We start from the raw sequence: 142,154 nt of genomic DNA on the forward strand, positions 1-142,154 counted from the left end.
CACTGCCCAGCTAAAAAGTATCTTGTCATGTAGCCCAGAATGTCCAGAAACTTTCTATCCTCCTGCCTCAGCAGAGATTCCAGGCGTTGCTCCTTGTCCTCACAGGCACTCGTGGGGTGCATGTCCCTGCCGGGAAAACTGCTCTGATAATTAATGGCCACTCCCCCTACTGACCTGGGCTCAACCTCCGGCCTAGGATGCTTGCATGGTCACCACAGAATTACAAATTATGGGGAAGGGCTGGGTTAAGAGACAGAATATATTTTGCTGAAAATACATATATGTGTGTGGCGCCAGAAGAGGATGCTCTCTGAGAGATTTTAGTTTGTTCTGATATAAAAATGAACCAGATGCAGATCTCAGTTGGAGAAACCAGCAGGAGCACACTGGATCCCAGGCCATCTGTCCCCAGGGTGCTCCTCAGGCAGCATCTTGCGGGAGTGGTAGGGGTGCCCATGGTACTTCTATAACCTGTCCATCATGGCGAGCAAGTCATCTCCCTTGCTTGCGCTCTGCCCTGTGATCTCCGGCTGCTCTGTGATCTCAAACTCCCCCATGATCCGGGCCAACTCCTCATTCCGCTGCTGGTCCTGTGGGAGAAATGAGAGGAGAGAGAGGAAGAGGACATGTTTGCAGGGTTCCTCTCTGCACCAGGAGATATTTAAGTTTCATGCTGTCAAGGGGCTCAGCTCTTTGCCAGATTAGGGACAAACACAATAGGAGACCATTAGAGACCAATTTTTTTGTTTTGTTTCTTAAGACAGGGCTATACTGTGTAGTCCTGGCTGTCCTGGCACTCACTCTGTAGACTGGGCTGTCCTTGAACTCACAGAGATCCACCTGCCTTTGCCTCCCAAGTGCTGGGATAAAGGTGTGCACCACCACTACCTGGCTCAAATTTTTTAAAGATTTATTTTACTTTTATTTTCTGTGAATGAGTGTTCTGTCTCATGGATGTGCCTATTCCTATTGCAATTTTTAATTGGAATATTTTCAATTGTATTTGCAAATATTTAACACAAGGGGAAACAGTCCTACGTCCTACAACCAGAAGAGGCATCAGATCCCCTGGAAGTGGAGGTACAGATGGTTGTGAGCTACCATATAGGTGCTAGGAATTGGATTAGTATCCTCTGCAAGAGCAGCTAGGGCTCTTAACCACTGAGCCATCTTCATCCTTGGAGTGAAGTTTTTTTACAAGACGATGATGAGGATACGTACCTGTGTAGCCTGTATGTTGATGACTTCATAGGATAACTCCTCTGGCCTGGACAGTGCTGCGTGTCTGGATGAGGCAGGAAGAAATGAGCCCAAGATACAATGTTAGGGTTTCATCTTCCTAGCATGGTGAGAACTCATAAAATGAGATTACTCATGAGAACATGATGATCTGTTTTCTCTGCATCCTTTTTTGCCATTTCCCCTCGCTTTTCCACTCCCCCTCCCCCCTCACATTCTTATATTTCAGAAAGTCACGTGTGTTTGTGTCTCTGCTCAGCACACGCCAGTCCCTCCAATCAGTCTTCCCGACAGCATTTGCGACCTAGTGGCTAAAACGGCTCCTGCTCTGCTCTTCATTCTCCTACCAGAGCCTCCTGGAAGCCTCCTGAGGGCAGGCCAGGCTCAGGGGCTTAAACTCCATATTTTATGTGTTCATGAGTGTGTATGTACATGTGTCATGGCAAGCATGTAGAAGTCAGAGGACACTTTGTGGGTATCAATTCTCTCTTCCCACCATAGGAGTCTCTGGGCTCGAACTCGGGTCTCAGGCTCGGGTCTTTTAGCTGCTAAGCCACCTCACCAACCCAGCCTGGTCAGCTTTTTTTTTTTTTTTTTTGGTTTTTCCAGACAGGGTTTCTCTGTAGCTTTAGAGCCTGTCCTGGAACTAGCTCTTGTAAACCAGGCTGGCCTGGAACTCACAGAGGTTCGCCTATCTCTGCCTCCCGAGTGCTGGGATTAAAGGCGTGCGCCACCTGGTCAGCTTCTTGCTTAGCTGCTCTGCTTAGTAAAACACCAGAACTTCGGGGAATGACTTCTGGGGTTCCATCTCTTTACTCCCCAGGGAGTCTTTAATCAGGTCGATATGGATTGCTGGTGTTTCACTTCCGGTTTTTTACATCTGTGTTTATGTGTTGTCTGCATTTGTCGCCTGTGTTCTTATCAAATGTAAGGGATTTACATATGTAAATCTAAGCCATGGGGACAAGAATGTATGTATGTATGTATTTACTTATTTATTTATTTATTTATTTATTTGGTTTTTCGAGGCAGGGTTTCTCGGTAGCTTTGGAGCCTGTCCTGGAACTAGCTCTTGTAGACCAGGCTGGTCTCGAACTCACAGAGATCAGCCTGCCTCTGTCTCCCGAGTGCTGGGATTAAAGGCATGCGCCACCACCGCCCGGCTTATTTATTTATTTTTGAGACAAGGTTTCTCTGTACTTTTGGAGTCTGTCCTGGAATTCTCTCTGCCTCCCTAGTGCTGGGATTAAAGGTGTGCGCCTGCCTGGATGGAATATTTTCAACTGTATTTGCAAACATTTAACACAAGGGGGAAACAGAAACAGTCCCACATCCTACAGCCAGAAAGAAGATGTCTGGAGACTGAGGCAGGCAGGGGTTAAAGGTCATTCATTCCAGGCTAGCCTGGAACTAGTGAGCCCCCTGCCTCTGTCTTCAGGTGCTGAAATTACAGATGTGTACCACACTTATCCCGGCTCAACACCTGATTCACCTTTATATAACCTAGTAATGGGTTCCCAGGCAGCCAGCCTTTGGAGGCGCAATCCTGACACCCAAAGACTGCTGGGCTCCAGGGTCATGGCTCTCCACTGGAGAACTCTGGGTTGTCCTCCCTAAGCACCACCTCAGGAAGCTTCGGGGATGGGACCTTAGAGACGGCTACAGAACGCAGCTGAGCGGCAGCCTCACGGACTTCAGTGGGAGACAGCTGAGTGCCAGGAGGACCAGGAGGTTAAGGCCATTCTCAGCTACACAGCCAATCTGGGGCCATCTGGGCTCTAGGAGACCCTGCCCACAACAAGCAAGAGAACAGGCTTGAAACGTACTCCTCCTCTTCATCCGTCGTAAACAGATTCAACCGGAATCCTGGTTCAGGGCCGCTCGTTTTCTTGATTTCCATCCCTCCCATTAGCCTGGCCAAGAAATTCAGCTCTTCTTTGGCAAGAGGGTTTGGAGCAATGTTTTCCTGTAAGACAACTATGTGATTTGTAGCCACACAGGGTGATCGTATTTCCTGACAAGACCCCAGAGACGCAGAAGGAATTATATAGCAAGGCAAAAACAATAACAGTTTAAATTATTTCTGGGCTCAGCTACCACACAGAAAGCAAGCTTAGCAGAAGAATGATGCAGGCAGCAGCAGAGGGACTCTAGCAAAGAAGCAAACCACAGACTTTCAGCTTTGAAGCTGAGTGGAATGCCCCGCGGACCCCCACTTCTCAGGCTGCCTTCCTCCTGGGAGGGGAGGGGAAGGGCCCTGCTTCCTCTTCAGTCGGTCCAGTTCCCTCTGCCAAGTGGCTCCTGTCAAGCCTGCAGGGCAAGGGGACAGTTCCGGAGGAACTCCCATACTGCCATCTGCTGGTGATATCCAGGAACACAGACTCTAGGCCATTCCCTGACTTCATCTTCCTGCCTGGCTGGGACTCTAACCCACTACCATCAGTTACTGAAAACACATTTCTGTCTTTCATGGAACAAAGCCCCCTACCTCCTGTATAAAGAAGAAAATGGAGTTAAGACCTTCCTTAATCAGACTCCAGTGTCCTTGAGTCCAGTAAACCTCAGCCTCTGCTGTGCTGAGGGGACTAGCTGCCACTCCAAACAAGACAATTTTGCCACCTCAACTGTCACCCACTTCTCCTCCTCTGCTCTTTGGTGTCTTGCCCACTCTGGAGCCCTGTTTCCATGCCACCTCCTCTGAAAGCCTTGTCCCCATGCTCCCACCCCGAAGGGCAGAGCGCAGTCTTCTGGCATAGACTGTCAATGCGACCTTCCATCTTGTTGCTGTTTGTTTCCAGTACTGTCCTTCCCAGGGAACCAGAAGCTTCTTCAGGATGGGACCACATCATCGCCAACCCATGGACACGGTTCTTACTTAATAACTGAACAGTCCATGATTTGCCCCACAGCTAGTGTGTGGCTAGTTAGTGAAAATTTATAGATACAGAACTCGGAGGAGTGAAAACCTCATGTTGAAAGTGGCTACCACATCCGTAAAACCAGGAGGCACCGAAGAGGGACGATTTGATGCCTGAATTTGCATGCGTTAGACCCGGCAGCCACAGGCCTCGTGGCTCTGGCATTTGGCATGCCCTGGTATGTGGCTCTTATTTAATTATGGTGGTGAACCAATCCCCAAATTACCTAATTAGTCAGATCACTGGAAGGCTCTGAGCACAGCTACAATTAGAAACCTGTGTCCTTGTCAGGCTGAAGGGACGGCTGCAAACAGCGAGGTAAAGGTGACTCGCTCTGGAAGCTGGAGTCGCCCCGCCCCCCAATCAGACAGCTGGATGTAGAAAGAAGCAGGGGGAAAATAGGGAGGGCAGACGTTCACCTGTGTCCTTGAGGCTAAGTTATTTGATGTTGCAGACATATGAGTTTCGACAGGCCGATTCACGCTGTACCTGGTGGCAACAGGAAACGGTGTTGTTATCCACCTGGTTCACTGACTCCCTTCTGACTGGCAAGCAAAGTTGTCACTTTTTGTTGAGACAATGAAAGGCACCAGAAAGGGGCTGTGGGTGTAGCACTCATCTGAGTTGTGAACTGCTCGCATTTTACCTCCTCCCCAAGAAGTAAACCCAGAAAGAATAGCACTGAGGCCCAGCAGTGGTGGCGCACACCTTTAATTTCAGCACTTAGGAGGCAGAGGCAGACGAATCTCGGTGAGTTCAAGGCCAGTCTGGTTTACAAAGTGAGTTCCAGGACAGCCAGGACTGTTACACAGACAAACCCCATCTCGGTGGGGTGGGGGGAGAATAGCACTGAGGACGTGGACAACATTCCAGGGAGGCCATATGGCTTTCTACAGTCAAGAGACACTGGCAACTTCTCCTCCATGGTGATTTAACATTGAATATCTTTTGCCTTTGGAAATGTTCCTAGAGATCCCTAACGCTTAAATGTCAGGGTTGTACAAGCATTATATTTGGGGAAATGACTCCACAGATTAATGGGGTTTGTTTGTTTTGTTCCTAGACAGGCTCTTGTGTACTCACCCGGGATGACCCTGATGAACTTTTATCCTCTTGCCTCCATATCCCAAATGCTGGGATTATAGGCTTGCACCATTATGTGGTTTATGTGGTACCGGGCACAGAAGGCAGAGCTTCCTGTGTGCTAGGCAAGCGCCCTATTAGCTGTGCCACATCCTCAGTATAACAGTCTGCCATGCCCACTCCCTCCCCCATCCAACCAGGCAAGCTGGTCTTCAGCTTCCAGCCTGAGTCTCTTCCTTTCAGCCTCTCTCTCTCTCTCAAAGAGGCAGCTTCTGTCTCTTCCCTCTCCTCACTTTTCCCTTCCCCCCTCTGTTTTTTTTTTTCTCTCTCTGCTCTTTCCCCTTCTCTCCTACCCCTCCATAACCCACTAAATAAATATCCAACTTCACTTTGCATGGCGTGCCTATCCATCTCGGTCTCTCACCTGCCATGTGACTTCCTGCCTGGGACCCAGCTGCCTTCATGGCTTGACATAGTCTGGGGACCTGCTGCCCGCTGCCACTACTTGGGGGCCTGCAGCATTTTACTTAAACCATTACACTCAGTATAGTCAGCGGGGATTTTTCAGAGCAGAGGTCTGGTTTTTTATAATGACATGACCTCTGTGGACTTAAGTTCATTCAGAGGGAGAATTTGCTTACATGTTAGTTCCCAGTTTCAAGACTCTAGCTCCATACAGCTCAAAAGAACCTTCCTTATGTGCAGCAACATAGTCTCCGCCATGCTTGAATTCTATCTTCTTCACTTCTTCGCCTTTGTCGTTGAACATTCTGAAATACAAAGGATGGCCTGACAGGAATTCTCTAGACCCTGGAGCCTCAGAGGCCACCTATCGTGTGCACAGCAGGACAAAAAGGAATTCAATCCCTCTTTGAAGATAAAGAAGCTAGGCTGGGGGAACCGGAGAGAAGGCTCAGAGGTAAGAGCAGTGGCTGCTCTTCCAGAGGTCCTGAGTTCAATTCCCAGCACCCGCATGGTGGCTCATAACCATCTATAATGAGATCTGGTGCCCTCTTATGGTGTGCAGGCATGCAGACAGAACACTGTATACATAATAAATAAATAATTTTTTTTTTTTTTTGGTTTTTCGAGACAGGGTTTCTCTGTGGCTTTGGAGCCTGTCCTGGAACTAGCTCTTGTAGACCAGGCTGGCCTCGAACTCACAGAGATTCGCCTGCCTCTGCCTCCTGAGTGCTGGGATTAAAGGCGTGCAATAAATAATTTTTTTAAAAAAAGAAGCTAAGTTGGAGGTGTAGTTCAGCACACTTGCTTATTAGCATGTGCAAGACTCTGGGTTCTATTCCTGGGGACCCTAAAGCCAACCAAACAAAAGAAAAAGACAAGCTGGGTAGTGGTGGCGCACGCCTTTAATCCCCAGCACACGGGAGGCAGATGTAGGAGGATCTCTGTGAGTTAGAAGCTAGCTGGTTTACAGAGCGAGTTCCAGGACAGCCAAAGCTACACAGAGAAACTGTTGCAAAAATCAAAAGGAAAAAGAAAAAGAAAAAGAAAAAGAAAGATGAAGACAACTTTGACAGTTGGATAGAGGCACGAGAGCTGTGTAAACATCTCAGAGTGTGGCCTTCTAATAGCAACCACTTAAGAGATGAGGAGATGGACCTAGGAAGCGGGTGGCTTACCCCAACTATCTTCCACTCAGGTGGCTACAGTGGGATTCTTCCTCGACCTCCAGATAGCTGAGCTTTACTGAAGAAGGGACAGGTAAGTAGAGCCGGAGGGGCTCCGCAGTGCTACAGTCCCTGGGGTGGGCATGTTCTGTGTTTCTGGCCCCTCAAACACAGTGAGCAGTCACCACTGAGGATTTACCTGATGACTCCAGGAACTTCAGTTCCCCAGGGAACAGGCCCGGACACTGGCAATACAAAGCGACCATTAGAATTTTGAACTTTGTCCTTTAGAAATGTGGATACCTAAAAAAAAAAAATTATATGTCATTTTCCTGCTATGTTTTCATGGACACACATGTTCTGAGAATGAACACTGGGCAATGGTTTGTAAAGCTACCTAGTGAGCTTGTAACACAAAGGGAGGGACATACCAAAATGAATGGACATGCAGATTTTAGAGTAGCTTCACTCACACACGTTCATATTCATTTATGTGTAGTTATGTGTATGTGTGCATAAGTGTATGTGCACATATGCATGTGGGTGCCTGTGGAGGCCAGAAGACAGGGGGTCCCTTGGAGCTAGAGTTAGTTCTAAGTTCTAAGTTATGAGTCACCTAAAATAGGCACTCCTAACTTCTGAACCACTTCTCCAGACCCATATAAGATGACTTCTAAGCTTGACCCTAAACCCTTCAAACGTTTTCTTGTTTTGAAGATGAGGAAAATTTACAAAAACAGCATCCAGGAAGACAAGGCAGTGGTAGAGCACTGGCTTAGCATGTGTGAGGCCCTGGCATCAAGGATGGGGAGCAAGCGGAGCCCACACACAGTAGGAGCTCAATAAAAGGCAGCTAATTCTTTCTTAATCTGTCTGGAAGACTGGGGGTGCAGTTAATTTAGAGCACTTGCTAAGCATGGCTGAGGCCCTGGGTCCACACTCCAGAACTAGAAGAAAGACAGAAAAAGGCCTATGTGGACCCGGGACACAAACATACATGTAAAAACACCATGTGGTGGTCTGAATGAGAATGGGCCTCGGCTCACTTCAATACTTGGTCCCTGGTTGTTGGAACTGTTTAGAAAGGATTAGGAAGTGTGGCTTTGATAGAGGAGGTGTGACCTGGTTGGTGGAGCTGTCACTAGGGGCAGGCTTTGAAGTCTCATTCACCCTGCCTTGTGTTGCTCTTCCAGAAGACAGGGGTTCAATTCCCAGCACCTACATAATGGTTCACAGCTGTCTGTAACTCAAGTTCCAGGGCTCTGACACCTTCACACCAACACACATAAAATAAAGTTAAATAAATTATTTTTTTAAAAAGCCTGTATTAATAGGCCAAACAGTTTATAATGTTTCTTTGGTACTGAATGGCTGTGGGATCAGGTGGGTCAGAAACTTCTGTCTACAGAAGGGAAGGGAATATTCACGGAGAGTTAAGATAGGGTGATGCCTTCAATAGTGCAGACGATGGGAGGAGCAGGAGAGTCGTGATGGAAGAAGGCAAGAATGTGAGGTCATAGGTCAGAGGGATGGTGAAGGAGCAAGGCCTTCCGGAGCAGCTCTGGAGTGTCTCCAGAGGGCTGAAGGGGATTGATTGTGGGGCTGTGGCAGTCTAACTAACCCTTGAGGAGCCTAAATGGAACTGGTCCTAGTGCAGTCTCTGTCAAGGTCCCTGTGTACAGGCCAGGACTTTGGCCACATTCACGATGCCTCATGTGGTTCCATGATATAGAAAACTTGGTATTGGATATGCAGTTTCGTATTTGCTTTGGTTAAAAAGAGTGCAGAACTGTGTTTTCTCGATTTAGTTGGTTTTGCTAACAAATTTAAAATCTATCAAGACTATTTTGAAAACAGAAAATTTGTATGGGCAATCACAAGTTGCAGGGGAAGAGAAACACCATTAAAGACCAGACATGGGAAGCCAGCCCAGATGTTCAGATCATTGGCAGAGGATTGCCAAGCTGTGTGATTCATCCCTACTCCAAATCAGGCCCACCCCCTCCAGGCTAGATACATAGCTAAGGATGACCTTGAACTCCTGTTCCCCTGGCCTCTACTTCCCCAGCGGAGGATCACAGGTATGCCTGCCATGACTGGCTATGATTTTGATGTTTCCTTGTTTCCCGTTTAGCAATTAAAGTCCCATATATTTAGTGACTTAATACATTTTAATGAGTTCACTATAGAATTATTACTAGGCATGTCTTTTCATTACAATGAATTTTATCTCCTCACAACTGGGAAATCAATATGGCTGTTTATATTACTGCAATCCATAAAATATGCCTATAATGCATGGTCCTGGAAACACTATGAAGTGGGATTTTCAGTATATCCAAATTGATGTCAAATCTGCGCAAAACTTAATCTTGCTTGCACTTTCATATTTTTATATTTTCACCCACAAACATTAGAGATCTTAGCTTATATTCATGTTTATCTTGCTCCATCCCTAGCAAATACAATGAAATTATTCATGAGGGTTAAAAATAAAATTGGCATTAGAACTGAAATCTCTTTACCATCCGTCCCCTGGAAGAGAAACACGTTCGGGCGAAAACTACACTCCAGTCCTTTCCTTGATTTTGGTTTTCATTTGTGCGTAAGTATGAGGTCCCAAAGGTGCAGGAAGGTCTGTGCCCCTCTGTTCTGCTCGTCCTCCGCAGTTCCTGACTCCAGGAGGCAGAACCGTGACGAGTTTCTTACATATCCTTTGTAGAAGTGGTTTATACCATTCACATACAAGCGCACACATGTAACATGTATATTACATATGTCCCTTCACTGGGTTCTTCCAGCAAACTCTAGATTACATACTGCCATTTCCACTTCCAGGTAAGGGAGCTAGGATTTAAGAGCAGCGATTGGAGCCGGGCGATGGTGGCGCACGCCTTTAATCCCAGCACTCGGGAGGCAGAGGCAGGCGGATCTCTGTGAGTTCGAGGCCAGCCTGGTCTACAAGAGCTAGTTCCAGGACAGGCTCCAAAGCCACAGAGAAACCCTGTCTCGAAAAACCAAAAAAAAAAAAAAAAAAAAAAAAAAAAAAGAGCAGTGATTGGCTCAGGGTTCAAGTGCTCAGCGTGCAGCTGGTACTGTCTAGCACCAGGGCCGTGGCTGGTTTAACCATCTTTCACCTCAGTTGGCTCAACTTTAGGAAGGAACAAGCCCCATCTGGCAGAGTTACCTCCCCACCCCCACAAGTTCAGAGGTATGTTTCTGAAAGTTAGGGTATAGAACTGTTTGGAGTAGACGTGACACAATGAGAGGGACATTTAGGGGACAACAGCCAGCGAGAAATGAATGTGGGCTAAGGATGTAGCTCAGCTGCAGGAACTTGCTTCGTATACACGCAGACGTGGTCATGGTCCCCGAAACTGTAAGGAAAAGTATGTGAACCCAAGCTAATGTGACAGCAGCTCGCCGAGAAGGGCAGAGCCACAGGAAGGGGAAATCCTATGCACTTTCGAAGCAACTGGACAGATCAAGAATGGAGAATCAAAGTGACTTTGGTTCTGAGCCAAGTGAGCGGTGGAAAGGGTGTGTCCTCAACAGAGGCCACAGAGTCAGGCACACTTGGCTTTCAGGCAATAGTTCAGTTGCAGACATAGAATTATAGGCCCAGCAGACCTGATCAGGATGGATTTCAGCAAGTGCGTGGATGGGCGAAGGCAGGGGAGGAAGGCTTGGAGACAGGGAGAGGGAGAGTTAGGGGAAGGCAGAAAGGGAGGTGGGAAGGCCCAGGGAAGGGGAGCAGGAGGGCAGCCGTGTGACAGCATCTGATGCAGGGACACTGAGGGTGGGAAGCTTGAGAAAAGCTTTGAGGTCAGACTGGCACCTGGACAGCCAGTTCTTCTGCAGAAGCAAAGGATAAACCCCCATTTCACAGAAGCTCAATGGAAGTGGGGGAAATGGCTGAAATCTATCGCAAGAATGGCTATCACCATAGACTGAAAGCGTGACGGGCAACCATTAGCCGAGCAGAATCCTGCTCCTGGTCTTCCAGATGACTGGCTGGTGGCCAGGGCAGCAGTCACTCGCAGGGGTTCCAGGCACTTACTCGGATATGCAGGTCTTGGAAGAAGATGAGCAGTGTCTGCCGGATCAACTGGAACTCCCCGGCAGAGAGACTCCCATATATCTGTGAGGCAGAGCAGAGGAAAGCGCTGCACTTTCCACCACGGGCTGAGTTGTGGGGACAGGCGGGGTTAGGGTGCTCAGGGGTGGGACTCAGATGAGCTGGGGCCTTGGCAGCAAGAGTGTCGGGTACCAGCCTCCCAAGTAGAACAGACCCTGCCATGCCACGGGCCTGGAGTGTCTGTCTGTTCCCCATTGTTCAACAGACAACACTTCCAATGCCCTTTCAGGCACGGGGGAAGTTCTCTGTCACCGGTTTCTCTCTACAAAGGCCATAGTAGAGAGCCTAAGATGATAATTGCCCATTGTAGTTACAAATTAGGCAGCTGTGGGATTTTAGAATGTTCTAGCTTTGATCCTGTCATTGTAATCAGAGAACCTGCCGGTCCTTACAGTTGGCTGAGAACAAGGGTTGTGGCAGTGAGACGACGGGCTGGTGACAAGCTTACTTCTATTAGCTGCCGGAAGGTCTCGTCTACTTGATGCAGGATGGTTGGGGAGTCACAGATGAATCCCTTGATGGAGTCTAAATGGTTGAAAGTGACCAGCAGCACATCTTTGGGGCGAGGACACAGCAGCACTTGGTATTTGAAAGCCATGGTCATCAGGTCATAGAGCTGTCAACCCACATATAGACAGATGAGATCATCAAAGTAGACCCGAACCTGAGCAAAGCAGCTGTGGGGACTACATGGGTTGCCACCCAAGCCAGAGCACTTCTGAGAATGTGAGGGGGTGATGTTAGTAACTGAGCTAAGACAACAGTAGTGGCCAGAATATCTCTGGGCAAACCATGGTTTCTGGTCATCCTCTGTGTCTTCCTGATGGACACATAGGAGACCGTATTTGCTTTTGTGAGCTCTGCACTTGGCCCTGGACTCGGGAGAATCTGGAAATCCTGATTCGATTATCTCTTTGTTCCATTTCTTTTTTATTTTTTCTTTATGGTATGCATGTTTGCCTGGATGTGTGTCTGTGTACCATGTAAGTGCCTGGTGCACGCAGAGGCCAGAAGAAGGTGCTGGATCCCCTGGAATTGAAGTCACAAACAATTGCGGACCATCTTGTAGGTGCTAGGAATCAAACCTGGGTCCCCTGGAAGAGTAGCCAGGCTCTTAACCATTGAGCCATTTCTCCAGCCCCTGTAGCTTGCTTTCTATATGACTATTCCTCCCCCCCTCTTTTTTTTTTTTTTTGCAGTGCTCTGAATGGAGCCCAGGTTTTGTGTACACGGAGTGTGATGGCCTGCATAGGAATGGCCCCCATAGGCTCACATATTTGTATGCTTGAAGAGATGCTACTTTAAGTGACAGGTTTTAGGAGGTGTGGCCTTGTTGGAGGAAGTGTGTCACTGGGTGGGCTTTGAGGTTTCAGAAGCTCAAGCCAAGCCCATTTCACTCTCTCTGCCCACTGATCTGGATATAGAATTCTCAACTATCTCTCGAGAACTATGTCTGCCTGTCTGCAGCCATGCTTCCTGCCATAATGATAATGGACTAAACCTTTGAAACTGTAAGCCACCCCAATTAAATGTTTTCCTTATATAAGAGCTGTCATGGCCATGGTGTCTCTTTGCAGCAATAAACATCAATTAAGACACAAGGCAAACATTTTACTAACTGAACTAAACCCCCAGCCCTACCCCCATTTTTATTTTTAAATTTTTAAAATTAAAAAACATTTTGAATTATGTTCATGTATATGCATATAGAGGTGTACACATGATTGCTGGTGCCCTAAGAGGCCAGAGGCATTGTTTCCCCGTGGAGATGGAGTTAAGGGTGGCTGTGAGCCACCTGACATGGGACCTGAACTTGGGTCCTCTGCAAGGGCAGTATAAGCTCTTAAGTTACATACTTAAGTATATGCTTTGAGCCATCTCTCGAGCCCCCACTCTTATTTTTAAATTAATGAATCGATCAATACAGTTTTGAGACAGGGAACCAAACTCACTATCAAGCAGAGGCTAACACTGAACTTATGATGCCCCTGCCTCCACGTCCCAAGTGCTGGGATTATCACAACACCTGGCTTCCTAGTTCCATTTTTAAATGCGGCATGTAGTTTTTATTTGTTTGTTTGGGTTAAATAGAAATATAAAGTACACATTCATCATTTTCTCCACAGCACAGCCTGACACTGGGATCCATCAGTTTAATAGCCAGCCCGGCTCTTTCCCATAAACTCCTTAGAGGAAACACTATGGATGGTCCTCACATGGATTATTTGTTGACAACGGCAGCACCTCCAGCTTCTTTGACACTGTGTCTTCTGGAAGACAATGAGAAACAGGAGCTTTCTTTCCTTGGACCTCTGTAACCAATGTTGGGCCCCATTAGGTTGGGATGTAGCTCTGTAGTGTAGGATGTAGCATGTGCCTAGGATGGAGATTTGGGGTTCAGTCCCCAGCATCACAGAATTTTTTTTTTTAAAGATTTATTTATTTATTATGTATACAACATTCTGCCTCTATGTATCCTCGCACGCCAGAGGAGGGCGCCAGATCTCAGTACAGATGGTTGTGAGCCACCATATGGTTGCTGGGAATTGAACTCAGGACCTCTGGAAGAGCAGCCAGTGCTCTTAACCTCTGAGCCATCTCTCCAGCCCCAGCATCACAGAATTTTGTCTCCAAGGACAAAATGATCTGGACCATCAATCTCTTTTACATTTTGTCAGTACCTTGGTTTCCACCAATGATGCTTATGACATACTGTGCCAACTGATGCCATTGATAATGAATTTCTCCACCACCTTTCTGATGATCATGGGCTTCATGAGAGGTCTGAAGGAGGCCATGATGCCAAGCAGAAGTCGGCAGACTGGGGAAGGGGCTCCGCCTGTGTTAGTGAGAAGATGGTCTTTGGGATGAAGTAACGTTCCCAAAGACAGACAACAGGCGGTAAAGGCTCAGTTAAAGCTGGTGTATCTCACTGAAGCCTCTAGTACCAACAACAGACAGATGCTGATTCTGTGTGCCCACTCACCACCTAGTGTTAGTCTTTAGAACTTCAAAAAAAAAGTTCATATAATGGAGCAAGTTGAAAAATAATTATTGTTATTCAAGTCTAACTTCACAATTGTCTATAGTCCTAGAATTTGGCATGTGGGGATGTGGCTCAGTTGGTAGAAGTTATCTAGCATGCAGGAAGTTCTGAGTTTGATTCCTAGACGTGGTTGTGCAGGCTACCATATGGGAAGTGGAGGCAAGAGGATCAGACATTCAAGATCTTCCTTAGCTTCACAGTGAGCTGGAGGCTGGCCTAGGAAACATAAGACCCTATCTCATTAGTTTCTCCCCAATGTCCTAGATCTTTAGGTCTAAGTGGGTGCCTGTTGAGGCAAGGGGTTAACCCTCAGTGTCATACTTAGGAGTGCCATCCACCTCCTTGGAGACGGGGTCTTTCATTGGCCTGGAGCTCACTAATTCGGGTAGGCTGGCTGGCCAGCAAGCTGCAGACAGCTTCCTGTCTTTGTCTCCCAGTGCTGGGATTATAAGTGCACACTACCATGCCCAGCATTTGCTTCTGGGGCGCAGACTCATGTCACCATGTCTGTGAGGCAAGCCCTTGTGACTGAGCGCAACCCTAATGTCACACTGTGCTGCAGGCTCTTCTCCAGAATGCAACGGGACATTTGGCTGCCAGGCTTTTCTCAGTTCCTCTTGGCTGTGATGGTTTCTCTGACTTTGGTCACGTTGTCAATTTTTAAAAAAATTATTATTATTATTATTATTATTATTATTTGTTTTTCAAGACAGGATTTCTCTATGTAGCTCTGGATGTCCTGTCCTGGAACATTTTGACAATTTTTTTTTCAAGACAGGGTTTCTCGGACTGGAGAGATGGCTTTGCAGTTAAGGACACTAATTGCTCTTCAAGAAGACCTGGGTTCAATTCCTACCACCCACATGGCAGCTCACAACTGCCTGTAAATCCAGTTCCAGGGGATCTGACACCTTCACACCAATGCACATAAATAAAGTTAAATAAATCATAAGAAAAATTCTTTAAAAAAAGACAGGATTCCTCTGTGTAGCCTGTCCTGTAGACCAGGCTGGGCTTAAAGGCGTACACTACCACCACCTGGCTAAAACCAATTAATAAGGTATATTTATTGTTTATATTAATGGACTTCACTGTGACATCTGCATACAATCACATCATGCTTTGATCATACTGGAATTCCTAACTGCCCTCTCTTCCCTATTCCCAGAGGTGAAGCTTGGGGGTTGAGCCCTGAACTCCTACCCATAAACGGGGACTGAGCAGCGGGGCTCTCTTTGGGCAGGTGTAGCACAGCAGAGGGGTTGAGTGCAGATGCCTTCTGAGATTCGCTCCACCTGACAACCGACTACAGCTCATACCTACACGTACTGCTACTCCCAAGACATTGCTGCATTTGGAATCCTATTTGATCCTGCCCAGGACCATCCACGGCACGTGGGAGGGCAGCAGTGAAGTTGACAAAGCGGCTGTCTGCTCACCTTATCCATGCTGGCTTGGTTCAGTCGCATAATGGAGGCGTGAGCCAGGCGGTCGTACACCGTCCTCAGGGCCTTTTTCGAGTACAGCTCCTGGGGTTTGAACAGTTCCTCCATAAACTTTCTGTTGAACATGGTTGAGATGATGTCGTTTAGAACTGCAGAGACAAGAGAGAACCCCGATGAGCAAGGAAGGTGCTGCTTGTACTGCAAGAAGCCGGGGGTGCGAGCACTGTCTAAGAGTGGGAGTTAGGCACAGACGGAGCTGAGATGCGGAGTGCTGGGTGGGATCAGCCCCTTGGGGAGAAGCCCAGGGGCCCAGTAGAAAGCAGGGCTCACGAGTGCTCTATGACAACCTCCCAGGGCAAATGTCCACGATGACAATATTAGAAGACTGGGCTTCAGGTGTTACACACCACTTTCCCCACTATTATGTGTCTTGATAAGGAAAATCTCTTTCCCTTCCTTTTTAAAAATTAACTACTTAATTTTTAAAAATTTAATGTTCATTGGTGTTTTGCCTGAAACTGTGTGAAGATGTCAAATCTCCTGGAACTGGATCCTCTAGAAGAGCAGTCAATGTTCTTAACTGCTAAGCCATCTCTCCACCCTCCGGAAAATCTTTCTTTAAAAAGGAAAAAAAAAAAAATACTGCTTTGCCAGGCGGTGGTGGCACATGCCTTTAATCCTAGCACTCTGGAGGCAGAGGCAGGTAGATCTTCGAGTTTGAGGTCAGCCTGGTCTACAGAGTTCCAGGGTAGCTAGGACTATTCGGAGAAACCCTGTCTCAAAAACCAAAACCAAACAAACAAGCAAAACCCCCCAAACAAACAAGCAAGCAAGCAAACGAAAAAGAATGTGGGGATGGAGAGACAGCTCAGCCATTAGGAACAGCTGTTGCTCTTGCAGAGGACTTGTGTGCAGTTCCCAGCATCCACACGGTGGCCCACAGTCATCACTGACTCCAGTTCCATGGGATCCAATGCCCTCTTCTGATCTCTGAGGGCACCAGGCATACGCGTGACATAAGTACATACATATATGCAGGCAAAGCACCCATACACATAAAATAAATAAATCTATAATTTTTCTACTAAAAATAAAGTTATAAGCATATAGATTCTAAGTTAGAGCACATCCTTAAAAAGAGAGACAGTACATACGTCCTTATTTATCTTTATGTATATGGATGTTTTCCCTGCCTGTATGACTATACACCATGTATGTGTGGTGCCCCCAGAGGAGGGAGGAAGGTGTTGGATGCTCTAGGACCGGAGTTACAGACGGTTGTGAGCCACCATGTGGGTGCTGGGAATTGAACTCAGGTCCTTTGGAAGAGCAGTCAGTGCTCTTAACCACTTAGCCATCTCTCCAGTCACCTAGCATACACATACTTAAAAAAAAATTCAGGTGGGGCGGGGCGTGGTGTGCATGCCTTTAATTCCAGCCCTTGAGAGGCAGAGGTAGGTCTCTGTGAGAGGGTGACCAGGCTGGTCTGCAAAGTGACTTTCAGGCCAGTCAGGGTTACATGGTGAGATACTGTCTCAAATAAACAAAGAGAGGGGGTTGGAGAGATGGCTCAGAGGTTAAGAACACTGGCTGCTCTTCCAGACCCGAGTTCAATTCCTAGCAACTACCCAGTGGCTCACAACCATCTATACTGAGATCTGGATCCCCCTTCTGGGTGTGCAGGCACACATACCAGAAGAACACTATGTGCATAACTAATAAATAAATCTTTAAATAAATTAATTAAAATTTCATTGTTAGTTCATGTGTGCAGCCGTGGTGGGGCCTGTGGAGGTCGGAGGCAGCACAGTGGCACTGCTCCTTCCCTTCTGCCTTTCCAGGGGTTGTGGGGATCGAACGCAGGTTGTCAGGCCACATGGCAAGCACTTTGTCCACTGTGCCGTCTCACTGGCCCTTTTACAAAAAATACTTTATGATTAGCACATGTGCGTGATGTGTGTTGTTTTCCTGTCAATCAGTCTAAACCGTTTTTCCACTTAAAATTAAACTTCACGAACGCCAGGCAAACAGTGGTGATTAACTTTTCGAAACAAACATTTCATGAAAATAGACATGGCTGCCCACTGGTTAGAGACGACGGTGTTTTTAGATCGTCTACAAAACAGGCCCTTCAGATTGCTTCCCATTAGCGTGCCCTAATTCCTCTTTGCTCTCATACAGATTCCACTGCACCGGAATAGATCCCATCCTGCTCAGGGGCCAGTGAAAACTCCCACCTGTTGAGAATGAGAGCCTCCTGCACACCAGTATGGCCTTGGCGCTGTTCACGCGGCTGGTTTGCACGGCTCAGGTGAGCATCGCTAGGGAAGGGAGTGGAATCTCTGGTGCGAGAACAGCAGCAGGTACTGGTAAGCAAAGATTGTTCTTAATGTTTTTATGTCATTGCGTGTTGTGGGGGGGCGGGGAGGTACATGCGTGTTAAGGTACAATATGTGAGGTCAGAGGGCAACTTTACAGAATCTGTTCTGTTCTTGCATGCTTACATGGACACTGGTGATTGAGCCCAGGTTGTCAGGAGTGCTGTTGGAGCAGGTGCCTTTACCTGCTGGGCCAACTGCTGGCCTCCATCAGTCTTGAAAAAATGTAAAAGCCAGGCAGCGGTGATGGTGACACGTACCTTTAATCCCAGCACTCACACTCAAGAGGCAGAGGCAGAGGGATCTCTGAGTTTGAGGCCAGCTTGGTCTACAGAATGAGTTCAAGGATGGTCAGGGTTACACAGAGAAACCTTGTCTCAGAAAAGAAAATGTATCTATGTATGTCTGGTGGGTATATGTGCAGGGGCCCTCAGATGCAGGAGGACTCAGAGGCCCGAGGGGTCTGATTTCCTGGGGCTGGAATTAAAGGAACTTGTAAGCCACCTGACATGGGTGCTGGGAACTGAATTTGGATCCTCTGTTACAGTAGTGCACGCCCCAATCACTGGGGTCATTCTCTAGCTCTCCAGAGCTTTCTTTTCTCTAGCTCTACAGAGCTGTCCTGGAACTAGCTCTGTAGACCAGGCTGGTCTCGAACTCACAGAGATCCGCCTGCCTCTGCCTCCCGAGTGCTGGGATTAAAGGCGTGCGCCACCATCGCCCAGCCTCTAGAGCTTTCTTTAGAGCCTGTCCTGGAACTAGCTCTTGTAGACCAGGCTGACCTCGAATTCACAGAGATCCGCCTGTCTCTGCCTGTCTGTGCTGGGATTAAAGGCATGGGCCACCACCACCCGGCTAGTATTCTTTTTTTTTTTTTTTTTTTTTTAAAGATTTATTATGTATACAATGTTCCTCCTGCATGTACACCTCCATGCCAGAAGAGGGCACCAGATCTCATTACAAATGGTTATGAGCCATCATGTGGTTGCTGGGAATTGAACTCAGGACCTCTGGAAGAGCAGTCAGTGTGCTTAACCTCTCTGAGCCATCTCTCCAGCCCCCCCAGCTAGTATTCTTTTTTTTTTCTTTTTTCTTTTTTTGGTTTTTCGAGACAGGGTTTCTCTGCAGCTTTTTTAGAGCCTGTCCTGGAACTAGCTCTTGTAGACCAGGCTGGCCTCGAACTCAGAGATCCGCCTGCTTCTGCCTCCCGAGTGCTGGGATTAAAGGCGTGCGCCACCACCGCCCGGCCCCAGCTAGTATTCTTAAACCAGATATTTTAGTGTAAAGATGAGCATATATGGACATCAAGAGCATATATTCACACAACTGGATCACTTAGTTCTTTTTAAAAAGTTTTTACTTTTTTAAAGATATTTTTTATTGTTTTTAATTATGTGAATCTGTGCATGTTCATGGGTAAGCATGTGCGCATGTTACAGGCATGTTTAAGAGCATGCAGGTACCCAGTGGAGGCCAGAGGAGTTGGGTCCTGCTGGAGATGAGTTAGAAGCAGCTGTGAGCCACCCGATGGCGTTCCTGGAGGCTGAACCCTGGTCTGAAGTGGGGAGAGCAGTACATACATGGGGCTCCTAACTGCTGAGCTGAAAAGTCAGCCTGTATCTTTTATTTTTAATATCCGTGTATGGGTGAATGCAGGTTCCTGTGGAGGTCAAAAGAGGGCTTCAGACCCCTGTAGCTAGAGTTACAGAAGACAGTGGGTCACACGGTCCTCTGTGAGTACAATACATATTCTGAACTGCTGAGTCATCTCTCCAGCCCCTAAATGAATTCTTAATATGAGTGCTGGTTTCTGAAAGACATAAATATAAACTCCACTTTCTTTTTCTTTCTTTCTTTCTTTCTTTCTTTCTTTCTTTCTTTCTTCTTTTTCTTCTTCTTCTTCTTCTTCTTCTTCTTCTTCTTCTTCTTCTTCTTCTTCTTCTTCTTCTCCTCCTCCTCCTTCTTCTTCATCCTTTTTTTTTATTTATTTATTATGTATACAATATTCTGTCTGTGTGTATGCCTTCAGGCCAGAAGAGGGCACCAGACCCCATTACAGATGGTTGTGAGCCACCATGTGGTTGCTGGGAATTGAACTCAGGACCTTTGGAAGAGCAGGCAGTGCTCTTAACCTCTGAGCCATCTTTCCAGCCCTCCTTTTTTTTTTTTATGACAGTTTTTCTGTATAGCTTTGACTGTCCTGGAACTTGGTCTGTAGATCAGGCTGGCCTCAAACTTATAGGAAACCTCCTGCCTCTGCTTCCTGAGTGCTACCACCCAGCTAAACTCCACTTTCTTTTGCTGAATGCAGTAAGTGCTGGAGACCTGGCTGTCTTAGAACTCACTCTGTAGACCAAGCTGGCCTTGAACTCATAGAGATCCGCCTGTGTCTGCCTTCCGAGTGCTGGGAATAAAGGTGTGCACCAGCACCCAGGAGTAGGGATATTTCATTATTATTATTATGGAAAGAGAAGCTGAGGGCTGGATGTGCTTAAAAATCAGTTTGTTTTTTTTTTTTTTAAAAAGCAGTTTTATATAATCCAGGCTGTCTGAAACTAAGGCCTCTAGCTAAGGATGGCCTTAACTTCTGATCCTCCTTGCCTCCACCTTCAGAATGTTGGGATTAGAGGCAAATACAACTATACCCAGTTTGTACCTGACTCTTAAATGGAATTGCTTCAGAGAGAGGCGGGAGGGGACGTATTTTCCTCCCATACTGACAGTGGTGGTTTGAATGAGAATGAGCTTGTTTGCACTCTCTCTCTCTCTTTCTCTCTCTCTCTCTGTCTCCCCTCCCCTCTGCCATGTGCTTACTGGTCAAGATGTGAGCTCTCAGCTGTTCCTTCACCTGCCATCAAGGCCTCCAACCCTCTGAAGCCATAATCGCACTTAAACACTCTCTTTTATAAGTTGTGTTTGTCAAGGGGTTTTACCACAGAGCAGTGACGCACACAGCTGACTCCTTATAGAACAGTGGACGCCACACTTCGGATCCTACCCTAGACCACGTCCTGCTCCTCAGACAGGAAGAATTCGAGTCATGGCCAGCAGACACCCTCACATCTGAGGACTCCAGCCCAGCACAGCCAGCTAACACTCCCTCTACAGGGATGCCCAGAGACACAGGAATCCTTCAGACACAAACAATCAAGGACCTGCAGTGAATTAGGTTTTCTAACTTCTTTTCTCACCATGCCTTTATATAAAGTGCAGAATCTGCAAGGGACAGATGCAAACGAAGAGCCACAGGTCTTCAGAAAAGAAAAAGGGGAGCGTTTCCAGGAGGAAGGAGTCAGGTGAAATCATTCCTTGTCAGCTGTGACTGGGTGGAAGCTGACAGAGTGGAATCAGTTCTCTAGGGTCTTTGAGCTCACTTGGGACCCAGGGAAGTAACTTAGCCTCAAATAAATTGGTTCTAAAAGCGACAAAACCCCAAGGCAATTGTTACTGACTTTGGCAAAGCGAAAAGAAAAAGAAAGCTCTTCCCCTGAGATGAGAAACAGCGATGTAACAACGTGGCTCCTGCGTCAGACCTAAGCAATGGTCATCTGCTGAGAACGAGGACACAGTGTCTGTCCCCGTGGACACAGTAGGCACACACGAGCCCCCAAAGAGGAAACGGAAGTTTCACGGCAGGGGTCCTGGCAGCCAGGGGTCCCTCGTCACCTTTCGTTCTTTGTGAGAGCGTGGAGACAACATATTTTCCTCTCCCAGTTGCTTTGTGGAGCACTTGGCCCAGGCAGGCGTGCAGTACACCAGACACAAAGCTGAAAGCCAAGGGGACACAAAGGTGCCACGCCCTAGAGGTGCACACTGCGCCAGATTCACACGTGAGCAGTAGATTCAGTCAGACACGCGGGCTGCCTTTGTTTACCAGGCATTTAGACGTCCTGTCTTAACTAAAGACCAAAACAAAACAAACCCAAGATAATTCACCTTGGTAATGGAAAATAGATTTATACTTTGCCTACACCAGGGAGAGAAGTCTGCTTTCCCTTGTCTCCTCGGCAACATTATAATTTTATAGACAAGATGGAAGAAAGGCCATCGTGCATACGCTAATTTAGCTGTGGGCTAAACAGCCAGACCTGTGTGAAATATTTTCCTACAAGATAAGTTCCTCCTCTGGTTGATGCCAGGGCTCTGCAGTCTTTCCCCTCTGCACAGCACTGGGCTTTGGGAAATCTGAGTTCTTTGGAGTCCGCTCTTTCAATACTCTGACCGCCAAAGGGAGGGGCACACGTGTCTCCAGCTAGAACATCCCTTCCCCTGCCAGGGCCAGGCTTCCACTGCGGGGTCTGTTTGTGGCACTCAGATGAGCTTTGTCTCCTTTTCATGAATCTGAATGGAGCGGGAGCCCAAAGTGATCACGGAGACGATGAAGCCAGGAGGGGAGGGGTTCTCACAGGGACCTCAGGAGGGCTGATAACTGGGCTCTTGACACGCGGCTCCTAGTTTGGACGTAGCCAGATGATGAAGTCAGTGTCTGCTGATGATTTTCGAATACTTAGGCTAAAGTAAGCTCCAACGATCTAATTACACACATGAAAAGCCCTCAAGAGCCACACTTCACACCTGAAATCCTGCCAGGCATCAAAGGACGGGCCAAAAATTGCTCAAGGGAAGTGTCAAAAGATGGTTGTGAAATATAATAAAAGCAGCCCGGCACTTCAGTTGGGCTTCTCTGGACCTAGTCTGATGAAATAATTATCTTGATGAAAGCAATTCAGTTTCTACCAATTACCCCGGCTCCAAAAATCACTTGGTTATGGAAATCCGCACCGTGGAGCCAAGGCTACAAGAGAGGAGCCAGGGAATGCTCCACATGACTACAATGGTCTGAGTCTTTACACTGTTGAGACATTGGGCTTGGAACTTTATATACAATGCCTCATTTAAAGCTCGCGGCAACTCTAAATTACCCCCATTCCCACATTCCATTGATGAGGAAAATGTAATCTGAGAGCGTTTAAAACCCAAGATGACACCACTGAAACCAGAAAGGGTTCTGTCTCATTATTTTATTATTTTTAAAGCATTATTTATCTGAGACAATGTATGTAGTCCTGGCTAACCAGGAACGCACTATGGAGACAAGGTTGGTCTTTAACCCTCAGACACTTGCCTGCATCTGCCTCTTGAGTACTAGGATTCAAAGTACGCACCAGGAGCTGGAGGGATGGTTCAGAGGTTAGGAGCACTGGTTGTTCTTACAGAGGACGAAGGTTCAGTTCCTAGCACCTACATGGTGGCTCACAGCCATCCATAACTCCAGTTCCAGGGGATCAAATTCCCTCTTCTGACCTCTGTGGGCATCAGGCAAGAATATGGCACACATTCATTCATGCAGGAAAAACATTCATACATACAAAATAAATAAATGTATTAAATAACTCAAAAAACACAAAAGTGTATCACCACGCCCAGCTCAATTATATAGTTGTATGTTTGTGTGTGTGTGTGTGTGTGTACACAAAGGTCAGAGGACAACTTGCTAGGGTCAGTTCTTCTACCATGTGGGTCTCAAAGATCAGACTCAGGTTGTCAGGTTTAGGAGCAAGTGCTTTTACCCACTAAACCATCAAAGGCTTTTTTTTTTCTCTTTGAAAAGGGTATCTTCAGAATGCTGTAATCCAATAATATGTTATATTTAGATCCATTTATCAAAATTTGCTAGACAGGTATTTTACCCTTTTTGTCTTTGCTCATTGTTCTAGATTCTTCTTCATTCCCTATCCTGGCATTATTTGTTTTAAATTTATTTTCTTTTATAATTGTTTTTGCTTTCTACCATATCACATTCTAAGTAAATTTCTATCACAATTAGGAAAACATTTACAAAATCAAAAAATTATCTCCCATAATAATGTAAAAATCTATGTAATTATGCTAAAAATTTCCTTTCAATAATAAAAGCAAACAAACCTACACCTTTAAATTCAAAATCAGAGATATCGAAATGCCTTCAGTGGGTCTTTCATATATTTATTAAATATACATATATTTTATGCACAAAAATTCAAAAGTTTTTATTAGTGTCTATTAATTATGCATAATAATGGGATTTGTTGTGACATTTTCACCTATGTATATAATGTACTTTGATCATATATACCCTCGTTATGCTTTTAAGCATTACGAATATACACAGCTGGCACATCAGGTGTGCTGAGAGAATTTAAACTACTGAGGCTGGCAGACAATAGGCATAAACTGTTCCCATGTGTTAAATAAAGGCAGGCACCTACGGCATACAAAGATCGAGAAAAGCTGAAGGCCCGCTCCGAGCAAGCCTCAACCTTTCCAGGTTTGCAGCTAGCTGCGGGTGAGTGGGAAACAAGACTGAACATAAGGCAACAGTGCATGCATGATCCCATGCCTGCTGCCCACTCTCGGCAGCCATGCAGCCACATGCTTCAACTTCCTCAGCTGCTCAGCAGGTATCTGTGTGCGCTACAGGGAACATCTCAGGAGGGCCGCTCACACTGACGCAAACTCTCTGCCTACACGATAGCATGGGAAGCACGGTTTAGGACTACCACAGATGACAACCTACCCAGGGGTGGAGCCTCAGCTGTCCCTGAAAGCTTGCAACAACAACAACAACAACAACAAAAGGGATGGTAGTGGGGGGAATGTCCCTCAGAAGCAGCGTGGCCCCTTCGCTAGAGTTGGCTGAGTTTTTAATCTTACACAATGTGTTTATTCCTTTGGAGAAGAACATTCCAAAGTAAGCCCGATATCTTAGCTGAAGAAACTCACGCCTAGTTCTAGCCTACATACTTAAGAGTGGGCCTGCTTTTAAAGTCCACTAACAACCGACGGGGTGACCCTGTGGATGCAGACTGAATGCATGCAGCCCAGAAATAGCATACCTCGTTTTCTGTCCACCTCTGTCCATTCATCTACATGAAGCATACAAAGAGAAAACACCAGTTCAGGAAGCAAGAACATTAGAACATTAGTTGCATGGAGGCTTTACAAATACCATATCTAGTTATCTGGCCTGTTGAATGAAATATATATATATATATATATATATATATATATATATATATATATATAATTCCATGTCCTTTATTTTGGTTTTTTGAGACAGTCTGTGTAGCCCTGGCTGGCTGTCCTGGAACAAGCTCCACTAACCAGGCTGGCCTCCAACTCAGAGATCTGCCTGCCTCTGCCTCCCAACTGCTGGGATTAAAGGTGTATGCCACTGGTGCTTTGTGTGTGAGTGAATGTGTGTATGTTTGCCTGCATGTATGTATACCACATGTGTGCCTAGTGCCCTTGGAGACCAGAAGGGGGAGTCATCCTCTAGAACTGGAGTTACAGACAGTTGTGAGCTGCCATGTGGGTACTGGGAATTGAACCTGGGTCCTCCAAAAGAGCAACCAGTGCTCTTAACCACAGTCATCTCTCCAGCCTGTCGAATTTAATGTTTTATGGGCATGCTCCACCTTCAATTGGAAACTTTTTTTTTTAAAATTAGGAGCTGTAAAAACTAGATAAATGACTAGTGGAAAAAAAAAAAAGCACCAGCTCAGGATGATAGCTATCTTGGGGGCTCCACTCAGAAGGCTCCAGAAGTTATGTTCTCCAACACTGTAAGAACATACACTATGCCGGGTGTGGTGGTGCACATTTTTAATCTCAGCACTTGGGAGGCAGAGGTAGGTAGATTTCTGAGTTCCAGGTCTACAGAGTGAGACACTGCCTCAAAAAAAAAAAAAAAAAGCATACATATTTCAAAGCAGACTTTCAACACTAACTCCCCAATAAAGAACAATTCCAAGAACAAACAGAAAAAGGAGTTTCTTTTTCAACAGTCTGACTTTTTTTTCTCCCTAGAGATGGGATTAAACCTGGGGCCTTGGGCATTTTAGCAGACAAGTGTTGTACCACTGATCTCCACCCAAAACCCTGAAAATCAACTCTTTTACTTTCTCATTTTGTTGGTAGGAACATTTCCGTCTACAGCCTCCCTTTCTCACCCCTTCCAAGAGCTCTACATACATCCACACGTGGAAAACATTTCACGACTAGTGGAATTTCGGGAAACGCCTCTATATTGCTTGGAAATGATCTCCGAAGTACACTGACGTATGCATGCTTCCATCGCACACTGGCAGCATACAAACAGGTCTTTTGAGACTAGTGGGTACCACTGTGAGGTCAGAGTCCCCTCCAAGTCCCCCTCTGTCCCTCTCAAGAGTCACAGCCTTAGCTGGGCCTGGTGGTACAGGGACCATAGCTCTAGCTACTCAGGAGGCTGAGGCAGGGTCAAAAATTGAAGATCTGCTGGGCCTACAGAATGAATCCAAGGCAACTTAGTGAGACACTATCTCTAAATTCGGTGGGCTGGAGAGGTAGCTCAGTGGCAAAGCATTTGCCTGGTGTGCATGAGACTCTAGGTCCAGCTCCCAGTACTGAGGGGAGGGTGATAAAGTCACAGGCTTTTGGGGAGAGTGAGACGGGGAAGTAGGTCCTGGTCCGACCTTCCTAAAGCAATTGCTTCTTGGGCAGTGTATTCACATCTACTGTTTCTCAGCGGTTTTAGAATCACGGGATTTCAGTTATTTAGAGATGGGGAGTTTTCATCTTCTTGAAGATGTGTCTGAGAACACTCTTGCCTACTGTGGTTAAAACAGAACTTGAAAACACAAGGAAGCATAGTGTGCCTCCAGCTGGCAATGGCACCCAGAACCAGCAGAGGGCTCTAGAGAGCTGTCGGCTCCTCTCCATTTTCTTCTTTAAAGAGGCAGGGTAGGGACCACAAGCCCCGTCTTCTGCTCTCCAGATGACTCATTTTGAGACAATTCAGCTTCAGCTATATTTTGTATGGGATGTAGAGCCATGGGTTCCGGGGCTGGCTGTTAAATTTCACCCAGAAAAATCAGAACAGAACCCCACCGCTATTTAGTCCTTCAGTACTACATGTCTTAGGAAAACAGTAAAACAAAACAAAAAACCAGCAAACGAACAAAACAAAAAGCCACTCTACAGTCATGTGGTCACGTGTCTCAGTTTCCTCTCCCGTAATAGAAAGGTAAACAAAATTTAACAGGGTTTTAGTTGCAGGGCTTTTATGAGGACAGAAGTGAGGCAAAAGTAGTTTTTATTGCCCACTCTATTGCTTAAAATGTGAGACAACATTAAGTATGCAACTCTCACAAGCAGCCCCATTAAGAGCACACTTCCTTTCTGTGCAGCGCTAAACTCTGGCTGCATTATGGGAGAAACTGCAATGTCTGCACCGGCCTAGTGGGAACAGGGACGGCCTCCAGGAGACCAATTAGTTGTGTAAGATAATGAAAACATCTCCAAGAAATACGATTTCCTTCAAAGCATCCACGAGGACTAATTTACCATGTCTGTGCTTTTCGAGGCCTGGGGATAGGCACCTGTCACCATGGCAGTGGCTCCAGCTCCTGCAGCAGCACCAGCTTGGACAGAAGAACAGACTCGCTCTCGGCTTCTAGTCTTTGCCGTTTTGCTTTCTTTCTCTCCTGCAAGGCCTCACTGGCCAACTACTTCAGCATTTCTTTTAGACACCTGATGGGTGTACGCTATGCACACACACACACACACACACACACACACACGCGCGCGCGCACACACATTGTGCGCATTTGCACGTGCACGCGTGCGTGTATGTGTGTGCGTGTATGCATTTCAAAGCCTTCCCTCGCCTCCTGACCTACCAAACCCCACAAAATTTCCTTCCAATCCCTTCAGGTAAGGCAGCACAAGCTGGTTAGGAGTAGGAGCTCTGGAGTCTCATTGGCAGGAGTTGTCAAATGACTGACTCCTCCCACCAACTATGCAACCCCAGGCAAAGCAGCTTTGGTTTTTCTTGTAAATTCGGGTGGTAGTGTGTTATCTATATGATAGAGAAGCTGTGGGCATCAAGTGTTTCAGTGAAGTATTGACATAATTGGAAAACTGTTTCAATAGTCTGAGTGGTGGCTTGTGCCTATAATCCCAGCATTTAGGGGCTGAGGCAAGAGGACTGTGGAGAATTTCAGGTCAATCCATGCTACTCCGTGAGTTTGGGGACAGCTACAGCAGGAGCCTTGTTTCAACAATGCAAAAGAAATTTTTTATTGTTGTCACTATAGATATTTGTGTTGAGTTTTAGGCTCGGACATAGACTGGACTCATCAGTAGCCCCACTTTCAGGAACTGTACAGAAAGGCTCAATCCAGTTTTCCCTAGAATCTCACATGGTGTGACATCTGCCAAAAACTGGAGGATGGGTGACTATATGATAATGAATTACTACAGATGTCTGAAGTCCATAAAACTGAATCTAGGTTAACCAGGAAGACTATCACTCTTAAACATTTTTTTTTCTAGGTAAAATGGCACACAATCGTGATACCAACACAGGAGTGGAAAGACAAAAAAAAAAAAAAAAAAAAAAAAAAACCAACACAGGAGTGGTGAGAACAGGGAAATCAGAAGTTCAAGGTCAGCCTTTGCTACATGAAACCCTATCTCAGAAAACCAAAATAGTGGGCTTTCCATATATATATATATATATATATATATATATATATATATATATATAACTTTGAGACAGGGTCTTACTATGTGGTACCAGGCTGATCTTGAACTTGCAGCGATCCTCTTGCCTCAGCCACCCAAGTGCCTGGATTAAGGACTACAGTTCTTGGTTTTACATTTTTTATTTTATCTTGTTTATTTATTTATTGGGTTTGTTTTTCTTTGTTTCTCTGTGTAGCTCTGGCTGTCCTGGAACTCATTCTGTAGGTAAGGCTGGCCTCAAACTCACAGAGATCTTCCTACCTCTGCTTCTTGAGAGCTGGGATTAAAGACATGTGCCACTCCATCCAGCTAAATTTTTGTTTTTAATTATGTGTATATGTCTGGGTATATGCATATAAGTACAGGGGCTCTGGGTGGACAGAGGAGGGTGCTGGATTCCCTGGAGTTGGAGTTACAGGTTGCTGTAAACTTCCCAGTGGATGCTGGGGATGGAACATAGGTTCTCTGGAAGTGGAGCAAGTGCTCTTCCCTGCAGATCCCGTTCTTTCAGCCTGGGACTACGGCTCTTAAAGCCTGACTCCTCCTATTTACAGAACCTCGCCCAGACCACCTCCTAAAAGACAATATCAACTACTGATTGTGTGAACATAAAATGCTTGTTCACTCAATCCCTACAGCTCGGCTTTCAGGAGTGTATTGCTATTACCATTGTATAGAAAAACGGGCTCAGAGGCTACACCTCAAGATCATGCAACTAGCTAAATATGGGATCTAGACATGCATGCCTCCAAAGGGCACACTCTTTTTTAAAAAAAATATTTATTTATTTTATTATGTAAACAATATTCTGTCTGTGTGTATGCCTGTAGGCCAGAAGAGGCACCAGACCCCTTTACAGATGGTTGTGAGCCACCATGTGGTTGCTGGGAATTGAACTCAGGACCTTTGGAAGAGCAGGCAGTGCTCTTAACCTCTGAGCCATCTCTCCAGCCCCCAAAGGGCACACTCTTAATTGCTGATTTACATTGTCTTCCAAGAGACAGACTACCTAGAGAAAGCTAGCCTGTCACTCCACTAGGGTCATTAGCCTGAGTGAAAGCACATCACACAGGCAGCAAGAAACATAGAAGCCTCCTGAGGAAGGAACACAGTGCCATATAAAACTGCCAAATGGTTCAGCAAACCTTTACCGAGCTCCGATTTATTCTGACCTGGGCATTGAATGCTAGACGCTGCAGTACAGACGCGAGTCGGACAAACACGTAGGGAGACACACGTGAACAGATGAGTCTAAAAAACCAGGTGTAGAGAGAAGCACAGGCAGGGGGCTGGGAGCACACAGGAAGTACTTTTCCTAGGGACAACGATTCTTCAGGCAATAGTACAGGCCAGGGAAAGGATGGAGGGGCAGGGACCACAAGCATGGAGTCATGAAGGACATAGTTTAAAGAACTACATATACTCTGGTGTGATTAGGACTCAAAGTGTAAATCAAGCTATGATGGAAATCAGACTGGGAAGGGCCCCAATATGTCTTGCATAGGACTTGGCCTCCATTTAGACAGGAGTGGAAAGCTGCCTGCAGATTTTAAGGAGAGAAGGTACTAGACATTTTTGTATTTTGTAAAGCCCTCTGGTAGCAATGCTCCATATGAATCAAAGGGAATGATCTAGGGAGTTCTCTTATCTGTCTGAGCATGAACTTATAAACAGTCAGACTCAACAGTACCCGAGTGTGTACATTTAACATCAAGTGAGTGAGCGTGCATTAGCTGTTGAGAGAGGATAGCGTTTTCATTAGTGTCGTGTCAACTGTCTTTATAGAAACCTTTACACCTCTCCCTAGAAATATAATAGCTCATACTTAATCCCAGGAAATTTGGTGAATGAAGTTGTTTGCTGAGACGGCGTGTTCTGGGTGGTCGTGTCTCTGTGAATTACACACAGCATAATTTTGCACTTACACGTTTTCCAATATGTTCACAATTGCATTCCCCTCCCACACTTGAAAAGGTAAAGAAGTAGGTTCTCATTCTTATCTCTATTACTTTAGGCCCCTACATTTCTAGAAATGGCTTCTGAATTGAGCAAGACTAGTCTTTAGCGTATGTGGGAGGACAGAAGCACCCGGTGATCAGCATCTGTTCCGTGGGGGTTGAAGAGGATGGTGGTACTAGACAAAGGCTTATTGCCAGGTGAGCAGCCGGGAACTACTTTTGGAAGGGGGCAAAATTCAAGAGACTGGGAAATCATCGAGGGTTCAAGTACTTTGAGTATGCCCAATACAGGTGTTAGGTTTCTCTGTGGGGAAATGCTCTTTTGGAGAATTGAGAATTTGACTCCTGAGGTCTTCCAACTGCATGGGCGCTGCATCTTGTGAGAAAGGTACCCGGCTGTCAAAGTGAAGTGCGCAGAGGCCTTGGTCTAGCTGTTGGGATAGGAGGGAAGGTGGCCAGATGCCAATCTGGCCTTAGGTACGAAGGCGGAGGCGGGAAAGCTGGGCGCGTAGGGGGTTGGGAAGGGCTAGGCTTAGGATCTGGATGGGGACACTTAGCGCAGTGATGCGGGAAGCAGGCTGCGGGTGCCTCTTACCTTTGCGGGCCTTGTCTCCGGGGATGTTCTGGGCCCTCAGCCGCTGGTCCAGGACATAAAGCATCTCCCCGCCCAAGTTCAAAAAGAGCAGCGGCAGAGTCCGCACCGACATGGTGCAGGAAACCCGCAGGGTAGGTGAAGGAAGAGCTCCAGGGTTTGATTTAGCAGCCTGGAGGCCCCTCCGCGTCCCACAGTTCGGTTGCTGGGGCAACGCCGCGGTCCGAAAAGATGAACCAATCAGAGGGCGGTTTGATGTGAGGTGGCCGAAGAGCCGGGGCTCATTGGGCTAGATGACAAACACCGCTTTAGGGGATTGGTCCGAACGGATGCAAGCCTCCGGGGAGCGCTTGTTTTGAGTTTTCCATTGGAGCCAGCACGCCGGCCGAGTCTTCCCGTCATTCCCCGCTTGGTGTGCTGCGGCACAGCCAGGCCCCAGCCTTCGCGCGGGGTGAACAAGTAAAGTCAGCCCCAGTGTCCTGGGAGCCGTCCAGCCGATCTAGAGTCGCGGTCCGATGTCGTCGCTGTGCTGCTCTAGGCAGATTTGTCAGCCACCTCCCAGAGATGCTCAGAGGAACCAGTGAGATCACGGCAGGTGCCATGAAGGCACCCTGAGCTATACAGTCCCTCATCTCGATGCTTTATATCATTTATATTTCCTTCCTAAACCCTCCCGAAAGCGATGTCACACCAGATTTCCTTCCTACTCAGTGATGCAATCCGGCCCAGCCCTCCCCACGGTTTAAGTAGGAAGCCACTTGCACCTATAACATAGGACCTCTAGGCCACTCTAGGCCCATTTCATTAAAGTCTGGAAGGGATAATCATACAATTCATCTTCACTGCCCCCCATCCCCGCAAAGAGTTTCTTCCTGTAGTCCAGGTGGTCCTTGAACTCACCTGCCTCTGCCACTGCCACCACCTGGCTTCATCTTCACTTTTGATTCTTTCTACCTACTCACCTTCTCCTTCATCTTTAGGGGCTCCTGTGCCCTCAGGAGTCATTTTTCCCACCCTGACATGGCCTATTTTTCTTTTACATTGCTTTTTTGAGTAATTTTAACTCTTGGAGAAAGGGTTTCACGTAGTTCAGACTGGCCTCAAACTACCTGCGCAGTCAAGGATGACCTTGAAATGATAACTGTGCCTCTCCCAAGTGCTGGTATTACAGGCATCCAAACACCACAGCCCTGTATCCCTAGGCTATTAAACACCTAGGGCTTCAGTTACTTAACAGCTCCCAAACTGCTCTGGTTCAGGCCTCAGCCCTGATCTTCCAAGTGTTCTTTGGTAGCAACATATCTTTCTCTTTGTGGGGTTTCCCTCCTCAGAATGAACTGAATTGTTTTTTAATAATTTAGTTAACTTTATTTTATGTGAATTGGTGTGAAGGTATCAGATCCCCAGAAACTAGAGTTACAGACAGTTGTTAGCTGTCATGTGGGTGCTAGGAATTGGACCCGGGTCCTCTGGAAGAACAGCCAGTGCTCTTAACCGCTGAGCCATCTCTCCAGCCCCGAACTGAATGTTTTTACACCCCAGACCCACTCACATGCTGAAGTCCTAACTCCAATGTTCTATATTGAATTTCTGAGTCCCACTGTTCCTGAATGAGTACCTGCAGATCTCTTTCCCTTTTAACTTGTAGTTCCTTCTGCCAAGATCCCATTGTCTCTGCCCAGTAAACTCCATCTTTTAGGGCCCAGTCCAGGAGACAGCTCCTACAGCTGCCCTGCTATCCGGTCAGCATTACCTCTCAGAAACATACAACATGACATGTTTCTATGATTGTATCTACTGAGTGAAGGCAGGGTCTCTGCCTCTGAGATCCCAGGGCCAAATGGAGAACAAATCCCTCTTCCTCAGGCCGAAGGGAAGGCCATCTTCTATCATTCTTCAAGGCAGAACAGACTTTATTAGTTTTTTCTGGTCATGTCTGGTAGGGCTTGGGAAGGGTCCTCTGGTACCTCCTGCTTACGTTGTTTTTTGGCAGCTGCTGCAGCAGCTTTTAAAGCCTTTCTTTGCTTCTTTAGCTTTTGAACCTCCTGGAAAACCTGGTGGTGGAAAGGGAGAAGGAAAAGACTGTAATTTTTTGCAGGGCAGGTTTATAGGAACCCCATTCTTTCTCCATGTGCTGGTGACCAGGCCAATTCTAAGCCATGGTCAGAAACAGACAACTTCTCCCTTCTACTGTGCACCTCAGTCCAGGGAGACTGATCAAAGCAATCAACTGTACTGATTCTTACCCGAATGCACAGAGCTTTCTTGGCCAGGATGCGGCGGTGGACCTTTTGGGCATGCAGAGGAGGTATGGTATATTCCACCCCTAGCTCCTTACATGCCTTTTCGAAGACTTCATAGTTGGTCCGACGGAGCAGTTTGAGCATCTTATTCCTTCGGTCGATGCTCATCAGCAGATGGCGTTTGTGGGCTTTGTCCTATAGAGGATTCTGTATCACTATTATGTTTGGGACAAGGTCTTACTCTGTACCCCAGGCTGGCCTGAAACACATGGTAATTCTCCTGCCTCAGCTTCCTACTTGCTGGGATGACAGGCCTACGCCACCATACTTACTACTCTTATAGTATTCTATAAATATTAACATTATTTACCATTAATGATGTATGGTCATTTCACTGAACCATCCCAACAATCTTATGCAAACATTACTACAGTTCTGCAGGAGGCACTGCCACTGTTCATAGTTACAGACAGGAGAATAGAGGTGTGAGTTGGTTTGCCTTTCAGGAGCCTGAGGTCAAGCCTTCAATATGGGTCTACTGACTGGGTGACTCCCCCCTGTACCATCTACTAAGCTTCTCCAGCACTGAGCGGACTGTCAGATTGAGTAGGGAGAAACAGGAACTTATCCTCTGTTCTAGGTCCTGCTCTGTGAGGGGCTCTAGAATTCTATACCTCAAATGAGCAAAACTGATTTCCAAAGAGCATGCTCAACCAGCTACTGGGAGTATTCAAGGCCAGACCAGTCTGTGTTCACAATTTCATACTTATCAGAAAACCACAAGTAGTTGGGTGTGATGGCACATACCCTATAATTTAGTTTTCAGGCAGCTGAAGCAAAGGATGGAGAGTTCAAAGTCAGCCTGAACACAGGGCCCAAAACTAACGGCAATTTCCTACTTCTGGCAGCTCTGTGCTGCTCAGCTGAGCAACGAGTGGTTAAGAGTTTGGAGTAGTTGCTGGGCGATGGTGGCACACGTCTTTAATCCTAGCACTTGGGAGGCAGAGACAGGTGGATCTCTGAGTTCAAGGCCAGCCTGGTCTACGGAACTAGTACTAGGATAGGCTCCAAAGATACATAGAGAAACCCTGTCTCGAAAAACCAAAATTAAAAAAAAAGAAAAAAAAAGAATATGAAACCCTTGGCAAGACTGCCTCATTTCAAGTGTCAGGCATCATTTCTAGCAGTGTCTCCTGAGGAATAATGTCACTCCATGGCAAGACTGCTCCTCTGGAAGATTAGAAGAAACTGAAAGGAACTCCAAGGTTTATGAGAGATGATGCTAAGAGCCTAGAGAACTGCCATGCACCACACCAACTGCTAGTACTGATTCTTGTAATCCTTGCAGTCCTGTGTTACAGTTGTGAAAACATAGGCTCAGACCAATAATCTTCCTAAAGTCCAGCGACTTTAAGTAGAATTGACAGAGCTAGGTTTTGAACAGGTCATTCTGACTACGCATACATTCAGCAAATATGTATTAAGCACGTACTATCTGTCCGATGTGACCAAGGTTGGCAGTCTGTTTTCTTGACCACTGATGACCCTCAGCAGAGTCCTGTAAGGCTCCCTTTGTCCTTCTAGAGGCAGGAGGGGAGTGTCTTTCTACTAGAGTTGAGGTGTCACTGGCTTCTTAGGCTCCAGAGCCCTTTATTCCCAGGGCCCCAGGGTCCCAGGGTCCCCTCCTTTAGGCTACTGTGGATTAGCTGCATGTGAAGCCCGGGGTTTACCTTCCGATGTTTCTGCATATGTTCTTCATAACTGCGGATCCTGACAGTCAAGGCAACAACTGAAACCACAAACCACAGAGGATGAGAGCTGGGCACAGAGGAAGGAAGCGCCTAGGCCCACCTCGTGTTTTAAAACCAAAGGAGTAACAATCACCAATGCTTTTGTATAGCTCTTTCTAAACCCCAAAGCACTCTGAATTGCAAGATCTCAAAAGACTATGGATAATCGTTCTACTAGAAAAGGAAGCTCAAGCAAAGGAAATTACTTTAATCCGTAAAGGTCGTTATCCGTCATAGCTAACAGCATTGTGTATGTGAGGAGTAGTGGGAAAAGGTGGCTGACAGACTCACTAGGATGCTAGGTCAGACCTTACACTTGCTATGTAGCCCAGACTAAACTTGTAATGCCTTTGCCTACTCTACCTAGAATTGTGGGTATAACACTGCCTGGCTGGTAAACAGCACTCTCAATGGCAAAAGTTTCGTCCTATTCTGTGACACCGTGCCCAGTGTTTTCATGTGCAAAGCTCACGCCCGAGAACAATGCATTTGGTCACAAAAACAATGGAGGCATAGGCAGGTGGATCTCTGTGAGCTTGCTGACATCACAAGTGTCAGGCCAGCTGGGGCTACACAGTAAGACAATGTCTGAAACAGCGGTTCTCAATCTCTGCGTTTCAACCCCTTTGGGGAACACACATCAGATATCCTGCATACCAGATGTTTACATTATGATCATATCAGTAGCAAAATTAGTTATGAAGTAGCAACCACAACATGAAGAACTGTACTAAAGGGTTGCAACATTAGGAGGTTGAGAACCAGTGGTCTAAAACAAAAAAAGACAAACACCCTAAAAACAACAACAAAACCAAAAACCCCTCAATGTTTTAATTAAGCTTGTGGTTTTGTGTTGAATTGGGGTCCACTCATAGCTACCTGAGGCACATGCAGCCTGCGGGCCACAGTCTGAACACACTTAAAGAGCATTAAATTCAGGAATTAACTCTAGCATACATCATGGTTAATGATTCATTATTGTACTAGAGGTCCCAGCCAAGGCATTAATCTAAAACTCTAAAGCTGTCAAGAGTCCATCCAGAAGGTGGCTAAGTGGGTAAAGGTGCTTGTGGCACCCTGAGCTCAATCTCTGGAATCCATGGTGGAGAAAGAAATGGACTTGTGAAGACTGTTCTCAAATTTCCAGACAGGTTCCTTGTGTGGCGCATGTGTACAAGCACCCACACATTATATACGTACACACAATAGTAATAAGTAAAGACTAAACTTAAAATCTACCCCTTTTCTGTGCTTTCATTAAGTTTTTTAGAACTAAAACTTCTAACTTACAAGATGGAGAGGTGGTTCAGGGTTAAGAATAGTTGCTATTCCAGAGGACCCAAGTTTGATTCCCAGCTCACGGTGGCTCACAACAGTCTGTAACTCCAGTTTCTGACTTCTGCTGACACGATGCACGCACACAGTGCAGGCATACATGCAGGCAAAATACCCATATATATTAACAGAATAAAAAAAAATTTCCCTTTGGTTTTTCGAGACAGGAATTCTCTGTGTAGATTTAGGAGCCTGTCTTGGAACTCACTTTGCAGACCAGGCTGGCCTCAAACTCACAGAGATCCCCCTACTTCTGCCTCCCGAATGCTGGGATTAAAGGTGTGCTCCACCACGCCTGGCTAACAAAATAAGTTTTTAAAAAAGTGAATGAAGCAGTAATAGAAGCTGTAATGTAGGGTGATAGCAACAGGGCGGAAAAAGACAGACACTGCATGGGGCCGCTAATTCACCCCTTGGCTCAACTGCTGCTCCCTGGTTCAACGCAAGAGGGGTTTTCACTCACATTTAACGATTGCTATTGCTAATTCCAGCTGGAAACTAAAATAGGAACGTGGAAATGTCCCACGCCAATGGGCATGGCAGCACTCCACAGATGTGAGTCTCACTGATACTAGCCTCATCTTCTGTTTTCAGGGTGTGTTCTTATTCTCTAGATTCACAGTCTGTCCCCAGCTAGCTCCATCTTTAGAGTAGGAATCAAGGGCCCCAGAGAAGATAGGTGACCTGTGTGACTTCACACAGAGCAACGGGCAGGACCAGAGTTCCAGTCCATCATGTCCCTCCCCTTCCCAAGCCACATCAGAGCCCTCCTAGAGCAGGTGCCAGCTAGCAGACTCCTTTGTACCCCCACTTCCAAGGGCCCCTGGACCAACTTTGAGCCTCCAAGGTTCTGGAATCCTCAGGGTTTTCTGCAATCTTGTTCATCAATTGTTCTTGCTTGACTTTTGACTTCTCTTTCTGTTGAAGACAGAAATTGGGGGACATTGTTTGGTGTATGATCCTCTAAGGACTAACCTTCCTGACTGGAAGGCTGCAGTCATGGTAGCTAGACCCAGGAAAACCGCATTCACTGCGGCCTTGGTCAACCACATTGCTACTCATATCCTCATGAGCCCAAAGTCAAAAACAAAGATAAGAGAAATAGTTTGTTGGCTTCATAGCCTTAAAATTTGCTTACTCATTCATGTATACATCTGTGATGTTTGAATAAGAATGGCCCCCAGTTCATATAGTTGAATGTTTGGTCACCGGGGACTGGTGTTACTTGAGAAGGATCAGGAGGTATGGCCTTGTTGGAGGAAGTGTGTCACTAGGGGTGGGCTTTGGACTTTCAGAAACCAAGCTTGCTCTAGTATCTCTGCTTATGGGTTAGGATGTAGTTCTCAGCTACTGATCCAGTGTCTACATGCATGCCACCATGCTCCCTGCCATGATGACCATGAACTAAGCCTCTGAAGCTGCAAGCCAGGCCCATAAGAGTTGCTTTGGTCACAGTGTCTTTTTACAAAAACAAAACAAAACAACAACAACAACAACAAAAACAAAAAGACTAAGACAACATGTTTACTGAGCACCTACTGTTTCTCAGATGTCGGCGGCACCATGAAGGAGCAAAACTCCCACTCTTCTCAGTGCTTACTTTGGATAGAGCCTAACAAACGTTAGGGATAAACGTTCTAACTGGGGAAGCCTGGGGTGTAGGGACGGAAGGGGTTCCCAGGGAGTGGACTGAGGGAGGCCAAGACTTAGGGCAGCACAGGAATTCACCTTGTTGGCCATTTCCAAAGACAAGATTCTTTTTACAACATCATCAACCCTGTGGAGAAAACAGAGCAATGAGACAAGTCCTGGGAAGGGGAAGAAATGCTTTTTCCTTTAAAAAATTTATGTATTTGTATGTGTGCAGGTGCCTGTGGAGGCCACAAGATGTGTGAACCCCTGCAGCTCTGAGTTATAGGTGACTCAGCTATCTGGTATGGGTGCTGGGAACAAAACTTGTGTCCTCTGGACAAGTAGCAACACTCCGGACTACCGAGCCATCTAGCTAGTGCAACTACTAGTCATTTAAACTAGTGGACAGTAGTTTAAAAAGGGAAAATGGGAAAGAGAGACCTTATCTTAAAGGTGGTAGTCCTGGAGAGATGGCTCAGTGGTTAAAAGCACTTGGTGCTCTTGCAGAGAACCCAAGTTCAGTTTCCAGCCCCCTACTTGGTGGCTTATAATCATTTAACTCCAATTCCAGAGGATCCAATGCCTTCTTCTGACCACTGTATGTACTAGGTACATGTGGTACATAAACATATATGTGGGTAAAACATACACATAAATAAATTTAAAAAATCAAAACAAAGCAAAACAAAAAAAAAAACAAGAATGGGGCTGATCAGATGTATAAAGGTGCTGTTAATCCTGACCACAGAACCACAAGGCTCTAAAGGAGAACTGACTCCACAGAGTTGTCTTCTGATCTCCACACGTGAGCTGGATAGATGTCGTCTCTGCTCCCATCATGCACACACACAGTAGTAAATAAAAATAAAAAAAATAGGCACTGGAAAGACAGCTCAGTGGTTAAGAGCTAGTGTTTGGTCCCCAGCACCCACATCAGTAGGCTCACAACCTCCTGTGATTCCAACTCCAGGAAATCCATTGCCTTCTTCTGGCCCTTGTGGGCACGCACACATACAGGCACAGATACACATGCTGACACATGCACATAATAAAAATAATTGTTAATAAGATTTAAAAAGCAAGAACAGCTGGGCAGTGGTGGCACACGCATTTAATGCCAGCACTTGGGAGAGAGAGGCAGGCGGATCTCTGTGAGTTTGAGGCCAGCATAGTCTACAAGAGCTAGTTCCAGGACAGGCTCTAAAGCTACAAAGAAACCTTGTCTTGGAAAAAAAAAAAAAAAAAAAAAAAAAAAAGCAATGATAGTTACTTCTATAAGAAATGCAGCTCTCCAGAAGTGGGCAGTCATTTCTCAGGGACTCAAGGGCAACATGGCTCTGGTGGTTTGTTGGGCTGAAGACAGCATTAGACAACTGGGGCTGTTGGCTTGAGTGTTCTGGTCTTGTCTTGGAGAAGGCAGAGGAAGAATGTCCACCTCAGCTGGACATAGCCAGACTGCACAGTAGACAAGGCTAGAGCCAGCCCAGCTCCCACTGGACAGGGGCTGAGAAGGACCTGGACTTTGGTGTCTGTCAGCTCGGGATTTAAGTGCAAACTCTGTCCCTTAGATGTGTAACATAGACCATGTATAATTCAATACAATTAGGATTCAATTTCTTTCCTCATGGGGCTTTTGTAAGGTCAAGAGAAGACAGGCTTCTACCAAGACCAGTAGAGCATGTGAGTTCTTTGGCATCTATTGACACCAGGTCTTCACTCAGAGAACCAGGAAGAAAAGGGTAGTTGAGCTCAGGCGCCCACCTGAGCCCACCATACTGGGGGTGCTTCCCCAGTGCTCACCCCACCCAGGGCCCCACATAATCAAACTTCAAGTACAACAGGCCAAGGCTGTAAAGTTCCCCTCCCCCCACTCCCTGTCCACCCTAAGACTCCTGTGTCCTCCAGTATGCTTTTCCCTGCGTACTTCTCCATGTTGGGAAGGATGCTGTTGTATTCTTTGATGAACATGGAAGCGGGTGGCTCATCATCTCGGCTGGGCTGGACTGTCAAATACAGGAATGGAATGGAAGACAGGGTTAACTCTCATTCTCCCAGAATCTCCTCCTCTCACCCACTCCCCAGATCCGTGAGAAATGCCTGGGGTCTCAACAGGGCAACGGACTGATCTAAGCTCAGCTTCTCTTCTGCAAGCCCTGTGGGCACCTGCTTCATATGTCACACTGCAAACAGATGGTCTTCCTCACAGACCCTCTTGGTTCTACAGTTCCACACTGGGACAGGTTCTCCCGTGGACAGGAGTGAGCCTGGCTTCCTTTGAACCACTTAATTCCTAGTCTGGTTCATGGTCTGGCTGAGAATAAGCACTTAACCAAGCTTGCTGGTTGGCTGACCAAATGAACAAAATAAAAGGGTAGAGAAAACAATGTGGGATGCCCCTCTGTATGCTATGAATGTTTTCAGGGCAGAAGAGAGCCAAGGGGGAAATCCAAACAGAGAGAGCTGGAGTCAGGGAGATGTCAGCAGCCACTGGAGAAGCAAGATGTGAGGTAACAAGCCATGAGCCTCATGGTAAAATATAGAATAATAGAAATGGGTTAATTAAGTTGTAAGAGCTAGTTAATAATAAGCCTAAGCAAATAGGCTAAACAGTAATTAATATTAAGCCTCTGAGTGGCTATTTTAAAAGCAGCTGCGGGACCGGATGGGAGGAGAAACCTCCAGTTACAAGAAAGTGCAGCTAGCCTTGGGGAAAATGTCACTATCTAGTATGGATGACCAAAAGCTCAGCTTTGGTGCGTGCATTCCTACTGTGTCCCTGGAGTGCAACCCAATCCAGTCCAACCAAGATGATCTAGCCTCTTAAGTCAGACTCTGCTCTGCCACTAGGTAAATGGCGCTAGAAGCGATAACTACTATTACACCTTAACGATTTATTGAACACAGGGCATGACTCCTAATAACAACGTGTTTCAATGGATCCTTTGACGCTCACGTCAGCACTGGTTTACACAAAGTAAACTAGCCTCAAATAACATCTGCTCATTAGAGGGCCCGAAAGCATACTAACTTGGGGTGAGAAACGACACCCTACAAGTCGGAGTGGCAGATAAAAAGCGTTCCACTCTGGGAAGGTCTGGTGTGGCCAGCTAAAAACTCACTCATTTCCACTAGTATTCCACTCGAAAACTCTTACTCCTGCTTCCTTGTTAGGGCTCTATACGACGTGGACATAGGGGGCCTTCTGGCCCGCCCCTTCGCGCTCCACCTCTGTCCCCTTGTCCACCCCAGGCTGTCCCGGCGGTGTCTCTTCCGCGTCCAGTGTCAGCCTAGCCCTCCTACCTGGTTTCTGGGTGGCGTAGGCACGGGCAGCAAGCAGGAGACCTATGCAGAACAGAAAAGGCTGAGACTCATTTCCTTCCGCAGCCCGACACGACCCTCCAAGCACGAACTGCGTGCACCTGCACCCAACTCCCACTTTATCACTCCTTCCCGAGCCACCACCATTAGCTTCGCATCCTGCCACTGCCTCTCTCCAGTCTCCGGGTGCCTGGTACCCTCCATCCTCGCCCAGCTCCCCTGCTCCCCTGCTCCCCGCTCGGCGGCTCACTCGGAGGCTGCGGGCCGCAGCGTGCTGAGAGCAGACTGGCGCTTCCTCCGCCCCGCAGCGCAGACCCAGGAGCCTGTGCCACTGCCTGGGCACGAACGGAGCTCAGCGCGCGCCACGCCGCCCGCAGCATGGAGACTCCTGACCCGCGGGCCTGCACCGCCATTGACCGCTCTGCGGAGGGGCCGGTTACATGGGCGCAGCCATGACGGTTCAGGCTCGACCAATCGAGGTGAGCCTTCGACAAAAGCAGACGAAGGCTGAGCAATGGATTGGTTGGGTGCAGAGGAACGGAGTGGAGCTGTTTGGGTTGTCCTGGTGGGTGGCCCGGCAAAGCGCTCTTTGTAAACTCTAAAATGTCACTTATTGACCTTGCATTCGGCCTTAACTTTTTCCTACTGACTTTAGGTCAATGCGTCTCAACCTATGGATTGCTACCCGTGGCGGGCGGGGGGGCGAGCGAGCCGAAAGACACACAGGGGTCGTATATTAGGTATCCTGCATATCAGATATTTACATTATAATTCATAACAATAGTAAAATTACAGTTATGAAGTAGCAACGAAAATAATTTTATGGTGGGGGGGGGTCACCACAACATAAAGAACTCTATTAAAGGGTCACAGCATTAGGAAGGTTGAGAACCACTGACTGCCATGGGCTCCTAGTTTCGGCGGGGGGGGGGGGGGGGGGGGGGGGGGGGTGGTGGTTCTGTGAGACCGGCCACATCAGAGGTTCATATTCTTTCCCGTCCCTCCTTCCCCGGAGTCAGGGACCCTGTAAGAACTCCCAGGTTCCAGCCTTTGGGCGGCTTTGTAGCCCAGTGACTGAAGATGGAGATTTCTGGAAGGGTACTGACGGTTAGTTACTGTGAGACCCTGTGGTGTCTACCTTTCTGCACCAGTGTTCTCAAACGTCAGCTGGGGATGGTAATGTGTCTTTTAGGTTGTTCTGTCTTTAGAGTGAGGCCGTTGTATACAAAACACATGGTTAAGTAGTCGGCATTCACTGTTCAGTTAGCTGTGATAACAGTGAAATGAGGGATGTAAGGGCGCAGAGAACGGAGAAGCAGGGGGTAGAGAGGGAAGAGGGCCAAGGAGAGAATACCCTGCCCCTGACTTGACCCCAAACTTGAGACCAGGGCCAGACAAAGTAGACACAGACATAGGCAAGGTTTTCCTGAGGACTCCAGTAGCCCAGGAAATAATCTCAAGAATTGGCGGGAGTGTGATTACATGAAATTAAGGTGACTTTGGGCAGCTGGGGTTGTAGTTCGCTTAGCAGAGTCTCTGCCTAGAATGAAGAGTCCTGGGTTGGATCCCCAGCAGTACATACGCATTGGATGTAGTGGCATGTGTCTGTAATCCTAGCTCTTTAGAATTGAAGGCAAGAGCCGGGCGGTGGTGGCGCACGCCTTTATAGAGCAAATGCCAAGACAGGCTCCAAAGCTGCACAGAGAAACCCTGCCTCAAAAAAACAAAACTAAATAAATAAATTAAATACCTCATCCTAACATGGCGTTTCCTATTTTACCTTTATAAACTGCCATTTGCCTATGGGCCGTTTCTATTTTGTCTCTATCCAGAGGCAGTCCTAGTCCCTCTAGAACAAATACCACTTCCCTGTCGTGATACTTCATTTGTATTTTAGTAAGTAAAGCTTGCCTGAAGACCAGAACACAAAACAGCCACACTAGTTAGTTATAGAGGCCAGGTGGTGGTGGTACACACCTTTAATCCCAGCACTTGGGAGGCAGAAGCAGGTGGATCTCTGTGAGTTCAAGCCAGTCTGGTCTACAAAGCAAGTTCCAGGACAGTCAGAGCTGCTACACAGAGAAATCCCATTTCGAAAAACAAAACAAAATAAGCAAAGTGCATTGAAATCATCTCACCCCAAGATGAATGGCTGTCACTAAGTGTCGGTGTTCTGTGTTGCGGCAGATGTTCACAGGAAGAGGGGTCACTAAGCTGAATTTAGACCTGGCAGCAGGGAGGTCCGGCCTTGATGTACTGAATCCTGAACAGCCGCGCAAAGGCAGATTTATTGATTGCTACACAAAAGTTGGTTTTTTTTTAAAGGGTGAGTAAAGGAAGTTTCTCAAAGCCCTTTGATCTATACGTTCTCTGAAGGGAAACATCACACCCCACAACTTCAGTCCTTATTGTGTACTCTTTGTGGTCCCCAACAATGTGAGACACTCCAGGTGTTCCGGGATGGTCTTGTGACTAAAGCCATGGAGCAGACATAAAACCCCTTCAGAAAATTAAGTCTGTAAATCATGGAAAACAATCCCTGTTCTCTACACTGATTTCTTTAAGGTCTCAGTACCTCCAACCAACAACTCCTACCTCCTAATGTTACCCTTCATACAGTGAGGACAACCACTGCGTTCTGATGTTCGCCCTAGGTACAATGACTTTCCTCGACTCCCACTCCAGCCAAGAACATAAGCGACAGCAAATGCTGGCGAGGATGTGGAGGAAAGGAAATGCTTTCTTTGTTTTTCGAGGCAGGTTTTTCTCTGTAACAGCTCTGGCTGTCCTGGAACTCTCTTTGTAGACCAGGCTGGCCTTGAGAGATTCACCTGCTTCTGCCTCCCAAGTGCTGGAATAAAAGGCATTTGCTACTACTGCCCAGCTGAAAATGAAATTCTTTTTATTTATTTATTCATTTGCTTGTTTGTTTTTCAAGACAGGGTTTCTCTCTGTAACAGCTCTGGCTGTCCTGGAACTCACTCTTTAGACCAGGCTGGCCTCAATCCCCCTGCCTCTGTCTCCCAATTGCTGGGATTTAAGGTGTGCCTTCACTGCCCGACTTGAAAAAGAAATTCCTATACATTGCTGCTGGGAATGTGTACAAGAAATTATCACAGAAGCCGGGCGTTGGTGGCGCACACCTTTAATCCCAGCACTCGGGAGGCAGAGGCAGGCGGATCTCTGAGTTCGAGGCCAGCCTGGTCTACAAGAGCTAGTTCCAGGACAGGCTCTAGAAACTACAGGGAAACACTGTCTCGAAAAACCAAAAAAAAAAAAAAAGAAATTATCACAGAAATCAGTATTGGATCTTCTTTTTTTTCTTAAATATTTATTTATTTATTATGTATACAATATATGCCTGCAAGCCAGAAGAGGGCACCAGACCTCATTACAGATGGTTGTGAGCTACCATGTGGTTGCTGGGAATTGAACTCAGGACCTTTGGAATAGCAAGCAGTGCTCTTAACTGCTGAGCCATCTCTCCAGTCCTTGGATCTTCTTCAAAGGGGGAAAAAGACAAAACCAAACAAAGCTAAAAATAGGGCTGGATACAAGGCTCAGTGTGGTGGCTCACAGCTATCTGACAAGTTTCAGGGAACCAGATGTGCTCTGCTGGCCTCTGTGGACACCGTATACATGTGGTACACAGACTTATACGCAAACAAATGCTCACGTACATAAAAATAAGTCCTTAAAAAAGGGTAAATCTTATCTTTGTAGTTATCCTTATTACATTCTGGCTTAATGTTTATTAAATAATGATGCTCTTTTCTCATTCTTTTCTCCTTAGGAAAAAGGTTTCTGGTTTGGCAAGGGATTTTTCTTTATCTCTATGCTGTGGATCAAACTGTGAGACTCATACTATTAGACCAGTGTTCTACACTGAGCTACATCCTTAGACCTGAGGTATTGTTTTAGTTATATTTCCTCAATAAGATTTTATTTTATAGGTATAAGTGTTTTGCCTCTATGTATATCTGGGCATTACCCGTGTGTCTGCTGCCACGAAGACCGGAAGGAGGCAGGCAGTGGATCTCCCAGAGCAGGAATTACAAATGGTTATAAGTCACCACGTGGGAGTTGAGAATTGAACCTGGGTCCTCTGGAAGAGAAGCCAGTGCTCTTAACTGCTAAGCTATCTCTCCAGCCTCCAGCCCCCACCCCCGCATGAGAGAGAGAGAGAGAGAGAGACAGAGACAGAGACAGAGACAGAAAGAAAGGCTTTTGACTTGTGTGTATCACAGCACAGCTTGGCCTCAAACCGTTCCTGTGTTGGAGTTATAAGTACCAGCAGGGCTAGTCTCTTCCCTGGCTTCACTGTGTTCCCCAGCACTCCAACTCCTCCCAAGTAAGGTTCTCCCCCTACACCTGGAGACGGGATTTCTCAGTAGTTTTGGAGTCTGTCCTGGAACTAGCTCTTGTAGACCAAGCTGGCCTCGAACTCAGAGATCCTCCTGCCTCTGCCTCCCAAGTGCTGGGATTAAAGGCTGTGCCACTACCGCCCAGCTCCAAGTAAGTCTTGCCTCTCTTTCCTGATAATCAGTTTCAAGTCTCCATTGCTAGTATGGGAGCTTTCTATGGGGGACTGAGCTGTCCTTTTTGAATCTCTGATGCTAGCACAGGACTTAGATCCTAGGCAGGAGCTGGTTGAAGGAAGGGAGGGAGAAATAAATGAATGATTCTGAGAAATATCTTTCTGATTGCTGGACCTTGAAAAGTAAAAGACACTCAGCCATGCTTAAGTGATTCTTTTCTGGAACCTGTGAGATGACTCCACAGGCAAAGGTGCTTCCCACTGAGCTTTGAGTCCAGTTCCCAGTATCCACGCGCTGGAAGGACAGAACCATATCCCAAAAGCTGTCTTCTGACCTCTGTGTGAGAGCCCCTATCCCAACAAAATAAATAAACGTAACAAAAAGTTTGTTATTTATTTAACTTCTGGTTAATTTTTGAAACAGGAACTTCTTTTGTAGCCCAGGCTGGCCCGGGACTTGCAAGCTTCCTGCATCTTCCTTCCCTGTTGGGATAACGGACATGTATCCCCACATCTGGCAAGAATTCTGAAAATACCAGCCCCAATTCAGAATCTAAAATCAGCTTAACAAACTGAAATGATGGGAAACACAAAAGGCGTGTGGAAGGCTGGAAGCAGTTATCTATCTGAATCTAGAGTATGAGGGTTTCCTGGGGGTGCAGCCTGTGAAAGTTGGAATGCAGGCGAGGAATAATGGCCAGGGGTGGAGCAGACTGGCTCTTTCTGCTTCTCTTAGGGCCAGTAGATCTCAGTGGAGGGCTCTTATCCTCTGAACTGATCAGGGCCTTCAAGATTCAAGCACCCAAAAGGTCCTAGAAGCCCTCTTGTTCTTCAACTCCATGGACCTGGAGCCCCTGCAGGAGGGGGAAATCAAACGGTGGCCCAAAGACACAGTCATCTTCCTGGCTTGGGGATTGGGCCACCAAGGGCTCCTGGGGTCTTGGATGGAACCAGATGTTTTCATAGGATTTAGGGCTGGGTGTGAGGCCCCCCAAAAGGGGCTGAGTGGAATCACAGCGAAGGTAACGCATCACTCCTGGGCTGGTGGGGCTTCCCAGCACCTGACCATAAAGGACCTGGTCACTAGTGCCAGAGGAGGGTTGGAACTGGGTGGAAGTTGCTCTTGGATCTCCTTGGAGCACGTAGGCCTGAACCAGGGTGGGAAGGCTGTTAGCCCGAGAGTTGTCATTAGAATCCCAATTGGTCAGCTTCTTATCTTCCTCCAGCACAGTGATCTTGGTGATTGGTGGCATGCTGGTGTCCCAGAGGCTGGGCAGCTGGAAGATTTCCTGAACACAGGGAAATAAAATGAAGCATGCTTCATCTCAAATGTCAGCCCCATCCATTGTACCTTCCTGAGATGAGGCAACTGGGTGATCGCTCTTGCTGCTGTGTGGCAGAGCACAAAGGGATAGACTTGCCTCGTGTCTGTACATTCTTGACATGTGTCTGTCAGGAAAGACCCCCCCACCCCACCATAGCACCTCCCACCCCCTGACCCCACCACAGCACCCGTGCATCCATTGCATAGCACAGTGAGAGTCAAACTTAGGTTTGCATCTCTTCAAAGTGGAGTGTGTGTGTGTGTGTGTGTGTGTTGTGCATGTGTGTATGGGGGGTTGGAAACGAGACTCAGATGTGTGTTCCTCAGAAGGGCATCCCTGTAGTGGCTGTGCCTCATCTGCCAGTCATGGGATATATCGCTTTCTGTCTCATGATTACCTCTGTCATGATGGTGGGCACCCAGGAGCTCAGGCTGCTGTGGGCTGGGTCTGGCACATTTGGCCAAAAGAAGTTCTTCCTGCTGGAGAAGAGGGCGAGTGAAGTCTGGGTCAGGTGTGCCCTCTCAGCTTATCATCCTTTGCCCTACGCTGGCAGCTGAAGGCGGGAAGGGGTGAAAGGACAGACTCCCAGACTGGGGTCGGAAGTCTGGGAAGGCGGGGAGGGACTTCCCCACCCATGGGCAACAGGAAGTCTGGGAAACTCTCACCTCTGCTTGCAGCAGAACCAGACAGTCGCACAGAAGCTGACGAAACAAATCAGGAAGACAAGCAGGCCCAGGAAGACATGTAGTTCAGATGTCTCTGCGGTGAGCGAAAGCAAGAAGAGTTTAGTGTGTGGCTTTTCCACCGTGAGTCATGATCCTACAGCGGAACCAAATATGGGGGTGGTAAAATTTTGGCAGGAGTAAAAGGTTTTTAAAAGGATAACAACCACAACCAAAAATTATTGTTGTTGTTATTATTATTATTTATTATTATTATTATTATTATTATTAATTATATTTTGAGGCAGGGTTTCTCTGTAGCTCTGGAGCCTGTCCTGGAACTAGCTCTTGTAAACCATGCTGGCCTCAAACTCACAAAGATCCACCTGCCTTTGCCTCCCAAGTGCTGGGATTAAAGGTGTGTGCCACCACCGCCCAGCCCAAACATTAATTTTAAAAAAACCAAACACTAATGCATCTAACATGCTTCTGGCAGGGTTCACCTGTGTTTCATCGTACAAGTTCACTGCAGCTTTGGTTCTAAGCACACATGTGCACTTTGCACCATGCGTGCCATCACATTGCAGATACCGCCTGAAACATCTCGGCTCATATTCAAGACTATCATCCACTATTGGCCTCAGAATCTCAGTGTGTTTACTGTACATACAAAGGTTTCTGCCATTACAGGAATGTAATAGTTTAATTCTGGAAACAAAGACTTTCAATATTTCCCTGCCCTCAATCCTCAGCGTGTGGATATCAAATCAGTGTATCTTTGGATTGTATCATATTAGAATGATTAATTTTAAGAACTGCTATCTGAGTTGCTGACTTGACTTTCACAGAAAAGAAGAAATTGTTGGATGAATTCTGGCTTGGGATTAGGCCAAAATTTTCAACAATTTCTGAAATGGCCCTAAGCATACGTCTGCCATTTGGTACTATATATTTATGCAATGTGTCTTTCTCAGCAATGATGGTTGTAAAAATATCAAAATATTGATTAACTCTGAGAAATGCTGAAGGTGGCTGAAGATGTTCTTTGCCCTGCAGTATCACACAGCACACAGTCAGCCAACATTTAATTATCTGTGTAAGAGAAGCAAGCACAGCCATCTCATTAGTATGCAGGTTTGCTTTCATCTTTTATTAAATGAAAATTTATATGCATACCAAAGAATTGTTTCAAAATAAATGCATTGTTTATTATCAGTAAGTGTTTGATCTGGACATGTTTTACGTACTCAGAATTATGTAAAAATTTCTTGTATAAAAAGGGGTTAAAAGTGGAAAAGTTAGCCAGGCATTGGTGGCGCACGCCTTTAATCTCAGCACTTGGGAGGCAGAGGGAGGTGAATCTCTGAGTTCCAGGATGGCCAGGGCTACACAGAGAAACCCTGTCTCGACAAACAAAACAACAACAGCAACAGTGGAAAAGTTAGAGGCATCCTGGCACGAGTATGTTGAGGTGGACTGGTGAGGATGCAGCTCCCCTTCAGGCTGGCAGACCCGAAGGCCCTATTACTCTCCAAATTAAGGATTTCTGTTTTCTTTTTTGAGACAGGAATTTTCTGTGAAGCTCTGGTTGTCCTGGAATTTACTTTGAGACCAGACTAGCCTGACCTCAAGCTCAGAGATCCGCCTGCACTGCCTCCCGAGTGCTGGGGTCAAAGGCGTGTGCCACCACTGCCCTGCACTTTTCTCCCTTTTTAAACTTGAGAAAAAAAAAAAAAGAAAACTTTCATAATCTCCCCTCCTCCCTTTAAAATCAGAATCCATTTCTTTTTTGGTTTTTCAAAACGGGTTTTTTTTTTTTTCTGTGTAACAGCTCTGACTGTCCTGGAACTAGCTCTGTAGACCAGGCTGGCCTCGAACTCACAGAGATCCGCCTGCCTTTGCCTTCCAAGTGCTGGAATTAAAGGTGTGCGTTGCCATTGCCCGGTTTAATTTTATTTTTTTTTTTTAGAGGAGTTCTCACTGTGTAGCCCTGCTTGGCCTGCAATTATCTCTGTAGATCAGAAGGGCCTCATGCTCACAGAGCTCCATCTGCCTCTGTGTCAGGGTTGAGATTAAAGGTGCGTGCCACCACACCTGACAAAGTCAGGATTTCTAGAGAGGCAAAGTGAGGCATCTTCCCAGCAGTCATCACTTTCAGCCTTCCTCTTACCTAGGGCCAAAGTCATCAGGGTCAGGCCTGTACTGTTGGAGGACCCTGCCCGGCTGGTGGCCATGAGGTAGACGTGGTACAAACGGGCAGGTTCCAGGTGGTCCAGGACATAGCCATGGAAGGAGATGTTTAGGACGATGGCTGTGGGTGGAGCATATGGTCAGTTTGGGGTGCTAAAACATCTCTGTATCTGTTGAGGAACACCCCTTCCAGGCCTCCCGGGTTTGTGGGGAGCCGAGGATAGACTCACCAAATGACTGGTTCTTATCATTGGTCCAGAAGATGGTGTAGTGGGTGAGAGGTATCATCCCGAGCCAAGGGGTCTCAGGTACCCACTCCACCTGGGCCCACGTCCTGCCCACGTGCCTCAGATGTAGCTCTGGAGCATGAGGAAGGGCTGTGGAGAGAGAGGGGGAGGGAGAAGGGTTCATGTGATTAGAGCAAGCGAACCTGACCAGGCTCTGGTGAGTTTTTGGACCCAGAACCTGGGACATACATGACTGGACGTAGATAACTGAGAAAAGAGAGTTCACAGAGATGAGTATAGTTGTGCCATGTCTATAATCCAACACTCTGGAGACGGAGGCAGGAGGATTGCTGTGTGTTCGAGGCCAGCCTGGGCTATGATGTTAAGACCTTGTTTTAAAACAAATATAAAAGGAGCCAACAAAATGGCTCAGCCGGTATAGTTCTTGGCCTGCAAGACTGGAGACCTGAGTTCAATCCCTGAACCCTATGTGCTCTACTTCGCTTTTCCGCTGCTGTGATCTATACATGACCAAAAGCGGCTTGGGGAGGAAAGCTTGTTTCAAGCTTATACTTTCAGTTGCAATTCATTGCTGAGGGAAGTCAGAGCACAAAGCCAAGGAGGAACTGAAGCAAAAACCACGGAGGAAGGCTCACTCTCTGACTTGCTCATCTAACTTTCTTATACAGCTCCTCCCCACCACCGAACTAGGGATGGTGCTTCCCATAGTGGGCTAGGCCCTACCACGTCAATCATCCATTAAGATGATGTCTCACAGATGTAATGACAGACCAGTATACTGTGGGCAATTGCTCAGCTGAGGGTCCCTAGACTCAGGGGACTCTAGATTGTGTCCAGCCGCTGATGAAAGCCATCTAACACAGCACACGGAGGTGGAAGGAAGGGACCGACTGTACGAAGCTGCCCTCTGGCCTCCACAGGCGCTTTGGCATGTGTGCATCCACTTGTGTACCTCATGCACGCATGATAATAAATGAATTAAGATAACAGCAAAAAAAAAAAACAATAAAAATCAAAGTCCAAACCTCCGAAACAAAAGCAAATGTGTGTGTGAGAGAGACAGAGACACAAGAGAGATCCCTTTCAAAAGGAAACTGGATTTGTTTGAGATGGAGGTCTCACCACAAAGTTCAGACTAGCCCCCAAATCGTAATCCTACCTCAGCAGAGTCACTAGGGTCAGAGGTATACACCACTTTGTCCAGAGTCCCCTCCACCCAGGATTTCATCTGATTTCCCTTGCCCTTTATGACTCGCAGAGGCAGGGCTCTCCAATTTCTGCCACATCTGTTTTTTCCTGACTTGGTATCTGATTTCTGCCACTCTGAATTGTGTCGGGGACTCCATTCAAGTCTATCAGCTGGGACACTGGATTTCTGTTGGGCCATGGATGGATGCCGTGAGACTCTGCCCCCTCCCTGATTCTCCCACATGTATGGATTTCTGTCTTCTACCCCGTTTCCTGAATTCTGCCCAGCTTTGGGGGGCCCAGTATAAAGCAGCATGGAGAGCACCCCTCTCAAGGGCCAGAAGTAAAAGGGTACCATTTTCTCTCACTTCTAGTTGCCAGGGCCCAACCAGGGAGAGAGGAGGGGCTTCTGATGGTAGACAAACCTTTTTCTCCAGAGTAGGTGTAGACTTGGGCAGAGAGTCCTACGATGCCTGGGTACAGAGGGGCCACCAAGATTTCATAGAGCACAAAGGGATTTATGTTTTCTGCAGAGAGAAGAGGGGATGACGCTAAGGTCGAGGCCAACCTATGCCACCCAGCCTCAGAATCTGCTTTCTGAATGGCCTGATTTTGACTATGGGGTTAAGGGGAAATCTCTTTTAGTTCATTTGATGGATGTCACGAGGGGAAAGTGGGACAGAGAACTAGAATAGGAGCAGCGTGTGGGCTAGACAAAGGATCTGGCTAGAGTGTAGGAAGAACTTCCCCAAGGTAAGGGTTCAGAAAGGTCTGGGGAAGTTGCCTCTATAGAGAGGCTCTAACTGCCCTTACTACCTCGAGACAAGCACCACCCACTCTGTTCCCTTTTCTTGTCCCTCATCCCAATCCCCCTCCCAGGCCCGTCTCACCCTGTATCAGAATTCCAGTGATGTTCCCATTGGGCTCTATCCTCCAGGACTTATTGAGGGACTTCTGACCCCACTCAATCAGATAGCCCTGAGGCAGAATACTGGGTGCCTCCCAGTCTACCCAGATGCTATCTGGGTCTTGGGCCATGGCATGGAGTTTGGTCACAGCTGGACCTGGAGAGGGAGTGGGAAATAGGTGTGAAGATGGAAAGGTTGCAGGCCTCACTGCTGTACATGGATTCAAATCCCGCCTCTGCTGCTGACAGACCTGCCATCCAGGGTGTAGCAAGACCTGAGCCTCAATCTTTTCATCTGCCAAGTGGAAGTGATAACAAGGATGTCCTCACTTTGCAGACTTGGTGTGTGTTAAAGGAGGGAACACAGAATAAGCTTGCACAGAGCCTGCTCCATGGCTACTTCCTGGCCCCACTCAGCTTGATGTCTGTGACTCATGGAGTTCTCTAACAATCATAGCAGGGAGGCACGATGGTGTCTCCCTTTTATCAGTGGGTGAAAGTGGGGGATACAGAGAGGCGGAGAGGCTTATTAGGGATCACACAGCTCAGCGCTGGGGAGATCATTTAATTGGTAAAGTGTTTGTAAGGCAAGCACAAAAACCTGAATTGGATTCCCAGAACCCATGTGGAAACAACAAGCAAAACAGGCATGTGACATTTATAATCCTAGCACCAGGAAGACAGAGACAGGTGGATCTCTGGGGCTAACCACAGAGTAGCTTCTAATCAGTGAGTTTCAGACCGGTGGGCTATCCTGTCTCCAAAACCGTGGCCAGCCCCTGAAGAATGACATCTGCGGTTGTCTGCAAGTGGCTATATGCATATGTACACGTACAACTTATAAGTGGGAATCAAAGCTCTGTGTGTGCGTGTGCGTGTATGTGTGTATATTCTCTCAGATTAACCTAGTTCTGGCCAACAATACTAATTTAAATGTTGGCTCAAAGTTGACTGCCCCACCCACAACCCCCAAGAGGCCATGTTAGTGCATTCGCTTGCAGGTTCTGGAGTCAACACGGGCCAGGCAGGGAGGTCACCTGTCCAGGCCAGGTCATTCTGTTAGCAAGTTGGAGGGACAAGGGACAGGTAGGAGCCTAGGCGGTCCAGCCTTCAAATTCCCATGATGCTCTCTGCTGTTTAGCTGCCGGGGGGGGGGGGCCTACCTTTGTTCTCTAAGAAAACCACTGGTGTAGGTGTAGAGGTCCCTCCTGTGTTGTAGGCCACAAGGCTCACGTTCTGGGCGTCCGAGGGCAGGTAGAAGGTACAGCTGAGCTCTGTGGTGTTGCAAAGGTGCCTCTCCAGCCCTTGCTGATCTGAGGGACTCCAAGAGAGCAGGTACCCCTGGATCTGTCCGCTGTCTTCCTGCAGGGGTGTTGGCTGTGACAGGTGAGGAAGAATACAGTAAGGGAGCTGTATAGCTCAACCTGGGATGTAGGGGCCAGCCATAGGAACTGGGCTCTGAGGCTCCCCATCCCTCTATCCCCCTGTGGCAAGATCTAGGAGGGAAAGAAGGAAGAAGCCAGTTAGTACATGTAGCAGGTATTTAACTATTCTCTGACTGGACCCTTTGGGACACAGGTGACCCCAGAGCCCCACGTTACAGTCTCTCCCCAAGGTCACTACCCACCTTCCCACGCATTTGTGAAACGCATGCAAACTGTCTCCCAGCCTTTCAGGCACCCTGCACTCTTGAGCCCTACCTTGGGGGCTCTGTTGGGAGTGGGAGGGGGGTCTCAGAGAGTCACCTTCCAGAACAGTTGCACAGTCTCTATCCCGGGATCCAGTTGCTTCTTCTGCCACCATGTGTCTAGTCTGATGGTGGGGGCTGTGGACGGGAGGAGATGAGAGGGTTTTGTTGGAAAGGGCCCTGGGGGCCGGACTAGGCTCTGATGGCCACTCCTGGCTTCTCACCTTTAATGGTGGGCCTTAGCTGCAGGGCGGGGCTCCAACTGCTCCAGAGTCCAGGCAGAGGGTAGCGGATGCACCGAATCTGCAGGGTGTATACTGGAGCCCGGTGGAGCCCACAGAGCTTGAACTGGTCCTCGCTGGAAGGCAGGTGGGACACCTGGTGTGTGGGAGGTGACACTAACTCAATTCAACTTGCCCCCGCTCCATGCCCCACCTCCGTCTCAAGGTCGTCTTCTGCCTCACCAGTGTCCAGTTGGCTCCTCTAAGCTGTGGCTGGTAGCGGAGTTCACACTCCTGCTGCATGAATCTACCGGGCTCCCATGGCTTCCAGCTCAGCCACAGGCAGCCTGGCTGGCGTGGGACTAGATCATGGCTAACATCCAGGGCCTGCAGCACGGGAGGCTCCAATTTCACTGCAAGGGGTTGGGTTGTCAAACTTTTCCGTGCCTCCTGGGAGGGCTCTGTCTTAGTGCCCCCTTTCCTTCCTGGATCTTTTTCCCTCTCTTTTCCTCTCTGGCTCCATAGCTCCAGCTGCGCTTGGGTCTGGGGATCTGTGTTTCTTACTAGGTGAAGGCCCTGCCTCAGGGACTTTGAACTGGTTGCTACATCTGCTTCTAGCATTTTCTTTCCAGCTATCCAGCGGCTTGGTCCCTCACTTTCTCCAAGGATCCACTTAGTTGTCAACTTCTAAAGTCATCGGATATTGTAATATTCTGAGGATGGGATGTCTGAAGTTCTGCTCACTGCTGTATCTTAGGACGGCCACAGTCTGGTAGGTTTGTGGTGGGGGAGGGGTGTGGGGAGAGGGTAGTTACTTTGAGAAATCAGTTGAAGGCTGGGGTGATGGATCATTGGATCAAAGTGCTACTTACACAGCCTGACAACCCAAGTTTGAGTTTAGTCCCAAAATTCAGGGCAAAAAGCCCAATGCAGCTGGGCGGTGGTGGCACATGCCTTTAATCCCAGCACTCAGGAGGCAGAGGCAGGCAGATCTCTGTGAGTTTGAGGCCAGCCTGGTCTACAAGAGCTAGTTCCAGGACAGGCTCCAAAGCTACAGAGAAACCCTGTCTTGAAAATAAAAAACAAAAGGAAAAAAAAAAAAGCCCAGTGCAATGGCGCACATCTGTAATACAAGCACCATTGTGGCAAACTGGGAGGTGAAGACAGGAGGATCACCCTGAGGCCACCAGGCTATATAGCTTGAAGTACAAGGACAGCAGCAGAGGCAAGAGAGACCCTGCTTCAAGGTAGAAGGAAAGAAGGATTCCAGAAAGTTCCTCTGGCCTCCACATGTGCCCCATGATATGTAACCATGATATGATATGTGCCCCTATAAATAAGTAAATAAGTAAGAAGAGCTGGGTGGCGGTGGCACATTTTAGGCCAGCCTGGTCTACAGAGCGAGTTTCAGGATAGCAACCCGAGAAACCTTGTTTTGAAAACCCAGTGGATAAATAAATAAAGGTGAAAGTATGAACCTAGCCTCTGCTCCCCACTTCTCTCTTCTCTGCCTCTTCTAGGTCTCCCAAAAAATCTCCCTGTCTGTGCTTAGTTCTGCGTTCCCTCCCTGGGCCTCTCTGGGTCTCCCAATCTGGGGCTCTCTCCCCCTTCTCACATTCAGTATCACTCACCAACATCCATGGGCTCAAAGCACAGCTTTGGCGACTCGCTGATCCCTAGTGCGTTCTCTGCTTGCACCCAGATGACCATATTCTGGTAGAGGAACAGGTGTTTGCGGGTGATGGAGCAGGTGTTCTGCCTGTCCTCGGGCACACAGTCCAAGATGGAGTCCTCCTGGTACTGACAATCAGCACGGCTCCTGCCAAGAGGCCAGGCTTACGTGTCAAGCAGAGGAAGAAGGCAAGGCCCCCCTCTTGTCTTTGCCTCTGGCTCCCCATCCCCACAGTGACTTGTGCCCCAACCCAGGCCCTGGAGGAAGGGACTGGCATGGAAACCCTATGTACCTGAAGCTCTTTAGGGTAAAGTTGGTGGGCAGGTAGGTCTCAGGACCTGGTTCCCACTGGCAGACCAGTCTGTTGGTGGTGAGATACATAAGGCAGGACAAGTTGGAGGGGCTGGCAGGAGGATCTGGATAGGGTGGGAAGAATATTAGGAGCCTTCGTGGGCGGGGTGTACACCTGTGGCCGTGCTTCCTGGGGCTGGACTGTTCCTTCTGCACTGTGGACCTGTAAGGGCAGCTACGATTCTGTCAGGTACAGGGGCAAGCAACCCAGACCCTCAGCAGCCTGGTGGCGTCTTTGTCAGAGACAGCCTGCGTTTCATTCTGGTTTGGTCAATCATTAGCCATTTGATCCTCACGTGACTGAACTGCTCCTGTGCCTCAGTTTTCCTCATCTGTAAAGAGGGGGTGATGATAATCAACTTCTTTCCTAGGTTTCTTTAAGGGCTGTGGGCGGTAGATTGAGAATGCCCCCTTTCCCAGATGCTCATGTTTGAATATTTAGTTCCCGGTTGGTGGACTGGTTTTGGGAGGCTTGCTGGAGAAGGTGTGTCACGGAGGGTGGGCTTTGAGGTCCCAAAAGATTTGTCCCACTTACAGTTAGTCCTCTCTGTCTCTAACTTGCTATTCAAGATGTAAACTCTCAGCTATTTCTGCCTGTATACCTTTGCTCCCCTGTCACAGACTCTAACCCTCTGGACCCATGAACCCAACTCAATGCTTTCTCTTCTAAGTTTCTTTGGTCACCGTGTTCTGTCACAACATTCAAAAGTAACTTATACGAGGGCTGTGTATAGCATCCTGTGTATAGGATGCTCACAACTGTGCTCAGGCAGGCGGGGGCTACGGTGATCACTGCTTTCTTTTCTTCTTCTTTTTTTTTTTGAGACAGGTTTCATGATACAATACAGGCTAATTTCTAATTTGCCATCCTTCTTTCTCAGCTTCCAAGTACTAGGATCCCAGAAGTGTGCCTCCATACCTGGCTCTTATTGATTGGTGGGGTGCTAGGATCGGAACCCAGGGCCTTGTTCTTTTTAAGTAATGTATTCTACTATGGGGCTGCATCCCCAGCCCTAGCACTAATTTTTTTTTGTGGGGGTGGAATAGACAGGGTCTCACTATGTAGCCCTAGCAGCCCTGGAACTCTCTATGTAGATCAAGTTGTCCTCAAAATCACAGAAATCCTGGGAAGCAGAGGCAGAAGAATCTCTGTGAGTTCGAGGCCATCCTGGTCTACAGAGTGAGTTCCAGGATAGCCAGGGCTACACCTTGTCTTGCCAGGCAGTAGTGGCACACGCCTTTCATCCCAGCCTTCAGGAGGTGGAGGCTGGTGGATCTCTGTGAGTTCGAGGCCAGCCTGGCCTACAAGAGCTAGTTCCAGGACAGGCTCCAAAAGCTACAGAGAAACCCTGTCTCGAAAAACAGAACAAAACAAAACAAAAACAAAAACAAAAAAAGAAGAAAAAAGAAAGAAAAAAGAAACCCTGTCTGGAAGGGAAAAAATCCACAGAGATTCACCTCCCTCTGCTGGGATTAAAGATGTGTTTTTATTTGTTCCTTATACCTTAGCTTAACACAAACACCATTCTGCTCAATTTGGAAAGAAAACTGGGTCTGGACTTAGGAGGAGCTGGAAGTGAAGCCCCTCTTAGGACCAAGGACCTGAGCTTGCTAAACAGCCATGCAGACAAGTATTTCTGCAAGGAACACTTTGGAGTGTGGCCTTCAGGAAGGCGCTTGTCCTCACTAAATGCCAGTTTCCTCATCTGGAGAACGGGCTTAAATAATAACACCTGATAGGATGAACAATATCCTCTGTCATGCTCACAAAGGGCTACTTGAATGAGGTCATTGCTCTCCCTGGTTCTTTCTGGCAGAAGGGCTGGAAGCAGATGGGTGGATGGTAGGAGGGACTTACAGCCTGCCTGAAGTTCAGCTTGATCCAGGACCTGGAAACTGTTGCCCCATGGCACTAGGCAGAAGACAAAGGTCTTGGTGTGGTTCACACGTGGCAGAGTGATGATGGATTCCTGGGTCCCATCAGGCAGTCTCTGCTGTCTGTCTCCAGGCTGGTTTGGTCCATCTTCCAGTCTCCATAGGATCTGTGGCTCTTGGTCCAGTTTGCTGCAGTTTGGGCTGATGGTACAGGAGGCCATGACAGGGTCCCCAAGACGGACAATGGGGACTGAGAGCCTGATGTGCCCGCAGCTCTCCAGACCTAGATTGATGGGGGGTGTTCCTGGATGATTCCTTTGCCAGGCCAACATGGGCCATGTCAAGACCTCTGGACTCCTAGCCTCAGAGACCCCCTCTATCTTCTTACCCTCCCATCTGGAAGACACTGGGCCAAACATGAAGGAGTAAATACAATGTACGATTCCTGTAAGATGCACTGTCGAGAGAGCTAGAGACAACCATGTGTCTGTAAATGGTTATCAATGGCTTCTGCAGAGAAAAGCAGCTCCTGATTTCAGTTGGCCACGTCCATCGGTGTGAACCCTCTTTACAGAGCGAGCATTCCACTGAGGTGTGAACACCCCCAAGAAGCATGAACACTTCCTGTGGTGTGAATACTCCCCGGGGCTATGAACACTTCCTATCACGTGAGTGTGCCCCTTGGTGTGAATGCTTCCTGTGATGTGAATACTCCCCGGGGCTATGAACACTTCCTATCACGTGAGTGTGCCCCTTGGTGTGAATGCTTCCTGTGATGTGAACACGCCCTGTGGTATAAACCCTTCCCAGGGTGTGAACACCTTCCCCAGGATGCGCATGCTCCCCATTGTGTGAATATTTGTATCCTGTGCCCTCCCTGAAGGCAGTTATGAATGCGGTCTCTATGCTTCTCGGGCAGCTCCAATTCCTCACTAGGGAGGGACTGGGTAGGTAGTGAAAGCCACAATCAGAGTGATAAGAACCCCCAAGGCCACCGCAATCCTTGTCCAATTCAAATCTGATTGTAAGTGTCTTGATTGTGACACTTCAAAGGCGTGTGACTGCCTTGCAAAGGCAGGCTGAAGTGATGGGTGACGAGCTTAGACACAGGGGCTAGACTGCCTTGCTTATTATTAGCGACCCTCGGCTATGTAAGTGGGGCTCCCCGCGTCTTCCGACTTTCATCTGTGAATGGCGATGAAAAGCAGTTCCTACCAGTTAGATCCCAGAGCTGCCCCGCAGAGTGCCTGAGTCATATCTGACATCCTATCTAAGTACCTTCCTGAAGCTGCTAAGATCCTGGCATGTAACAGCCCTGAGTTAGGGTGGGACAATAGGGCTAGCTTCCGACTTTATAGCTTTATATCTTAGTCAGCACTACCACTAATCTGCTAAACTCAGAGACCCCTCCATTCTGAAGGAATTTCCTCTGTTCTGTGGCCTGCTGTCATATTCCAGTCTCCCGCGGCCAGGTGGCTGGCGTTATTAAGAGCCTAATTACTGGCAGTAAGTCTCAATGACAGTCTACAGTAAGTCAGTACCAGGCTTGTTTTCCATCCTTATCTAGTACTACCTTTGTGTCTCTGGGAGAATCAAATGGTTTTCTTTTTTTTTTGTTTTTGTTTTTGTTTTTTGTTTTATTTTGAGACAGGGTTTCATTGTGTACCCCTGGCTGGAACTCACTCTGTAGACCAAGGTGGCCTTGAACTCACAGAGATCCACATGCCTCTGCCTCCTGAGTGCTGGGACTAAAGCGTGTGCCACCACCTCCCAGCTTAGAGGCTCAGGCGTCCTCACACAACTGTGAGTGCAGAACCTTTGCTCTCAGGTCAGAACACTCAAAGTTCCGCCCCCTTCACACAGCCCCTCGCCTCACCCTCCCTGACTCAGCTCAGACACTGGGTCTATTCCTGAAGCGACAATACAGTCCCTCTCGTCTGTGGACCTTTGCACCCTTGCTCCCCCTTCATGGTGCTCTTCCGGCCCTCTCTCAGCAGGTTTGCATGTGTGCATCTCGGTGAGCCTGACTGTACCCTGGAGTTCTTCCATCCCTTTGTAATTGGAATTGTGACTGCTCTGCTAAATTCTGTGATGTAGAGAGACCCTGGTTGTTTTGTTCATTGCCCCACTCCCAAGGCCTGCCACACAGCAGCCTGGGGACCTGTGCCTCCCTTTTAATTCTCCTCCCCAGTCCCCCACTTACTTTTAGGGAGTAGCAAGAAGATCAGGGCAACTCCAGTCAGGGCGCAGGCTCCCAGCCCCATCATTATGACAACTTGGTGCTTACCTGGAGACAGTGAGAGATGCCTAAGAACAAGCTCTGCAGCCAGAGCTGAGGCTAATCCTTGCTCTGCCACAGTTTGGGCAGGTTATTTAACCTCTGAGCCTCTGTGTTTGCAACATGGAGGTAACATTGGCCTCTATTGCCTAGGACTGCGAGAGAAAGACCTGAGAGAATTCAAACCAAGGGATTTCTTCCAGCTGGCATTAAGGGAGTGGTGTGTGTGTGTGTGTGTGTGTGTGTGTGTGTGTGTGTATCACTAAGGTGAAACCTGCCTCCCAGAAAGAACAGGGATCAGAGCCACTAGGAACACAAGCTTTTCTTACCTCTTGTCCAGGACATCTCTGTCCACTAACCTTGCTTAGTAACCATGCTGGCTAGTTTTATGTCAACTTAATACAAGCTAGAGTCATTTGGGGAGAGGGACCCTCAGTTAAGAAAATGCCCCCACCAGATTAGCCTGTGGGCAAGCCTGTGGTACATTTTCTTGATTGATGCTTGATGTGGGAGGACTCAGATCTCTGTGGGCGGCATCACCCCTGCTCTGGTGGTCCTGGTGCCTTATAGGCAGGCTGAGCAAACTGTGGGGAGCAAACCAGTAAGAACACTCCTCCATGGTTTTTGCTTCAGTGCCTGCCTCAAGTCCTTGCCCTGACTTCTTTCAGTGAAGGACCATTGCCTGGGATAAGCTGAAACAAACCCTTTCCTCTCCAAGTTGCTTTTGACCAAGATGTTTTATCACAGCAATAGCAAACCTTAACTAAGAAAAGAACCTCACATCCGCACACCAGGTTGACTGTCTCCCACTACCACATGCACACACATGCACACACGGAGTGGGAAAGACTTAGCCCCCAGGGCTCAGGATGCTGGTTCCCGGCTCCACTCTTGTGGTTGTACCTAGGCCTAGCCCATACCTGGTACCACCTTATCCTCCTCCCCACAGGCATGTGTTGAGAGCAGGCAACTGAATGCAGAAAAAACCAGGCATCCTCCTTAGGTTGTCTGGAGCTGGCCTGATTGGCATCAGTACATCAGCTATAGAAGCCCTGGGAGTGGTCCCAGGGGAGTAGGAGTGTGGGCCTGTTGGAGCCTCTGCCTACTGTATACAGAGGGTGGGAACCCAGTTCTGACCCTGGCTCCAACACTTACCTGCCTGGTGAACTTGGATGAGCTCCTTCACCTTTCTGAGCCTCAGTTTCTCCATTTGTGGAAAGACGATGGACGGTAACACTCATGTCTCAGTAGTGCTATAATAACAGAGTGAGACAGTTAAGATTAACGCCATTGGCACTGTGCTTGGGGACCGAGCTCTCTTGCAGTGGCTCTCTGTGTGAGCCCTAAAGCAGGAAATAAGCCAATGGAACCAGCACAGCCTCCTGGAACAGCCACCTTGCTGCATTTCCTGGGTCGGCTTCTAGCCCCGAGGTTCTCAGGCCACTCCTGTCACTCTTGGCGTCTCTGCTGGACTCTGCAGCTGCTCTCACTGTGTCAACCGACACAGCTGATGCCATAAGCCACGGCTGCTACAGCATCCCCTCTTCTTGCTGTCAGAGCTCTCCTTTGCTCATCATTGCCAACCTTCCCCCTTGGTTCCCTTCTCCCGTCCTGCTCTTTAGAAATTCTGTCAGTGGGAAGAGAGGAAGGAAGGGGACATTGGGACTAAACTAAGAGAGAAGGCTTCCCAGGTGTGATAGAGATAAAGATAGGGATGGATGAACGGATGGATTGATGGGGTTGGGGGCAAAAGACACACAAAGATAGACTGAGGCAGAGCCTGGCCCAGTGGCATGGGTCTGAGATCCCAGCTACCTTGGAAGTAGAGGCAAGTGTATTGCAAGTTCAAGGCCAGCCTGGGCTATAGAAGAAATTCAAATCTAGTTTGAGCATCTTAGTGAGAACCTATTTCATAAAGCAGATGGGGATGTGGCTCAGTTGGTAGAATGCTTGTCTAGCACACACAAAGGCCTAAGCTTGATCCCCAGGACCACACTGAGAATCAGGCAGGGTGGTACAGGCCTGTAGTCCTTCACAGCACTTGGAATGCAGGAGGGTCAGAAGTTCTGGGTTCTTATTTGCTTACTCGAAGATAAGCCTCATCTGCCTGAGAGCCACACACTTTAACAACAACAACAAGACGAGGCTGGGGCGCTGCAGAGAGAGGTGGAGAGGCAGGTTTCGAAAGCTAGCCCGGTAGATCTAGAGAGGCAGAGAGGCCCAGCAGGCGAAGTCTTGTAGCAACTGTTTAAAGAGGCAAAGGGAACTGGGAGAGGAGAGAGAGGCCCAGAGACTCCGAGACAGCCTTACTTGCAGAGAGGAGGCATGCCAAAGGGCTGAAAACAGGGAGTAGCCAAGAGGGAAATGAGGCAGATCTGTGGCCTCTAGAACATATCTGAGGGACAGAGATTCCAGGAGAGATAGGCTTACTCCTGAGTTCAGCTCCTCTTTCCAAAGAGATTCAGCTGTCTGACTTCCCCATGCCACACACAGAGACTCCCAGGTCCCAAGGATCACCTGTTGTAGGCCTCCCCTGATGTGGCCCTGGCAATGCTAGGGAATGGTCTGAGGCCTCCAGGACTCCACCCTCCCCTACTTACACTGGGGCTAGGGCGATGTGCCCAGCCTTGGTGCTCGCTCTCTCTTCTCTTGCTCCTCTCTTCTTCGGACAAGTTCCTGAAACTTCTCTTTCTAGCTTCGTCGTTAATGACAGGCCAGGGGACCCAGGATTGCGACACCTTCCTGGCTTCCCTCCTGCCCTACCCTGGGCCCTCACCCTCGGGGGGACACAGGCAGCCCCTTCCTCTCAGGAAGGAGGTTGAGGGAAACTGGTGAGCCAGCGACCTTCCTGCCTCAGGGGTCTTAGAGGGCTTGTGGCACCCTGGCTCGAGGCCCCCTCTCCCTTTTCTCCGGATTTCCTGAGCTCTGTGCTTTGAGTCTGGGCAGGGCACCAGAGACAACACAGGGCCAAGGGAGAACTGGGGTCTTCAAGTGTTCATCCAAAACTGAAGCAGGACAAAAAGACGGGGAAGTGTGGAGGGGGGGGCAGGGAGCCCTTCCACACTGAGTCTGGCTGAAACTTCTGCCCATGGAGAATCGATTTCAGCACAGGTAACGTTTACTTAAGGTTTTCCCTTGTCAGCCGAAAACAACTGTTTTCTAGGACTCTCATCAGAAAGCTCCTTATGACACTACTGTTTGTACCATTCTGGTGGCTCCTGGTTTTATCTTGTCAAGTTACCTCAGAACCCACCTCGTAATTTCAATTATCAACAAAGAGAGGAGAAAGCCAGGCATGATGGCGCATGCCTTTAATTGCAGCACTCAGGAAACAGGTGGATCTGTGTGAGTTCGAGGCCAGCCTGGTCTACAGAACTAGTTCCAGGACAACCAAGGCTATTATATAGAGAAACCCTGTCTCAAAAAAACAACAAGAACAACAACAAAACAAAAACAAAGAACCAAGCAAACACTCCCCTCCCCCAAAAAAAGAGAGGGCAAAAGGTTCTTAGTTTGAAAAACACCATAATAGTATATATTAGTAAATTAGTCAGGGTTTTCTAGAGCAGCGGTTCTCAACCTTCCTAATGCTGTGACCCTTTAATACAGTTTCTCATGTTGTGGTGACCCTCAACCATAAAATTATTTTTGTTGTTACTTCATTACTATAATCTTGCTACTGTTATGAATCAATGTAAATAATTGTGTTTTTTGATGGTCTTAGGCGACCCCTGTTGAGAACCAGTGCTCCAGAGGATCAGAACTAAGAGACTGAACGCATGCACACATATATGCATTTATTAAATTAGCCTATGCAATACAGTCGAAGTAGTAGCAACAGCCATCTTACGGCTGAGTACCCACCTGGGACATCCTCAGGACATGCCGGATGCCTCAGCAGTCCCAAGATGGTTCTGAAGACCCAGAGGGTGTCCGCTCCTCAGTCAGGGTCGGAAGCCTGGAAACACTGATTTTGACTTGAGTGAAGGAATCATCGGGGTGGCAGCAACAAGGTAGATTAAGTGGCCGCAAGCCGGAAGGTCAGGAGCGCAAAGGCTGAACTATCTTCCTTCTTTCGTGTAGATTTTTGATTTGGCTGCCACTTGAAGGCACCGCCCATATTTGGGGTGGGTCTTCCCATATCAATTAAGGCAGTCAAGGTAATTCCTCAGCTCAGGGATCCTGCTCAGGCAGTTCTAAATCACAACAAGTTGATATTTAAAATCAAATATCATGGGGCTAGAGAGATGGCTCCGAGGTTACCAGCACTGGCTACTCTTCCAAAGGACCCAGGTTCAATTCCCAGCTTCCACATGGCAGCTCACAATTGTCTATATATAGTTCCAGTTCTGTGTAATTTGATACCCTCATACATACATACATTCAGGCAGAACACTAATATACATACAATAAAAATAAATAAATCATCAGACATCATAATCAGTCCCTTGTCAAAGGAGAAAGGTGGGGGCCTCAGGCCTTTGTGCTGCTGCTTCTTGGACCTAGACACTTTCTCCTCAAGGGAGAAAGGTGGGGCCACTTTCTCCCCTTCTCAGGTCTTTGCTCAAATATCACCATCCTACTGAAGCCTTCTGGGAACCCTTAAAAAATTGTCCCTTGTCCCTCATTCCCTCTGTTGATCCTTCTATCCCCACCTCTGCTGGAACTGGACCTCCATGCTGGAAAAAAGTTTGTTCATTCTGTTCAAAACTGCAACCCCAGATGATTGTGTTGGTATATGCCTGTAATCCTAGCACTTGGGGGGTTGAAACAGGAGAATGACCATGAATTTGAGGCCAGCCTGAGCTTCGTAGAGAGTTCTAGTTCAGTCTGGATTATAAAGGGAGACCCTGTCTCAAAACTAACAAACAGGACCTGAGAGATGACTCAGTTAAGAGTACTCAGTACTTTTTCAGAGGACCCGGCTTCAGTTCCCAGTACCTCCGTGGTAGCTCACAACTGTCTGTAACTCCATGGGAACTGATGGCCCTTTCTGGCCTCCTTGGGCACCAAGCACTTGTTTGGTGTGCATACATATATGCAGGTGAAATACTCATACACATAAACAAAATAATTCTAAAAAGAACATACAAATAAAACAAATGAAAACCAAAAACCAAATTAGCTCCAGTGTCTACAGCTTGCTCATCACAAGGTAAGTTAGCAACCCATGCTTACCGAGTTATTGAAAGACTAAATGTTCTTCATCAAAGCTGTCCCTATTCCCACTGACTTGTTTATGTAATTTGGTCACAGTTTCCTCCTCCCCAGAGACTCTGAACTATCCATCCTCCCCCTCTGGGTGGGGTCTCTGCAAGCACCATGGCCGGCAGAGTGTTGCCCCTCCAAATGAAGCAAGAAGGATGGATGTTGGGTTCACCATGACTGAGACTCAGTAGCTGGTGTTGGTTCAAATTTCAAGAGTCTAGAATTATCTTAGGCATATTTAAGTATAAAAAGTTTCCTGGTGATAATTAATTCAATCCTGTGTGCACAATAAAACTTAAGGCAGGACTACTTTGAAATTTTTGTAAAGGCCACGTGACATCATCCATCAAGATGGGATCTATAGATTGACGACTACACGTGACATCTTAAGGGTCTTGGGGAGGATCTGGTGTGGTCTCAGTCTTAGAGATAGCGCAGCACCAGGCTATAAACTGCCTCCATTTCCAGCCTTCTGGGCAGAAAACAGGTTATACAGCCCTGCATGTTTAACATTCTTGGTTTCCGGGGCTTCTCTGTGAGCACAAGGACGTTGTGCCTTTTACACCCTCCTTCCAGGGCTGCCCACACCCATTGATCTTTCTGATTGAGGAGAATCTGTGCCGAGCACCTGGAAGACAGGGTTCAGGATCCAGTCCTCGGCTGGGCATGGGAGGTGGTTCCAGCTCTGGCTTTAACAGAACACTACCCTCTTGTCTCCCTCTGCTCCGACTCTGCGGTTTGACACCCCTTCTGCCTAACTGCAGAACCCTGACCTCCGAAATCCCTAGAGCAGTGGGTCTCAACCTTCTCGACGCTGTGACCCTTTAATTCAGTTCCTCATGCTGTGGGGACCCCTAACCATAAAATCATTCTTGGTGCTACTTCATAAATGTAAGTTTGCTACAGTTATGAATTGTAATGCAAATGTTTTTGAGAGGTAGAAGTTTGCCAAGGGGGTCTCGACCCACAGGTTGAGAACCACTGCATTAGAGGTTCTAGCAGGCAGCCCACCTCCCCTCCTGTCACAGGAGACAAGTGTCCACTTGTCTCCTGCTCCAACCAGGCTGAATGGTTTGTGTTTTCCAGCCTGCCCAGGCTCTGGGACACTTCCGTGCTTTCGTTCTCGCCAGACAGGTGAGCCCCTGTCATCACCTTCCTGACCTAGGCTCTGAGCGGCCTCAGGTGTCCTTCTCCTGTCCATCTTGTTACCCTGTAGTGGACTCCTGCTGTCTGCTTCCTTCATTAAACTTCAAAGTCTGTGGGGGCAGAAACTACACCCTACCTTCCGCTCCCAGCTCAGCACAGCCCTTTTTCCTGCTGGGCTGCAGAATCCTGGGAACAAAGTTAACCCTCCAGCCTCTGCTTCCCCCTTCACCCCCACCCCTCACCCCCGCCACAGGAGTAGTCGCTCTGCCCATGGGAAGATTAAAGGAATTCTCAGAAACGCAGTGTTGGAGCCTGGTGTGGTAGTGTGTGCCTAAAATCTCAGTCCTGGCCCTCAAGTTCCAGACTAGCCTGGGCTACATGACTTACTGGCCCTCAAGTTCCAAGCTAGCCGGAGCTACGCCTCCAGACCTTATCTCAAAAGTAAACAAACACACAAAAAAAAGTCAATACCAATACTCACACCCACACCCCAAACAATGTAAGCCAACCAAACGAAACAAAACAGCAAAAATCTCGCGCAACCAGTGCTCAGCGAGGTAGCCAGGGCATGGTGGGTAGTCAGTGCTCAGCGGGGTAGCCAGTGCACAGTGGGCAGTCAGTGCTCAGCGGGGTAGCCAGTGCACAGTGGGCAGCCAGTGCACAGTGGGCAGCCAGTGCTCAGCGAGGTAGCCAGGGCATGGTGGGTAGTCAGTGCTCAGAGGGGTAGCCAGTGCACAGTGGGCAGCCAGTGCACAGTGGGCAGCCAGTGCTCAGCGAGGTAGCCAGTGCACAGTGGGCAGCCAGTGCACAGTGGGCAGCCAGTGCACAGTGGGCAGCCAGTGCTCAGCGAGGTAGCCAGTGCACAGTGGGCAGCCAGTGCTCAGCGAGGTAGCCAGTGCACAGTGGGCAGCCAGTGCTCAGCGAGGTAGCCAGTGCACAGTGGGCAGCCAGTGCACAGTGGGCAGCCAGTGCTCAGCGAGGTAGCCAGTGCACAGTGGGCAGCCAGTGCACAGTGGGCAGCCAGTGCTCAGTGAGGTAGCCAGTGCACAGTGGGCAGCCAGTGCTCAGCGAGGTAGCCAGTGCACAGTGGGCAGCCAGTGCTCAGCGAGGTAGCCAGTGCACAGTGGGCAGCCAGTGCACAGTGGGCAGCCAGTGCTCAGTGAGGTAGCCAGGGCATGGTGGGTAGTCAGTGCTCAGCGAGGTAGCCAGTGCACAGTGGGCAGCCAGTGCTCAGCGAGGTAGCCAGGGCATGGTGGGTAGTCAGTGCTCAGCGAGATAGCTAGTGCTCAGTGAGGTAGCCAGTGCTCAGTGAGGTAGCCAGTGCACGGTGGGCAGCCAGTCGTAATGCTGTCCCTTTCCTCTGCCCGTCTGATACTTCAGAAAACCACTTTCCTGATCTCCTCTGAGGAAATGGGGCTGTTGGCGCTGAAATGAAAATGATAGGAGAGGAAACGAAAGCTGGATTTGCGGAAGCAGTTCTCTGGGCGAGAAGCATTGGAAAGTAGAGAGGCCGAGAACACGAGAACACGGGCAACACTGCTGGCTTTTGTCACTTCCTGTGTGACCTAGGCAAGTTATTTAAGGTCACTGAGCCTCAGGTTTGTCATTATTTTGTTTTGTTTTTAAGGTTTTATTTATCTCTGCGTGTGCCCGAGTGTGTGCCACGTGCACCAGGGGGAGGCAGGAAAAGGGCATCAGATCACGGGAACTGACATTTACCTATCTTACATAGGTGACTTTGAACTTCTTACCCTCCTGCCTCTACGTCCTGAGTGTTAAGATTACAAGCCCCGTTTTTATGTCTGGGGGTCAAACCCAGGACTTTGTGTGTGCCAGGATATTGCTCTAGCAACTGAGCCACATTCCCAGCTTGTTTTGACAGCTTCAAGATAGGGATCATGGTGTCTGCCTCACAAGATCCTTGAGATAAATCAGTGAAAAGTAAGGCTCCTGGAACAGAGTGAGGCACCAGGCAAACGTGTAAGGAATATTTACTACGGAAGCTGAAGTACTTAAGGCTACGAGGTTTCACCCTTTAACCTGCACTGGGCATCTTCCTCTTCTTGTTCCGTCCCTCCTCCCTCAGATGAGCCCTCTGTGGGCTGGAACACTCCCTCCCTTCCCAGCAATGTCCTATTCTCAAAAGCCTGACTGCCAAGAGCTGAACCATGGGGGACTGCTGACTGGGTCAGGGGACTGCTGGATCTAGAGGGCCTTGGCTGGGCACTGTAAGCCAGGCAGCTTGCATGTGCAGAAGAGGAGGACGTGCTCCTCCTCCGTCAGGGCTTGCTCTGGGTGGAATATAGCAGTCGGCTGAGATTGTGCAAACAGGTCATTGTGCAAACACATCCCCGTGTGTGACCTTGATTGTGCAAATAGGTGTTTACTGGAGACTATCCGGCTCGGGCAGCATGTTTACAAAAAGTGCCAGAGTTGTCAAGTCAGAACCAGCATCTAAGCTGGGTGTGTTGGAAGCGTCTATCGTTCCAGTTCTTCAGAGGCTTCAGCAGGAGGATCAAGAATTGCAGACCATCCTGGGCTGTGTAGGGAGACTGTCTCAGAAAACCACCATCACCACCACCACCTAGGAGTCCTCCAGCAAACATCATCATCCAGCGCAAAACTTGCTGGCTCACCTTTCTTATTTCCAGGCTCAGAGACAATGCCCTCCAGTATAGCATCATAAATTTCCCTCATTTGCATACTCAAGGCATCTGACATTCAGGATTGCTCTTAAATATATATACATAGGCAAAAATGTATGTGTCTACATAGATTTAATTTTCATCTTTAAAAAGTTTATGTGTGCATGTCTCATAAGTCTTCAGGACTATTGAACTGGAGTTCAGGTAGTTGTGAGCTGTCTGGCAAGGGTACTGGGGATGGAGTTCCATCCTCTGTAAAAGCAGCAAGTGTTCTTAATCTCTGAGCCATCCAGAGGCCCTCTTAAGGTTGTTTTAAGATGCCAAACTTCCCAAGTTCAAGGATCTTTCTTTCTTTCTTTCTTTCTTTCTTTCTTTCTTTCTTTCTTTCTTCCTTCCTTCCTTCCTTCCTTCCTTCCTTCCTTCCTTTCTTTGGTTTTTTGAGACAGGGTTTCTCTGTGTAACAGCCCTAACTGTCCTGGAACTAGCTCTTGTAGGTCAGGCTGGCCTCAAACTCACAGAGATCCGCCTGCCTCTGCCTCCTGAGCACTGGGATTAAAGGTGTGCGCCACCGCAGCCAGGCTCAAGGATCTTTCTTTATTTGCTTCTGAAACTGAAAATCAGTTAGGAAACTGAGGCCCAGAGGCAGGAAGTGACCTGCTGATGTCACACAGCTTGAGGCTGGAGCCCTCATGAAGCCACACTCTCCCCTCTCTTTCAGACCCTTCCACTCTAGTCCTGGAGTACAATGGGACTCTCCTGGGAACTGAGGGATGGGCGGGATTGAGAAGGAGGAGAGAAAGGTATGCTGGGTGGAAGAACAGTGGGAGCAAAGGCCTAGGGGCTGGATGAGGATGTGTGTGTGTGTGTGTGTGTGTGTGTGTGTGTGTGTGTATTCGTGTGTGAGCATGTGTGTGAGGGTGTGTGAATGTGAGTGTATGAGCGTATGTAAGAGTATGAGTCTGTGGGAGAGTGTGAGTGAGTGTTTGTGTGTATGTGTTTTCATCAAACAGGGAAGAGGCACTATGAAGGGCCTGGGAATGGAGGTAGAATGAAGGCCTGCACTCTAGATTAGACACAAACTTGACTCTGTATGACCTTGAATACCACTTGCAGTTCCGCTTCCTGGGTTCCCACTTATGGAAAGTCCCTCAGACTCTTCAGTGCCTCACCCCAGACTGAGTTCTTTGCACTTGCTTTTGAAAATCTACTGCCTGTTCTGTCAGGTGGCTCACCTGAAGCCACTCATAGCACGCCTGGCCTGGCACGCCTTCTGGTGGGCTCTGTTCCTTCTTCTGTAGCCTCAAGGCCCTTCAGGAGCCAGGGGCACTGCCAATTTGATGTAGACAAAACCCACTCCCTCCAGAAGTTTATCAGGTTGGCCTTGGAGCTTGTCTGGGGGTGGGGAGGATCGTCTTAACTGATGTGGGAGGGTCACTGTGATTAGCCCCATTTCCTGGGCAGGTGGTCCAGGGCTGTTTGAGAACACTAGCTAAGCAGAAGGCTGTGGGCGAGTCAGAGGAAGTCAGGCAGCAGCTTTCCTGCATGGTTCCTGTCCTGACTTTCCTCAGTGACTGATTGGGATGTGGAAGTATATCCCAAGAAGTAACCTAGCCCTAAGCTGCTTTGCTTAGAATTCTTTTTTTTTTTTTTTTTTTTTTTTTTTTTTTTTTTTTTTTTTGGTTTTTCGAGACAGGACTTCTCTGTGGCTTTGGAGCCTGTCCTGGAACTAGCTCTTGCAGACCAGGCTGGACTCGAACTCACAGAGATCCACCTGCCTCTGCCTCCCAAGTGCTGGCATTAAAGGTGTGTGCCACCACCGCCCGGCTGCTTAGAATTCTTTATCATAGTCCCAGGATGGGGGTTGTAAACACTGCTGTCAGGTAACTGAATGGTTGTCATAGCTTTCTGCTGGTCTCTGGGTTACTGCCCATCAGAAAAAAGCTCTTGGAGGCCTTCAGGACCCTGCCTCTCCCAGCCCTGGGGCCGCTTCCCTGGCTCTTCCGGTCACCTTGCTTCTTTCTGTGAGGCCAACACTTAAGCTATTCCACTTCCCATCATTGTCTCACGTGGTCTTTCCACAGCCTCAGATCCTTCCCATATTCCTGCCCTCCCACCCCGTGCTCAGAACACCTCTGATCTATGACTGTGGAAGAATCCCTCAGGCTCCAAACTCAGCATCAGCTCTCCTAGGAGCCCACTAAGTCCCCCAGGGTTGGTTGGATGTTGCTCTACAGGGCTCTCAGGAGCCCTGTGCAGGCAGGGATAGACCTGTGACTCTAGGAGCCTCTGGAGCCTGGCATGGAGCAGGTGCCCACAGAAGGCTGATCTGCCAATGCCACCCATTGTAGAGCGGTCTTGTGCACTTTGTGGCAGTCAGCGCTGCATTATCCTGCTTCCCTGGTACTCAGTCAGGGTTCCCTCTTTGCTCTTGATGGGCACTCCTGGGCAAGCAATGAGTGGAACGGGACTCATTTAACACTAAATGACAGTCAGGAAAATTTTTATTTTTTCAAGGCAGGGTTTCTCTGTGTAACAGTCCTGGCTGTCCTTGAACTCACTGTGTGGACCAGGCTGGCCTCAGTCACAAAGATCCGCCCACCTCTGCCTCCCAAGGGCTGGGATTAAAGGCCTGCGCCACTGCCTGGCTGACCGTGAAGAAATTACAGAACCACAGGCTGAGACGAGGTTGGACCAGCTGCCCAGGGGCTCTCCTGGGAAAAGGAGTAGGATTCTAACTTACTCTCTCCTCTCTTATGTCCCCTGGCTGTGGTCTGCTGCCCACGGGGGCCTTAGCTCCACATCTCAGGACCTGGTTGCTACAGGACGGCTGGAGAAGGGCTGTCCTGAGGACAGCTGCTGGGGACACCGGAGGCTGAGAAAGAACATCCTTGTCCACGAGCTTGTCTGACTCTCAGGAAAACTCTCCTCAGACAAAGGTGTGCACCCCAGGCCAGGTCGCTTCTGCCTCATCGTGAGTGAACTTCTTTGGGAGAAAGCTGTAGATCCGTTTGTCTAGAGACTGCTAGTTCCTCCTCACCAGACAGCTGCCTTAGGTTCCACCACTCTCAGTTTCGCAGGTAAAAGTGAGAAGGTGAATATTCTTTATCTCCCCCCCCCCCCCCAAAGAAAAAAAACATTGCCAGGATGGGTAGCCAGAAGCCAGATGACTGAAGAGCAGAGCAAGGGGACAGCAGAACAGACGGCCTGCATCACTGTGTCTGCACACTTCCTGCTTCCCCAGTCTGCACTGGATCCTGAGAGGGAGGAAGGCTTCTGCTCCCAGGAGTAGCCAGTTCCTTGACTCTGTCCTCTGACTCTTCCGTCTGGACCGAGGAAGCGCAGGGTTAGACTCCAGCCCACAGACAATCCTTTGGGCTGCGAGGCACAGGGCAGAAGGGGTTGTGACTGTTGTCGTCTTGTGTTTCTAGTGTTCTTAGAAATAGTTTAGACTGTAGGGCCAAGGCTGGGCTTGTGATCCCTAGCAGCTGTCTGGCCTCCTGTGCTGTTTTCTCATGCTTTCAGGAATGCCTGTTTATGTAATTCATTCATTCACTTCCTCACCACACTCATGGCTTACCTCCTTTTTCCCCCCATTCATCTCTTCGTCATCTATTTATCTATCCATCACATGCATCCATCCATTCATTCATCTGTTCACCCTTCATCCATCTAAACCTCTAAACCATTCATCCACTGAACCATCCATGCACTCATCCCTCATCCATCCATCCACCCACCTACTCATCCATCCTTGTATCCATTCATGCATCCATTCATCCTCCATGCACTCTTCTGTAACCCCACCAGCAGGGTCAGCTATTCAGGGTCCTCTGAAGGGGCGCTAACCTGCAAGACATGGGCTGAAGAAGAGGAATGGAGACCAAGCAAGATTCTATTGTCAAGGTCTCCGTTTATTGGGGTGAACGTTACAGCTTATATACCCTTGAATGGGGTGGAGGTAGGGGTAGGCAGGAACTCTGCCGGGGTAACTGAAGGTCATCAGCCAGCACCTGGTGTAAGCCTAAGCATGTGATTCATTAACATTGGAGTAAGGGGTAGGTTCCGTTAGCAGATGTGATCCATTAGCATTGGACTAAGGGGTGGGTTCCGTTAACGGATAGCTCTCAAGAAAGTTTGGGATGAAGGGTGGGATCTCCGTAAACATCCTTAGGGCAATGACCTCTGCTATCCCTGTAAGGAGGATGGTCCCTGACAAATCTATCCTTAGGAAAATGGTCCCTGACACTCTTCCATCCAATATTTTTTTTTTTTTTTTGGTTTTTCGAGACAGGGTTTCTCTGCAGCTTTTTTAGAGCCTGTCCTGGAACTAGCTCTTGTAGACCAGGCTGGTCTCGAACTCACAGAGATCCGCCTGCCTCTGCCTCCCGAGTGCTGGGATTAAAGGCGTGCGCCACCACCGCCCGGCTTTCCATCCAATATTTTTGCACACCAACTAACAATCAGTTTCTGAGCTTGAGACTAATGTGAACTAGACTGCAGGCTCTTATAACCCGTGACACGAAAGGTTCACCCATCCCTATAGGTGCTATACATTAGCCTTTTCCTAAGACCTCAAAGTATCTCCCATTCCCTAAGGATACTCTACTATCTCCCTGATACCCTCACAAATATACTCTCAGACTCTAGGTATGACAGGAACCAGAAATATGGCTGATGTTCCTCCTGATCCTTAGTCTTGTATCTGATGTGGATTCCCCAGAACTGGAGTTGTAGGTGATTGTCAACTACCTAATGTGGGTGCTGGAAGCTGAACCCAGGTTCTCTGCAAGAACATCTGAGTCATCTCTCCAGCCCTTCCTTTATTTTTTTTATATGAGGCATGTGTGTGTGTGTGTGTGTGTGTGATGTGTGTGTATTTGTGTATTTATGTATACACACATGAGGAGGCCAGAACAGGGCATTGGGTGTTCTCTTTACTGTATTTTTTTTTTCCCAAAATGTGTTTATTGGGATGGTTCCCACTCATCTCGAATCAGGTGCTTTTCAGTGCTGCTTGCTCCTGAAGGAGCATCCTTCTGTCAGTCTTGCTTTCCCGCCTGTAGGCTGACAGAGGACAGTGGAGCAGCCGACACACAAGACTACCGTCTGTGCATGGCTAAAGACCGTGGTGATTTTATAGCATCCTGGGCACTTCACATCCATAAAGTAGGAATTGGGGCTCTGCACCAGGCGCTTTTTTGTGTGTTTCCTCTTTTCCTCCTCTGGAGAGGGATGAAGAAGATCCTTTGCAAGAGGCATGTTCTCATAGGGAGGTTGTCACCGCTGGAAAGGCTCTACTGTATTTTCTTGAAGTAGAGTCTTACTGAACCTGGATCTCACTGTTTGGTGGATAGAAGAAAAAAAATATCCAGAATAGAGCTAGAGATATAGTGCAGTTCTGTGAGTGCTTGCCCAGTATACAGAGGTCTGGGACTCAAAGACACACACACACACACACACACACACCAGAACAGGCAGAAGACAAATGAAGTGATTGGGGTGGGGGGGTTGAGAAAAAATGGGTGAGAAGAAAACGGGATTACCAATGGTCATGGGTCTCTCTCTCTCCCTCCCTCCGTCCCTCTGTCCGTCCCTCCCTCTCTCTCTCTCTCTCTCTCTCTCTCTCTCTCTCTCTCTCTCTCTCTCTCTCTCTCTCTCTCTCTCTCTCACACACACACACACACACACACTGTTCCAGGAACTAATCTCAGGTAGTCAGGCTTGTGCAGCAAGTGTTTTTGCCTCAAGTCATCTCTCTGCCCCTCCGGCATCTCTTTTGGGGGAGCTGAGAATACAGCCCTGTGAATACCCCAAATATGCTTTAGATGAGTAAATTGTGTGACATGTGAATCATATGTCAACAAAACTATTTTATGAGAAAATATTTAAAAGGAGGTCTCTTCTTTAATCTTTATAAGAAAGTATTCTGAGCACCAGGCCTTTAATCCCAGCACTCGGGAGGCAGAGGCAGGCGGATCTCTGTGAGTTCGAGGCCAACCTGGTTTACAAGAGCTAGTTCCAGGACAGGCTCCAAAGGTACAGAGAAACCCTGTCTCAAAAAAACAAAAGACAAAGAAAGTATTCTGAAGTAACCTGACACTAATAGACCCATTTCTTCCTGCTGTTCTCTGTCACTGTGTTCTTTGGGAGTTCTGGTTCCATTTGTAGCCTGGAGGATTTTTCAAGACAGGGTTTCTCTGTGTAGCCTTGGCTGTCCTGGAACTCATTTTGTAAACCAGGCTGGACAAAGGCGTGTGCCACCACTGCCCAGCATAACTAAATTTCTTGAGAAAGCTTATTCATTTCCTTCCTCTGTACAGCCTGATGTGTGTCTATTAGTCTTATCCATTTTTTTTTTGCTATTGTCCTTTGAGATTTTTTTTTTTTTTTGGTGGAAACAGAATTGGGCAAGGATCTTGCTTTGAATCTATGAGGGTCTGGAATTCTCTCTTATTCCATTTTAATTTATGAGCATGGGTGTTTTGCCTGCAAGTATGTATGCATACCACATGCATGCTTTCAGAGGCCAGAAACATCGGGTCCCTGGGATTGGAATTACAGATAGTTGTGAGCTACCATGTGGGTGTTGGGAATTTAGCCCAGATCCTCTGTAAGAGCACCCAGTGTTCTTAACTGCTGAACCATCTCTCCAGCGCTGGTCTTGAACTCTAGATCTTCCTTTCTTAGCCTTCCATGTGATGGAATCAGAGTTGTGCCCCTGTGCTCAACTGACATTCTTTTTCTGATACAAGATTTAGCTACAGATACTAGGCTGGCCTCAAACTTGTGATCCTCCTGTGGGAGCCCATAGAAAAAGATCTATTCCACCTTGACCAAAGGTCAGAGAATTCAAGCCTATTCTTGCTCCTTCAAGGATGTGACTGGAGGCTTGACCCAGGGAGTGGCTGCCTACAGGATGCTTGGTGTGGTCACTGCACGTCTTGCAGTAACTGACAGAATACTTAACTCAGCATAGAAACCCACAAACCCCTCATTTCTAATAACTGTGCCAATACTGTAGGATATTGAGAGGAAGGGGATATGAGAAAGAGGTTGAGCAATGCCAACTGTTAAGAGTACATTTTTAAATTATGTTGCTTGTAGGGTGATAGGAAAAACCTGGTATATCCCCATAGGAGGAAGAGTAGTTCAGAATGAAGAATTCTTTTTCTGAGGTCATAAAGACATTTCACACACACATACTCTCACATTTAACACACATATGTTTATAGTAATGTTATGTATTTGTTTGTGTTTGAGGCAAGGTCTCTTTATGCAGTCCTGGTTAACCTAAAACTCAGTCATCCTTCAGCCAAGCCTCATGAACCCTGGGGTTACAAGTTTGCATCCCCACATCTGTCTATATATTTTTTGTTATCGATTTGTCTTGTTTTGTGTTAGGGTTTCACCATATTGCCCAAGCTAGTCTTGAACTCACAATCCTCCTGCCTCAGATTCGAAGTGCTGTGATTACAGGCATGTGACATCATATCTAGCTATATTTTCCTATATAAATTTAAAAGTTTTGCCTCTAGTATTTAAGTTTCAGATCCACCTGGAATAAGTATTTTAGGGTTTTTGGGAAGTTCCCTATTTAATATTCCTATCTGTGGATCCTCACCTATTCATTATCCTAACTCTTCCCCTTCCTGCAGCGACCCACATACGCTTCTGTCCGTATTCATGTCAAGTCCTCATGGTTGGTGGTTGCTCTGAGGCCCCCATTCTGCACTAGGGACCCATGAGACCATCTGGTACGTATGCCATTTATCCCAAGGTTTTAACTTTTCTCTGTTGGGATATCTGGTAGGGAAAATTCCCTCACCTTTTCCTCCTTTCCCAGTAGTATCTACTGATGTTTTTGCTATATCAAGATAGATTAGAGTTTACTTGTCTAGACCCAGTAGAAGTTCTGCTGTGATTTTGGTTGGAGTCCCATTGACTTTATCAGTTTAGAGGAACTTAACATCTTTAAGTATCAAGTCTACCTTTTCATTGAAGGATTTGTGTGTGTTTGGGGGGAGGTCCTGTGTATGTGTGGGTATGAGCACATTGTATGTGTGTGTGTGTGTGTGTGTGTGTGTGTGTGTGTGAGTATGTGCATATGGAGACTGGAGAACAAACTGGGGTGTCATTCCTCTGTACATTGTTTTTTATTTCTCTTTCTTTCTTTCTTTTTTTTTTTGGAGGGAGTTGGTTTTTGAGACAGGGTTTTTCTGAGTAGCCCTGGCTGTCCTGGCACTTACTCTGTAGACAAGGCTGGCTTCGAACTCACAGAGATCCACCTGCCTCTGCCTCCTGAGTGCTGGGATTAGCATGTGCTACCATAGCCTAGCTTATTTTTATTTCTTAATTATTTTATTTTAGTGTGTGACTGTTTTGCCTGCATGTATGTCTGTGCATCACATGGGTGCCTAGGCCAGAAGAGGACAGCAGATTCCATGTGCATGCTGGGAATTGAACCTGAACCCTCTGGAAAATCAGGAAGAAGCCCTTTTTTTTTTTGGTTTTTCAAGACAGGGTTTTTCTGTAGCTTTGGAGTCTGTCCTAAAACTAGCTCTTATAGACTAGGCTGGCCTTGAACGCACAGAGATCTGCCTGCCTCTGTCTCCTGAGGGCTGGGATTAAAGGCCTGTGCCACCACTGCCTGGCACAGCAGGAAGAACTCCTAACATTTGCAACTGTTTTGGTTGCTTTAGCTGCCATAGTTTTGTGATGGGATCTCTCATTGGCTAGAGTTTGTCTATTAGGCTAGGCTGATTGGTTAGAGCTTCAAGATCGAATGTTCCTCCTCCCAGCACTGGGGTTATAAACACATACTGCCTCCCCCCCCCCCCATGGGGCTCTGGAATTGTAAGTTTTAAAAATATTATATGGCTAAGAAGATGACTTAGTCAGTAAAGTGTCTATTCACAAGCATGAAGACCTGAATTTGGATCCTTTGCACCAATGCAAAATACAATGTGAAGGCACACCCTAGGGCTGGGTGTAGGAGTGGATCCCTGGAGCTTGCCTGCCAGCAAGTCTACCCAATCAGTGGACTCTAGGCTCAGTGAGAGAACTTGCTTCAAAAAGTACGGCAGAAAGCTATAGAAGACTCTTGACATTGATCTCTGGTCTCCAGTGTGTATACCCCTCGGCACTCACATGCTTGTGCACACATACACTAAAAATAAATGGAATTAAAAAAATCTCAAATTTTCTAGAGGTTTTGAGTAGATGCAATCTTTTATTGTTAAGTTTCTCCTCTTAATTTTCCATTCATGATTTTAAAAAAATCACAAGTGTTAGATCGTATCAAATACTTCTGTATTTATTGAAAAGATACTTAATAATAGTGTATTGCACATTTCAAAATAGCTAAGAGAGCAAATTTCAAATGCTCTCACCACAAACAGTAGTATTTGAAGTGATGAATATGCTAATTAGCTTGATTGTGTTCCTAAAACATAACATCACTTTGCACTCCATAAACGTTTGCCATTACAAATTGTCAATTTGTTATAAAGTAAAAGAAAAAAAAATATAAAAGAGATGGATAATGTAGTCTTTCTCATTGAGTCTATAAATGAGATGAGTTCATTTACAGACTCAAAATATTAAGACATTCTGGCAAGGCCTGGCGAAGCTGGGCCACAGTCCTCATTACTCAGGAGGTTGAGGCTGCAGGGTTGTGAGTTCAAGGCCAGCAAGGGCAATTTAGAGAGACCCTGTCTCAAAAAGTGACAAACAGGGTTGTGCATAATATTGTCTAACAGTCTTGAGGCCTTGAATTCGATCCTCAGTATTGAGGGTTGGGGTGAGGGGGAAGAACCGAAGCCTCAACAGTTCTAGGGTACTCCTATGTGAGCATTGGCTTCAAATAATTCTTCACTTTGGCTTTTGTGTCTGGTGTCTAGATATTCCCATCTGAGGGTCTTCTCATCCCTGCTTGGAGCCAGAGCTATGCTATTCTGGGGGACTGGGCCTGGCCTGGATGAGCCTGTGTGAGCTGGTCACATTCTGGTTTTCCATCTTTCTAATCGCTTCTGGATCCTAAGCTTCTTCTCTATTTTTAATAACAGTCCTTGGGTCTCTCGTTTGTTTTTTGATCAATTTTACCAGCGGTTTGTCTTTTTATTAAAGTTTTTGCAAGAGGCCAATTTTTGACCTTGCTGATTTTATTTTTCATATTGTGGGTTTTTTTTTTTGCTTTGATTTAATGATTTTCTCCTCTCAGCCTGCTTATTATTTCCTTTGGGCTTTTTCTGTTTTTAAGAAATGTGCAACTCCTTAAGTTGGGGGCTTAGCTTATTAATTTTTTTCCTGAACTTTCAAGGCTCTGTATTCTGTCAAATGTACTACTTTGGTGCTTTCTCTGTTTTTAATTTAATTTTAATTGGCTACAATTTTACATATTTATGGGTACAGAGTGATATTTTGATACATGTATAGAATGTTTAATGATCAAATAAGGCTAATTAACATATCCATCTTCTTAGAGCTTATTGTTTCTTTGTGTTGGGAGCAGTTCAAAGTCCTCCCTTCCAGCTATTCTAAAATAGGCAATAGATCATTGTTAACCACAGTCATCCTGCTATGCTGGAGCCCTGTCCCTGTCCCCCAACCAATGAGCCTTGTTTTTCTCCTAAGACGGGGTTTCTCTGTGTAGCCTTGGCTGTCCTGGAACTCGCTCTGTAGACGAGGTTGGTCTCAAACTCAGAGATCCTGCTTGCCTCTGCCTCTGAAGTGCTGGCATTGAAGGTATGAACCACCATGACTGGATTGTTTTTCAATTTTTTTTTTTTAAACAGGGCATCTCTATTATGTAGCCATGGCTGCCCTGGAACTGGATTATGTGTGTGGGCTTGAACTCATAGAGATCTATGTGGTTGGACAGCCCCACCTCATCGGCTGGCTGCTCAGCCTGGGAAAATCCTGGCCAGGTAAGCATGAAAACCTGCCTGCCCTAAGAACCAGTCCATCATTGCCTTGTTTGTTTGTTTGTTTAGAATTTTTACTACTTAGACCTGACTGGCCTTGAACTCAAAAGCCTCTGCCTCCCAAGGGCTGGGATTACAGGCAAGTGCAGCCAGGCCTGGTCCCAGCACACTTTTGCTTGGCATTCTGATTGCCTTCAACCTGTCTCTTTATGTATTAGATGTACACAGAGAAGAGCTGAATTTTAAAATCCCATCCAATAACCCATCTTTTAAAGGGCGCATTTAGAATTTTTATGTGGATTGCGATTATTGATGCACTCTGACTTATTTTTATTATCTCATTTTCCTCCCCCTGTGCATTCTTCCTCTCTTGCTCTTCCTGCAACTGGATTTATTAGGTTTGTTAATTTTCTCGTGCTGTTCTCTCCTCCCCCACTTTGCTGGTTTGGAATGCATATGCCTCAGTCTGCATTTCTAATGATTGCTTTTAAAAATGACTTTTACTTGTTCTCATGTGTGTATGAAGTATGTATGTCTGTGTGTATGTGCACACCGTAGCGAACATGCAGAGGTTCGGTGGCCACATTTGGGAACCGGCGCTTTCTTTCCACTTTGGATTGAGAGTGGAACTCAGGTTGTCAGGCCGGTGCGGCAGATGCTTTCCTGCCCAGCCACCATGCTGGCTCCAGTGGTTTGCCTGGGAAATTTGGTCCTATCTGCGTAGGAGTCCTCACCCTTGTAGACTGGCATTCATATTCTTTTCTTAATATTCTAGCTCTTTTTGCCTCCACTGTTACCCTGACTGTATCTGTTTGGGCAGACTTAGGCACATCTTAGCTTCCTTGGCCAAAGCTCTTTCTGCCACACCCATGCTTCCTTCCGGAATAATTTTCCATGTTTTTCCCTCCTACATCCTCCAAAGATTCTGTTCCTAAAGAGTTTCTGAGCCGGGCGGTGGTGGCGCACGCCTTTAATCCCAGCACTCGGGAGGCAGAGGCAGGCGGATCTCTGTGAGTTCGAGACCAGCCTGGTCTACAAGAGCTAGTTCCAGGATAGGCTCTAAAAAAGCTGCAGAGAAACCCTGTCTCGAAAAACCAAAAAAAAAAAAAAAAAAAAAAAAAAAAAAAAAAAAAAAAAAAAAAAAAGAGTTTCTGTTTGGTTTTCTTTATGGGGCAGAAATCTTGATGTTTCCACTTTGCATGGCAGTTTTGGTAAGTTCTCAGTTCTGGGTTGAGCTGCCTTCTCTCTGGCTTTGAGGCTGCCGCTGCTCTTCTGAAGGGCTGTGGCTGGAGGTGGGCACCCTGCTGCACAGCTGCGAAGATCTGTGTCTTTCTTTAGTGGTGTGCAACCTCACCACTGTGACCCTGAGTTTCCTTTATTGACCTTGGTGATGCTTGGGTCCTTCCAGTGTCTTTTCGTTAGTTCTGGAAATTTTGCAGCAGGTCGTGTCTTCAAATCACTCTTGCCTTTCTCTAGCCTCTTTCTGGAACTTTTTTTGTACTGGGGTTGAACACAGAGCCTCCTACGTGCTAGGCAAGTATTCCACTGAGCTATAACCACAGCCCTGGTCATTCCTGCAGCTGCAGTACCTCTCCTGTTATGTCCACTTTGTCAAATATGCCAGTTAACCTATTTCTTTGTGATAAGTATTGGATCCACGGTTGCTGGGTTCCTCTGCCATTGATGCAATAAGCCAAATCAAATCAAATTAATAAAACCAGATTTAATAAACAGGACAGGGCAAAGCAAGAACACTCCCGGGCGACTCTCAGGAAGGCAGGAGAAAAAACACAAGAGCACACATGGCAGATCTGTGGGTCTTAAATAGCCTGTAGGCTGTCTGAGCAATTCCCGGGAGGTGCTGCTGATGGCGATGGCGGGCTTCCTCAGGTGTGGAGTCAGGAATGGGAGGATTGGGCTGGGAAAAGCTTCCCAACCCTTTGTTCTCAGTATATGCCATTGGTGTGTGTGCGCGCATGTATGTGCTTGTACATGTATGTGAGTGTATAGATATGAGAACCCAGATGAGTTTTCAGAGTCCAGGGCAGGATCTTGGGTGTCATCTTCTATCTCTGCCTCATTGCCTCAAGACAGGGTCTCTCCCTGAACCAGAAGTTTGGTTGGGATGGCTGGCCTAAAATACCAACACTAGGCAGACTGTGGCAGGAATATTCCCTTGAGACCCAGTTTCAAAAAATCCAAACCAAAGCACATATACAGCAAACAAACAAACAAACAAACAAACAAACAACCCTGTATCTCTTAGCTTCCTCATGGCTGGTTCTCCATAAAACCATCAGGTACCAGAATCTCAGCGGTCAGAGGCCTTCTGGGATGGGCATTAGCTAAATGAGGCCCTTGCTTTCCCTTCCTTCTCAAGGTCACACACTTCTTGGAAATGCAAGCCATTTTCCCCACCTCTTCCCTTCCCTCCTCTCCCCTTCCCCCTCCTCCTTCCTTCCCTTCCCCTCCCCTTCTGCCTGGGAAGCAGATGCAGCCTAACTGTAAACACTGTGCTATTCACCAAGCACTCTGCCCCACTCTGTCACGTGACTGGAGCTCTCAGCACCTCCACCATGGGGTCTTTTCTGTGGCATGAGTGAACTCTTCTAATAAATCTCTTCCCCAAATGACAGCTAGCCTCAGTGTCCCCCCTTGAGCCACAGATCTAAGACCTTTCAAAAGAGAAAGACAAGATCCAGGCAAGCAGAGATATTTGGCTAGTAGTCCAGGTTTTCTGAGCGCAAGACACACGCTCCTTCCAGAACCTCCCATCTTTTTTGCTTCTTGGCTCTGTCTCCTCTTTCAGTCTAGTTGTTTAGAGGGTTTTATTATGCCTCCCATGCAAATGAGTTCCTGGAAGTGTCTGTCACGGTGAAGGAACTGATCAGCTTCTCCTTTCTGGTAAGAGGAATCTCAAAGCTTAGAGGTTCCTTTTCACCCTGCCTTCCAGGAAGCTCAAAGCTGAATTCCAGGATCCATCACAGCAGCTACAGGCAGCCCTTGGGATTGCCATTTTCTCTCTTGAGCACCACGAATCTGCTGACGGGCTTAATCTGTCTTCTTGTTAAGCCATCTCATGGCCTTTTGGAGGGAAAAATGGTTTCATGTTCTAAATCTGTAACAACACTGTGGTCCATCGAAGCCACAAGGGATGCTGGGAACAAAGGCTGCCTCAGTGCAAACCCAACTGTCTGTCATTGCCTCAGGGCTCACATGCAAGAGTCTCGTGATGTCCTGCTGGATAGCTGATGGTCTAGGAACCTATGCCCAGTGGTCCTGCCGCCTTAGTACATATGTAAATTAGGTTCACAGGAACTTGAAGGAGAGCCATGAGGGACAGAGATGGAGAAGTCTTCTATGCAGGGCAGGCAACCTAAACAAGCACTGCCTTGGGGCAGGGAACCAGGGGACTAGGGTAGAGGGCACAGGGCCAAGGAGGCAGAAGCCAGGGAAACAGGGAGTCAATCATAAGTGTAGGGCAGGAAGGAGAAAGAAACCCACTGCTAGTGGCACAGGGTGTAGAGAGTAGAGGGACTGGGGGAACGCTGAAGGAAATACCCTTCCCCAACAATCCCTGCCCATGTCCTTGGACCCTCCTGGCTCTTCACTCTACTGGGGGTGGGAACAAGCAGAAGTCTGAGTGCCATTCCCTGTGGCTTGCAAAGGCCCTGTACTGTTGAAAGTTCTCAGGAGCCTAATGACAGATGGGGTCTCGGAGACCAGCTGCAGTGCTGCCCAGGTTGGTGGACCGGGGCAAGGCCTGCTTGGAGAAGTGAAGCAAGCCGCCGGGAGCCCTGTGAGAGAGGCCCTGGTACTGAGGAAGCAGACATTTTCCAACAGGTGACATGCGAGAAACAAAATAACAGAAGTTCTGCTGGGTACAGACTGGTGTTCCTGGAAGGGACACAGTACAGAAGAGAAAGCTACATGGACCTGAGCAAGGAGGGCAGTGTGAGGTGGTGTGGGGAGTGTGGGCCAGGCACGACCTTGAGCTTGCTGGGAAAACCAAGGACCCAGAAATAACCCAGAGCTCAGAACCCTTCTGTTTCCCATAGAAAAGAAAAGAAGAAGGAAAAAAAAAAAGTACCCAGCCATTTTGCTGCAGCGAAGAAATCATTAAAGGCATTAGCACAAGTCTTTACTCCCAGCACTTGGGAGGCAGAGACAGGTGGATCTCTGAATTCAAGGTCAACCTGGTCTACATAGTGAGTTCTAGGCCAGCCAGGGCTATGGAGTAAAATTCTGTCTCAAAAAAGAAAGAAAGAAAGAAAGAAAGAAAGAAAGAAAGAAAGAAAGAAAGGGAGAGAGAGAGAGAGAGAGAAAGAAAGAAAGGAAGAAATCAACATCTCTACTCCATAAGAGGTTCCAGCAGCTTCCAGAAAGTTCTAGGATAGTACCCCCATTTCCATGTCTTGGTGGCCCTTATACTATAGGCAGAGTTCCAGTGCCTTTTGAAAAAATGTCTTTAGGGACAGAGACATCCTTTCTGAACAAGGCTGAAAACTCAAGGGCCATCAAGGAGAGCATTAATGTTTGACCTCATAAAGTAAAATTCTCCTTTAGGACGAAGGATACCATAAGGGACGGCAAAGGAAAAGTACTGGACCAAGTATGGAAGGGGTAAGTAGAAAGGAACCTCTGATGCCCCTCAGGGGTCCTAGGCCTCAGGAAGGGAGTTGAGGGATGTAAGGGAGGGTAGGTGTCAAGCCGCCCTGACTTGGATGATCTTGTCTAATCTGGGAAGCTAAGCACCTGGAGGAGAGGAAATGGAGGGGAAGGGAGTTGGAGGAGCCATGTCTCTAATATGTCTTTACTGGGCCTCTCTGAAAGAATGACAGAACTTTACCAGTGCACATTTTTTAGGGGCTGCACGATGGGGCAGTTTGACACTTGTTTTTCCTGGCATCATGCTAGACAGAGCAGGTTTGTGGAGCCAACAGCCCGGTGCCCTTCCTATAAAGTCCCATGAGTCACTTGGTACTGCACTGCCAGCCACCCACTGTTCCTGCGAGACTGTGGAATTGTTCCTACTCTGGTAACCCAAGCCTAACTTGGGGATTCCACTGCCAGGACAGCCTTCTGTACCCAGAGGCTAGCTTGCTGGAGGCAAGCAAGTTGGCCAGCTGTGGGCGGGGCTGGTTCTGCAGGGGTGGGGGGGGCGCGGGGGGGATGCGGGGATGCTGAGGGATGAGATGCAGGGATGTAGTAAGGCTAGCTTGCTCCAGCACTCCCTGTTAAATACAATAACAGAAAGGATGATAAAGCAGCAGTGGTCGGTCTGGAACTAGGAAGCTGACACACAATTATTGTCTCAGGAAAGACTTGCTGTATGTAGAAAGGGCCCCCAGGCTTTGGCTAAACCTCTAGGGGGAGGAAGGACCGTCAGACAGAGAATGGTACCACTGTGTGAAGACTCAAACACGGTGGGGGCTTGAAGGGAAGGAGAGACTTCCTTCTAAAATCAGAAGCTTCGTTAAAGGTGAGGATAAAGGCTGGAGAGATGCTCAGAGACTAAGAGCACACATTGCTCTTGCAGAGGACCTGGGTTTGATTTCTAGCACTCCGTTCAGGGGTTTTACAACTATCTGTAATACAGCTCCAGGGGACCCAGTGCCGTCTTCTGGCCTCTGTGAACACCTGCACACATGTGGCATTCACATACATATGCAAACACATACATGTAAATAAAGAGAATATAAATACAACTTTTTTAAAAAGTGAGAAAAAGAGAGGGAGAGAGGAAGACAGCCACGGTGAGAAGGTGATGGGAAAGCCAGAGACACTTTGTACTGCCTGGTTCTGTGTCAACTTGACACAAGCTAGAGCCGTCAGAGAGGAGGGAGCCTCAGTTGAGAAAAGGCCTCTGTGAGATCCAGCTGTAAGGCATTTTCTTAATTAGTGATTGATGGGGGAGGACCCAGCCCATGGCGGGTGGTGCCATCCCTGGGCTGCTGTTCCTGGGTTCTCTAAGAAAGCGGGCTGAACAAGCAAGGGGGAGCAAGCCAGGAAACAAGTATCCCTCCATGGCCTCTGCATCAGCTCCTGTCTCTAGGTTCCAGACTTGCTAGATTCAGTGATGAACAGCAATACGGAAGTGTAAGTCAAATAAACCCTTTCCTCCCCAGCTTGCTTGTTTTGGTCACGGTGTTTCATCATAGCAATAGTGACCCTAACTAGGACACACCTTCTCGGGACAGTCTCAGAGCAATCCTAAGGACAAAGAAGTGTCAGACTTTCCTAAGTTTGGGGACTGGCAGGAAGTTTCACATCATGTCCTTTTTTTTCCCTTTTTTCCTTTTTTTTATTTTGTTTTTTGAGACAGGGTTTCTCTGTGTATCCTTGGCTGTCCTGGAACTTGCTCTGTAGACCAGCTGGCACTGAATACAGAGACCCACTTGCCCCCGCCTCTGCTGGGAGTAAAGGTGTGGGTCACCACTGCCTTGCTCACATCAAGTCATTTAATCAACAAAGCCTGCAAAATAACAAAGAGCGTGGAAGAGTCAGGTACTAAGTTACAGCACAGACTGCTTCTTAACTGTGTTCCAGAGAGCTGCCAGGGTGGTGGCCAATCCATTCAGGCTGCAGGATCCAGCCTAGATAGGGGCAGGCTGGTGTGCTGACACCCCCCACCCCCACGACTCAGGTGTGCTGACAGAGGGGGCCACTGAATCCTCCCCCACAGCCACCCTGCCAGTGGCTGAATTATGAGCGCATGAGGGGGAAGGGGAACTGCTGGGGATGTGCTCCAGGGAGGCCAATTACTGAAGAGACAAGGACTGTTGCATGTAGGAAGTGGGGGTTCCACTCAGGTAGGACAGAACCGCAGTGGTGGGGGGTCTTAGTGGTTTCATTTATAAGGGTATTTCACTGGGGTTATAGGTTAGTTTAGATCAGTGGTTCTCAACCTTCCTAATGTCACGACCCTTTAATACAGTTCTTCATGCTGAGGTGACCACCCCCCAACCATAAAAGTATTTTCGTTGCTACTTCATAACTAATTTTCTACTGTTATGAATTGTAATGTAAATATCTGATATACAGGATATCTGATTTTGTAGGGCTCAGTTATAACAGGCTCAATAGAGACCAGTGAGTCAAAGATTAGGCCTGAGTTTCAGTTTACCCTGAAGCAATACCTGGTTCCAGGAAAGACCACAACAAACTGAGACCACCCAGGAACGGACCTTCCAAGGTGGGAAAATACCTAATGTTCCAACCATGGTAGATAGGATCACCAGATCTCAGCCAATCGGGGGTCCTGAACCTTAGAAATCCCCTCACCCCAACCTCTGCTATGATAAAAACCCCAGCCCAACTGGGCTCATGGCTCTCCAACCTCACTGCTATGTTGGGTGGACAGAGGGTCCAGGCTCGAGCTTGAATAAAGGCTCTTTGTTTTTAACGTGTGAGTGCAGACTCCGTGGTGGTTTTGGGGGACCCGTGATCTAGGCATAACAATATGCGACCCCTGTAAGTACCACTGGTTTAGACTAACATCCTGTAAATTTTGGGGTTTTCAGAATGTTAGAAGAGGTTCAGGAATGCTGGGTGTGGTGCTGAATGCTGATAGTTCCAGCTCTCTGGAGACAAAGGCAGTGAGCTTGAAGTTCAAGGTCCTCCTCAGCAACACAGGAAATGAATTGGAGGCCAGGGTGGGCCACATGAAACAGGGGGAAAAAAAAGAAAGAAAGCAGAGGTCCAGGGATCAGGCTGTGACCACCGGGCTTGTCCACAGGCCTCGGGGTTAAGGGGCCTCTTTAGCAGGAGGGTGTTTTAGAGGTGGTAAGGCAGGAGTTGGGGTCACAGGGTCTTGCACTTACATAACAGTTAAGTGCGGGGCTGGAGAGATGGCTCAGCGGTTAAGATCATTGCCTGCTCTTCCAGAGGTTCTGAGTTCAATTCCCAGCAATCACATGGTGGCTCACACCCATCTGTAATGAGATCTGGTGCCCTCTTCTGGCCTGCAGGCATATATGTAGGCAGAATACTGTATACTAAATAAATAAAATAAAGTTAAAAAAAAAAAGAATATCTTAAAAAAAAAAAAAAGTTAAGTGCGGAGAAGCAGCAGGCAGTTTGTTCCAGTTAAACAGAATTCTATTGCTGGGATAAATACTCTGAAGAAAAGCAACTTATGGGAGAAAGGGTTTCTTTTGGCCTGGGACTCCATGTTGCGGTTTGTCAGTGTGCAGGAACTTTAGGTAGCTAGTCACATCACAGTGAAGGGCAGAGAGAAAGGAAGACATTCGTGTCTGCTCTTGAGAGCACCACTCTTACACAGGTCGGACCTCTTGCCTAAGGAACAGTCAAAAGGCTAAAAAAAAAAAAAAAAAAAAGAAAGGCGAAGTGGGTACCTTAAGGCATGCCACTTAACAAACACACCATGTGCCACAGAGTTAGTGCAAGAGGTTGATTGGGGGCGCGCGAAAGAGCAAAAGGCTGTGTTGGAGTGGGGAATTGAGAGAGGCAGAGATACAGGGAAGAACCACAGACAGGAAAGGCAAGAGAGGCAAGAGAGAAAGGAAGGGGCGTGAGAAGAAAGAGGAGCCAAATGGAGGAGTAAGAAGCAAGAGGAACAAGAAGGCAAAGAGGCAAAGAGGGCGAGCTGCGCCTGGCGGGCAGTTTTAAGGGTGCGCATGTCGTCGCATTGCTGACTATGGAAAGGCACCTGGTGACAGGCGATGGCGTAACTGCTTGGCTGCAGAGGCAGGCTGCTGCTGTGGCAGAAACTAACAACAGTGCCACAGTGTCAGCCTTATGGGTAGAATTTCCCACATAGAGGAGCTTGGAAGAGAGAGAGCTCACTCCTGGAAGCTCTGCTCTGTGGGCCAGTGGTGGACCCTAGACTAAGGAAAGACCAGCAAGCCAAAAACTGACAAACAGACAGCTCATCAGGTAGGGATCCTGTTGCCAAGCCTGGCCATTGAGTTAGAGCTCCACACATATGTGTCATGGTGCGATGTCCCCCACTTACACGCTGACACACACATGCAATGAAAAAAAGCCAGGTGTGGTGGCATACACCTTTGGTCCCAGCAAATGGGAGGCAGGGGGCATCTCTGAGTTCAATGCTAGCCTGGTCTACAGAGCAAGTTCCAGGACAGCCAGCGCTACACAGAGAAACCCTGCCTGGACAAACAAAAAAGCAAAGCAAAATAAAAAAGAAACAAAAATGGTGTAAGCCGCATGGCGACCATTGCTGCTTGACAAAGTTCCAGCATTTCGACATTGTAGACCACACTTGTCCAGCACCTTTAAACCTCTATTTTTTAGTGATTCTCACTATTCATGCTTTTCCCTTTGGAAAATTTTGTGTGGGATTTGGTAAAGGATGAAAATGTGTACGAAAAATCCCGGCCTCAAAGGAACCAGGAATTAATCCCCTTGTGCCCTCCTAATTCCCGAAGAACATGAGAGTTAGAGATTTACCAGACACACCTGATCCCAAGACTGGAATGCCTACAATTCAGACCCAGAGCCTGAGGCTGTGAAAAGCAGTTAATGAATACAGAGAAACCAGAATGGTTCGGTACAATGGGAAAAGAGTAAGGGTCAGGACCTTCCCTTTTGGGAGCCTTCTGAGGGGGGCAGGCCCAAGTACTCAGAGTGAGAAATTGTGGCCTAGTCTGCTTGCCAGAAGTCTTTTTCCCAAGGTCAGGCAGTTGGATAAGGCTCTTCATCCCCTGGGGGTTGGAGTGGGCTTGAGGGAAGTTCCTGCTTGCTAAAACTGTCCTTCTCCTTATCACTGGCACGAGGAACCTGGGCCCTTTCATCCGGTAACTCATTCACCCGACTGGTACCTATTGTCAAGGTCAGTGGTAGAGCCCTCAACCTCTGATCTCAAGCCACACCCCAGCTCCCTGTGCCGCTTTTTCCCCTATTAATCCTATGTGCAACTATAGAGTATTAAAAAAGGGGTATTCTTTTCTCAATTAAATGCTGCTGGCTGCCATCCTGACTCACCCTCAGATGGTGTCCATCTCCCCCCACCTCGCCGACTTCACACATTCTCTTTGGGACCCGAAACCCCACCAAAAGCAGATCTTCAGCACAAAAAAAAAAAAAAAAAAAAAAAAAAAAAAAATCTACTCCTTCCAGGTGAGGCAGAATAGTCAAGAAGTGAACCAGGACTGGTGAGGAGTTCTCTTTTGGGGGTTAGTGATTAGCTCGTGGTGGCTTCAGCTGAGAACAGAACCCTGCTAAGGAGACTGTACAAGTTCTCCTTGTCCTTTTCGAGCTGGGCTTTCGCTTACAGTATCTAATGGGACAGCATTTTCCGTGTGTGTGTTTAGGAAGGAAGGAATGAAAACCCTTCTCCACGGAGGGGTTAAGTGTTCGGGTTAGGGCTTCCCCCTAGCCCCTGGCATCCATATACCCAAAGAGTCTGGAATGTTTGGGTGGAAGTTCCATTCCAAGCCCGCTCCTCTGGGAGTTGCCTCAATCCAAACTCCAACTCTGAGAAAGCCTGCCAAATGACCCCTCCCCAGAGATGCTCAAGACCACTCCCACAGGGTATTAAACAGCAACCCAGAGAACAAACACGTGGTTTTCCTGTCTTCCTTCCCTATCTTCTCTCTGAGGGCTGGAATGTCACCCGGGAACCATGGCATCTGTTAAACCTGGGCTTTTTAAAATTTGGTTTGATTTGGTCTGATTCGGATTATTGTGTCAGTGGAGAGGTTTATTGGGGTGCAAAAACTTTTCACTAAGACCCTACTTGTTTCTAAGCCTGGGCTTCTTGGTACTAAGGAGTACATGGGTGTGTGTGCACGGAAGTGTGTCTTAATAATGGAAGAGGCAGGTGGACATGGTGGAAGGGTCAGGGTGGGCTTTTGTGATGATCTTTTCGGTTATCCTCTCCCCCACCCCGCCCCGAACTTGGGTGGCTGAGGCGAGTCAGGGTTCTGTGTGGCTCAGCACTACTGAAGGAAGGGCCAGCAGGAGATGCAAACCAGAATATGCTAGCACAGGGAATTGAATGCACGGCTTTGGCTTCCCAACTGACTAGCTGAGAAGCTGCTGAGGAGTGGAATCAGACTCAAGGCCAGGAACTGCTGGAAGCTGTCAGTACCTGTAGGCAAGAAAGACAAGGCAGGAAGCAGGGGTTCAAGTTCTGGTGACGGTGTCAGCCCTGGGATGCTTGCAACTCTTATCAGTCTCATTGGGGTGCTGTCAAGAAAGGGTTGGCAGTGTGAAGTGGATACAATGGCCATCAGAAGTGCTACCCAGGTGGGAGCGAGGCTAAGCCTGGCTCCCGCTTATTTTTCCTCCCATCTTCCTGTCTCCCAGCAGTGCTTCTTATTGCGGAAGGCCAGGAGTCTGGCACCCGCAGCCTTCGTGGTCAGCCTCTGGCTCCAGAGTCTAGGAGGGGACCTGCAGGGAAAGGGGCAGAGATCTGCACAGAGAGAAACTGGAGGAGAAGCTTACAGGGAGAAGGCCAGGTCAGGTCCTGAGGTTGAGGCTCTGGGGACTGGAGTGAGTTTCCAGAGGGATGTTCCTAAGATGTGGGAGCTTGAGGTGAGGAAAACAGTCATCTCAGGTCCCAGGTGCCTTGGGATTTTCTGTGCCCTGGCAGGGGACGATCACCCTGCTTTGCAAAGTCCCTTACAGACTACAAGCATGCGGTCCTCTAGGGAACTTAAACTGTAACAGAACTGCTGGGTTCTGGTGTGTGTGTGGGGGGTGCTGCAAGAGGACTAGAGCTGTCCATGGTGCTGGAGGGGGTGTCTCTGTTGGAAGGCAGCCAGGTTCACAAGGACAAGGGAAACAGATGCAGGCCTATAATACTAACACTTGGGAGGTGGGATGGAGGATCAGGCGTTCAAGGTTACCCATGACTACCTGGTGAGTTCAAGGCCAGTCTCAAAAGATTATGAGGTAGACAGATATGATAGCTAAATAAACAGGGTCTTGAGATTTAAGAAAGAATTAACAAGACTCGGATTGAGTGGTAGTTTGAATGTCATTGGCCCCCATAATCTCATAGGAAATGGCCCTATTATGGTTTTGTTGGAGTGGATATGGCCTTAATAAAGGAAGTGTGTCATTGTTAGGTGGGCTTTGAGGTTTCCTATGCTCAGGATACAGCCCAGTGTCTCAGTTGATTTCTGCTGCCTGCAAGATGTAGGACTCTCAGCTACTTCTCCAGCACCACATCTGCCTGCACACCACTATGCTAGCTCCCACTGTGATGACAATGGGCTGAAGCCCTGAAACTGTATATAAAGTACTGCAATTAAATGTTTTATAAGAGTTGCTGTGGTCATGGTGTCTCTTCACAGCAATAGAAACCCTAACAAATGCCGGGCGGTGGTGGCACACGCCTTTAATCCCAGCACTTGGGAGGCAGAGGCAGGTGTATCTTTGTGAGTTCGAGGCCAGCCTGGTCTACAAGAGCTAGTTCTAGGACAGGCTCCAAAGCTACAGAGAAACCCTGTCTAGAAAAACAAACAAACAAAAATACCCCCCCCCCAAAAAAAAAACCAAAAAAAGAAACCCTAACAAGACAGACATCAACTGGTTGTGACCAGGGAACACAGAGTCTGTCTTAGGGGAGGAAGAAACAGTCATGATCCCTGGTATCCAAGGGTAAGACTGTTGATCATATACCATGGAGGTACTCTGTATGTGTGTGTATGTGTTTATGTATGTGAAGATGAACGTGTGTGTAGAGGCCAAAGGAGAACCTCAGATCTCATTTCTTAGGAGCTGTCCACCTTGTGTTTTTGAGACAGTTTATTTTTTATGCCAAGAGCTCATTGGCCAGCAAGCCTAGACTAGTGAGCCCGGAGAGAGATCAGCTTATCGCCTCTTCTCCAGCACTGGGGTTATAAGTGTGTATCGCTGCGCTAAATTTAAATTTATTTTAGAGTGTGTGTGTATGTTTGTGTGCAGGTGCCTATGGAGGCCAGAGGTGTCAGCTCTCCTTCAAGCTGGAGTTCCAGGCAGTTGTGAGCTGTCTGACATGGGAGCTTGAAGCTGAGCTACATGCTCTTCACTAATGAACCATCTCTCCAGCTGTGAAGGATATTCTTGCTTGTCAACTTGACTGCATCTGGAGTTAACTAAAACCCAAATGTCTGAGCATACCTGTGAGGGATCTTTCTCCTTAATTAAATCATTTGAAGTGGGAAGACCTACTTCTAATCGGAATATTTGAGGTAGGAAGAATATACCTTTAATCTGGGCATTTTCTGCTGGCAACCTATATAAAGGACATGGAAGAAGAAAGTGCTTTGTCCCTCCCTCCCACCCTCCCTCCTTCCTTTCCTCCCTCCTCTCTTCTCCCTCTCTTTGCCTGCTAGCTCTCACCCTCACTAGCAAGTCCATTCCTTCACTGGCATTAGAGCCTACTTCTTTAGGATTCTGACATATACTGAAACACCTAGCCCCATGGACTGAACAACCATTGGATTCTTGGACAGCCATTCAGAGGCAGCCATTGCTGGATTAGTTAGACCACAGCCTGTATGCTGACCCTGAGGAAACACATCCCAGGAGATTTCACTTCAGTGATGCCGGTCTCTTCTTCATCACAGCTGATTCTTCAGCCCTAGCTGACCAGCGTCCATTATCCCAGAAAAGTGAAGTTTCACCTTAGCGACTCTGGTGTCTTGTTAGTCACAGCTGATTTTTCATCCCTAACTAACCAGAACCACGGCTTCTTAACTCAAATAGCCGAGTAGAGTCTTTGCTTCCCTCTGAAATGTCACAAGCCTGGCCTCCGTCATGCGCACTGCTCTCAACGTTTTATCTTCTGAGCTCCTACAGAACACCCATCTGAACTCTCAACACTCAGTGACTTGCAGCCCTAAGTTCCCAAGTCCTTCCACAATCCTTCCCAAACATGACCAGGTCTGTTACAGTAATACCCCTTGATGCCGGTACCAGTTTCCGTCTTAGTTAGGGTTTCTTTTTTTTTTTTTTTTTTTTTTTTTTTTTTTTTTTTTGGTTTTTCGATACAGGGTTTCCCTGTAGTTTCTAGAGCCTGTCCTGGAGCTAGCTCTTGTAGACCAGGCTGGCCTCGAACTCAGAGATCCGCCTGCCTCTGCCTCCTGAGTGCTGGGATTAAAGGCGTGCGCCACCACCGCCCGGCCTTAGTTAGGGTTTCTACTGCTGCGATGAAACACCATGACCAAAAGCAAGTTGGGGAGGAAAGGGTTTATTTGACTCATACTTCCACACCATAGTCCGTCATTGAAGGCTGTCAGGACAGGAAATCACACAGGGTAGGAACTGAAAGCAGGAGCAGATGTAGAAGCCATGAGGGATGCTGGCTTGCTCCCCATTGCTTGCTCAGCCCTCTTTTCTTTTTCTTTTTTAATATGTAGAATTCTGGACTATGTGCCCAGGGATAGCACCACCCAGAATGAACCAGGCCCTCCCACATCAAGCACTAATTAAGAAAATGCCCTACGGGCTTGCCGACAGCCCAGTCTTATGGAGGCATTTGTTCAGCTGAGGCTCCCTCTCCAATGACTCTAGCTTGTGTCAAGCTCACACGAGACTGGCCAGCACAACTGACTCCCTGTCAACTTGAAACACAAACACATCTCCATTAAGTCACAATCTTTCCTTTCTTATTCATCCCCAAGATCTCACATTAAAAACATAAACAACTTTAGAAGTCCCCCAGTCTTTACAAATCCAAACGCGTTAAAAGTTCGGTCTCTTTAAAAATCCAAAATCTTTTCAAATTCAAAGCCTCTCAACTGTGGGTTCCTGCACAAGAAAGAAAAGAAAAAGAAAGGAAGACTTCTTTACTTCAAGAGGGAAGAACCAGGGCACAGTCACAATCAAAGCAAAGCAAAGCCCAAACTCTAACTGTGTAAATAACTCAGTAGCTAATGTCTGGGCTCCTCCAAAGGGCTTGGGTGTCTGGCTCCACCCTCTGGTGCTGCACACACAAATTACCTCTTCAGTCTGCTGTCCTTGTTGGTTGTTCCAATGATACTGGTATCTCCAAAATGCTGGGGTATTCTGCTGTGACTGTAATGCACTTTCACCAATAGCTTCTCCCGGGTTCTCTTCAGGGACTAGCCCTGCCACACAGTGCCAAGCCTCAGCTGCTTTTCATGACCCCTTTTGCCTTCGAGACCAGTACCACCTAAGAGATGCTAAGACTACCAAGTTCGGTTGCCAACAGGAAGTACAACCTTGGCCGCCTCTGGAACTCAGCGTCTGAATGCTGTTCTTTGTGATTCAGGGTGTCATTTCCTGTGTAATAATATGATACATTCACAGAACCAATACTTCCAAAATCATTAGAGCCACTCAATTTATTTATTTGTATTAGAAGATGAGTTCTGGGGCTTGAACTAAGGTCCCCTCTAGGGGTTGGATTCAGTTCTCATGATTGAAAGTACCATCTCCCCAGGCAGCCACCACGGGAACTTTCTGAGGGAACCCCCTGTTGCAAAATTCCCTGGTTCAGAGGCATATCAGGGAGAAGCACAGGAAGGGCAGGCTCAGAGGGAGAGCCAATGGGCTGGGGAGCTGTCTTATGGCTTTTTTTTCAGGTTGCCATAGTTTCAAATCAGTGTGTATTGGAGAGTCTAGTGGAGCTCACTCAAGGAGGAAGTCTGTGGCTTGTCCTTGGCACTTTGGGGCCCAGTCTGTGATGGTGAGGTCCTGCTGGCATTGGAAACCCAAGGACAAAGGTCACAGCTGGTCAAATGCCTGGCTTCAGACTGCTCCTTACAGTGTTCCCAGATCCTGGGGACAGCCTTCCTCATGTTCTTTGGTCATGGTCATTTCCAGAGGCCAGAACCCATTCTTCCAGAGGCCTTAACCTCAGCTTCCCGACTGGAGGGTCTAGAAGATGCCACGCACTTCCCATGACCGTCTCCATTCCCTGCCCAGGTTCTGTGCTCACTGCTGGGCTGGCCCACCATTCCTGGGAAAGAGGAATTATGGCAGTTCTCAGGGGTACCTTGCTTCCTCCTTACTATGAGCAAGCAAAACTCAGAGGCAGCACTGCAGGCTACAAGCCCCGAGTCCACGGCACAGCCCTCAACCCGTCATACCCATTGCACAGATGGGGAGAACCCTAGGGCCAGAGAGACAATAGAATTTATAGTCACCCACAGACCTTAGCATAACCCTGGCCTGGCCATGTGTTTGACCCTTGGGGGAGCTGAGTCTCATCTTGTTCATGACAGTCATGAAGACGTCCTCATTCCTGCACCCCATCAGCACCTAAGCTCCCCATCTGCAGGCCTGTGTGTGCCTGATCCTGGCTGCACACCTCAAACCACCCTTCATTTTGCATCCTGCTCCTAACCAGTCAGTCTGGCCAGATAGGGGCTCCCTTATGTCAAGAACTTGGTGGCCCGTTCCTTCCCAAGACCTAAGTCTACATGAAACACCTGAGAATTGAATTGAAGGTGGATGATCATTTTGCATTGCTGTGCCTTGCCATTTGAAGGATATTTGGGTGACTTCTGAGACAGAGAGAGCATCTTGGGTCCCAATCTGTTGCCTTTCTCTGGGAGACCTCCAAACTGGTCTTTTGTGGGGGGCTGAAACAGCCCCATGTCCCCTTCCAAGCCGTTCTCTTGGTGCTTGCCCCTGGTGGCCAGCAGGTGGTGCTGTGGGCCCAGGTTTGCAGGCCTCAGAGCATAGCTCGGTGTCTGGGCTGCCATTTGGGGTGGGTCCTTTAACTGTTGCCAGCTAATGACCGTTTTCCTGTCATCTAGTGGGGAGGGACATTACTGAGGGCCCAAGTTCACAGTGTGTCCTTTGTCTCAGCTCTGCTGTCCTGAGAAATCACTCAGCTAGCTGCCTGGGCTTTCTTTTGTTTTTCCTGGGCACTTTAGTTCCCAGCTATTTTATGACTGTCGCTGGACGCAGCAGTCAGATACTCTGTCTATCACACAACCATATGGAATAGGGACCCGTGGCATGAGATGACATGCCAAAGTCAGGGTAAAATCTTAGGGGTGACCTCCAAGGTCTGGGACGAGTGTACACCTAGCTGTGTTCCTAGCCCCCTGCCTGGGCCATCACCACATCCTAGATAGATTGCTGCTCTGAGACCAGTTTAAGGCTGAGGTCTTCTTCCTCCCTTACCACTTATCGTTAGTGTTAGGGTACATTGTCCACCTATGGGCCTGGCCTGATGGGAGTGGACACACGACCAGGGAGCGTCAGGGTGAGGGAGTGCAGTGGGACCCATCCCCCCATCCCCACCCTCTGAGGTTGGAGCCTGTCTTGGCCTCCAGTTCCCATCCTGCCTCTTTCTTGCTCTGCTTTCCCCAAGCCCCACCACCCTCTTCCTGCTTGAGGGCTCTCCCTTCTCCTTGCTTGCCCCTCCCAACTCTGCCTCTACGCCCCTTTTTACTATGCCTATCTCCTCCGCTCTGTCAGCCCGTCTTTCTCTCTTTCACATCCCTGTCTCTCTCTCCCCAACAGAATCAGAGTTAAGTGACAAAAGAAGAATGATCCCCTCCTGCCAGGGTTATTAAAATCATGTTCTGCAATTGAGCGGCCAGAAGAGCTCTGGCTAATGACGGATGATGAGGCCACAGCGTCCCCGCAGCGGGAGGGAGCTACAAGCGGCTGCGGGATTACCACCAATTACTCTGCTTTCCCCTCCAGATCATCCTTCTCCTGGTCCTGGCAGATAAAGTCTAACCCTTGGCAAGGATGCTGGAGCTGGAGTACCGGGATGAGCAGAGCTGCTGTGTGGCCCCGAGGGGGCAGGCACCCCTAGCATCTGTGGGGGTCATCTCATTTAATTAGGGCTCCACACAACAACCCAACCCGAGAGGCGGACATTACTGAGTTCTGAGCTCTGGAGAGATCAGGGCTCAGAGAGGTTAGGTAAACCACCCAAAGTCACATAGTCAGGAATGACACATCTGGTACTTGGATCCTAGACTCCAACATCCTTTTACTGATTGGACAACTTTCCCTTCATGCAGCGAACATTGGGAAAGATTTCAGTTCTCTGGAAAACGACGGCCATGGTCTGCATGATGCTGTGTATGTGTGTGCTTGTGTTTTCTTGTATAGTAGAAAGCACGTGTTGTCATGGGTGTAGATGTCAGAGGTGAGTCTTAGGTGCCATTCCTAAGGTGCTGTTCACCTTGTCTTTTGAGAGTCTCTGGAACCTGGGATTAACTGATTAGGTTAGACTGGTGGCCAGTGAATTCCAAGGATTTGCCTGTCTTCCTTAAAAAAAATATATATATTTATTTGCGTGTGAGTGTATGTGTGTGTATGTATGCAACATGAGACACATAGAGACCAGAGGACAGCTTGCAGTAGTTGGTATCCTTCCTCCACCATGTCCGTGCAGTATATGGAACTCAGATCATGAGGCTGGCACAGGAACCTTTACTCTTGAAACCATCTCATTGGCCCCATCCACCTGTCTTCCTGCTTCTCTTGGCAGTGGGGTTGTAGACAGGTGTCACTGTGCCTGGTTGGCTGTTTTAGATGGCTTCTGGGAATCACGGCCCAGGGCCAAACACTTTATTGACAATGCTGTCTCCCCAGTTCTTCTGGTAGGCTTTGATTCTACAGGGTACCAGTGACAATAAGCAACTCCTATACTACTCTTCCAGAGCACCTGGGTTTGGTTCCCAGCACCCACAACAGGCTCCAGGAAAATCCAAAATCTCTGGCCTTCTTGGGTATTGCACTCACGGGCACAAATCCACACTCAGACACATGCACATAACTACATTTTTTTTAAAAAAAAAAAAAAAAACTAAGCAACTACATTACAGGCAAGTGGAGTTGAGTCAGACATTTGAAAGCACTTCCCAAAGGAATGGGTTCTAAAAGAGGGCAACGAGAGCCCGTGCTCACCTTCTTCGAGGGTCTTTTGAAAGCAAAGTGGTCCCCTGGAAGTCTTCCTAGGGCAGGCAGGGTTCTGACGCTGGAAGCTGAGTATCCTAGGTGTGTCTGTGGGATCAAGGAATCTTGCTTAGGCTAACTCTACTAACATCGTCGTGAGGCTCTTATGTTAGCCCAGGGCTGAGGCTAGATTGAGAAGCCAGGCCCTTTGTGTTAGAGGTGCTGCTCCTCTTGGGTGGGGACATGCTCACCAGGCTTTCCCACAGGCAGCTCTGTTCCGGCTTAACTCTCGTTCCTCCTGTAGAGTGAGTCTCCCCATTTTCCAGGTGAGCCCTCTGAGAAGAGAGTGTGTCTGTCAAGGTCCCATTGGAAAAGAAGACCCTGTGCCTTGACTTTGACCAGTCTCTTTCCATGCTACCGGGCTGTGAGGGAGTCACAGTGGGCTTCAGTGTCCTATGCTCCCATCCCCCATCCTGCTTCGACTCAACCTCTGATTCTGCAGCTACCCGCCCTGGAGCTGGGGCTTGTCCTGGCACTGCTCAGGACGAATGAGTATCTCTTTCCCATCTGGAATCTATTACTTTTCAGTTTATACTGGTCAAAAAAGCACAAGATGAACGTCTGCAGGAAAAAAAAAATATAATCTTTGAGAAAATTGAAAATATATATCATTGTTCGGGGCTGGGGGCCCTTGGTCCCAGGAGAGTGGCTTGCCCTGCTTCAACCCCAACTTAGTGCCTGACCAGCTCTCCTTGGCATACAGTTGATTGCCTGCCAGATTGCAGGCTCCCAGGCACCCTCAGGGGACCTTCCTCTCAGCCTGGGGTCTCTGTTCAAGAACTGATCTCTAGAACGGGTGTGTGTTCCCGAAAGACAGGGTGGTGCTGGGGAGGGGAAGGGGAGGATCTACATCTTTCCTGGGGGACAGTGTTCCTAAATATATTCAGGACCTCCAGCTAGAAGGAGTACCCATCCAGAAGAAGCAGCTCCCACCTTGGAGGTAGCAGCCAAGGGGCATGGGGCTTCATGATGTCAGAACTCTTCTGTGCGTTCCAAACACTTTCGGTCTCCTTTATCTTCAAGCCAATAGGTATCCAGGTGCCACCACCTGAATCCTCATGACGAGAGAACAGTCCCAGGCAGCAGAAGGCACATATCCAAGTTCACAGAGTATCACAGAGTAGGGGGATGGGACCACCCCAATCTGCAGCTGAATTTCAGGATGCATTTGCCAACCACTGCGTTGTCAAAAAGAGAAGAGGGTGCCAAGGAGGGAGAGAGAATATCAACATGGGGGGGATGATTCGAATCACATCCCTTTTTGGGCCTGGGAAGAGTATACAGTGGGGGTGCCCTATGAGCCATCGTGATTGCTCATCTACCCATCATCCACATCTACCCTCTCAAGCTACCTACCTGCCTATCTACCTATCCACTGACCTATCATCTATCTATGGTCTGCCTATCTATCATCTATCCATCCATCTATCCATCATCTCTTTATCACCTATTTCTCTCTATCAGCCCATCCATCAATCACCCGGCTGCCTAGCTGTCTGCCTGTGTCTATCATTTCTCATCTCTTATAAAGCATGCAATCATGTGGCTGTGGGGCTGCTTCTAAGCACGCCTGTAAACATGCCGTGCATTTCTGGATGTGTATGACACGTGCCAGTACAGATCTGGATGTCCAGACCTGAGTCACCAGAGACCCCTCCCCCATACCCCAAAAAGCCATACAAAGGAGGGGAGGGAGAAGCCCAGGGCCCTGGTTCCCCGTAGAGCCCCAGCAGAGAGTTAATTAAACCCCTTTGACAACGAGTGTGGTAATTAGTGCTAATGGTTCAGCTTCAGCTAGGCAGCTGAAGAGGCTCCTGCTGGTGTGTGTGTGTGTGTGTGTGTGTGTGTGTGTATGGAGTGTGTGATATTGAACAGGTGGGGCTTTTGAGAGAACCCTATTCTTCTCAACATACCTATTCCTGATCTTTGGGGGCCCCAAGAAGTCGGGAGGGTGGGTCTCCATCATCCTGGCTTGACTCGGGCTCTGTAAGTGTGTGTAATCTGGCCTTGCTGTTGAGTGTGTGTGTGCGGGTGCCTCTGTGAATGAGGAACACTGTGTACCTTGCTTGGCTTACAAATGGCAAGTGTGTACCGATAATATGGACAGTCCCCTTGGAGTTAGCAATGTGACGACCCCAAGGCATGGCTCATAGGTTGGTGTGCCGTGACCCATGTGTGGCTATGTGTGTCTGGGTGTGCTCCACGTGTGCCGAGGTGTACCTGAGTGTGGATTCGTGGCTGTGTGTGCCTGCGTACGAAACAAAAGGCACGGAGCGGCTGGGCGGCTGACTTCGGGGCCTGACTGACATCCCTTGCAAATAAAGGTGACAATGAAATACAGTCCTGGAATTGCTGTGGATGCTCCATCAAGCAGGCGACACAGAATAGGTGAAGTTGTAAAATGTTCCCTGGGGAGCAGCTGTGCTGAGTGACAGCCGGTGCTCTGCCTGGCACTCCCTAGCGAGGCCCTGGGGCTGAGGATGCTCACCCTAGCAGACCCAGGAGCCCCATCTATAGCTCATTTGTAGGGCAAAGGGCAGAGATGACAGGCCCATCTCCTGCACTGCAGGGTTGTCTTAGTTTCTGTCTTCAGAATGGTGAGTGCCAAGCCTTCACTCCATACATCCAACCTTCCTGAGGCCTGGGGTTGGCATGGGGGAGCACATGACTTCTGCTTTCCTTTAGCGAACACGAAGTTCAACATGATGTCCTGTGTGTGGGAAAAGTCCTTATGCCTTTGGTCTCCTTCCTGAAGGCTTATCCTGAATCTTCCAAGTAGACCACCAGTTGACTCCTGGGAGTCCTGAGGTCAGTCTGAACATCTCCAACCTCTCAACGGATCCCATGAGCCCTGACTATTTCACCTTTCACAGACATATTCTTGTTTACAGATGAGGTATAAAAATTAGCCCCTGTCTAGAGGCGTTGGCTTAACAAAAGCGCCTATGTAGGCCAATTTAATCAGAACAAAGGGAAGATGTCACTCAGACGTCTGATCATCCGATTGTTCAAAACCGTTCCTGCTGCAAAGCAGCTGCCCACGCCCAGGTCACTGGTAATTTCATTTTTGTATCAGACCATTGTATGGTGAATAATTACATACCTCAATCGCAAGCATGATAGCTGGAACGGAGGTGCATGCTGGAGGCGTGGTGTTCAGGGTCCAGAGGACACGCTTTTGTTCTTCCTGACGGAGAGGAGACCTCGGGTCGGTTACTTTGCTTCTCTGCACCTCACTTCCCATGACTCTGTGGGAAGAAAGACACCCGCTTTGCAGGGTTTTCGTGAGTAGGAAGTCACAGGATGCATGAAAGGGGACCAAGCTCATTGCTTCCTAAAAAGTAGTCAGTAGATTGTTACATTTGGGTGTCTGTGGTGTGCATGGTGGACGTCTGGACATCTCTGTTACGGCTATGTGCATATGACACATGCATGTGTACATGCAGTGGATGCTGATGTGTGATTGACTACTGTGAGTAAGTAATAAATACCTCAATATCTGTATGTTTGCCATGAATGCCTATATATAATGGATACATATGTGATATATGATATGTATGTGTGTGTGTGTGTGTGTGGGACACCTACCATAAATATTATGTGGTGGATAGTCATGACTGTGTATGAGGGGTTTTATGTGTGTCAAGTTATTTATATATTGTCACATGACAAAAATCACAAGAAATTTATTGAGTTTCCTTTTTGGTGCTATGGGAATTGAATCCAGGCGCTATGCCTACGCAATCTCTCTGTCTTTCAGTTACATCTCTAGCATTCTTTGACCTTAAAACAAATTTTAAAGCCAGGGTCTCTATAACTTGCCCAGGCTGACCTTAAACTTGTGACTCTTGTATCAGCCACTCTACTGTATGAGATTATGAACCTGAAAACACTGGTTCTCTCTTTAAGATCTTACTGGCTTCTATTTTCCATTCAGAGCCAGGCAGCCCTCGTTTGGTAGGACTGAGTGGGCATTCTACAACAGAGAGGGCCCACAGAGGCAGGAACAGAACACACATACCAGGCTGTTCCCTTCAAAGTGTCCTTTCTCATAAAGACTAAAGCAGGAGTTCGTAGCTGGGGGACAACACACTTCTTGGCCCATCTGGAGATTTGTCTGGCGTCTCCCACTCTCCTGGGGCCTGAAATATTAGCACAAGGCACTCCATTTTGAGTTGGTCTGTTGCTCAGCCCAAACTGGCAGCTTCCTACAGACTTTACTTGATAATTACAAAGTACAGGAAGCTAGCACTGGCCAGGCCCTCTGAGCTCAGGTTCTATTGTTGTATATGTGACAAAGAGCCAACTTTTTTTTTTTTTTTTTTTTTTTGCCTACATTCTCATTTGTGAAATTGGGATATTTAATGAGTGCCCTACTATGTGCCAGACTAACAAAGGTGCTCTCACCCTGGGCACCTACGGGGTTTGTGTTAGACTCGCAGGTGGCACCCTCATGCTCTGTGCATTGAGATGCCCTCGTCACACAGGAGGAGAGGCCACCGAGGATGTCTGTGTGCGCAGTATCTTTCTCCGCGTCACAGCTGGGATGAAGGGACACACTCCTGTAGATAGACAGCTTCACTCACCAGAGTGTGTACATGCACACACATAGCCACATCTCTGCTGTCTCACATGTCACTTGTGACTCAAGTTAGTCCGTGCTTTCCCACGTGTTCCCATATCCGTGTGTGCACATGTGCATTCTGGCACAGGCCCTGTTCCATCCCCACACATCAAAGTCGATGTTTGGATACTTCTGTTGATGGGCTGCTCATCCTCACAGGGCAGGAAGCTCTTCCTGGGTGCCGGTCTCCCTTCCTCCTTCCGCCCTCTGCATCCCCACAACAAACCCACTCCCATCTTTAAATGGTTTCTCTTGAACTACAAAGCCACTGAGAATGATTTTGTTTTGGTCACAGATTGGGGCCCAGTCAGTTCTTCAGCCTATACACACAAACATTGGGAGAAAATGTTAATTGTGTTATTATTTTTCTTCATTTGAAAATGTAATACATGCCCATTAAAAACTTTAGGTAACACAAGAAAACAGGAAGGAAGTAAAACCTTTGCCACAACAACTAGAGTCAACCAGTGCTAGCATCTGTTAATTTAATTTTTGCATAGACAAAATACATTCATAGGATTCAAAATTAAAAAATTATAAAGAGGTATTATTCAGGGAAAAATTTCCCTCCTGCATCTTAGGCTTCTAGTTTTCCTGCCCCTCCCTGTGGATGAAAAAATGTTATTAATTCCCTATGTATTTATTTTCAGATACTTTATGTTTTATAAAGTTATTTTAAGATATTGTCAGGTTGGGGGCTGGAGAGATGGCTTAGTGGTTAAGAGCGTGTGCTGATAATTCTTGCGGAGGACCCGAGTTTGGTTCTTCATACTCACGTCAGGTGGCTCACAAACACCTGTCCCTCCAGCTCCAGGGCATCTGACTCTCGCTCCTGGCCTCTTCATGTCCCTGTACTCATGCACACGCATGTGCCCACACCCACACACCCACACTGTACACACACAACAATAAAAATAATAAATTAAGCATTTAAAATAGATACCACAGGGCTATTTTGTGCTCTCTCTCTCTCTTCCTCTTTCCCTCCCTCCCTCTCTCTCTCCCTCCCTCCCTTTCTCTCTTCCCTTCTCTTTCTCTTTCCCTTCCCATTTGCTCAGTTGCCTACGGTAGAACCTCCCCCACCCCCCACCGCCTCAGGTTTCAAGTCCAGCCACTTACCCTACTCTTGCACTTGGATTTCTTGGTCAAAACGTTCTGTTTGAAGTTTTGGGTATCACCGGGCACTCTGCTGTGGGTCCATGGAGCTTGATGACATCCTGGCATCATCCAATATCTTTGTCACACACATCGGTGCTTACCACGAACCATTTAATCATTTAATCGACAGCTTCCACTTGCTGTGACAGTCCTGGTCCCCACCCACATTCCACAGAAAGGGAAGCACCCAGACAGCTCTGTGATGCAGGGTTCAGGGCCTCACCCTCTCAGGAGGCCGATGAGTGTGGACGTCGTGGGATAGGACAATATGTGTTGAGTGTGCATACACATGTATATGTATATACACACACATATGTATGTATGTATATATGTATGTATATATATATATATGTGTATGTATATTGATACAGAATCTATGTAGCTCAGACTAGCCTAGATTCACTATGTAGACCAGGTTAGCCTCAAACTTTTGACTATCTTCCTGCCTCTGCCTCCTGAGTGCACATATTTCAGGTGTGTCCCACCATGACAAGCCGAGTCCCTGGCTGCTCCGGTGTGGTTCCTTTCCCTGGAAATGCTAACAAGGATCAGAAAACAAGGGTTCTTCCGGCCAGGCACTGGGCTGAACTCTGTGCTGTTGTTTACTCTAGCCTGTCACCTTATAAGGAATGTATGCTTACCAGGCTCAGTTTACATTGAGGAAAGGGTTCAGAGAGGTGAAGTAATTTGCCCAAGACCACACAGAAATAGGAGGCTGAGCCTGGCCTCTGAGTTTCTCTAGTTGTCAGTGGGTTTATGACAGCAAGTGATAGCAGAGTTCTGCCAGCGCTGGCCCCACGTTCCTGCCCCTGCATAGCCACTCTTCCACTGGGCCTGGTTGGCACAGAGCCCCAGGCCTCATTGAGGGAAGTTTTGTTTTCCCCCCCCCGAGACAGGGTTTCTCTGTAGTTTTGGAGCTCAAACAGGGGCTACAATCACTCCATTCTTGGTCTCCCAGGCTGCTCTGACATACCTGGCCAGGAGTTCACTGTCAGGCACATAATTGAATTCCTGAACATTAACAAGTCAATCATAGAACTGTAATGAGTCCTGAGTAATTTCACACGTGTGCGTTAATTAAATAGCTGTCCCGCTCTTAATCCACTGGAAGTTAATCATTGGGGAATTAGAAGGTGTCAGCCGGGAACTTCATTAAGGCAGGATGGGTGGGAGTGGTCAGGGGAAGGCCAGGGAGGGAGTGAGGTTGGGCCCTCCATCAGAATGCTTAGGAATGGGACTCTGAGTGGGCAAAGAGGGGTCTGCAGGCCAGGGTCCTAGTTCCTGTGGGCTTCAGGGTCAAAGGTCTCCCTTTTCTTAGTTTTTGCCACTCCTATGGTCCGAAGAACTCCTACTCACCCTACTACATCCCAGGCCTGCCTACCCATCCCTGCTCCAGCTTTACTGTCTCCTAAGTGCTGTGGTTAAAGATAGGGGCTACCACACCTGGGTCCTTGCAAAAAAAAATTTTTTTTCTTTACATTCTTTGTTAATTTTCTTACTTTAAAAAATTTCACACAATACATTTTGGTCATATTCTTTGTCCCTCCCCCAAGTCCTCCCTGAACAGTATTGTGTGGATCTGCAGCTGTTGTGTTTTGCAGCTGTGCAGGACCCTGCTCACAGTGATGTGTTATAACTGTTTGGTTGTCGTGGTCCTGGAGCGTCAGTTCTCAACCTGGGGGTCACTTGAGACCCCTGGAAATCACAGACATTTACATTAGGATTCATAAGAGTAGACAATTCCAGTGATGGAGTAGCAATGAAAATAATTACAAGGCTGGGGGTCGGCACAACATGAAGAGCCGTATTAAAGGGTCTCAGCATCAGGAAGGCTGAGAACCACTGCTCTAGAGATCTCATCACCAGCAAATCTTAAATCTAATCAAGACAGAAGCCAATGTTTCCAGTGGAGCCGACAGCTGCAAAGCCTGGTGTCCCAGACCGAGATAGGGGGACGCTCTTGTCCTCTCCCCCTTTAAGGTTAAAAATGTGTTTGTTTGCTTATTTTTGGGTGTACGCATAGGTGTTTTCATGTTATGGCACGAGTGTTTGTTTTCTGTGTACACGTGTGTGTGTGTGTGTGTGTGTATGGGTACACTCATGCTAGGGCACATGGGTAGAGGACAATTTACAGGAGTCTTCTTTTCCCTTCCACCGTGCGGGTCCTGAGGCTGGAACTCAAGTCGTCAGGCTTGGCAGAAAAGAATTTTACCTGCTGAGCCGTTTTGCTGGATTCCCTTTTGTTACCCTTAGGCCTTCACCTGACCGGATGTGGCCCACCCACACTAGGGATGGCAGCTGGCTCTGTGACCCTCTCAAGTAGATATTTGGTCTTCACCTCATTTCCTGCCATACAGTTCTCAGGTTCCTTGGTATCTTTGAAGTGATCAATGTCTATTTGTGGGTAATGACGTGTCTGGTGCTATGTCCCCCGCCCCAGCTCCAGAATGGTGATTGGTTACCAGGGCAACCAACTATGTGACTGAAGGATCGGTGCCATGCTTAGGTCTTTAGGGAGAAGAGAAGGCCAATGATTTGATCAATAATGTCCATACAGCAAATTCTCCATAGAACCTCAAGGCCCAGGGAACAGGAGCCCTGGGGGCCTCAGACATACTAAGTGGGGTACAGCTGGGAGGGCAGGGATGCTCTGTAGGTAGTCCTCCACTCCTTGCACGTCGTCCATCTGATTTCTCCTCTGTAACTTTCCTAATATCCTCTGTGATAAATGGGCAAACCTAAATCAAGTATTTCCCCGAGTTCCGGGAGCTGGTCTAGTAAATTAATCAAACCTCAGGAAGGGGTCGTGGAAACCCTGATTTATAGCTGGCTGATCAGAAGCACGGGCTACAATCAGGGGACTGCAATAGATATCTGAAGTGGGGGCAGCTTTATAGAATGGACTCCCCCACCTGAAGGGTCTGAGCTATTTCCCAGGGAGTGCATCTCAGACCTGGGTCACAGTTGGAGGACTGTCAGGGGTGGTGGTGGTATATTCGTGGGACAAAGTGACCGCTTTTCCTTCCCAAATCGTAGTGGATTAGGTTTCCTTTTGCGCAAGTTAGGTTTTTGTCAACTTGGTACAAACTGGAGTTGTCTGCAGAAAAGGAACCTCATTGAGAAAAGGCTCCTTTAGAATGCCTGAAGGTAAAGTCTTTGAGGCATTTTCTTGATTAATAACCAAGTCATGGGGAGCAAGTCAGTAAACTGCTTCCATTTCTGCCTCCAAGCTCCTGCCTTGAGTTCCTGCCCTGACTTCTCTTCATGCTGGACTGTGACCAGAAAGTGCAAGGCGAATAAACCATGTTCAAGGCATCAGTAGAAAAAAAACACAACAAAACGAAATCAAAAAGCCGGAAACAAACTAAACCAAAAAGCTGGAAACTCCCCACCCCCAAAACAAACAAACAAAACCAAAAATCAAACAAACAAAATCAGCACACACACACACACACACACACATACACACCCCTTCCAAAAAAACCCCCAAACCTACCAACCAACCAAACAAACAAACAAATAAACAAACAAACAAAAAAACAAACAAAAACCCCTAGGGCATTCCCCCCTCACCCCATGATTCTCTAGAAAAATCCACAAGGGTAGGTATCTAAACCACTGAATGGAGCTAGCGTTGATCCCAGCAGAAGCCTGGTGGAGCAGAAGAACTGGGGCCTCCTGGGAGACTTGTGAGGCTCTTGCTGACAGTGTCCATCAGAACAAGGTGATCGAAGTCACTGGTGGTTCTTGGGCTACAGCAGCCTGCATTGCTAAAGGGTTTTATTTTCCCTTCCCCTGGGGATAAAATTAGGGTATTTTTTTTCAGGCCATAGGCAAGCTCTGGCCGCCTGTGCTGGCCCACACAAGTTGACACTAGATGGAACGCTCCACTAGACAGTGGTCGGAGCTCTTTTTGTTTGCAATCTCCTTTATGACGCGGTTCATAGGCTTAGCATTCGAAGCTCTCTGTCATCCACGTATTTAGAGCTCTCCCTGCTGGGACCAAGTCACTTGAAAATTGCAAACCCAAGTCACAGCATGAGCTGGGATGACTTCTCAGGTGACTCACAATCTAGTTCTCCCAGACTGTGCCTTCCTACTCCATCCTGGGGTGTGCCAGGGCTTTCTGGCTTAGTGGTCTCCTCTGGGCCCCCAAGGACCTCTGTGGGAACATGTTACTGCCACCTTGTTTTCAGACCTCCCACCAACCCCGCCCCAGTGCTGATTCTGAGCTGCAAGGATGAGGGAACGCTGTCTCCTTCCGTTGGGCTTCCTAGATATTGGCAGACACGTTCCTCTGTTCCCCACCCAGGAGTTGAGGTCGTTTTTTCACCAATCCAGACCACTGCTATGAGAAGCAAATACCTCATTTAGAAAGCTTTCCCCACTAGGCAGGCTCATCAACGAGCTTCCAAATAAAGACAAAAAACATTATTAATTATGAATACTCAGCCTTAGCTTAGGCTATTACTTAGCCATTAGCTCCTTTAACTTAATTTAATCTGTTTCTCTTCATCTATGTTTAGCCTTGGGGCTTTTTACCTTTCTTTCATTCTATATTTCCTGCTTCTTCCATGTCTGCCTGTCTGGTCCCTGGTGTCTCCCTATTGTTTCCTTTCCTTTTACCTTTTTTTTGAGCCTAAATTCCTCCTCCTACTTATTCTCCCTGCCCACAAGTTCTTCCTATATCTCCTCCCTCACTATTGGCTGTTTAGCTTTTTATTAGACCAATCAGGTGCCTTAGGCAGGCAAGGTAAAAAAGCAACACATCTTTACATAGTTAAACAAATATTCTGTAGCATTCATGGGTCACTAGAACTGCCTCTGTGCCCCTGTGGATGACCTTTGGTCTTTTCTATCCCCAGCATGTTTTGAGTCTGGCAAGGTGAAGGTTTGTTTTCTGGGCCTCTGTGACAATGGACTGTGGTTTCTAGAAGCCATGTCTCTGTGGGAATGCTGCAGCTGCAGTGACTGCTCATCTCTGGATGTCACTGCCTGCTCTAAGCTGGAGTCACTGTTCCTTAAACTTACAGTAAGTGATGTGCTCAGGGCAGGGGGAACCACAGAGGCAGAGGTGGCTGGTGTTTACCCCTTTGGCTCTAGGCTGGAAGTCAGAGCCTCGAGTATATGTGGACTCTTAGTTTCATTCCTGTTGCTATCATAAATAGTCTGACAGAGGCAACTTAAGTGGGAAAGGGTTTATTTTAGCTCAAAGTTCCAGGTTGCAGCCTGTCACTGTGGGGGGGGGGAGTCACAGTAGCTTGTAGGCTTAGTCATATTGCTTCATCAGTAAAGAAGCAGAGAGCAGTGGGTGAATGCATGCATGATGGTGTGAAACTCCTTTTCTCTCTTCTTGCATTGTTCAGAATCACCTAGCTAGGGAATGGTGCCACCCACAGTGAGCAGGTTTCCCCACCTAAACATAATCAAGCTGGGTCCTCACAGGCATGCTCAGAGGCCTGTATCCCAGAGGATTCTAGGCTTTGTAAGCTTGATAATTGGCATTAGCCATCAGACTGGGCCAGTGCTCTACTGTTGAGATATATCCTTTTTTTTTTTTTTTTGGTTTTTCGAGACAGGGTTTCCCTGTAGTTTCTAGAGCCTGTCCTAGAACTAGCTCTTTTTTTTTTTTTGGTTTTTCGAGACAGGGTTTCTCTGTGGCTTTGGAGCCTGTCCTGGAACTAGCTCTTGTAGACCAGGCTGGTCTCGAACTCACAGAGATCCGCCTGCCTCTGCCTCCCGAGTGCTGGGATTAAAGGCGTGCGCCACCACCGCCCAGCGAACTAGCTCTTGTAGACCAGGCTGGCCTCGAACTCAGAGATCCGCCTGCCTCTGCCTCCCGAGTGCTGGGATTAAAGGCGTGCATCACCACCGCCCGGCTTGTTGAGATATATCCTAGTCCTTGAAAGTGACTTCTGACTGTACTGTTTATGGAAGGTTCTATGCAGCGTGGCAGATTTGAACTTCATTTTGGGGAATGACTGAGGTGGATTGGCAGGAGACAGGTGATTGCAGAGGGAGAGAATAGGAGGCGGGGATAGATATTGATAGTAACACTGGTTGTGGGCATAGAATGGGGTCATATCAAAAAGTAAAAAAGAATGGTGTCATATCTGAAGACCAACCTTCAATACTTGGGTAAAGATATTATGCCCTCTTTGTATGTGTGTGTGTGTGTGTGTGTGTGTGTGTGTGTGTGTATGTATATATGTTTATATGTGTGTACATGTATGTGTGAGAAGGTGCGCCCATGCATGTGTGTGTGTGTGCGCAGGACAGAGGTTGACATCAAGTGTCTTTCTTGGTTACTCTTCACCTCATTTTTTGGGGCAGAGTCACTTACTGAACCTGGAGCTTGCTGATTCAGCTAGGCTGGCTGGTCAGCAAGCCTCATGATTCTCTTGGCCTCTCCCACCTCCCCACAAGCACTGGGCTTTATCTGGCTTTTTTTCTTGGAGCTTACATTTTTATTAATAATTCATGTACAGGACAAATATTTTTATTTTCCATATTTCTAAGAAATATACCATTTTTTTTTGCTGTGAACTTTCCCAAGAAATTTCTTTTGAGCCCACTTAGTTCTTGTTATCTTGTGCGATTGTTAAAGCCCTGTTTAATTCTCAGTATGTTTTCATAAACCAAAAACAGAGCTTTTGTTAAAAAGTTAAATATTTTCTCTTATTAATTCTGTATTATAATATTTACAGTTGAGGTTTATCTGGCTTTTATGAGTGTGCTGGGGAGCTGAACTGGGTGATTTACTGAGCTGCCTCCTTAGCCAGAGTGTTTTAGTACTTTCTTCTTGCTGTGATAAAGATAACACATAGAAACAACTTGAGGGAAAGAGGGCGTATTTTGGTTTACAGTTCCAGAAGGATACAGTCTGTCCTGGTGGGGAAGACATGGCACTAGGCAGAGAGGGGATGGCTGCAGGAGGTCGTTGGTCACATTGAATCCAAAGGAAGCAGTCTCAAAGACACACCCTTAGTGACTATAGATGGACTTTTCTTTGGGCTTTCAGTTCACAAAAAACCCATAGAGGCTTATTATTAATTATGAAAACTTGTTTTATAGTTTTGGCTTGTCCCACTAGCTTTTATAACTAAAATTAACCCATTTATATTAATCTATGTTTTGCCTTGTGACTTTTTACCTCTCTTCCGTCTTATATCTCCTTTGTCCTCTCTGTGTCCGCTGGCGTAGAGTCCATGCATAGATTTCTTTTTTTTCCTCTCAGAAAGAGATCCCTGAATCTAATTTCCTTTGTTCAAAACCACCCACCTCATTCTCTTGTGAATGTGGGTGTCATGTTCTCTAGACTGCTTCCTGTTGTCTGGGGGGTGCTGTCATCTTTAGGGGACCCTAAGAAAATTGGGATAATGGGAAGTCCTGGGAGAGCTAGCTGTATTATTTTTTGTTTAGTCTCTTTGTGATGGGAAAGTGTAGAGCTTATCTGGAGTCTTGGCTGGATAGACTGAGGCTGGATCATCTCAGCTAGCAGCGTCTGTCTCCTTCAGGAGCTACATAGCGACTCTGTGACTCTGCCTACTCTCTCTCTCTCTCTCTCTCTCTCTCTCTCTCTCTCTCTCTCTCTCTCTTTCTCTCTCTCTGTCTCTGTTCAGTTTTCCCACCTGGCTTTACTCTGCTAAGCCATTGGCCCAAACAGCTTTATTCATCAACCAATAAAAGCAACACATATACAGAAGGACATTCCACATCACACTGACATTTTTTCTTTTCCTTCTTTTTGATGCAGGGTCTCACTATGTAGTTCTGGCTGACCTGAAACTCAAACTCACTATGTAGACCAGGCTAGCCTTGAAATCATATGCTGTGGGACCATGGTCTTATACCCTCTAAATATTTGTCACTCGTATTGCTTTAATAAAAGGCTGATAGGCTGGTAGCCAGGCAGGAAATATATGTGGGGCAACCAGAACAGGAGAATTCTGTGAAGAGGAAAGTCTCAGTCTCAGTTTGTGGTCCTCACCCAGACACAGGGGAAGCAAGATGAGAACGCCTCGCTGATAAAAGGTACCAAGCCATGTGGCTAACACAGACAAGAATTGTGGGTTAATGTAAGATGTAAGAGTTAGATAACAAGAAAGCTTGAGCTAATAGGCCAAACAGTTTATAATTAATGTAGACCTCTGTGTGTTTCTTTGGGACTGAATGACTATGGGACAAGGCAGGACAGAAACCTCCAACAACAATCTCAGAGATGGGGAATATCCTGAATATTGGCATTAAAGGTGTGCAACACCACACTTAGCTGGATGGTTAATTTTTTTTTTTTTTTTTGTTTTTCGAGACAGGGTTTCTCTGCAGCTTTAGGGCCTGTCCTGGAGCTAGCTCTTGTAGACCAGGCTGGTCTCGAACTCACAGAGATCCGCCTGCCTCTGCCTCCCGAGTGCTGGGATTAAAGGCATGCGCCACCACCGCCTGGCTTGGATGGTTAATTTTTACTATCAAATTAATTGGATTAATAAGCACCTAGGACATTAGTGAGACACACCCAGAGGTGTGTCTAGGAAGGTGAATCCAGACAGAATCAGCTGCATCTTAAATGTGGGTGGCACCATTCTTGTGGACTTCAGGCTTCCTCTGACTAAATAGGAAAAAGAGAAAGCCAGCCGAGCACCAGCCTGCATATTTCTCTGCTTCTTGGTTCTCTGAAAAGTGAGCAAGTGCCTTACTTGCCGTATTAGTCAGGGCTCTCTAGAGGAGCATAACTTATAGACAGAATCTCTCTTCATGCATAGGAAGGGGGTTTAGTAAATAGCATACAGGCTGTGGTCCAGCTAATCCACAATAGCTGGCTGTGAATGGAAGGTTCAAGAATCCAGATGTCTCAGCTGGTCTTCAGAATACATTGGAAATCCAGAAGAAGTAGGTGCTAATGCCAGCAAAGGAATTGCTACTGAAACAAGAGCAAGCACACACGCGCACACACACACACACACACACACACACACACACACACACACACACACGAGCAAGCGAGCGAGCGAGAGAGAGAGAGAGAGAGAGAGAGAGAGAGAGAGAGAGAGAGAGAGAGAACACACTTTGTTCTTCCATGGCCTTTTATAAAGGCTACCAGCAGAAGGTGTGGCCCAGGTTAATGGTGGATCTTCCCACCTCAAAGATCTGGATTAGAAATAGGTCTTCCCTAGCCAGGTAGTGGCGGCACGTGCCTTTAATCCCAACATTTGGGAGGCAGAGGCAGGTAGATCTTGAGTTTGAGGCCAGCCCCTGATTTACAGAGTGAGTTCCAGGACAGACTTAAAGGCTACACAGAAAAACCCTTTCTTGAAAACCAAAAAAAAAAAAAAAAAAAAAAAAAAAAAAGAAAAGAAAAAGAAAGAAAAAAAAGGAAAAAGAAATAGGTCTTCCCATTTCAAATTATTTTAATTAAGAAAAACATCCCTCACAGGTGTGCCCAGCCATTTGCATTTTAGTTAGTCCTAGATGTAGTCCAGTTGACAGCCAAGAATAGTCACCTCACCTGGCCTCCTGCCACCACAGCTGGGCCATTCCTGCCATTATACCTTTAACACCGTGATGGACAGCACCCTCAACTATAAGCTGAAAGAAATCTGTTCTCTTTCAAAATGATTTTTGCCAGGAATTTGGTCCTGCAATGAGAAAAGTAGATAATGTAGCTAGATTCCACGTGTGAGGTTTTATGGCTGTTTTTTCAGGCTGGCTAGTTTTATGTCATTTTGACACAAGCTAAGTCATCCAAGAGCAGGGAGCTTCTATTGAGAAAATGCCCCATAAGATCTGGCTGTAGGCAAGCCTGTAGGGCGTTTTCTTAATTAGAAACTGATGTGGGAGGGCCTAGCTCCTTGTGGGTGGTGCTATCTCTGGGAGGGTGGCCCCGAATTATGTAAAAGGCAGGCTGAGCAAGACATAAGGAACAAGCCAGTAAGCAGCACTCCTCCATGGCCTCTGCATCAGCTCCTGCCTCCGGGTTCCTGCCTTGTTCGAGTTCCTGCCCTCACTGCTTTTGACCATAAACTGTTTTATGGAATTGTGAGTGAAATAAACTCTTTCCTACCCATCTTTCTTTTTTTCATGGTGTTTCATCACAGCAACAGTAACCCAAACTAGGATATGCGGGGAAACACCAACATGTTTGTTTATGGCTTATTTTGTTCAACATGGTGGTCTCTAATTTCATTCATTTTCCCATTAAAGACATAATTTCATTCATCTTTATGGTTGATGTGGTATGAAAAAAACTGTCTCCCAAAGGGAGTGGCACTATTAGGAGGTATGGCCTTGTTGAAGTAGGTGTGAAGTAGGTGTGACTTTTGTTGGAGGAAGTGTGTCACTGTGGGGGTGGGCTTTAGGTTTCTTTTGCTCAAGCTTCACTCAGCGTGGCACTCAGTCTACTTCCTGTTGCCTGCATACACACACACACACACACACACACACACACACACACACAGCAGTTCCTTCTCCAGCACCATGTCTGCTTGCACACCACTATGTTCTCCACTATGATAACGGACTAACCCTCTGAAACTGCAAGCCACCACATTAAGGAAATGTTTTCCTTTATAAGAGTTGCATAGTCATGGTGTCTCTTCACAGCGATAGAAACCCTAAGACAGTTGGCTAAAATTTCACTGTGAATATGAACCACAGTTTCCCTTCTTGCTTTCCTTACTTTTTTTTCCCCCTAGTGGGATGGGGTTTTGAACTCAGGTCAGTCTCAAACTCACTATATCATCCAGGCTGGCCTTGAACTCCTAATCTTCCTGCCTCACCCTCCCCAGAGCTGTTCTTAGCATTGTGTTCTGATACTCCTTTAGCATGCTGTCTCCATTCCTTTGGTATGTGGACTCAGCACCTGCTTTGGTCATGGTCACTATTGTCATAGTAGTTGCCAGGACAGTTGCTGGCATTGCTGCAAATGTTTACTGAGCTCTTAGAGACTAAGCATTTGGTGCTCTATACAGGTGCGGGGTTTTAAGCATCACATAAAACCTACCAGTGGCTCCTTGTCTATGATGCAAAGCTTTGGAGGTCCCGGGCTCCAGAAAATACGGCTATATGTGGGCAGGTCTCTCTGAAGCTTGTGTCCTCTCTCCTGGAGGCAGAGCATCTTCTTCTAAGCCAGACTAACTCTGCCACTTGGACCAGATATAAATCTTTGCTGTGTCATACCACTGAGACTTGGGGGTTAATTTGTTACCGTGGGATGGCTCAGCCGTCCTGACCTATTTCCCATACCCTCCATGTTTGTGGTCCACATCTCCTGCACCATGAGTGGGAGTATAAATTGGTACAACCATCCCGGGAGACGCTGTGGCCATATGCATAGATGGAAAGCCCTAAATAAGTGTATTGTCTTTGACTGGGAAATTCCACTTCTAGAGATTTATCCTAAGGAAATAATTGGACAAGTTCAAGAAGCTGTCTGTATAAGGAGGATATTCATCACAGAAAATGGTGAGAAATTGGATCAGCCTAAATATCCCCCAACAGCAAATTGGTTAAATAAATTGTGATTCTGCTCTACAATGGAATAGTCGCCGCTGCCTGTGATACATATTTATTGACACGGAGAGAGTCACACTCCATTGCAGTTCCGCGGATGCATAATGTGAGCCCATCTTTGTTAAAAAAAAATTTGCATGAAGACAGTCTGGCTGCCTGTCAGTGAATGCTTAACAATGGTAATTTCAGAGTGCAGAAGTACAGGTGACTTTACATTGATTGTTTTTTATTTTGCCTCTTTCTATTAAATTTTTTTCCTTTAGTGATTTTTGTATCATGTGTATAATTAAAAATGAAACGGGAGGGAAAGAAAGGGCCATGATCTTGGACAAATGAACCTCTGAGGTTCAGCTAGATTGCGGGTCCTGGTGTAGCTGGTACCTTCAAGGTGCTCCAAACTTAAAGCCATTGTGACCAGTGAACTAGGAGCATTAGAGGCTGGGGGGGGGGTGTCATTCATTAACCCAGCCATACAGCTGCTCTTTCAGTCAATTTGTTCTGAAATTTTCTGTGCGCTTGGCCATGTACTGGAGAAACAGGAACAATGAGAAGAAGCATAGCAAACATGTTGATGTCTTATAGTGCCAGAGAGCAGCACACTCTTTTTTTGTTGTTGTTGTTTATTAACTAATTAGCACACAGGACCATTTTCGGCCTGGTTTTGTAAATTCTGAACTGAGGTGTAGAGAGACCAGGTGACTCACCTTAAATCACTGGGAGGAGGTCAGGTGACCCACCTGAAGCCAGAAGGCTGAACCAGGCAGTCAGCATTCTTAGCTCCCCCTCAAGACAGGGTTTCTCTGTAGCTTTGGAGCCTGTCCTGGAACTCATTCTGTAGACCAGGCTGACCTCGAACTCAGAGAGTTCCACCTGCTTCTGCCTCCCAAGTGCTGGGATTAGAGGTGTGCGCCACCACCGTCCAGTTTGTGTACATCTCTCGAGGACGACAGAGGTGGGCTCCATTCTGCCCTGGGGTCCTTGCATGTTTCTTAGCTTGGAGGAGTGGAGCTAAGCCCCAGTTGATAGAGAGGCTCTACAGCTGGGCTGGAGGTCTCAGAACAACCACAGCAGCAAGTGAGGCTCTAGCAGACGGTGAAGAGTATTTATGAGGAGGTCCTTGGCTGGGCAGCAGAGGCAGGGACTGCTCTGCTCTGGATCTCAGAGCCCAGTCCTGGTTCACAGATTGCCTGGGCTCCTGGTCCTCCTATAGGCTGGGGTCCCCGTGGACTGTGCTCACTGTGGGCATGTGCTAAGTGAAACATCTTCATGCATTATATTATTCAATCCGGTGACAATTCTCTGAAATAAACACTGTTGCCCAGACAGGAAACTGAGGCAGAGGATATGGCTCAGTTGGTAGAGTGCTTGCCTACAAGCAAGAAGCACAAAGTCCTGGGTTTGAGTTCTAGCACCATGGATGGTGGTGCAGTCCTCTAATCCAAGCACTTGGGAGGTAGAGACGGGGAATGGAAGTTCAAAGCCATTCTTAGCTACATTGTGAGACTCTGTTTTTAAAAAGTCTTGGTGAGGTCAAGTGACTTATTTAGCATTTTATATCTCACAAGAAGGAAGCCCAGATTCAGAAGATTCAGAATTGTGTCCTCAAGTAGAGTTTCTTTTTTTGAAGATTTATTTATTTATTATGTATACAGTGTTCTGCCTACATGTATGCCTGCAGGCCAGAAGAGGACACCAGATCTCATTATGGATGGTTGTGAGCCACCATGTGGTTCTGGGAATTGAACTCAGGACCTCTGGAAGAGCAGCCAGTGTTCTTAACCTCTGAGCCATCTCTCCAGCCCCCAGGCAAACTTCTAACCACCTCATTAACATTCCTTGGGGGGAGCGCTCCTCCAGTTTAACCCCCCCCCAGGGAGCTTCTAGAGATCCCTGGGAGCTGGGGGACTGACTTCTGGTCATTGATTCTGTAGCTGCCAGGGTTTGTTGGCACAGTCTTGGCACACTGTCCCATCAGAACAGAAACAAGTAAGAACTAGAGGCCTCTGGGACCACATGGTGATCCACAAGGTTGTCTAGGATCTCGTTCACTGGGGGTAGGAATGCGGATGGATATAGGATAGCCCAGTCCTTGGGCGGCACCCTAAGTTATAGCCTCTGTGTCCAGCTTGCCTGGGCGTGTGGACCATGATCTCCACCTCCAGTTTGATTAATTTGCTAGTGTGGGTGAAAGAACTCAGGGGATAGTTACACAGAAAACAGGTGAACAGCCAGATGGGTAGGGACAGGTATGCCCATGTGTCAGGAGCATGGCACTTTATGTCCTCTCTAAGAGTGCCACCCTCCAGATTCTTGCCTGAGTTCAGCTCTCTGGAACAGATAGGACCCTATCCTTCAGTTTTTTTTTTTTTGTTTAACGGAGGCATGCTTTTGCAGATGAGAATGGAAATCACTGGCCATTCTGTATTGACTCTCCTGCAGTCTCTTTATCTCTTTAAAAGCCATGCCTTAGTCTTTCTGGTGGCCCAACCCCCATCCTGAAGCTATGTACAGCCACCAGTTGCCAGCCCTCTCGGCATATGGTCTGAATGCTGGGATCCCCCACCCCTCGCCACATCCCAGTTCATATGTTGAGATCTGCAGCCCAAGATGATGGTATTAAAAGGTGGAGCATTCCAGAAGTGCTAAGCATGAGGACTCTGCCCTCATCACTGGTGTTAGTACCCGGATACAGGAAGCAGACGATGCTGCCTGGTCCCTTCTGCCACGCCAGTCACGTGAAGATGCACAGCCCTGAGACACCATCTATGGAGCCTTACCAGACATACTGGCATCTTGATCTTGGGATTTCCAGTCTGCAGAACTTCAAGAAATATAATTCTTTCACTTGTAAATTTGCCAGTCTAAGGTCTTTTGTTACGGCCGTCCAAATGAACTGAGACAGTACACAAGAGACTTGTTATTCCAGAGATTCAAAGTGCTCTAGGAACTGTGTGCCAGAATATGGGATCCGAGACCTAATCTAATACAGATTTCACAATCTCACACCTTCCTTAAGTGTTTGCTAAAAGTCCCCAGGGAAGCCATCTGATTCTCAAGTTATCTTTGTGGGAAGGCTTTTTAACCTCAAATTCAACTGGCTATATTGATATTCTTTTTTTAATATCTGTGGAATCCTGGGCAGAGGAGATGGCTCACTGCGTGCAAGGGCTTGCTGCTCAGGCCTGATGACCCGAGTTTGAATCCCCAGAGCCCACATAGAAAGCTGGATGCAGTGGTGTGCATCCGTAATCTCAGTACTAGTTTGTTTTTTTTTAAAAGTTACTTTTTAATTATGTCTGTATGTGTGTGCTTGTGTATGGGGCTATACACGTGAGTGCAGGGGCCCATGGGATCCAGTAGGTATTGGCTTCCCTGGAACTGGAGTTATAGGCTGTTGTGGGGTGCCTGGTGTGGGTGCTGGGAACTGAACTTGAGCTTCAAGAGCCGTATGTGAGATGGGAGGTGAGGACAGGGGAGTGGCCTGGAAACTTGCGGGGGCCGCTATCCTGGAGTATAAAGAACAGGAACAGGAGGTCCCGGGTCAACAAGGAAGGAGAAGTTGTCCTCCGACCCCACACTCATGCACGTGGGTGGTGGTTAGAGTGAGACTGGCTCTCATAGGCTCGTGTATTTGAAGGCTTGGCCATCATCAGTTGGCAGGCTGGGAAAGTTAGGAGGGGTGGCCTCGTCGGAATACTGGAGTAGGTGTGGTCTTGCTGGAGGTGTGCCACTGGGAAAGCCCAGGTCACCAGCTTGCAGCTTGGTCTCTGTCTGTCTGTCTGTCTGCCTGCCTCTCTCTCTGCCGTCTGCCGCCTGTACATCAGGACGTAGTGCTCAGCCCAGCACCTGTCTATACAGCCATGCTCCCCACTATGATGACAGCTAGCCCTCTGGAACTGTAAGCAAGCCCCCACTTAAGTGCTTTCTTCTCTAAGTGGCCTTGGTCGTGGTGTCTTTCCACAGTCAGAGCGTGTGACACACAAGCAGAAGGATACGGCTTCCGTAGCGATGCAACCATTTTCATTTTTGGCATTGGTAGAACACCCATCTTCCCACCCATTCCCTGATGGGTCCGGTTGGAAGTTTATTGAGTTTATAGATTTCTTCAAACAAACATCTTTCGTCTTTATTAATTTTCTCTATTAATTTTTAATTTATGGTTTTCAGTTTAAATTTTTTTTCCTGTTTACTTCAGGTTTAGTTGGCTCCCCTTAGTTTCTTTCCATTTTAAGATTTATTTTTTGAGTCGGGCATAGTGGTACACACTCCGCGCCACCCCCCCGCCCCCCCTCCCCACACTCGAGAGGCAGAGGCAGGTGGATCTCTGAGAGTTTGAGGTCAACCTGGTCTACAAATTGAGTTTCAGGACAGCTAGGACTGTAATACAGAAAAACCCTGACTTAAAAAGTAATATATATACATATATAATATATATATATATATTTTCAATTTCTGTATTTGCGTGTGTGTTGCTGTGTATATGTGTCTATGGAGGTCAGAAGAGAGTCTCAGGCCCAGTGCTCTCTAAAGGAACAGAACTGATAGAATGAACATACATATTAAAAGAGGTTTTATTATACTGACTTACAGGATGTAGTCCAGGTTGTCCAACAACGGTCTCACAATGGAAAGGCCGAAATCCAACATTGCTCAGTCCGTGAGGCTGGGTGTCTCAGCAGTCCTTCTAGTGCTGGAGTCTGGGGGCTTCCTGGAGAGCTTTGGGTCTTCATTCCGCAATGAAATCCTGAGGTCAGATTTCATACCGCCCACAACAAGAGGCTAGATAAATCTGCAGTGACAGTGAGGGCCAGCAGGCAGAGCTTCCTTCACCTTGTCCTTTCATGTGGGCTGCCACCAGAAGGTGTGGCCCAGACTTAGGGTGGGCCTTCCTTCTTTGATTCCAGATGTAGTTGACAACCAAGGTTAGCTAACACAGGTCCCATGCAGCTGGAATTGCAGGCAGTTGTGAGCCATGATATGAGTGGTTGGAAACCAAACTCAGGTCCTCTGCAGCATCAACAAGTCCCTTAACGACTAAGGCGTCTCTCCAACCCATTTTTTTTTCCTCGTCGAGTAAAGCAGAAGCTGCAGCCACGGATGTTGGTCTTTCCTACTGGTGGACTGGGTTCTCAATATCCTCTTGGCAATCTCATGGCGACACCCCTGTGATTCTGAGTTCTCATTTTCATTCACCTCAGAATACCTTGTGATTTATTCTTTGACTTGCAGGTTATAAAAATTATTAAAGGTGCACACTTTTAATCCCAGCACTCAGGAGGCAGAGGCAGATGGATCTCTGTGAGTCTGAGGCCAGCCTGGTCTACAAGAGCTAGTTCCAGGACAGGCTCCAAAGCTACAGAAAAACCCTGTCTTGAAAAACAAACAACAAAAAGAGTATGACTTCTCTCTCTCTCTCTCTCTCTCTCTCTCTCTCTCTCTCTCTCTCTCTCCTCTCTCTCTCTCTCTCTCTCCTCTCTCTCTCTCTCTCTCTCTCTCTCTCTCTCTCTCTCTCTCTCTCTCTCTCTCTCCATGCATGTGTGCATGTATGTCTATTTATACAGGCACACACACGCCACAGCGTCCATGCAGATGACAGCAGACAACCTCGGCTGTCCACCCTTGCCTTCTGCTTTGTTTGAGGCATTGTCTCTCTTGTTCACTGCTGCATGTGTCCAGCTAGCTGACCCGTGAGCCTCCAAGGATTGTCCTATCTCTGCCTTATCTCCTTATAGGGCGTGCTGGAAATGCGGGTGCAGGAAAAACCATCTCTGGCTTTTACCTGGGTTCTGGGAACTCAGGTCATCAGGCTTGCATGGCAAGTGATCCTGGGTCATCTCTCTACCTTAGTTTTTGAGACAGGGCCTCCCAGTGAGCCTAACACCCACTGATTTGACTAGATTGGCTAGCCAACAGGCCCCAGGGATCCCCATTTCCACTCACCAACCACTGGGGTTACAAGCATGGACCGCCGAGCCCTGCTTTCAATGTAGGTGCCAGGGATCCGAACTCGGGTCCTCATGCTTGTGCTGCAAGCACTTTGCAGACTAAACCGTTTTCCTAGCTCGTGATCTACTTTAAAATTTTCCATGCATACTTGAAAAGCATATGTATTCGGGTGTTGGATGGCATGTTCTGAAAGAGCAATCAGAGCAAGCTGTTTTATGGTGTTGCTTGAATCTTCCGCATCTTTAGTGATTTTCTGCCTGCCTGTTTTTATCAGTTATTGAGAGGTAGGTATGGAGATCTCCAGCTGTAATTGTGGACCCGTCTGTCTCTTCTTGCTGTTCTATTTTTGCATCGTGTATTTGGAAGCTTTGTGATGAGATGCACAAACAGTTTGCATTGTTCTGTTTTCTGATTAATTGGTCCCTGGTTATTAGGCTCAGCAATATTACTATGATTTGAAATATATTTTGTCTGATGTCATTGTAGTTACTCCAGCTTCTCTTTTTAAAAAAAGACAGGGTCTCATGTATCTCAGGCTGACCTTAAACTTGGCATTTAGTTGAGGATAATCTTGTACTTCCTTCTCCTGCTACCAGTACCCAAGTTTTTTTGATGACAGACATTCACACCTGGCTTAGTTTTTGTTTATTTAGGCTTAAAAAGATATGCCTTTTTGCATTCTTTATTCTTTTCTTTTTGGACACAGAGTCTTCCTATGTAGTCCTGACTGGCCCATACTCTCTCTGTAGACCAGGCTGGTCTTGAACTCACTTTCCTCTGCCTCTCCAATGCTGGGATTAAAGGTGTGAGCCACTACACACATCACATTCTCTTATTCTTAACCTACGTTATCTTTATATTTAATATACCTAATTTTTTTTTTTGAGACAGGGTCTCTCTATTTAGTCCTGGCTATCCTGGAATGAGCTATGTAGACCAGGCTGGCCTTGAGCTCATAGAAATCCTCTTGCATTTGCCTCCTGAATGCTAGGTTAAAGGTGTGCACCATCATGCCTGGTTTAATATTCTTTTAGAAGCAACATATAGTTAAGCCTTACTTTTAAAAAAGATTTATTTCCTTTTATTTTGCATATTTGTGTGTGCCTGCATGAATTTATATGCACCATGTGTGTGCAGGAGACCTCTGAGGCCCAATGAAGGTGTTGGATCCCCTGAAACTGGAGTTATACGTGGTTTTGAGCAGCTATGTGGGTACTGGGAATCAAGTGGTCTAAATATGAGCACTTGGAGGAATTGAAACAACTGTCGATGCTCAGCCAGTGGTAGAGTGTAGCTTCCTTGAGGGCAGAGATTTGCTGGGTCGCTTGTTTCTAGAACAATATTTGCATATAGTAGGTACTCAATCAAACAAGTGAATGAATGAACATTTTTGGGACATTAGGTAAATCCACTTGATGCATGACCCTGGACCAGCTGACACCCCCAGAAGGCATCCTTATTGGGCTCTGTCCTTTCTGCCCATTTCTAGGCTGGAGAGGGCAGGGTCTGGATGGAAGAACGATTGGAGTGCCAGACTTAGGTTTGACACAGTCGCCACCAGAGGGCGCCCGATGCTCACACTATGGACCAGGGGCTTTGCAGGCATGCCAGTGGTACAGAGGCCCAGGATGCAGGTGGTGCAGAGCAGGCGAGTCCTGTTCCTCAGGTTTCTGACTTAGAGACAGCCCTGGGGGAATTTCCCAGGTAAGGGAAGAAATGGGCCCATTAGGGTAGGAACTGTTCCAGATGCTCCATGACCTCCTATGTGTCCTAGAACCCAAACCTCATCATGTCCTTGGACAGAACAAGGGAATCCCTGTCATTATGGAGCTGGGCTTTCTTTATCTCAGGAACCCAGTCCAGCATCCTGCATCCTTAGGGCCCTTCCTCAGGTCTAGGAAGACCTTTCACCTGAGGTTACCCCTCAGGCTTAAGATCCCAGAAGGAAAGCCTTCCAAGCAAGAACTCACGGGAGTAGTTCACTTCATTTCTCCAGCTGCTTGGATATGTCTGCTATTGGCTTATATACAGATGGGGAAAATGAACTTCAGAGACAGGAAGGGCTGTCTGAGGTCACATCTTTGGTCTCAGCACACCTTCTGTTTGGGGTGCGCCCACAGCCCTGGAACCTTCTCTTTCCAGTTACTTTCTTTTATCCAAACACTGCCTCAGAGCCTTTGCATTTCCAGTTCCTTGCAACAGCATGGTCCCTGCCATTTTTCACATAGCTGGTAATTTAGGCCGCAGATAGATACCTACTTCCTGAGAGGCCTTCCCTGGCCACGCCCCACCCCATCCGTCCATCAACTTGCTTTGGGTCCCTTAGAGCAGTAGTTCTCAACCTGTGGGTCCTGACCGCCTTGCGGGATCGACCCCTTTCACAATGTAAATATCATATCAGATAGTTACATTGCCATCCACAACGGTAGTCAAATTGCAGTTGTGATATAGCAACGAAATAATTTTATGGGGGTCACCACAGCATGAAGAACTGTCTTAAAGGGTCACAGCGTTAGGAAGGTTGAGAACCACTGCTAAGCACCCATCGATGTTGGCTGGGTTCCTGGTTTCTAATGCAGGGAAGGCCCGTGCCCTGCGGGTCCTGAAAGGCTCGGTATTGCACCCAGCTGTCAGTGGGAGGAGCCCTGTGAGCACTACTGAGGGAGGGATGGTGGGGATGGTAGCTTGTCTGTTACCCTGCAGGCCCTGAGACACCTGAGTGGAACTTTAATTCCTCCTCGTCAAACTAGTTTTCCCCAGTATGGGAACAGGATGATGGCTAGGAGTCAGAGGGGGAGAGAGGTTTTCTCTGGGTGTGCTTTTGTGTGAATTTTGAATTGTATGCATGTATTGACTATTGACTAAGAGACCAGGGAGATTGTATATGAACATGAGGACCAGAGTTTGATCCAGGGCCCAAGTAAGAATCCAGGTGTGCTGTGACAAGCATTTGTAATCCCGGCACTGGGGAGGTGGAGACAGGTGGATCCCTGGGGTCCACTGGCCAGCCAGCTTAGTTTACTTGGTTAACCTCAGGTCAACCAACGAGAGGACTCCAGCTCAACACGCACGCACGCATGCATGCACACACGCTCACATTCAATTAAAAACAAAACGGAACAAATAAAGCAAAAAAAAAAAAAAAACCTCCACAGTGTGGACGACTCCTAAGGTGACCTAAGGTTAACCTCCTATAGCACTCATGTGTGCATGTGGCCATACGTTAGTGCATCAACATGGACACACAACCACACATCCTGCTCCCCGTTAAACAAACAGCAAATCTAGGAAATCAAGCAAGCCCGCCCAGGCAGATCCTGCAGACCATGGTCAGGCCTAGGAGTGAGTAGAAGCCGCTTTGAGGCTAGTTTGGGGTTGCTCACTAGACCACACTGTCTTTGTGTGTCTTTGTCTCCAGGGGGAGATAGAGGTCACGGTCCTCTTGTAGTGTGAGGGATAGGGGCACGTATTTTAATTCTCATCTGTACAGCTTGGTCACCAAGACCAGGGCACAGCACTCTAAACTCAATTAGAAATTTAACAAACCTTATAAATCCTCCCTAGCCCGAGCCTTGTAAATCTCCAGAGTGAGGCAGGCTTAGCACTTATCCATCTCCGGCTAATGACCTCCCCAGCCCAGCCTGGGAGTGATTCTGCTCAGCGACAGGTCTAATTAGAGAGCAGGATCCGCAGCTCCTTGCCATTGTTGAAAGGAAGGGCAGGCTGTCCCTCTTCTGGGGTCGCCTGAGAGGTGAGTCCCCGCTCTTGCGTAGCCCAGGTCCCAAGACTCTTCAGCCCATGAGAGGAGAGGCAAAAACGGTGTGACCAGTCTTATTCTTTAATCGATGTGAGCCCCGTTGACACTCCCAGGCACACCATTGTTTAGCCGTGGTTGCTGTGTGATCAAAGGTCTCCCTGGTGGCAGCATGGTCGTCCTGGTGGCAACATGAACTGAGGTTATGTTGTCTTTACGTGTGGTGGGGGTTTGGCTGTGGTGCCAATCTCCCAGTGTCTGCTAGAGCATGTGGGACTAGAGAAGACTTGGGTAGCCTCACCTGTAAGGAAGGGGTCAGGCTTAATCAACAGGGTGGATTTTCCAGCCATGGGAGGATACCGAGGCCCCTATCCGGGTCTACAGCACAGGGCTTTGGACCGTCATGGAGGCTCTACGGTGGACCCCAGCAGAACTGGCGTCCAGCATCACTATTAACCAATGTTTATTGCTATAGGCCCCCTTGTTTACACGTTTTTGTTACAGCAGCCCAATGGCCCAAGACACCAGGGCTGTGGGACCGAGGCCATCTCTTTTACCCATGGCTTCCCAAGCCTGAATGCAGGAGGCACCGTGGCTCTGTGGGCTGGGTGATGGATGCCAGCTTTTACACCGCCAAGGCTCCTCTCAGTCCTGCCCTGACCTCAGAGCCGCCGCCGGGAGGAGGTCCCGGTAATTGGCTTCATCCAACCCTCATCTTCAGTGGTGTGAAAGGGAAAGTTATAAATATTTTTTATCTATAACTCAGGACGAATAAAAATTTAATTACACTGAAAAATTTAAATTTCATAAGAAATAAATATTAATCTTGGAGAGTGACTTTTGTGGGAAGTTAACTTTCAAATGTCTTCAGTCTGGAGGGACCTGGGGTCTGAGAAGGAGCAGGTGGCTGGCCATTCTGCACCTGGGGGTGGGGCCAAGGTAGCTGCTCCCAGAAGTTCAGGTCTCCGGACTGGAGCCGCTGTCCCCTTGGCAGTCTAAGAGGACAGGTGGGGGTGCATTGTGCAGCCCGATGGCTTGCCTTCTCCATTCTCTGCTCAGCCTTAGGGCACCCCCACCTCTCACCAGCAATAATAAATCACTTACCAGGCCCAGACATTTTACTAGGTTCTGAGGAATACCGCAGGAAGGAGATCAAGCTTTGTCCTTGTCCCTGATCTGTGTAGGTCACATGAAAGAGGCATATGGGAATCTAACGGGGGACAATCCCAGACTCCACCGGCTGCCCCTTCTCCTACACTCACTTTTGTTACTATTACTTTATTATTTAAGAATTAAAATCTAATGCAAATCTAGGAAGGAGCTTGAGGGAGACCCAGGCAGCTCATTGGCTGACAACAATGTATAGGAATACACAAAGCTTGTGTCGCGGGACACAATAGTTCCCTGGGCTGGGCATTTGGGACAGGGAAAGCCTTGCCTTAGGGCTCTTCACAGACTGATGGATGGTTCTGGAAGCCTGACCATAATGGCTTGGGGGTAGGATGACCCAATAATGCTAATACCTCAATGCCAACTAAACATTTATCATGTGCTGACTCAATTCTAGGTGCTCGAGGGGGTATCAGCTCATTGGTCCAGAAGAAACCCCTAGAGTAGGTGCTGTTATCATCTTCCCCATTTTATAGATGAAAAGATGACTCACAGAGAGGCTATGTAACAAATTCAAAGGCATCCAGGTGATGGGATGCAGCCCTGACTTCTACATGGGTCCCTGGCTTGCAGCCTTCCAGGTTCCTCAGAAATGGGAGTACTCAGTCCTTGGTCCTAGGATGCCTGGGGTTTTCAAGTATTTCAGCAAACCTTTATGTTCCTTTGCTGGGGAACCTTGGGCAAGGCTCTCAACCATTCTCTTTTGAGGCACCAGTTTTCTCTTTTGAGAAATGGGGACAAAAAAATCTTCCCTCTGTTCATGCCAGGGTTCTCAGGGGGTGGAACCAGGTGACAGAGACAAAGGTCTCTACCCTCTGACCGATCGGGAGACAAATGCCACATCTCACCCACTGACACTTTGAGCATCATTCTCTGTTTGTCCCCTGGGTCTCAGGGGAAGCAGAGGAGGATGGGTGGTCAGAACCTTCCTTAGGGATGAGTAAGGGCGTGGGCGAGGGCCTGCCTTCCAGGAGGGTCCTGCACCAGGAAGGGGATGTGGTGTGGGTGTTGTAGAGGAGACTAGGAAGACATCTGCTGTGCCAAGATGAGGCTGACCCGAATTGTGATCTCTATCACAGTCATGTTTCCAGCCCACAGAGATAAGAGTGGAGGCCATTGGGTTTGTGCCCAGACGGAGGAGGCAGTAAGCAGGAGAACATGGACTTGTCTTGAAATATAAACCATGGTCCTTGAGCCTGAGGCCAGTGCCAGTTCAGGGAAGTGGACTGGGGCCCAGAAGGTCTTACAAGCCTTCAGGTGCCAGCGATATGGCTGGCTGGCACAGTATGGTTTTGTATGACAAAGTCCAGGGGGGGGGACTGTGTTCCCCTGATGGCTCTCCATGGAAGGGTACTAGGAGATCTGTGCATCTCTAGGGACCCAATGAACCAGGTCTCTCTTGAAACTGGAAAGTACCTGGGGTCTTATGCGGCTGACTCAGGCCTTTGCAATGGCAGAGGGGAAGTCAGTCTTCTGTATCTGTGTATGTATGTGTTGCGTGGTGTCTCCATGTGTTCATTCATATGTGTGGCTGCATGTGTAGGACAGAGTATGACATCAGGTGCCTTTCTTGATTGTCCACTATATTTTTAAAGACAGGGTCACAAGTTGGCTAGACTAGCTGCTTAGTGAGCCCAGGAATTTACCTGTCTCCTCCCATGCCAGGATTACAGACATACAATGCCTCTGCTAGTTTTTATTATTTGGGTTCTGGGGATCCAAACAGTAGCCCCCAGGCTTGTGCAGCAGGCTGTTAACTGACTGAGCCACCTCCCCAGCCCTGGGGCATCCTCCTTTTACAACCCAAACTCAAGAAAAACTTGGTTCTCCTCCAGACACATCCACAGGTTCCATTTCCAAGCGTGGAGGACACATGCACGCACATGTGCACACAAACCCATGCATGCTTCCACAGATCTGTGTGCCCACACACATTCCTTTATTGATGCCCACACTATTGGGAAGCCGGGTATTTGTGTGTCCCTGGAACACACCCTCCTGGCTTCATTCTGCTGATGGAATGCTGTAATATTTTTCTATTAAATGTTGCATTTGTTGTGCCTTTTAGTAGCTTCCCCCATTAAAAACGATATTATCCCCATAAATAAGCTGGGGCCCAGGACGAGTCCCAACTGCATTTCTCTTCCTAATTGAGACACTTAGCTTTGATTTGCACGTCGGCACGTAGTGAGCGGATTAATTTTCAATTAATGCTCCTGGGCGGGCGGCTGCAGGCAGCGTGGGCGTGCAGCCCAGTGGCCTGGGAACAGCTGCCTGAGCAGGCGGCTGGAGTAGGTAGGGACTGGGTGGATGCAAGAGGTCCCTGGAGACATTCTGGAGTTTTGTGGTTTTGTTCTTGGAGGCAGGGGGGTCTCTGGGGTCTCATCTGCAGGAAGCACCCCACTCCAGCATCAGGAGACTCCCCCACCACACACACACTCTGGTCCTTTGGGCTTGTTTAACACTTGGCTGTTGCAGCTTTGGAGACACGGCAGATTTGAATAGAGCATTTTGGTATCCTCCACACCTCTGCAGAGAGAGACCAGAGCTACCCCTGCAGCCTGCCTGGCAGGACCTGATGCCTCATATATGGGTGGCTGTTCTTTTCTCTTTGACCTGCAAGTTTCTGGGACCTTGAAGGGGCAGGAGAGTGGGGTAAGCATGCTCACATTTAATTTACTATTTTCCTATCTTTTCTTCCTTCTTTCCTTCCTTCCTTCCTTCCTTCCTTCCTTCACTCTCTCTCTTACTTTCCTTTCCTTCCTTCCTTTTTTTCCCTCTTTCTTTCTTTCTTTCTTTTTTTTTTTTTTTTTTTTTTGGTGATAGGGTCCTATGTAGGGGCCATCCTTGAACTTGCTGTATAGCTGAGAATGACCTTGAATTCCTGATCTTCTTGCTTCAACCTCCAAGGGCTGGGATTATAGGCATACACTATACCAACTTCCCACATTTATTACCTTTTTTGGTTTGTTTTGTAGACAGGTCTATGTAGTACAGGCTAGCTAGAACTCAGAGCAGCTCCCCGATCATGACCTCCCGAGGGCTGGGATTCTCGGTGTGTGCCACCACATCTGCACCACATCTGGCCGAGCCTTCCCACATTTACAGTTTTTCTATGACGGCACCAGTGAGGTCATCCCCCAATCCTGGGTCCCCACCAAGTCCTTGCACCTCTAGCGCTGAGAGCAGGCTCCTCCCCCTCATTTGGACTCTCTAGCCTTTTGCCAGTGCAGTTAAATATTTCTCTTACACAGCAAATCAGCTTGGAGCTTTTCCACTAAGGCAGGAGAAATTTCCAGAACCAGCCGGCAATGCCTGTTCTCCAAACGGCAGCTTCCCGGGTGTATTGCTGGGGTGCCCCCACCCCCGCCATACTGCAAGCCTCTGGGGAGATGGTACAGCTCTGGAGTGGCAGACCCAAGCCAGAGCCCCCGGCTTCAAGTACTGATCTTTCCACTTAGCCAGTACTTGGATCACATTAGTCCAGCTCTTGAAGCCTTAGTTTCTGCTGTCAAACAATGACGATGTAGGACCTGTCTCACTGCGTGCTGTGGCAGCTAAATGAGATAAAGCATTAGTTCCTTGACACTCTAGGGGTGCCCCTTGGACCTGCCAGTGCCAGGATCTCAGCCCACACCTGCTGGATGCAACTCCGTGTTTCAACAAAGCACCCAGAAGTGTCCGATGCACCACCAACCTGGAGAAGTTCTGATTTGGGCTGGGGTGCCTCCTTCTGCCTCTCCACCGCCTGTCCCTCTCTGGGAACATGGAGAAAATGGGTCTGTCTCTTGGAACTGAGTGCCACTATGCCTGGCTGATACTTCTGAAAGTGTTCTTACATATGCTTTATCGACCCTTTCTGCTACTCCCATTTTCGGCTTTAAAATGAATCATTTGTCACAATTATCATGTGTTTATGACTGTGGGTGTGAGCATCACGGTGCAGACGCAGAGGGCAGAGGGCAGAGGGCAGAGGGCAGAGGGCAGAGGACAACTTTAGGTGTGATTCCTGCCCTCCGCTGTGTTGAGGCAGGGCCTGCCTTCTCGCTTCTTCTGCACTGTATTCCAGACTGGCTGGTTCTCCGGTTGCCACCTCCTATCTCACGCTAGGACTTCTAAGATGTCAGGTGGACAGCACTGTATCTGGCATTTTACGTGAGCTCTGGGGATCGAACTCAGGTCACTAGGTCTGCATGTTTGATCGTTTTACCCCCTAAGCCATCCTGCTGGCCTGCTGCTCCCTCTTTACAGGGGAGAAACAGGCGTTCCAAACAGGAGATTTCGTAAGCTTCTGGAGCCGATTGGCTCCTACAGAGGGCCTAGTCATCGGCCCATCAGTCTGTGGCCAGTGAGGGACTCCTCAGAGACCTCCTGGGCCACCAGATTGACCACACTCAAAGTCCATGGGTCCCACTCACCTGCCGGTCACCCAGGGGCACGTGCCCCGTTGTGCTGCAGCCAATGCTGTTGGTGAGTGTGGTGCAGAATGGGGAATGGTGGGGAAGGAAAGATGGAGCTACTCTGGGACCTGACGGTTAATTAAAATGTCCTCAGAGGTGATCAATCCACAGTCAGTGACTTGAATCCACAATGACCTGGCTCCTCTGCCTGAGCCCTGAGCCTTGGCCTTGCTGAGGCGGCAGGCAGGAAGCCTGGCTGACCTCCTTCTGGTCCTCAGAGGCCTGGCACGGGGCACCGCTGTCCACACTGCCTCCCAAATATTCCTGTCTTGTTTCCATAATAGCTTCTGTCACCGCTCTTGACAGGCCAGCCATTAAGTCTTTGGCAAAATTGTAAGAATTATTAACATACGAGGTTTTATACTATTTGACAGCTGTCGGCTCCTTTAGAATCCCATCATCCCATTCCCTCCCTCCCCATCCCTCCCCCCTTCACCTCCTCCCATCCTAGGGGGAGGGGAGGGGGGCCTTTCAGTTGCTGTGGAATGGAAAGGAGACCAATCATCCTTTTCTAAAATTTGTATTTTCTAGTCAAGCTCCTGCTATCCAACCCAGGCTGTCTTTGACCTTGTAATCCCCCTGCCTCAGCATCTCTAGCATTGCGATTAAAGAAATGCAAAGACCACACTGGTCACATGAGTCTTCCAGCAGTCCCTCTTGATCCCTCCTGTACATCTGTGGAATGTTCCTGTAATCCCTGGACCCTGAGTCTGGGCTTAACCTGGAACTTTCCTCAATATGGGACAACATCACGTCTTCTGCTTGTGTATCTTGCAGAGACCACATGCCCAACGTATTTAGGACACTCTAGGATGTTACAGACCACCCTCCCAACATGGCCTCAGCTAGACTCACTACCCCAGGCCCTCTCTGCTTCCACACTTTCCACCTGGTGTCTACATCTCTTTTCACACTGTTACCTAGAAGTCCTCGCTTTTCTTCCCTGACCCCATGGCCTTCCCTATCTCTCTTACTGGACCACCGCAGGTACATGCTCAGTGGCACTGGCCTGAACTCCCTCCCCTTCCATTTTCCTAGCCCTTCTGGGTGGCCCCCAGGAAATGAGTGCTACCCCTCTTTGTTCAGGGTTTTGCTGTGTCAGTGTGGATGTAGCAGGAATAAAAGACCCCACCTCCTTTCCGATGGGTAAGATAAAGAGCTCAGAGTCTACACTAGAAGCTCCATCCACAGTGCATGCATTGTTGGGGTCCCTCCCTTTTGCCATGCCCGGCTGGCTGCTCTTCCTGTCCCCGCCCCCAGCATTGCCTCTCAGGGAAACCACTTGTTCTCAGATCCTTGTCTTGAGAGTCTGCTTTCAGGGACTCACAAGGAGACATCCCCATGTCCTTCCTGCAGGCGGCAGTCGGGCTGTGCCTCAGGCCTACATTTTATTCTCTCACAGCTGCCTTGGGATGGCTGAGAACCTTGGAGTCTCAAGTCCAGCCTCACGGTACTATTTTAGCAGCAAGGTCTTTCTGGGGTTGCAGCCCGGCTCTGGACACCTGGGGTCTCTACAGAGCTTGAGAGTCGCTGCCCGTAGATCAGACCTCAAAGGCTGCGCCCTTCTCATATCTTTTAAGGATATAGTTTGGTGTTCACACAGCTATCAAGTAACAGGTACAGGGAGTTAATGCGGAAGAGAAAGGCCCTCCTAGACATCGGGCTGCATTGTAAGCCAGGTCAGAGGAAGCTTGTGTTGGCTAGCACAAAAATGAACAAACTCACAGATCAGTCCCTTTCAAATGAGTGTAGAGAGGGTCTATTTGTCCTGGAATGGTGTGGGCTATTAACTGACTGCTTGGGGAAACATAAAGGCACCTGGATGACGCAGATGCCAAGTGTATTACCACATTCACATGCGAAGAAAAATCGCACAAGAGCTACAAGAAGCAAAGGGTGAGGAGGGCCTTGGAGCACAGAGACACAAGGAGAGACTGTGGCCTGGAGTGCAAGGGCGAAGAATCCTATGGTTAATAGCAGCTGATCTGTGGTTACGAGGACATAACTACTCCTGCAGGGGACCTGAGTTTGGTTTCCAGATGGGTGGCTCACAGCTGTTTGCAGCTCCACTTCCAAGGATTCTGACACCTTTTCCTGGTCTTTGAGGGCACTTTTATCTACATGCCTTTGAGTGTGCATGTGTGCACATCCTAGGCCCTGTAAAATGGCCCTAAATCAGTAAAAGAGCTTGGTTTCAGGCTCAACAACTCAAGTCTGATCCTGTAAGTTGTTCTCTGACCTCTACAGGTGTGCTGTGGCGTGTGTGTGCCTTGTCCCTTCAACACACACAAAAGAAATGAAAAAAAATGTTAAAAAGAAAAAAAACTAAAATTAAGCAGGCCAGTCAGGAAACTATCTTGAAAAGATTTATTACAGAAAACCAGGAAGACCTGGAGTGGAATCCTGTTGATCAACTAGTTTCAGCTGGCTCACGATATCCAGGACTAGGTTCTTAACAAGGCCAAAGTCACGACAAATCCTGAAAACACAAAGACCTGTTCATCTATTGGTAAAACACTCACCATTCTGTAGTTCTTTTGTTGTCTGCCTCGCCTTCCCCTTGCTGCAAGAACAGCCTCTTCTGTTGTTTGGTTCCCAGGGGAGTGGGAGGCCCTCTTACCCGGGTGGTGACTTCATAAACAGCATGTGGCTCCCAGGGCATCAGGGACTGGTGTGGATATGTGATTAAGTGATATCCCAGCTCAGGGGAAGGTCTCCCACGGTGGTCCTCGTGACATATGGTCCCAGCTGGTTCTAGTTTCCTCTCTGCCCATCTTTGCCGGCACTGATAACCTCGGTGAACTCTCAGCTGCACCTGGAGCAAGTCCTGCATCCTCTGACCCCTGGTATGGTCCTGGCTTTGGCTGTAGCCTGTGGCTGGTCTTGAAGGGTGGCGGGTACCCCAAGCTATGCTGGTGGGGTAGGCTGGGCAGGGAATAGCTGGCCCCTGTGGATTGGCGGCAGTGCAGAAGCTAATCCACTTTTATCTCGTTATGGTGACAGCCGCCCCGGTAAATGGAATGGACTATCGATTTGGGGCTCACTTCCAGCCCTCGGAGTTTCCATCACAGACCTGAGGAGAATAGGAGAAAAGCAACACTTATTAACTCTGGTGCCAGTCATGGGGCAGGTGCTGGCTGAGGGGTGAGGGTGGGTGCAGTTGAGGAGGGAGGTAGATACAGGCTGAGGGGTGGAGCCATGGGACCTGGGCAGGGAGAGGGCAGCATGCCAAACTGCTTCTTTCCATGTGGGGGACAAGGGCTGTGGTGCTGCTGCATACCTGTTCACAGAGCACACGAGCATCCAGTGCAGGAAAACACGCATAAATTCAACCCCACATGACATCTAGAAACACACATCTGTCATCGGCATACTTGAGAGTTCATTGCCGACACACGTCTACACAGTACCATCACAGATATTCCCGATACACACGTCTACACAGTACCATCACAGATGTTCCTGATACACGCATCTACACAGTACCATCACAGACATTCCTGATACACACGTCTACACAGTACCATCACAGACATTCCCGATACACACGTCTACCCAGTACCATCACAGACGTTCCCGATACACACGTCTACACAGTACCATCACAGATGTTCCCGATACACACGTCTACACAGTACCATCACAGACGTTCCCGATACACACGTCTACACAGTACCATCACAGACATTCCCGATACACACGTCTACATAGTACCATCACAGACATTCCCGATACCACATGCACACACACTTCTAATACCAACACATATGTGCTCTCTCCCAATATCAACACCATGTGCACACATACTCTCAATATCAGCTCCATGTGTGCAAGCACTCTGTCTCAACATATATGTCAATTCTAACACCCCCAATAACAACAACACTTCTATACTTTCATAACCAACATTCCCCAAGGTCAACACACACTCCCAATACCAATAATATTCCCTATACCCACAGTCCTCAATACCAAGAACACAGATACACCATTGCCAATACACCCTATATAACACTCCCAATAACTATACACACTCAGTCCCCATACCTGTGTATATATAACTATTACTGAGACATGCACATATCAGGTTGGTACACATTTAATACTGTATACACCTTTGTGTGCTATATATTGACACAGGTCCACACAACATTGACACACATGTAATACTGATATACATAGTACACAATAATGATACATGGCTGTTGACACATACGTACACACACATATATACTTAAGTATATATCAAGAACTGACAAAAAATAAAAAAAATAAAGAACTGACAGAAGCACAAGAAATAGACATAGTCATACACAAACCTTCGACAAAAACAGACACAGTCACACAATGCAGACTCACACACTGACACATACATATCATTGACATAGATAACATACACAGCACTATCCTCCATACACACGTACACACACATACCCCCCACCTCATATGCTGAGGCATGCGCCAACACAATTCTGATATAAGTAGAGCTAATATAGGTAACACAAACATGCAGACTGTAACACACATCTACCCCTGACAAATGTGTGAACTACCCACTGACACACAGCTTTGCACAGTCAACATTGACACACAGACCCACCTCTGACACACAGCTACATACAGTCAACACTGACACACAGACCCACCCCTGACACACAGCTACACATTGTCAACACTGATCTATGCATGGACCCACCCCTGACACACAGCTAAATATACAGACACATGCATGAATTCACCCCTAACACACAGCTACATATAGCCAACCCTGACGGCCTATACTGACAAAACATCTATATAATACCCATGCATGTGCACATACATACATACATACATACACACATCACGGACAGACAGATGCACCAGTACAAAGGTTAATCTCCATCCATTTGGCTGTAATTAGAAGCTCCTGGGGGGACTGAGGCACACCTCTGGGTGTGTCTGTGGGTGTTTCCAGAGAGGTCTGACTTGGGGGAGTGGCTTGTACAGAGACAGCATTTCTCTTTTCCAAGTTCCTGCCTGCCATGATGTGAACCTCTCTGTTCCCCAGGCCTTTCCCACCATTATGGGATGAAGCCTCTAAAAGCAGGAGCTAACACAGTGTTTTGGTTACAGCAATGCAAAGGAGCTAATACATTCATCACGGACCTGAGTGTACGCTAGCCCCGACACACTGTACATCCAGTGCCAACACACGCTTGCACTCCTACACACAATGCTGACAGGCATATGTTCTGACACAGAAACATGGTGTGCACACCTCTCATCACAATTCACCTGTACACACACACATGTGCAACATACACACAACATGCTACATCACTGGGCCACATCCTTTAATGCATCTAGCACCTCTTGGTGCCTATATCCGCATGGCACACGTACGCTATGCTACTGGCAGGCATAAACACAGCATTGACACTGCCATTCACCATATATTACTGATACAAAAACCAGTGACATGCATGTACCTATGCATACACACAGGCAGTGGCTGGTGTGAGAGTCAAAGTTACATTCTAAGTTTTAAACTACGCCTTAGCGAAACAAAATGCCTCTGGTCAGCCAGGCCCAAGGACAGAGAGTTCCTGAAATGCTGGAGATGTTTGTTTATGGGAGACAACAAATCACGTGTTTCCACTCCCCTACACAAGTTTGTTTGACCCGTCCGTGCTGGTTCACTTGTGGGCAGGAGGTTCACAGGCAAGAAATACATCTGGATGTACGATGTCCCTGATTGGACCCGATGGGAAATACTTAAGCCACTGCCAAACTTGATTGGGAGCCATTTTCTAGAAACCCAGAGATGGATGCGGTCAGAGCCTGTCCACCTGGCCAGTGTTTAATTAAAGCCTGATTCAAATTTGGCTTAAATTGTGGTAGTAGTGGTCTTACTCTTGACTGACGGGTTTAGCAGCTGGTTCCTTTGCTGGCCTGAAGCTACTAAGGCTGGCTTTCTGGCTCTGTCCGGGGTGATGCTGGGGCCGGACGGGTATCCTACTTAGGTTTCTACTGTTGCGATAACTCCATGACTGAAGCCATCTTGGGGAGGTTGTTCTCAGCCTGCAGCTGGAATGCATGGTGAAGGGCAGTCAGGGCAGGAGCTCAGGGCAGAAATCTGGAAGCAGGAACTGAATCAGAGGCTATGGAGGAGTGCTGCTTACTGGCTTGCTTTCCTGGGCTTACTCAGCTGGAGTTAAGAGCATTGGCTGCTCTCCCAAAGGACACGGCTTTGATTCCCAGCATCCACGTGGCAGTTCACAATCATCTGTGATTCTAGTCCCAAGGGATCAGCTGCCCTCTTCTGGCCCTTATGGGCACCAGACATACATGTGGTACACAGACATATATGCAGGCAAAATACCAATACACACAAAATAAAAAATAAAGCTAAAACCATTTTTAAATGCTTCACAATAACGTTTGGGGTAGGACACTATTATCAGTCCTGTTTGTAGAGGAGGAATCAGGACACCGAGAAGCTGAGTGACTGAATGACTTGCTCAAGCTTACGCATCCCTGAAGTTGTGGAGTTGGGATTTGAACCCAGAACACTGGGGTTTGGGGTCTCCATGTCCAACTTCTTTGTAACACTCCATGCCTCACACCTGGACTTTTCTACACCCACAGACACACCCCTATAGCATCGCTGTGGCTCAGTGGAATGACCAGGGGGACTCTCCATGCTGTATCCTGGCCCACACTTTCTGGAATGGCTGACTGGGAGAGTTCCATCTGTGCCCTGCCTGGGGTGGGGGTAGGGCTCATACTGGGAAAGGCAACAAAGGAATTCTGAAGGCAGGAAGGGTGCTTTCCCTGGGGAAGTCTGGGTCAGCAGCAGCCTCCTACCCCAAGCTTCCTCCTGCCTTCCTTGCCCCCCTCCACTCCCAGCCCTTTGTACATCCCCATCCATGACTACTCAACAGAGCTGGGTCTTCTAGCGACCAGGGCCTGGTGGGCAAACACTACTGGGGTGCTAGTTTTCTCAACAGCAGAGCCAGGCAGGGGAGTCAGGAGTCAGCAGTGGCCTGGGCTTTGGGGGCCTTTCTTCCTGGGAGTAGGCCTGGAAAGGCCCCCAGCGGGGCTGCAGCCTGCTGAAGAGAGCAGGGCACTGGACTGAACTTGTCAACTCCCAATCATCGGACTCTTCTCTCCACTCAGTTGCTCTAATTCCTAGTTTCCCCACCGAAAAATGGTGTGACTATCATCTGATACACAGAAATATTGAAGAGATCAAACCAAGTGACACATGTCAGGCTGGGAACGTGGCTCAGTTGGTAGAATGCCTGCTTAGCAAACCGAACCCCTGAGTGTGAGCCCCAGTGTTCACTGAGAAAACAGCTTGGTAGCTACAGCACACACTGTAATCCCAGTACCCAGGAGGTGGAGGCAGGACCACCAGGAGTTCAAATGATGTTGGGGCTACCCTGTGACACGTGAAATCTTGTCTTTAAAAACAACCAAACAAGCAAAAGAAAACAGAGGTACATAGGGTGGTGGGCACAGTGCGGGGGCAGGTGCAGGTGGGCTTTCCTGTCTTCCTTTCCTTTCTCACTCCTTTTTTTGGTGAGCTCTTGGGAGTCCTACTTATGATCTGTGTCTGGAGCAGTTTTCTATCCCTGTGGCTAGGCCAGGATGCTCTGTCCTCAGTCCAGCTGGTCCCTCCTTTGCCCAGCTGTCTCCTCTCATCCAGCTGTCCCCACCTCAGCTCAGCTGTCCCCAGCAGTCCCCACCTCAGTCCAGCTGTCCCCAACTCAGTCCAGCTGTCCTCACCTCAGCCCAGCTGTCCCCACCTCAGCTCAGCTGTCCTCACCTCAGTCCAGATGTCCCCACCTCAGCCCAGCTATCCCCACTTCAGTCCAGCTGTCTTCACCTCAGCCCAGCTGTCCCCACCTCAGCCCAAATGTCCTCACCTCAGTCCAGATGTCTTCACCTCAGCCCAGCTGTCCCCACCTCAGCCCATCTGTCCCCACCTCAGCCCAGCTGTCCCCACCACAGCCAAGCTGTGCAAGCATTCCCTGTTGGCAAACTATCTCCCTTATAACCTTGTTGGCTCCTCACCTCAGGTCATGTCCCACTCCTCAAGCTGGTGTTCCTCAGCACCAGCTTTGCCCCCTTGCCATGCTTTAACTCGCCCCACCTTTCACACAGCTGCCCCTTCTGCATCTGTTGGATGTTCTCCCAGCCTCTTCAGTCAGCCCAGCTGTTCCCATTGGCTGGCGTTCCTCTCAGATGCAGGAATAGACAGCCTTTCCAGGGCATAGAAAGGGTACTCTGCTCCAGCTCCCTCTTCCAAGGCAGCAGAGGCATAGCCTAATCCCAGAGTCTCCTAGATTCTTTTCTGAGTGGCGTGGTGGGAGGTATCCAAGACTGGAAGAAGTGGGAAAATTTAGGGATTCCCATTTCCTTAAACACAGGAGGTTCCCTAGTGTCTCCTCCACACCCTCAGAACCAGGTACAGATCTGGCCACACCCCAGCTCCAAGAGGCAGGAGGCACCCTGGGAATGCCTCAGTCATGACTCCAGGCAGGAGATCCTTTCCCCTCCTCAGTCAGGAGCAACACTGGAATCATCCTCTACCCCACTCTGAGCCCCAGAAGATTAAAGACAGAGCCTGATTAAATATGAAAATTCAAGCAGATGGCGGATCCCGGTGATGGACAGGCTGTCAGTGGAGCATCTCACTCTGTGATGGGTGCAGGCCTGCGTGATGGGTGTGGGGATACTGCATGAGGGAGGGGCAGGGCCTGGGACAAAGGGGTGACCTCTAGTCTGGGCTGGGCTTCCTGCGTGGGGAGTCTGGGGTGAAGAGAGGAAACAGCATGACTTTCCACCACCAGTCTTTCCTCCCTGCATCCAACTTGCCGGGACTCTCCAGGCCATGCCACTAATACTAGCTGGACCAGGCCGGCAGGGAATTTGTTAGTATAATCTGCACCTGTATCCCTGCTCTTGCCATCGGCCAAACAATAAAAGACACAATATTTACACAACCTACTGGGGGAAGCAATATTGGGCCATTGATTTTGTGTCCCTAGAATTTTCACGGTCTAAACCTTAATGGTTTTTAATCATAAAATATTAGCACCTCAGGGCACTTAGCACTGGCACCTCGCTGTTGAGGGATGGAAGCCCCCTCTGCAGCTCCAAGGGGCACTCCCCGAGGAGAGGCTGCATCCCCTTGCACACATACCTAGCGCACCTCCCAGGAGCCGCTATGGAACTGGTCTGGGCTTAGGCACAACTGTGGGAGTCCCTGGAGGATGTCCCATCTTTTAGTCCCTGAGTCCTAGAATCAGGGCAGGGTTGGGAAAAACGAAGCTGTCCAGAGAGTGAGGAACCTTCATGGGGGATTTTAGAAATAAAAACTTTGGCCTTCATGTCTCTCCATTAGAAGAAGGCATTCTTAGAGACGGCTCAGATGGGGACACCTACCCACTTTTAGGCTGTCTTAGGTGGGGTGCTCCAAGAAGATCTGACCCATTCAGGTTTACTTAGTACCTTTGGGGCCTCTCATGGTGCCTGGAACTCACCGTGGTTTGACTGAATTTACATGTGGATGTGCTAGACTATGTGGGTTTCATTCATTCATTCACTCAATATTACCCACCATGTATCTTGTCTCAGAGAGGAAACATGGCAGGCCTTACTCTTTCCGTGGTGACGTGGCACAGGGGACACATGTATAGGGACCTGGAAGGAGCATGAGGACAGCTCAGGGAGAGGGGCTGGATAATGGGAGAAGGGCTTGTTTTTCTTTTTTAAAAGTATTTATTTTTATTTTAGTCATGTGTTTGTGTCTGTGTGAATGTATTACCATACATACGTGGGTACCGTTGAGGCCAGAAGAGGTTGTTGGGTCTCCTAGAGCTGGCCGGGGCTGCAGCTGGTTGTGAGCCATCCAATATGGGTACTAGGGATGCAACCCAGGTCCTCCGAAAGAGCAGGAAGTGCTCTTAGCCACTGAGCCTTGGAAGGGCTTTTCAGAAGATTGGAGCCTTGTGAGGGTGTCAACCTCTCTTGAATCAAATGTGGGGGATGCTGGGATCTGAACCCAGCCCCTTGTGGACTTAGCCTGGAGGACTTCCTTGGCAGGGCTTCTTGGGGATAACATGTGACCATTGTGCATGCGTGTGTGAATGTGTGTGCATGTATGTGTGTGCATGTATGCGTGTGTGAGTGTGTACATGTACTGGGAAGTCTTGCCCACTGCCTGAGAGAGGTGGGTTTCTCTGCTGCAGATGGGTGGGCCTGGTCATTGCTGTTTATTTTTCTCTGAGAATGAGCGCACAGCGCTGCCCCCAGTGCTGGTGG

General features: G+C 47.9%; 4 protein-coding genes across 5 annotated transcripts; all 4 read right to left on the bottom strand.

Annotated features, from left to right (window-relative positions):
* Positions 1–399: 399 nt before the first annotated feature.
* Oscp1 (organic solute carrier partner 1) lies at positions 400–32,788 on the bottom strand. The gene is made up of 10 exons (XM_038335139.1): positions 30,977–32,788; positions 15,492–15,646; positions 11,455–11,622; positions 10,929–11,009; positions 7,068–7,171; positions 5,882–6,010; positions 4,577–4,646; positions 3,066–3,205; positions 1,222–1,285; positions 400–590 (listed from the first exon to the last, which is right to left on the bottom strand). The coding sequence occupies exons 1-10, from the start codon at positions 31,086–31,088 to the stop codon at positions 465–467; spliced, it is 1,149 nt and encodes a 382-aa protein (XP_038191067.1). The 5' UTR covers positions 31,089–32,788; the 3' UTR covers positions 400–464.
* A 72-nt stretch (positions 32,789–32,860) lies between these two features.
* Mrps15 (mitochondrial ribosomal protein S15) lies at positions 32,861–41,750 on the bottom strand. The gene is made up of 8 exons (XM_038335141.1): positions 41,542–41,750; positions 41,274–41,315; positions 39,898–39,976; positions 38,070–38,118; positions 37,175–37,259; positions 34,947–35,005; positions 33,220–33,411; positions 32,861–33,027 (listed from the first exon to the last, which is right to left on the bottom strand). Exons 1-8 carry the CDS (start codon positions 41,702–41,704, stop codon positions 32,890–32,892), a joined length of 807 nt encoding a protein of 268 aa, XP_038191069.1. The 5' UTR covers positions 41,705–41,750; the 3' UTR covers positions 32,861–32,889.
* Positions 41,751–46,197: 4,447 nt separating this feature from the next.
* Positions 46,198–63,110, bottom strand: Csf3r (colony stimulating factor 3 receptor). Of its 2 annotated transcripts, none has more exons than XM_038333888.1 (17): positions 63,033–63,110; positions 61,588–61,685; positions 60,358–60,441; positions 58,138–58,437; positions 56,221–56,344; positions 55,888–56,075; positions 54,500–54,669; positions 54,260–54,413; positions 54,094–54,173; positions 53,512–53,725; positions 52,332–52,505; positions 51,867–51,968; positions 50,236–50,382; positions 49,986–50,126; positions 47,819–47,912; positions 47,551–47,629; positions 46,198–47,117 (listed from the first exon to the last, which is right to left on the bottom strand). In XM_038333888.1, the coding sequence occupies exons 2-17, from the start codon at positions 61,640–61,642 to the stop codon at positions 46,641–46,643; spliced, it is 2,583 nt and encodes an 860-aa protein (XP_038189816.1). In that variant the 5' UTR covers positions 61,643–61,685; positions 63,033–63,110; the 3' UTR covers positions 46,198–46,640. The 2 variants fall into 2 exon arrangements, with proteins under 2 accessions (XP_038189816.1, XP_038189814.1); XM_038333886.1 differs by having other exon boundaries at positions 47,551–47,632.
* Positions 63,111–74,423: 11,313 nt separating this feature from the next.
* LOC119817482 (40S ribosomal protein S27-like) lies at positions 74,424–74,690 on the bottom strand. The gene has a single exon (XM_038334734.1). It carries the CDS (start codon positions 74,688–74,690, stop codon positions 74,436–74,438), a length of 255 nt encoding a protein of 84 aa, XP_038190662.1. The 3' UTR covers positions 74,424–74,435.
* Positions 74,691–142,154: the final 67,464 nt, after the last annotated feature.

Source organism: Arvicola amphibius, chromosome 6 (assembly GCF_903992535.2).
Source record: "Arvicola amphibius chromosome 6, mArvAmp1.2, whole genome shotgun sequence".
Classification (NCBI taxonomy): domain Eukaryota; kingdom Metazoa; phylum Chordata; class Mammalia; order Rodentia; family Cricetidae; genus Arvicola; species Arvicola amphibius.

Bases quoted from the DNA above. Each gene is read 5' to 3' on its own strand.
- Oscp1 (XM_038335139.1), bottom strand. From the start codon at position 31,088: ATGTCGGTGCGGACTCTGCCGCTGCTCTTTTTGAACTTGGGCGGGGAG. The intron at 1,286-3,065 runs GTACGTTTCAAG...TGCCTCATCCAG, and splicing joins ACGACGGATGAAGAGGAGGA to ACACGCAGCACTGTCCAGGC. The intron at 591-1,221 runs GTACGTATCCTC...TTTCTCCCACAG, and splicing joins TCAACATACAGGCTACACAG to GACCAGCAGCGGAATGAGGA.
- Mrps15 (XM_038335141.1), bottom strand. From the start codon at position 41,704: ATGGCGGTGCAGGCCCGCGGGTCAGGAGTCTCCATGCTGCGGGCGGCG. The intron at 37,260-38,069 runs GTGAATTCCTGT...TGTCTTCAACAG, and splicing joins CTTTGGAAATGGCCAACAAG to AAAGAGAAGTCAAAAGTCAA. The intron at 33,028-33,219 runs GTAAGAATCAGT...TTCCACCACCAG, and splicing joins AGAAAGCTCTGTGCATTCGG to GTTTTCCAGGAGGTTCAAAA.
- Csf3r (XM_038333886.1), bottom strand. From the start codon at position 61,642: ATGGAGAAACTGAGGCTCAGAAAGGTGAAGGAGCTCATCCAAGTTCAC. The intron at 56,345-58,137 runs GTAAGTCCCTCC...CACCCTATCCAG, and splicing joins AGCTGAACTTCAGGCAGGCT to ATCCTCCTGCCAGCCCCTCC. The intron at 56,076-56,220 runs GTACATAGGGTT...GCCTCTTGGCAG, and splicing joins TTTACCCTAAAGAGCTTCAG to GAGCCGTGCTGATTGTCAGT.
- LOC119817482 (XM_038334734.1), bottom strand. From the start codon at position 74,690: ATGCCTCTTGCAAAGGATCTTCTTCATCCCTCTCCAGAGGAGGAAAAG.